Below are 144,179 nucleotides of genomic sequence, written 5' to 3'. Positions count from 1 at the left end.
ACCTCAGATTGAGAGTGCACCTTGCCACAATGCTAACAGCAGAGTTTCAGGATTATCTGATGTGGAATTACAAAATAAGAGCCCATCCAAATCTGATTTATTTGTTGTTTTGTCTCTACTTTAAGAAGCTATAAAACTAAAAGTTCTAGATTGCACAGACCACTTTCACCTCAGATTGAGAGTGCACCTTGCCACAGTGCTAGCAGCAGAGTTTCAGGATTATCTGATGTGGAATTACAAAATAAGAGCCCACCCAAATCTGTTTATACACTGTTTTGTCTCTACTTTAAGAAGCTATAAAAATAAAAGTTCTAGATTGCACAGACTACTTTCACCTCAGATTAAGAGTGCACCTTGCCACAATGCTAGCAGCAGAGTTTCAGGATTATCAGATGTGGAATTACAAAATAATAGCCCACCCAAATCTGATTTATTTGTTGTTCCCCTTCAGTCGAATCACTTCGACGTTACATTGGGATCTTGCTTGAGAGACCAATCATCTCTGAGCCTTATTCAAAAGGCCAATGAAAATTGGCGAGTGGTGTGTGCGTGCCAGCCACACCCCCGTACGTACGGGTTTATAAGATGGTGGCGCGCACCACTCAAACAGGCTTTTGCTGAAGAGCCGGGAGAGCCCGGCGTCAGCGCAACGTCAGGTCGTGGCAGGGGAATGTAACGTCTCCGTTCGACGTTAGATTGGGAACTTAGACCCATGGAAAAGGCCACGACCCTGACGCTGCGTTACGCCAATGCCACGTGCAGGCAGGTCCTTTCAGAAGTGACCGCAGGCGGCTATTGTAACGTAACCTTCCCAACGCCCTGGGGGCCGAGTAGGGACCCCACAGGGATGCCAGTTATACTGAAGCAGGGGTTGGGGGGGGCGGAGCACATGAGATATTTTACATGTGGAATGAGAATAATTCGATGTATCCATAGGGGCTAGGGATACACGAGGGAAACCACGGCCTTCTGGCTGACCGAGGGAATAACACTGAAGTATTTTGCCACAACCTTGCGGGGCGAAGGAGACACGGCAGGAGCACAGTCAGTAACTACTCCACACTAGGCTGACTGCGGGGCATGGAGGACCCAGGTTCGCTTCTTGGAGGGAACAGCTGGGAAATGGCGCACGGATCCCGAAGGAATGGCGCAGCAAGCCGGCACCAGCCGGTCTCCCGTTTGCCTGATGTCTTATATTAAGACACGGGAAGACACGGCTTCTACGCAGAGGTTATAAAACCTGGCGAAGGTATTAGGTGTCGCCCAACCCGCAGCTCTGCAGATGTCTGTTAGAGAGGCGCCATGAGCCAACGCATAGGACGAGGCAACACTCCTTGTTGAGTGAGCTCGAAGTCCTAAGCGGCATGGCTTTACCTGGTATAAATAAGACAGGGAGATGGCCTCGACCACCCAGTGGGCCAACCTCTGTTTAGAGACACCATTCCCTTTCTGCTGACCTCCAAAACAGACAAGGGGCTCCAGGGGCAGAGCTTGCAGGTTCACCACCTGATCGCGGAAAGGCGTGGTGGGAACCTTGGGCACATAACCCGGGCCGGGGTCTCAGGATAACATGAGAATCGCCGGGCCCGAACTCTAGGCACACTTCGTCGACAGAGAAGGCTTGTAGGTCCCCTACCCTCTTGATGGAGGCCAGCGCCGTCAGGAGCGCTGTCTTGAGTGACAGATATTTTTTTTAGCTCAACTGAGGCGAGTGGCTCAAATGGAGCGTCCTGCAGGCCACGAAGGGCGACGGAAAGGTCCCAAGAGGGTACGAGGTGCGGCATGGGAGGATTGAGTCTCCTGGCACCTCTAAGGAACCTCACATCCAGTGGGTGCTTACCTAGGGATGTTCCATCCACTGCATCGTGATACACTGCGATGGCCGCAACGTACACTTTGAGAGTCGAAGGGGACAGCCTGCGCTCCAACATCTCTTGCAGGAAGGAAAGCACAACTGCAATCGTGCATCTCTGGGGGTCCTCTGCTCGAGAGGGGCACCAGTCGACGAACAGACCCCACTTTAGTGCATAAGCCTGCCTTGTAGAGGGAGCCCTGGACTGAGTGATAGTGTTTACTACGGCCTGTGGGAGGCCAGCGAGGTCTGACGCGTCCCGTCCAGGAGCCAGACGTGCAGGTTCCATAGATCGGGACGCGGGTGCCAAATTGTGCCCATCTCCTGAGAAAGAATGGTCCTTCCTCAAGGGGATTTTCCAGATCTATCTGGGCCTCCCCGAAATGGCTACAAATCAGCTGGACTGTCTCGGGGTGGAGTCGCCATTCTCCAGGGTGGGTGGACTGCCGTGAGAGCTGATCGGCCACACGGTTGAGTTCCCCTGGTATTTGAATGGCACGTAGCGATTTCAGCCACGTTTGACTCCAAAGGAACAGACGGCGGGCAAGTTGTGACATGCGACGGGAGCGAAGACCACCCTGACAGTTGATGTAAGCTACAGTCGCAGTGCTGTCGGTACGAACAAGCATGTGTTTCTGACGCAACACCGGTCGGAAGCGGCGAAGGGCCAGAAACACCGCCAGCAACTCGAGGCAATTGATATCCCACTGCAGTCGAGGTCCTGTCCAGGAGCCCGATGCTGCTTGCCCGTTGCATACAGCACCCCAACCCATGGTGGAGGCATCCGTGTAGACCACGGTGTGCCTGGACACCTGTCCTAGGGGCACCCCTGCCCGTAGGAAAGCAGGGTCGGACCACGGGCTGAATAGGCGGCGACAATGCGGGGAAACGCCAATCCGGAGTGCGCCACGGTGCCATGCCCATCTCGGGACTCGATCATATAACCAGTTCTGAAGTGGTCTCATATGAAGCAAGCCCAGCGGCATGACCGCGGCTGCAGCTGCCATATGCCCCAGGAGCCTCTGAAATGTTTTGAGAGGAACCGCTGTTTCTTGTCTGATTGTTTCCAGACAGTTTAGCACCGACAACGCACGCTCGTTGGTGAGGCGGGCTGTCATCTCGACCGAGTCCAGCTCCACACCGAGAAGAGAGATCCTCTGCACTGGGGAGAGTTTGCTCTTTTCTCGGTTGACCTGAAGGCCCAGACGGCTGAGGTGCTGGAGCACCAGGTCCCTCTGTTCGCACAACAGATCTCGCGAGTGAGCTATGAGAAGCCAGTCGTCGAGATAGTTGAAGATGGAGAGGCCGAATGGGAGAGCTTTGTACTGATACGTTCGACCCTCGAAAGCAGACCGTAGAAAGGGTCTGTGTCGAGGAAGAATCGAGACGTGAAAGTACGCGTCCTTCAGGTCGATGGCTGCAAACCAATCCTGGGGGCGGATGCATGTGAGCATGCGCCTCATAGTGAGCATCTTGAACGGCAGCCTGAGAAGGGGCCGATTCAGTGCTCTGAAATCCAGGATGGGACTTTACCCACCGCCCTTCTTGGGCACGATGAAGTAGGGCCCGTAGAACCCTGACTTCATCTCGGCTGGAGGGACAGGCTTGATTGCATCCTTCGCCAGTAGGACTGCAACCTCCGCACACAGGACAGCGGCATGTGTGTCTGATTGAACAGTAGTGTGAAACACGCCTCTGTACCTGGGGGCACGCCTGGCGAACTGAATCGCATAGCCGAGACGTACCGTCCGTATCAACCACTGCGAGGGGCTGGGAAGCTGAAACCAGGCTCCCAGCAGAGTCGACAGGGGTATCAAGGGAACGTTGACCAACGTGACCGCGGTGGGGCAGCCTGGGGGGGAAAGGGGACTGATCCCAGAAGGATAAACGTCCTGGAGAAAAGTCTGGCTGCGTTGAGCAGCGCTTACGTTCTTCCCCGATTCCCACGCTGACGACATCCGGCTCCGTGTCTGGTTCCGAGGAGTGGAAATGCTGCTCAGGAAGGAAACACGGGGCCGGAGCTCCGGAGGTGAGATACCCAACTCTTTTTGTGTACAGCAACTCCCGGCCCTCCACCGGAAGTGGGGAAGCAGATGTCCGCGTCCCCCAAAGAGCGGATTTTTCCACCTCCGGAGTCCCCGCCTCAGGGACGCTTCGTGGCTCGCCTGCGGGTATTCCTCGCAGGACCCTGAGAAACGGGCGGCGTCCCTCTCCCACGGGGAGCTCGATGTCGGGCTGCGAGTATCTCTGCAGGGGACGGAGCTGGTGTTGGTTTAGGCCGCCAGTGCCCCCCCCAGGAACCAATCGTCCAGCCTGGAAGGAATGGACGGAGTTTCTTTGGAAACCTCCAAACCGATCCCCCTGGTGGCCCGGAGGAGCATAGCCGACAGCTCGACATCAGTCTCCAAAGGAGCAGCGACCACGAGGGGGCGCTGCGCCAATGGAGAAGACGTCTCACCATCTGACTCTCCCTCTGATGCTGCGTTAGACATCTCATTCTCTGCAGGAGCACCGAAGGAGACGCTCAGCCTGGCAGGTGGGGAAGCGTACTGCTGCGGGAACTCGACGGGGTCACGCTGATGTAGAGAAGTCCGCTGGGCTTTACGGTAATTTGAATGTCTCCCCCAGGCCTCACTGCGGCGGCCGGAAAGTATTGACGGCTTAACGGCCGACTGCGGGAGGAAGGCGGGGGGAGCCGGCTCGTGAACGAGCGGCGGGACTTCAGCGTGTCCATGGTCATGCTCTCACAGTGTGGGCATGAACCATCCATGAAAGCTGCGTCAGCGTGCTCGAAGCCCAGGCACGTGAGGCAGCTTTCATGTCCGTCCGCTGAGGAGAGGAAACTACCGCACCCAGAAACGCACGGCCGAAAAGCCATTCTGAAAAGAACGTCTTAACAGCCGTGAGAAATTGCTCTTTTGTGATCCCGGTTTGCCCAGGGAGGAGCCGCGGGGGCAGCAGTGCACTCGCCAGGGCTGCTCGCTGGTTTGCAAAGGCTTTGTTGATGCCGTGAAAACGGCAGCCCACGGGATGAAAGACACTCTTTTAGATCTGGCAAAAACCAGCAGAGAGAGAGCATGAACTCTCAAAGAACTGACGGCAGATGAATCGCTCGTAGTAACAGCTGTAGACGGCTCGAACCATTGGCTCTGAAGTCTGTTTGAGTGGTGCGCGCCGCCATCTTATATTCCCGTATGTACGGGGGTGTGGCTGGCACGCACACAGCACTCGCCAATTTTCATTGACCTTTTGAATAAGGCTCAGAGATGATTGGTCTCTCAAGCAAGATCCCAATGTAACGTCGAAGTGATTCGACTGAAGGGGAACAACAAATAAATCAGATTTGGGTGGGCTCTTATTTTGTAATTCCACATCAGATAATCCTGAAACTCTGCTGCTAGCATTGTGGCAAGGTGTACTCTCAATCTGAGGTGAAAGAAGTCTGTGCAATCTAGAACTTTTATTTTTATAGCTTTTTAAAATATAGAGAAAATAGTGTATAAATCAGATTTGGGTGGGCTCTTATTTTGTAATTCCACATCAGATAATCCTGAAACTCTGCTGCTAGCACTGTGGCAAGGTGCACTCTCAATCTGAGGTGAAAGTAGTCTGTGCAATCTAGAACTTTTATTTTTATAGCTTCTTAAAGTAGAGACAAAACAACAAATAAATCAGATTTGGGTGGGCTCTTATTTTGTAATTCCACATCAGATAATCCTGAAACTCTGCTGCTAGCATTGTGGCAAGGTGTACTCTCAATCTGAGGTGAAAGTAGTCTGTGCAATCTAGAACTTTTATTTTTATAGCTTTTTAAAATATAGAGAAAATAGTGTATAAATCAGATTTGGGTGGGCTCTTATTTTGTAATTCCACATCAGATAATCCTGAAACTCTGCTGCTAGCATTGTGGCAAGGTGTACTCTCAATCTGAGGTGAAAGTAGTCTGTGCAATCTAGAACTTTTATTTTTATAGCTTTTTAAAATATGGAGAAAGTAGTGTATAAATCAGATTTGGGTGGGCTCCTATTTTGTAATTCCACATCAGATAATCCTGAAACTCTGCTGCTAGCACTGTGGCAAGGTGCACTCTCAATCTGAGGTGAAAGTAGTCTGTGCAATCTAGAACTTTTATTTTTATAGTTTCCTAAAGTAGAGACAAAACAGTGTATAAATCAGATTTGGGAGGGCTCTTATTTTGTAATTCCACATCAGATAATCCTGAAACTCTGCTGCTAGCATTGTGGCAAGGTGTACTCTCAATCTGAGGTGAAAGTGGTCTGTGCAATCTAGAACTTTTATTTTTATAGTTTCCTAAATTAGAGACAAAACGGTGTATAAATCAGATTTGGGAGGACTCTTATTTTGTAATTCCACATCAGATAATCCTGAAACTCTGCTGCTAGCACTGTGGCAAGGTGCACTCTCAATCTGAGGTGAAAGTGGTCTGTGCAATCTAGAACTTTTATTTTTATAGCTTCTTAAAGTAGAGACAAAACAACAAATAAATCAGATTTGGGTGGGCTCTTATTTTTTAATTCCACATCAGATAATCCTGAAACTCTGCTGCTAGCACTGTGGCAAGGTGCACTCTCAATCTGAGGTGAAAGTGGTCTGTGCAATCTAGAACTTTTATTTTTTATAGCTTCTTAAAGTAGAGACAAAACAACAAATAAATCAGATTTGGGTGGGCTCTTATTTTGTAATTCCACATCAGATAATCCTGAAACTCTGCTGCTAGCACTGTGGCAAGGTGCACTCTCAAGATGAGAGGAAAGTAGTCTGTGCAATCTAGAACTTTTATTTTTATAGCTTCTTAAAGTAGAGACAAAACAACAAATAAATCAGATTTGGGTGGGCTCTTATTTTGTAATTCCACATCAGATAATCCTGAAACTCTGCTGCTAGCACTGTGGCAAGGTGCACTCTCAATCTGAGGTGAAAGTAGTCTGTGCAATCTAGAACTTTTATTTTTATAGCTTCTTAAAGTAGAGACAAAACAACAAATAAATCAGATTTGGGTGGGCTCTTATTTTGTAATTCCACATCAGATAATCCTGAAACTCTGCTGCTAGCACTGTGGCAAGGTGCACTCTCAATCTGAGGTGAAAGTGGTCTGTGCAATCTAGAACTTTTATTTTTATAGCTTCTTAAAGTAGAGACAAAACAACAAATAAATCAGATTTGGGTGGGCTCTTATTTTGTAATTCCACATCAGATAATCCTGAAACTCTGCTGCTAGCACTGTGGCAAGGTGCACTCTCAATCTGAGGTGGAAGTAGTCTGTGCAATCTATAAATTTTATTTTTATAGCTTTTTAAAATATAGAGAAAATAGTGTATAAATCAGATTTGGGTGGGCTCTTATTTTGTAATTCCACATCAGATAATCCTGAAACTCTGCTGCTAGCATTGTGGCAAGGTGCACTCTCAATCTGAGGTGAAAGTAGTCTGTGCAATCTAGAACTTTTATTTTTATAGCTTCTTAAAGTAGAGACAAAACAACAAATAAATCAGATTTGGGAGGGCTCTTATTTTGTAATTCCACTTCAGATAATCCTGAAACTCTGCTGCTAGCATTGTGGCAAGGTGCACTCTCAATCTGAGGTGAAAGTACAATCTAGAACTTTTATTTTTATAGCTTCTTAAAGTAGAGACAAAACAACAAATAAATCAGATTTGGATGGGCTCTTATTTTGTAATTCCACATCAGATAATCCTGAAACTCTGCTGCTAGCACTGTGGCAAGGTGCACTCTCAATCTGAGGTGGAAGTAGTCTGTGCAATCTATAAATTTTATTTTTATAGCTTTTTAAAATATAGAGAAAATAGTGTATAAATCAGATTTGGATGGGCTCTTATTTTGTAATTCCACATCAGATAATCCTGAAACTCTGCTGCTAGCACTGTGGCAATGTGCACTCTCAATCTGAGGTGAAAGTAGTCTGTGCAATCTAGAACTTTTATTTTTATAGCTTCTTAAAGTAGAGACAAAACAACAAATAAATCAGATTTGGGTGGGCTCTTATTTTGTAATTCCACATCAGATAATCCTGAAACTCTGCTGCTAGCATTGTGGCAAGGTGCACTCTCAAGATGAGATGCAAGTAGTCTGTGCAATCTAGAACTTTTATTTTTATAGTTTCCTAAATTAGAGACAAAACAGTGTATAAATCAGATTTGGGGGGACTCTTATTTTGTAATTTCACATCAGATAATCCTGAAACTCTGCTGCTAGCATTGTGGCAAGGTGCACTCTCAAGCTGAGATGAAAGTAGTCTGTGCAATCTAGAACATTTATTTTTATAGCTTTTTAAAATATAGAGAAAATAGTGTATAAATCAGATTTGGGTGGGCTCTTATTTTGTAATTCCACATCAGATAATCCTGAAACTCTGCTGCTAGCATTGTGGCAAGGTGCACTCTCAAGATGAGATGAAAGTAGTCTGTGCAATCTAGAACTTTTATTTTTTATAGTTTCCTAAATTAGAGACAAAACAGTGTATAAATCAGATTTGGGAGGACTCTTATTTTGTAATTCCACATCAGATAATCCTGAAACTCTGCTGCTAGCATTGTGGCAAGGTGCACTCTCAAGATGAGATGAAAGTAGTCTGTGCAATCTAGAACTTTTATTTTTTATAGTTTCCTAAAGTAGAGACAAAACAGTGTATAAATCAGATTTGGGAGGACTCTTATTTTGTAATTCCACATCAGATAATCCTGAAACTCTGCTGCTAGCATTGTGGCAAGGTGTACTCTCAATCTGAGGTGAAAGTAGTCTGTGCAATCTAGAACTTTTATATTTATAGCTTTGTAAAAGCAGAAACAGAGAATATATATATATATATATATATATATATATATATATATATATATATATATATATATATATATATGTATATGTATATGTATATGTATATATGAGCGCTATGGTAAAAATCACGTTCTAGACGAGCTCTGCCATTTGGATCAGTTCTCGGACGCTTAGCATAGTTCTCAAACTTTAGCATAATGTCCCCTTTTCCTACAAAGGTTGCAGTATGCATGTTGTGCTGGGCAGTGAAATTTGCTGTGAGATTTATCCGATGCTGTTTGTTTCTCTGCCCATCTAGCAGGCCTCTTCCTCTGAATCATGCCTCGTCCTTTATTGTAAGGTCTTTGCAGTGAATGAACACTGTCAATATTTGTTGCAGTGTCACTTTTGAAATTGGCTTTCAGCTCCTCTTGCTGTTTTTTTACCAGCTCACTATGGCGTATGCGTATGACTGCCTTCTCTAAAGTGAGTTCGGGATCCATCTGGAGTTGTTCTGACAGTCTTTTATCCCTGAGTCCAACCACTAATCTGTCCTGGATCATTTCACTGTATAACTGTCCATACCCACAATGCTCTGCTAGGCAATGTAGGGCTGTGATGAAATTATCTGCAGACTCTCCTGCTTCTTGCTGTCTCATATTAAACTTTGCACGTTCAAATATTAAATTTCTTCGTACTACGAAGTGCTCATTCTGTCTCTCTATGACAGTATCATACTCACTGAGCTGTTCTGCAGTGAGACGCAATGATGTGAGAATATCCTCTGCCTCATCACCCATTGTATAAATGAGAGTGTTCACTTGGTTCTCTTCTAGCTGTAGTTCAAGTCCAGATGGCACTCGAAATCTTTCAAATCTTTTACTCCACTTTGGCCATTCCTCTGGTTTTGAGAAGTCTAACTTTTGCAGCGGCGGTACTTGAAACCGATCCATTTTCTCTTATTCCGCAGGACTTTTCTCTACATGTGATGAACCGTCTCTTGACTCTGAAGTTTCACATTAACTAGCGTTGTAGAGTTGTATGCAGCATTCATGACGAAAGGGCTCTCCATATCTTCCTATGCCAATCTGGTGTAAACTTCTGACACCATGTTGCGTTAGGATGGCTATATGAGCCAGTTTTGTGTTAAAAACAAGCCAGGTGAGATTGATGTAACGACATGCAACTTTTATTCTCCCCCCACTAGGGAGCAGTAGTTAACCATATAACAACAAATATATCATCCGTATCATGAACTGCTATAATTTTACATTTTGAAATATTAAGTTTTAAACCAGAAGCACATGAAAATTTTTCTACCAATTCTAGAGTGTTTGGTAACTGATTTTTGTCCTCCAAAAACAGCAGACAGGTCCTTTTCAAAAAATTAGCATATTGTGATAAAGTTCATTATTTTCTGTAATGTACTGATAAACATTAGACTTTCGTATATTTTAGATTCATTACACACATTTGAAAGTAGTTCTAGCCTTTTATTGTTTCAATATTGATGATTTTGGCATACAGCTCATGAAAACCCAAAATTCCTATCTAAAAAAATTTGCATATTTCATCCGACCAATAAAAGAAAAGTGTTTTTAATACAAAAAAGTCAACCTTCAAATAATTATGTTCAGTTATGCACTCAATACTTGGTCGGGAATCCTTTTGCAGAAATGACTGCTTCAATGCGGCGTGGCATGGAGGCAATCAGCCTGTGGCACTGCTGAGGTGTTATGGAGGCCCAGGATGCTGCGATAGCGGCCTTAAGCTCATCCAGAGTGTTGGGTCTTGCGTCTCTCAACTTTCTCTTCACAATATCCCACAGATTCTCTATGGGGTTCAGGTCAGGAGAGTTGGCAGGCCAACTGAGCACAGTAATACCATGGTCAGTAAACCATTTACCAGTGGTTTTGGCACTGTGAGCAGGTGCCAGGTCGTGCTGAAAAATGAAATCTTCATCTCCATAAAGCTTTTCAGCAGATGGAAGCATGAAGTGCTCCAAAATCTCCTGATAGCTAGCTAAGGGCAAATACTAAATGTATCTCAGTCTTGGATACAATTGCAGAAGCGAGAGCTCCATATACCATCTACTTCAAAAGTGTATGTGGCTGCTATTTCAGCTTTTCATTTGCCTATCTGTGATCATTCAGTCGGTAGACATCATCTAGTGACAAGCTTTTTAAAAGGTAGTGCGGAGGTTGCGCCCCTTTCGCCCTAATATGATGCCAGTGTGGGATCTGTCCTTAGTGCTTAGAGCACTCTCCGAGCCACTCTTTGAGCCGTTGCTTTAGGTGCTCTTGTTCAAGACGGCGCTCTTGCTCGCTTTGGCATGTGGTCATTTTTCACAACCTATCTTTTTACCCGTAGTGCCTGATTAGAGAATGTTCAAAATTAACTTTCTTTTTGTAATAACTTTCTTTAGCGTAAAGATAGAGACATGAAACCAGTGTCAATCAATAGACGGTGAGAGTGGACATCGTTTATAACCATTCATTTTACCCCAAGTGGCTGATTAGGGAATCGCATGTCCAAAATTAATTTTGTTTTTGTAATAACTTTCTTTAGCAGGAAGATAGAGACATGAAACCAGTGTTACTCAATTGAGGGTGAGAGTGGACATCTTTCACAACCATTCATTTTTCCCCAAGTGGCGGATTAGATAATTGCATGTCCAAAATTAATTTTCTTTTTGTAATAACTTTCTTTAGCAGGATAAAAAAGAGACATGTAACCAGTGTTACTCAATAGAGGGTGAGAGTTGACATCTTTCACAACCTCTATTTTAACCCCAAGTGGCTGATTAGGGAATTACATGTCCAAAATCAACTTTCTTTTTGTAATATCTTTCTTTAGCAGAAAGAGATTTGAGATTTTACAACACTTTATTAACAATTATTTCAACAACTACAAATATACAAACAAATATTATCTCAATTAATTTATAAAGAATAACTCCTCATCGAGTACATACCACAACCCTACATCACAACACCATTCAATCTTAAAAACATTAATTGCATTCATCAATTTGTAATAGTTAAAATCAACAATAATTCTTGACTTAATCATATTTTTGATTCTCTGTTCTCTTTTGTTTCTTCTAGAAATATAAATTACTAATTTAGCTTGACCAACAAAAAAATTGATTAGTTGACATTTATATTTCTGCAGTCTACTGTATTTGAATCCCAATATAAAACGTTGCTTTGTAAAGACCACTCTTAATAAAGGAAATAAGTAAATTAAAAGATCAAAAAGTGGAGAAAGTCTACCACAATTCATAAGACAATGAAATGTAGTTTCTCTCTCAAGACAAAATGGACACTTCTCATTTATATTGGAATTCATTTTGGTCACAAAAGCATTGACAGCTATGCTGCCCTCCAAAGGCAGAGTGCAGTAACTACGCCAACACTGAAACTGAGAAAAATGCCTTTAAAGTTTTTACAGCAGCTAGTCAAACATGTTGAAATTCTGTTGAAAAACTCTCGTTTCTCAGAAACGGGACACAATTTAACCAGGAGACTTTGCCACAAGACAAAACAGTTGTCACAAAGTCCATTTTAAGCCTTAACTCAATTTTGACCAAATGTGTAGTTACTGCGCTTTGCCTTTGCAGGGCAGTATGGCTCCATGCAGTATTCTCCACTGCAAGTCACCTACCCTTTTAGTCAATGGTGGTTTGTATAAAATTCTCCATTCTGGTTTTTCATCCTCTGTTGTTCCTAATTTGCCACACTGTGCCAGCTCTCTCTTTTAAAGTATGCTTATTAATTATTTTCACAATGTATCCATATAACACTTTTCCTCTCACTGTACACAGATCAACATTTTCATCTTCATCTAGACATAAAAGTGGGCTATTATACCCCGCATTTTCAAAAACCGGTGCAATTCTGATATTTGGAAAACAATCTTCAGCATCAGGGGAAATAAAACCTTCATTATAGTTCTCAATCAGAGTTCTTTCCTCCTCGTTTAAAACCCCATTCAGTTTATCCAGAAATTCTTTTGCAAACCTCACTGATTTTACTCCCATATGTACAGCAACATTTTCTAAATTTTTCAGTCCAAGACCTGCTTTGTCAACAATATCTTTTAATTGTAACATTTTCTTAGACACAAGCAAGTCCTTCAGCCATGGAGTGTCGTCTTCTGAAACATCAAGACGACTGCCAAAAACGACTGGCTCTTCAAGCAACTGTAGATCATTGTGATAAATGTTTAGAAATACATTGTGATTTGTGTTATCTATTGAGTTGCACTTTAAATGTGTTGGGCTCTTTAAGAAAACGCTCTCACCCATTGATTATATGTATCAAGGACTAGGAGTACTGTGTTAACGTGGGGGTTCGGTGGAACCAGTCCTGTAATAAACATCACGTTCTCATGTGGATGTCATAGTGTCAATTCTTGGGACGTACAACGTGGTGTCAGAAGACGACACGGACCTTTCGCCTGCGAGTGAACCGTTTTTGTAAACAAACAGAGACATCTCGTAAAAGTTTTCCAAGCCGCGTAGTGCGTGACTATGGCGGATTGTTTTCGGAGACCTGACCCGCTATCTTTCGAAGGGAATGTTGCCGACAATTGCCGAATCTTCGAGCAGGAGTATGACATTTTCATTGCAGCGGCGCACCACGATAAGCCTGCCAAGACAAGGGCCTATACCCTCGCAGGACCGGAGGCCATAGAACGAGAGCGTTCGTTCATCTACGCAGCGGAAGTGCGTGCACCGGGCGATAATGGCGCTGTTTTAACTCCCGCTGAAACAAGGGAGGATCCCGAATGCCTGAAAAGGAAGTTTCGTGAAATTTGCAACCCACAACAAAACAAAACAATGGAGAGACACAAGTTTCACTCCAGAAACCAGAAACAAGGTGAGACTATTGAGTCATTTATCAGTGATCTAAGGATTAAAGCAAAAGTATGTCATTTTTGGAGAATTGACAGACGAGCTAATCTGTGACAGGATAGTATGCGGTATCAACAGTGAGAGCCTGTTAAGGGACAGCGACTTAACTCTAACTGAAGCTATCTCAATATGTTGCATACATGAAATGACTGAAGAAAACAATAAAACATTGGTGATGCCGCAGACGCCCACTAATGTGGATAGAGTACATCCAGTTTCCAGCAGGAGGCGCCAGTACATAAGACAAAAGCCCAAAATAGAACACAATGAATCACCCACCATAAGCAATTGCAAGAACTGTGGAAACAATCACATAGCAAAGAAAGAAAAATGCCCGGCTTTTGGACAGCTATGCCACAACTGCAAGAAAATGAATCATTTCAAAAAATGTTGCAGAATGTTGCGTTGTCAGTTTGGTCCAAAGAAAACAAACTACAAAAAGACAGTACATGAACTTGAAATGGACAAATCCGCTGTATATGATGACACGTTCTATGTTGACGGCATTGAATTTGATAGGTGTGTTGACACTGTTAACTCTCTCATGGCTGAGCATGAAGAGGGATTTGTCACTTTGCACATAAATACAACTACAATTGAGATGAAAGTCGACACTGGGGCAAAGTGTAATGTAATGTCGCAAACAACCTTCAAACTAATTGCAAAAGATGAACAACTAGTGAAGAAAGGAAGCACGCCTAACCTAGTGGCTTATGGTGGGGGTAGAATCGAAACAAAAGGTTTAGTTACACTGCTGTGTAGTTTAAAAGGACAAAGTCACTCCCTCCCATTTTTCTTGGTGGATCAAGATGTCCAACCACTGTTAGGATTTCGTGCATGTTTAGACATGGGAATTGTCACGATGAGCCCGCATGTGCACCTGTTCAGTAGTGGGAGCAGTACTGAACAAATTCTCAGTGAATACAAAGACTTGTTCACTGATGAACTTGGGGAACTCCCAATCACATACTCCATGACAGTAGACCCAAACGTGCAACCTGTAGTTCGCCCTGCACATCGCATTCCATTGGCAATGCAGGACCGCATGCAGAGTTTGGGAGTCATAACGCCAGTCTCTGATCCAACAGACTGGGTTTCGTCCATGGTCGTGACACATAAAAAGGACAGACAAGAAATCAGACTGTGCATAAATCCTAAAGATCTCAACGCTGCCTTAAAGAGACCCCATCATCCAATGCGCAGTGTAGAGGAAGTAGCATCCCAGATGTATTTTCAGTGCTAGATGCAAAGAACTCTTTCTGGCAGATACGTCTTGACCACAAGTCCTCTATGATGACTACGTTCAGCACTCCATTTGGGCGCTATAGATTTCTTTGTATGCCCTTTGGCATTAACTGCGCAAGGGAAGTGTTCCAACGCTCAATGGAGCAGCTGTTTTCAGGATACCCCTGCGCTATCATTGTTGATGACATCATCGTCGGAGGCCGTGACGCCGAAAAGGGTGCTTAATCGAGCATGCGAGGTCAAGCTCAAACTAAACTCTGCCAAATGTAAATTCCGTCTAGACCAAGTCAGCTATTTAGGCCATGTCTTTACTAGCGAAGGCTTGAAGGCGGACCCTACAAAAACAAAAGCAATCTCTGAGATGCCAGCTCCCAAGGACGTTCCAGCATTGCAGCGCTTCCTTGGAATGACAAATTATCTAGGAAAGTTCATCCCTAACTTTAGTGATGTTGCTGCACCTTTAAGGAAGCTGACACACAAAGAAACTGCATGGTGCTGGTACAAGCAACACCAACATGCATTTGATACCCTCAAAGCATGTTTGACAACTCCACCTGTTTTGTCATACTATGATGTGAAAAAGCCAGTCACATTAATCTGTGATGCCTCATGCTTTGGACTCGGTGCTGCATGTATGCAGGATGGCAGACCGGTTGCGTACGCGTCTCGCACGCTCACAGACACAGAGACGCGATACGCACAGATTGAAAAGGAGCTGCTTGCCGTCGTATTTGCCTGTACCAAATTCAGGGATTATGTGTACGTGTCACCAACGCAGTCTCTGTGGCTCCCTCTGACCGCCGCCAGCGGGAACCATCCCCGGAATATTAAACTACAATTCCCATCACCCCGTACCTGGGACTCGCCCTTCCGGTTCCGGGTCACCGGTTCACTTCCTCTTGGCGGCCATTTATAGACTCACTTCGCGGGTTGTTCCTCGCGAAGTTTTGCTAGTCTTTCTACAATCCTAAGCGTTATTCATTGTGTTGATTCTTTGTTACCGACTGGACTGTTTATTCTCCTTGTGATTCTTGCTTGTTACCCTCGACCCCCCGCCTGGATTTGACTACGCTTATTGGATTATCTGCATTGCTCTGTTTACTGGTGATAGACCTTGCTTGTTTGACTACGCTATTAAAGTTGTTTGCACATGGATCCACTGCCTCCGACTCAGTTCATGGAGGGCTCACAGAAAACTTTGCCGTCTTCGGGTCCAGCGACAACCTCTGCTCTCGATGGCGCTACAGCTGAAGCAGCTACGAGGCAACAGCTCACTACTGAGCTATCAGCACAGGCCACGGCGCTCCGCAATCAACAGCAACAACTGGATCGCCTAACGGAGGTCACCAGCCAACTGGTAAGAGCCCTCCAAGGGCTTCAAGTGACGGCGCCGCCCGCCACTCCTCCTCCTCCTATTCCGCCACCGTCTATAACCCCACCTGTTTCGGCCAGCCCTCGGCTGGCGTTCCCTGAGAAGTTTGATGGTAACCCAACCAAATGCAAGGGTTTCCTTCTACAATGCTCGTTGTTTACCAGTCAACAACCGCATCTATATCCATCTGACGATAGCAAGATCGCATTTGTTTGCTCTCTACTCTCAGGAAGGGCGTTGGATTGGGCAACGGCGGTATGGCGGCTGGATCGACCTACCTTTCCCTCTTTCTCCAACTTTCTGCAGAGGTTTAAAGAAGTGTTTCAACCCAGCCAGGAGAGTGGTGAAGCAGGAGAGCAGATCATGGTACTCCGTCAGGGAAGGAGAACCGCGGCGGATTATGCACTGACTTTCCGTACCCTCGCAGCTCAAAGTGGATGGGACGAGGGACCGCTAAAGCTACACTACCGCCGAGGTCTTCAGCCTGATCTTCAGGTGGAGCTAGCCTGCCGGGATGAGAATATCACTCTGGAGCAGTACATCGATCTCTCTATCCGGGTGGACAACATCTTGAGAGCACGTAAGCCAACCCGTTCATTCACCGCTACACCTCTTACGACACACTCCACTGAGGCCGCCCCCGAACCCATGCAACTTGGGGCCACCAAATTGACTTTGGAGGAAAGGGAGAGACGATTCAGGGGAAATTTGTGTCTGTACTGCGGTCTGCCAGGACACATTCGGGCTAACTGTCCCACACGTCCACCACGCCAATTCACCTCGGTGAGTAATTCTGCCACCTCTACCAGTTGCTGCTATGTTCCGATTAGATTAACTTATTTGAATCAAATCATTGAAACTTCTGCTCTGATTGACTCTGGTGCGGCTGGTAACTTCATAGACTTTGTTACTGCTAATCATCTGCCCACTCTCTCGTGCCTCCCAAGTATCAGTGGCCGCCGTCGACGGGCGACCACTAGGATCCGGAAAGATCCTACATACCACCAACGACATCACCCTATCCATCGAACCAGGACATCAGGAAACCATCCGCTTTTTCCTCATTTCATCACCCCAATCACCCGTCATTCTCGGATATCCCTGGCTAAACCAACACGGACCATCCATCGCCTGGGCCGAACGCACCATCACGAACTGGTCACCACACTGCCAGCGTCACTGCCTCCAAGCCGTAACCCAACCAGCCACCAGACAGGATAATCAACCACGACCCTCATCCATACCTTCCGAGTATCAAGACCTGCTGAAGGCCTTCAGTCGTATTCAGGCTACCCAGCTACCTCCTCATCGCCCAGGAGACTGTGCAGTCGACCTCGTTCCTGGAGCTTCTCCCCCACGGGGTCGAGTTTTCCCATTGTCACAAGCTGAATCCCAGGCCATGAACCTCTACATCCAGGAGGAGTTGGCCAAAGGCTTCATTGTTCCGTCCACGTCACCGGCTTCGGCAGGCTTCTTCTTCGTTAAGAAGAAAGATGGGGGTCTTCGTCCTTGCATCGATTATCGTGGACTCAATGAGGTGACTATTAAATTCCGCTACCCACTCCCACTTGTCCCGTCCGCTCTAGAACAATTACGCTCTGCCAAAGTTTTCACCAAACTGGACTTACGTTCTGCCTACAATCTCATAAGAATCAGGGCTGGTGATGAGTGGAAGACGGCCTTCTCCACGACCTCGGGGCACTATGAATACAGGGTCATGCCCTTTGGTCTGGCCAACAGTCCCTCGTGTTTCCAGGCATTCATTAACGAGGTCTTCAGGGACATGCTAAACCGGTGGGTCATCGTCTATATTGATGACATACTCATTTATTCAGATTCCCTCACTGAACATATCAAACACGTTCGGGCAGTACTGCAGCGTCTCATCTCCCATCAACTGTACGCCAAGGAGGAGAAGTGCGAGTTCCACGTAAGCAAGATCTCCTTCCTCATTTACATCATCAGTTCAGGAGGAGTCGCCATGGATGAGAGGAAAGTGAGCGCAGTACTCAATTGGCCACGCCCCAATACCTTGAAGGAACTCCAACGTTTCCTCGGATTCGCCAACTTTTACCGCCGATTTATTCGGCTCTCAGTACCGTGGCAGGTCCCCTCACTACTATGGTAAAGAAAGGAGCCACTCGTCTCTCCTGGTCCCATTCTGCTCTACAGGCTTTTGAGGATCTCCGTCAGAGGTTCACCACGGCACCGATTCTTCACCACCCAGATCCAGACAGGCCTTTTGTAGTGGAGGTGGATGCCTCAAGCTCTGGGGTCGGAGCGGTGCTATCCCAACGGCAGGGAGAACCACCGAAGATGTTCCCCTGCGCCTACTACTCTCACAAACTCACGCCCCCTGAAAGGAACTACGATGTGGGTAACCGCGAACTGTTGGCCATAAAACTAGCCCTAGAGGAATGGCGTCACTGGTTGGAAGGCGCAAAACAACCCTTCACGGTGCTCACGGATCACAAGAACCTAGAGTACTTGCGCTCAGCCAAGGTTCTAAACCATCGCCATGCAAGGTGGGCGTTATTCTTCACCCGCTTCCAATTCCAAGTTTCATATCACCCAGGCACCCAGAACACTAAGGCGGACGCTCTATCACGCATTCACGAACAAGTTCAGCATAATACCACCACTGAACCCATCCTACCCACCATGGTTATGGTGGCACCTGTATCTTGGGACATCATGACAGAGATCTCTGAGCCCCAGTCCCAGGACCCTGCACCTCCGGACTGCCCAGCCAACCTCACTTACGTCCCTCTCATCCTTCGATCTCGCATTCTCACCCAGGTCCACTCCACTCCCAGCTCAGGTCACCCACGCATCGAAGGAACTCTACACCTGCTCAACAACAGGTTTTGGTGGTCAGGCTCACGTACATCTGCAGGGGGCCATCCGTCGCACACAGATCCAGGCCAACAGGAAACGTCGTCCTAACCCGCCGTACGAGCCAGGCCAGTGGGTCTGGCTTTCCACCCGGGACCTACGACTCCGTCTACCAAGCAAGAAACTCAGTCCCAGGTACGTGGGTCCATTCAAGATCATTAGACAAATCACACCAGTTTCATTTCGTCTAGACTTACCTGCTCAATATCGCATCTCACCCACCTTTCATGTCTCTCTGTTGAAGCCCGCTGGCGCTCCGGAAGGAGTGGAGAACCTAGACGAGACCGCGAACCAGGGTTTTCTCTACGTGTTTGTCTTTCTCCTCGGTTTTTGTTTGTAAAGTTGCGATGTGTTTGTTTGTTTGTATCTATAAGATCAAGTATTTCATTTTCTAACTCTTTTATCGACCAAGTCAATTCTTTAGTAACATTAAAAGTGTTCTCTTGGCATAATTGTTTGATTTGGACTTTTCCACAGTCCCACCATTGTTGCAATGAAGGATAAAACTGTTTCTGCTCTTTGAAATTTCCCCAAAACATAGAAAAGATTTCAATAAACTTTTCATCATTTAAAAGTGATGTATTAAAGTGCCAGTAAGCACTCTTTTTTTTCACAGAATTCACAAAAACATTGCAAATAACTGAGCAGTGATCTGAGAAACCAACGGGAACTATTTTACAATCCTTAACAAAATTTACTTGGAAATTAAACATATAGAACCTGTCAAGTCTTGCCATTGAAATAATGTTGTCTTTACTATGTGCCCAAGTATATTGTCTACTCTTCTGATGCACATTCCTCCACACATCACATAAATCAACCATTTCTATAAATTGTGTAAGTGCTTTTTGTGAGGCAATATGTGGTTCTAAATGATTTCTGTCCAATTTGTCATTTTCCGTGCAGTTAAAATCTCCACCTAAGAATAATAACTCTTCTGCACTCATATCTTTGATAACAACCGTAAGCGTATCAAAATAGTCTATTCCTTAATCCGCTTTTGTAGGAGCATAAATATTTAGAAAAGTCATTATAACATTTTCAAATTTTGCTTTAACTTTTAAAAGGCGCTCTTTAACTATTTCTTCCACTTCACAAAAAGTTGGTAATGTTTTTTTCCAAACAAAATAGCCACTCCTCCAGTATTGGAAGACATATGGCTCATACAAATTTGACCGTCCCAATCTTTTTTCCAGTCTACCTGATTACATAAATCACTGTGTGATTCTTGGATGAAGGTGACATCTATACGCATTCATTTTATAAACTCAAACAAACACATTCTTTTCTGACTGTCTCTAGCACTATTTAGATTGAGAGTTCCGATTTTAAAATCTCTCATAATTAATGATGCTTTGAAAATAATAAAGACAATCAGCAAAACTAACATTTCAACCAAAAATGAACTACAACATATCTTGTTTTTCATCTTTAAGGATTTGCTTTTTGATCTTACTCACAATCTTCATAAGAAGATACACTTCTTTATCAACAAATGCACCTTCCTTCATTAAAATCTTTACATCATTAATGAAAGTAGAAAGGTCCGGAAAATAATCATTAACCTTAACCCCTGGTAGTCCTCTCATTTCTCTCAAAAACTTGCTAATATCTTCAGCTTTATGTACTGTTGGCTGGCTTTCATACTCATTTTCATTTTGTGAAGAAAGATAGGAACAACCTGAAGTATTAGAATCTGTAGAATCACCATCATTGTCTGACATTACCCCTTCAGCTTCATTTTTGTCCTTTTTAGATTGTTTAATTGCCTTGCTTAGACAACCTTTTTTCCTTTTAGAGAGGACTTTAAAGATTGATTCTGTTTCCATCTCCACCTCGACACCAATCTCACTGACTGTTTTATCAATAGTAGGTATATTATCCACAGCTACAGTGATGTTACAAGCTATATCGGCCATTTCAGAACTCATGGTAGTATTTGCAGCAGCAGTCCCTGCAACAACCTCAGCAATAGTAGGTGTGTTATGATCAGTCGCATCTATCACCTCATTCATCAGCAACAGATGCTACAACAGGCGCAGCTTCAGCAGCATTCCTCAGAGCGTTTGTCGGAGCAGCATTGCTTCAATCCGGACACGCACGTATTAAATGCCCAATTTTACCACAACTGAAGCATTTCATTATGCTCTCAGATGTTGCGTAGATTGCGTTGAATCCCTCAACTTTAACGTTAAAGGACAGATTCAACTCGTCAGTGTTGTTTTTCAAAATCATATGGACTTGTCTCCGAAAAGACACTACCCCCTGGTTTCACAGACAAGGCTTAAGCCTAGACAAAGACTAAAATGTAAGTCTGAGCTGTTTCAACTGAAAGAAACTTGCACTGACTGATCTTAAATTATATCAGTGCCTTTGTTTTGTCTCAAGATGTGTTTTTCAAAGCACGTTTATAAAAATTACTTAAATGTCCTAATTGAACTATGGGCTAATCCTGGTTTAGTCTAAACCCTGTCTGTGAAACCAGGCCTACGTGTTTTAACAAAGGCGGCGACCTACATCCAAGAGCCAACTTCCTAATAGGTGAAACTAACTTTCCAAAGGAAGACAATTCTTTAGCAACAAAGAAACAAAAGGAGGAACATTAGAGACAATAATCTTTCTGGACGGACTACTGACAGGAAGGACAGGTAAACTCATAATTTATCACAACCCCCTTTTGAACCACCTCTTTAGCTTTTTCGATCGCATCCAAAAACAAAACAATCGCGTTGTTCATCCTCAACGCCGACACAATAGAAGCACAAACCACCACTTCACCAACTGCTAAAACACATTCCTCTACACCTCTACACATCACTTTAATTCCATGACGCAGAGTTAAACTCTCGCAGTTCGAAACACCTGAAGAAGCCATGCTTCCCGACCAAAAATTGGACCGGGAGCAGTCTCCCTCAGTGTTCACTAACAATAAAAAACTACTCTTCAGTGTCACTCAATAGAGCAGCGGTTCTCAATTCCAGTCCTCTCGCCCCACCGCTCTGCATATTTTGCATGTCTCTCTTAGTTAACACACCTGATTCAAATAACCAGCTCGTCAGAAGTGAACTCCGTGCAGGAACTGTGATCCGATTGACATGGTCCCTGCACAGTGTTCATTGCTCCCTACTCCCTGAACGGGGGAAATCTGTTTACTACACTTCGAAACATTCATTCACATATTTGCGCTACGCCACCGCACGCAGCGTCTTCACACACAGATAAAACTTACTAGAGAAGTGTGACATAAATGCATCTGTAAATAAATACATTTAAAATTTACGTCTTGAACGCTTTAATGACCTTCAAATGGAACATATACACTCGCTTCGAACTAATGAATAATGGCGGAATATCCTGTGATGTCCACTTCGAAGGGCAGTAACGTTGGAATAGAACAAACGTCTGAAGCGATACGTTAATCACACAAAATATGCAGAGCGGTGGGGCGCCTGGACTGGAATTGAGAACCGCTGCAATAGAGGGTGAGAGTGGACATCTTTCACAACCATTCATTTTACCCCAAGTGACGGATTAGAGAAATGCATGTCCAAAATTAATTTTCTTTTTGTAATAACTTTCTTTAACAGGAAGATTTAAACATGAAACCAGCGTCAATCAATAGAGGGTGAGAGTGGACATATTTCACAACGATCCATTTACCCCTAGTGGCTGATTAGAGAATCGCACGTCCAAAAATAATTTCCTTTTTGTAATAACTTTCTTTAGCAGGAAGATAGAGACATGAAACTAGTGTCAATCAACGGAAGGGGACAATGCTCATCTTTCTCAACCTCTCTTTCTACCCCTAGTGGCTGACTAGGGAATTGCATGTCCAAAATTTACTTTCTTTTTGTAATAACTTTCTTTAGCATAAAGATTGAGACATGAAACCAGTGTTACTCAATAGAGGGTGAGAGTGGACATCGTTGACAACCATTCATTTTACCCCAAGTGGCTGATTAGAGAATTGTATGTCCAAAATTAACTTTCTTTTTGTAATAACGTTCTTTAGCAGGAAGATAGAGACATGAAACCAGTGTCAATCAATAGGGGGTGAGCGTGGACATCTTTCACAACCATTCATTTTACCCCAAGTGGCGGATTAGAGAATTGTATGTCCAAAATTAATTTTATATTTGTAGTAACGTTCTTTAGCAGGAAGATAGAGACATTAAAACCAGTGCAAATCAATAGAGGGTGAGAGTGGACATCTTTCACAACCATCCATTTTACCCCTAGAGGCTGATTAGGGAATCACATGTCCAAAATTAATTTTCTTTTTGTAATAACTTTCATTAGCAGGAAAATAGAGACATGAAACCAGTGTCAATCAATGGAAGGGGACAGTGGTCATTTTTTACAACACAACACAACACAACACAACACAACACAACACAACACAACACAAGTATGCAAACTCAGCACATCACGCCAGTCTGCCATAAGCCAAGAACCTCCACATACCGTTCCAACGGATCGAACCGCCAGCCCAGTCTCCTATCCGTTTTCATCCTCCAAAGCTCCACTGCTGTCCTCAGCCCACCGGCTTCCTCTCCGCGCTCAAGCCCATCAGCCGCCATGGCAGCGTCAACTCACAAGATGGCTGCAACGCCAGAGTCTATATGCAAGATGACTGCCACACCAAAGTCTGCACATAAGATGGCTGCAACGCCGGAGTCAGTACGCAAGATGGCCTCCGTTCCTGAATCCCCGGCCAAGATGGCCTCTGTTCCTGAGTTCCCGGCCAAGATGGCCTCCGTTCCTGAATCCCTGGCCAAGATGGCCGCCAAGCCTGAATTCCTGGCCAAGATGGCCACCGTTCCTGAGTTCCCGCCCAAGATGGCCCCAGTTCCTGAATCTCCGGCCAAGATGGCCGCCAAGCCTGAATCCCCGGCCAAGATGGCCTCCGTTCCTGATTCCCCGGCCAAGATGGCCGCCGTTCCTGAGTCCCCGGCCAAGAGCCTTATCTTCCAGAGTCTCCGCAGGAGACGCCCAGCCCCCCAAAGTCTCCGCTGGGGCCGTCCAGTCCTCCAGAGCCCGCTCGCCCAGAGCGCCGTCCGGAGCCCGCTGCTCAAGGGCGCCGTCCAGAGCCCGCTCCTCAAGAGCGCCGTCCAGAGCCGACGCCTCCTCTAGCGTGCCCTCCTGCATGCCCTCCAGAGCCGACACCTCCTCCAGCGCACCCTCTAGAGCCAGCACGCCCTCCAGAGCCGGCGCCTCCTCCAGCATGCCTCCGGTGCTCCCCTGGGCAGGCTATGCCCTGGGTTCCCCCAAGAACATTTTTTGGGGGGCCTACCCCTCTGATCCGCCATGGCCTACTGGACTGTTTACCCGGCCAAGGCCTCCTGAGCCCCCAGATCCGCCATGGCCTCCTGGACTATCTGCTCGGCCATGGTCCCCTGAACTCCCTGATCCGCCCTGGAGACCACCCTTGTATCCTGTGTCTCCTGTGTCTTGTGTTCCAGTTTAGCGGTCTCCAGGGCGCCCACCCTCCCTCCCCTTTGGATGTTATCAGGTGCGAGACGCGCCTCCGGGGGGGGGAGGGGGCACCAAGCTTTTAAGTAAGACCAATTTCTGAGTGATTTCCTCCAGCGAAATTGTTGCAAATTGTTGCTCCCAATCATTCAGTGGTTGCTTCTAATCTAAGGAATAGTTTACCTGTTTACATAAGAACAGACTGAAGACTGAAGAAGAAAAACAACTCTCTCCAAGACTTTCGATAAAAAGGGTAGTAAAGAAATAGGTCCAAAATTAGACAAAACTGAATGATTCAAATTTTTTTTCTTTTTTTAAAAGCAGTTGCACAATGACATGTTTAAAAACAGTTAGTTCACAAACCATGCTCAGAGATGTATTACCCATGGATAGTACAGAATGTGTTATAAATAAGTTGTGCAATTTGAGGTAATTTTTGTATTTACAGTAATTGTTTGCCTGTTTACTACATGTTAAATCACAGAGAGATCACAAAGAGAAAAAATGCCCAACATTTGTTGTTGACAGGCTGTTGATACTAATCATTCCAATATGGTCCTGATGCTCACCTAAGATTGAATTACAGCTTTAATACCCATTTTAGTGCTTGTTTTGAGACATAATGTACTTCCCTGAGACCAAACACACAGACAATATAGAATTTTTGCATCATAAAAATAAAAGCAGTTGCATTTTAAGGAAATAACAAAAATTTGGAGCAAACAGCAATGTTTTAAGTCCAGTAGACAACAACATGCAAATACTAAAACTATAAATTTAACATTTAAATAAGGCTAATTATTTTATTATTTTCCTTAGCAAAGATAAAATCCTAAATTTTGAAGACATGGCAACAAAACAATATGGGGATGTGAATATGACATCAAAACAAACTCTAGAAAAAAAAGAAGGTATGTTTTGACACAAAAGATCTTGCTAAGCACACACAAGCTTACAAACATAATTATAGGAGAAAATATAGTTTTAAAAACAAACAATGTAAGCAAGTAGAAATATTTAGGTGGCATAATTTTATATTTTGGCACATCTAAAAATAAAACAGATCACTGTATTCATTTAATAGCATTGTTAAGAAAACAAGAAATGAGGTCTGAAAAAGGAAAATATGTCAGATCAAAGGACACAGCATGACATGATGGTGCAGGGAAGACATTCCCCAACATCGCATCCTGGTAAGTTTGTAAACATTACAAGATCAAAAGCTGTCCAAGGCTGTCAGGGACAAGATTGTAGACCTACACAAGGCTGGAATGGGCTACAAGACCATCGTCAAGCAGCTTGGTGAGGTGACTACAGTTGGTGTGATTATTCGCAAATGGAAGAAACACAAAATAACTGTCAATCTCCCTCAGTCTGGGGCTCCATGCGAGATCTCACATCGTGGAGTTTTAGTGATCATGAGAACGATGAGGAATCTAGCCCAGAACTACACGGCAGGATCTTGTCAATCATCTCAAGGCAGAAAACCGTTGGTAACACACTACGCTGTGAAAGACTGAAATCCTGCAGCGCTGTGGTTAAAAAAGCACATGTACAGGCCCGTCTGATGTTTGCCAATAAACATCAGAATGATTCAGAGGAGAACTAGGTGAAAGTGTTGTGGTCGGATGAGACCAAAATCAACTCAACTTGCCGTGTTTGGAGGAGGAATACTGCCTATGACTCCAAGAACACCATCCCCACCGTCAAACATGGAGCTGGAAACATTATGCTTTGGGGGTGTTTTTCTGCTAAGGGGACAGGAAGACTGTACCTCACTAAAGGGACGGGGCCATGTACCATGTACTTGCCTCAGGTTCACGTTGGCCACAATTATTGCCACCCCTAAAAATTTAAAAAGTAAAATATCTCTAAAGTATATTCCCATTAATATTACATTTTATCACACCAGGATGGCTAGGAGAATAAAATTGTCCAGTCATGACTTTCTGTTCCACAGGATTATAAATATGAGGAACACAAAAGCCAAATTCCCTTAGTCATCCATCACAAGAAGTAAAACCAAAGAATGTAGTTCTGATGTGCAGAACAAGTTTGTTCAGCTTCACAAAATAGAAAGTGTCTGTAAGAAAAGAGCTAAAGCATTGAAAATCCCCATTCCCACCATCAGGGCAATGATCCAAAACAAACATCAAAATCAACACAAAATTGTGTCACTGAGCACAGAATGAAGCTTCTACCACGGCCGTCCCAGTTCCCTGACCTGAACCCTGTGTAGAAACTGAAGAGAAGCAGCACCAACATGAAGCTGGGAAGAGAGAGATTCTGTATGAAGGAATAGTCTCTGATCTCTTGCTAGGTGTTCTCCAAACTCATTAGAGATTGTTGGAGAAAACTCAGAACTGTTATCTTGGGAAAAGGATGTTGCAATATTTGGGTGCCAATAATAGTGGCCAGCGTGAACTAGAGAAAAACATTTATTTCATAATGAGATTTCACCCCTAGGTTTGATTGTTTTACTTCAATGACAGGTTAGAATTTTGTGAATATTTTTTAATAAATGATCAAAAGGATAAATTATGCAGATTTATTTTCACATCCACCTTTGCTTATATTTACCAAGGGTGCCAATATTAGTGGAGGGCACTGTATATATATATATATACACACACACACACACACACACACACACACACACACCGCTACACACAGAGCATATCGAACACATAAAAACACTTCTTTCTAATGACTAAAAATTTTACTTTATTCAGTAATTTCATAAAACATGGGTCCACACTTCATGAAATTACATAGTGAAATATGAGCATACGTGAGTATATGTATAGTATGTGAGTGTCCCCATAATGCATAACAATAATTCAGTACGTAAAAATTTTAACATGTTGCAAAAACAAACAGACAGGTGTACAAACACTGCAGTCACTGTCAATAAACTGATCATGCAAAGAGATTTGAGCAAACATCTCTATTATTAGTCAACATCGAGTTCAACATGTCCGACACAAGTCCAGTGTGAGTGTCCATCATCTCTAACCTGAGCAATTCACTGCTGCTACAGACACGTCAGAATGACAATCAATCTCTCAGGGCTGCAGTTGTTGGTGTTTATATAAAGTAATGCGAGATCACCATCTAAGGTTAGGTGGCAGAACTACAGGTACATAAAAAAATATATAAATTAAACAATATACAAAATTGTATTTATCCATGTCTATCTTTTCTGTGTTTTGCTGCAGTGAAGCCTTCTGCTGGAATGTTGCGGCTTTACAGTCCGTTCCTGCTCTGTGATCACAGACGATTAGAGCTTCATTTCTTGATGACTTCTTCTTTGAGTTTCTCTGCCAGGTGTTTTCTTTTCTGCAGCTTCTTCTTCTCTTCAACAGATATTTCCTTGGAATATAAAAAAAGAAAAAAGCTGATTATTTGAAAGAAGGAGTATCTTAAACCAGCACTGCAATCTAGTAGTGCTCTCCAGCTGTTATCTACTGCAAAAACACAAAGTGAGATTTTTTGCTATATGTTAAAATTTAAACATAATCATGAATTCTGTGTATTTGCACACTGAATCCTGAAATTAATAAGGAGTCAACAATTAAAAAAAATGTCCACAAGCCCTAAAAACTGCAAATTATCAGACAAATAATAACACATTCAGCTGTGCCATAAAGAATCATGAAACACTAAATCCATTATCAGTTCAATAGTTATCGGTTCTTGTTAATTGTAGGAGAAAAATGATTATTTAGAATTTTTTGTGCTATTTTCATCTACTGACAGAATAGCGAGAGGATTTGTGAGACCCCAGAACTTCTGAGTGGATTCAGACTTTAACACTTCTGATTGGCTGTTGCATTCATGTGCTCTACAGACAGTCTGTGATTGGCTACAATTCCTAACGCCACAAAAACATGTTGTAAACAGAAACATTTGACACTCTTCAGAATGCAAATCACAAACATGCACACAAGCATTTGACAGCAGCTGTTTATCAGCAGGTACCAAAAATATCCAACACTACAGAAAAGCAGAAATTCCAATACCAACGTTGTAGTGAGGCACTGATGCTTTTATAATCACTGTATCAAGTGATTACAACCAGTCAAACCAGTCAAAATGAGGCAGTGCAAGAAAATTAGCATATTCAATTTCCCACCACCAATTCAGATGCACCATTTTATAATATTCAGATGAAATATCTGGATATTTTCTGCCGTCGGATTATTCCATGTGTAGAAACTGAGAGCGGTTTGACATTCCAGCTGCGTGTCGCTACACGTATGAGAGACGAGCAGCACAGCCACAATAAAAACACAAAGCTGTTTTTAAGGGAAGGTCTCTGCTGGCCTGTGTGTGTTCATATACATAGTCCTGAAGCTAAACGCAGGACTTCAGTGAGAGTGTGAGCACCTGTGCAGAGGGTTTGGGCTCCAGGGCCACGGGAGGAGCGTCAGTCGGGCTCTTCTGTGTCTGATCTTTCTTGAGGGCCTGGAGTTTGTCTCTCTGCTGCTTCAGATACTCAGAGCGCTGCTGTAACGCCTCCTCATCCTACACACACACCACAGATGGGGGGTTTGTTAAAGGACTAGTTCACTTTCAGAACAAAAAAGTAGGTAATTTACTCAGCCCCTTGTCATTGAAGATGTTCATGTCTTTCTTTCTTCAGTCGTAAAGAAATTACGTTTTTTTGAGGAAAACATTTCAGAATTTGTCTCCATATAGTGTTACAGACTTCTATGGTGGCCGTGACCAGCATTTGAGGTTAAAAAGTATATAAATTGTCAATTTTTTTTTTTTTTTTAGAAAATTACCGATCGCTTCGCTAGATAAGACACTTCTTCCTCAGCTGGGATTGTTTAAAGTCCTTTGAAGCTGCATTTAAACTGCATTTTGGAAGTTCAAACTCAGGGCACCATACATATCCATTACAGGTGCTGGTCATATAATTAGAATATCTTCAAAAAGTTGATTTATTTCACTAATTCCATTCAAGAAGTGAAACTTGTATAATGTATACATTCATTCCACACAGACTGTTATATTTCAAGTGTTTATTTCTTTTGATTTTATTATAATAATTGACAACTAATGAGAATCCCAAATTCAGTATCTCAGAAAATTAGAATATTGTGAAAAGGTTCAGTATAGAAGACACCTGGTGCCACACTCTAATCAGCTAATTAACTCAAAACACCTGCAAAGGCCTTTAAATGGTCTCTCAGTCTAGTTCTGTAGGCTACACAATCATGGGGAAGACTGCTGATGTGACAGTTGTCCAAAAGACGACCTTTGACACCTTGCACAAGGAGGACAAGACACAAAAGGTCAATGCAAAAGAGGCTGGCTGTTCACAGAGCTCTGTGTCCAAGCACATTAATAGAGAGGCAAAAGGAAGGAGAAGATGTGGTAGATAAAAGTGTAGAAGCAATAGGTGATAACCGCACTCTGGAAAGAATTGTGAAACAAAACCCATTCAAAAATGTGGGGGAGATTGACAAAGAGTGGACTGCAGCTGGAGTCAGTGCTTCAAGAACCACTCCACACAGACGTATGCAAGACATGGGTTTCAGCTGTCGCATTCCTTGTGTCAAGCCACTCTTGAACAACAGACAGCGTCAGAAGCGTCTCACCTGGGCTAAAGACAAAAAGGACTGGACTGCTGTTGAGTGCTCCAAAGTTATGTTCTCTGATGAAAGTAAATTTTGCATTTCCTTTGGAAAGCAGGGTCCCAGAGTCTGGAGGAAGAGAGGAGAGGCACAGAATCCACGTTGCTTGAGGTCCAGTGTAAAGTTTCCACAGTCAGGGATGGTTTGGGGTGCCATGTCATCTGCTGGTGTTGGTCCACTGTGTTTTCTGAGGTCCAAGGTCAACGCAGCTGTATACCAGGACGTTTTAGAGCACTTCATGCTTCCTGCTGTTGACCAACTTTATGGAGATGCAGATTTCATTTTCCAACAGGACTTGGCACCTGCACACAGTGCCAAAGCTACCAGTACCTGGTTTAAGGACCATGGTATCCCTGTTCTTAATTGGCCAGCAAACTCACCTGACCTTAACTCCATAGAAACTCTATGGGGTATTGTGAAGAGGAAGATGCGATATGCCAGATTTAACAATGCAGAAGAGCTGAAGGCCACTATCAGAGCAACCTGGGCTCTCATAACACCTGAGCAGTGCCACAGACTGATCGACTCCATGCCACGCCGCATTACTGCAGTAATTCAGGCAAAAGGAGCCCCAACTAAGTATTGAGTGCTGTACATGCTCATACTTTTTAGTTGGCCAAGATTTCTAAAAATCCTTTCTTTGTATTGGTCTTAAGTAATATTCTAATTTTCTGAGATACTGAATTTGGGGTTTTCATTAAAACAAAATTAAAAGAAATAAACACTTGAAATATATCAGTCTGTGTGGAATGAATGTATACATTATACAAGTTTCACGTCTTGAATGGAATTAGTGAAATAAATCAACTTTTTGAAGATATTCTAATTATATGACCAGCACCTGTATATGGAGAGAAATCCTGAAACGTTTTCCTTTAAAAAAAACAATTTATTTACGACTGAAGAAAGACAGACATAAACATCTTGGATGACAAGGGGGTGAGAAAATTATCTGTAAATTTTTGTTCTGGAAGTGAACTTCAGCCAGTAGAGATGACAACAAAAAAACTTGACATTTGGTTGATCACATGCTTATTAATGGTTTGTCAGTATACTAACTTTAATGTTAATGGTGCAGTTAGGTAAAAGAATCTCTACCAAAGCATGCTTTTGATACATTTTCTAATTGGTTTTCTGGACTGACCACATTAAAACTACACAACACAAGTGGTCATTATCTGACAGCAGAAGTCAAAAGGATGTGACCAGTGCATTGGGCCCTGTGGTGTGACTGTGTGAAGTCAGTGGAGTCAGAGGAAGTGTTAGTGCTGTGAGCGTCTTACAGCGAGAGCTCTGGAGTCTCTCTGTGTGTCCTCATCTCTCTGGTTCTCTGGGCTCGGCGTATGGTTGGCAGACACTGAACCCTTGACAGGTGCCCTCACTGCAGGAAGAGCTTTACCTTTACCTGCACACAACACACACAACACAGATCAGACACAACAGGACACTGACGCTCAACACTGTGTTAAAGGTGCAGCAACATCTCCTAAAATCAAGACTCTTGTCACATTAGTAGCTTCAAAAAAGCAGTTTATCTGACTCAGAGTGACTGATGTGATGTAACAGTGTGTGAATAACTGCTTCAAATGAGTCCTGTCGTGACAAGTAAAGGCATGAAACCATGTTCATACCGCAGCTGAATTATGGCCCAAATCTGATGTTATGCTTCGTTCAGATATCAGAGAGATGGCTCTGAACTGCTGATGTTGCTAAAGTAACCTGTGTATGTATAAAAAACCCTGGCATTATCACAATATGAAAAAGTGTTAATTAGAAATAGCTGTTCATTTATTTTTAATGTGGCTAATTCCAAATACAGTCAAACCAGAATTTATTGACACCTTCAACATTTTTCTTATCACAGTTTATGCGCTATAGTTTAGAAAATGGTAATAAAATATGACAAGAACTCAAGAGCTCAATTGTGTCAGAACAAATTCATCTTGATAATGTCAAATAACTTTGATAGAAAGGTATGTAACAAAACATGGTCAGCTCAAAGTGTCAAATCAAATTTCTGGTCCCAATTTTTTTGTTTTGTTTTACTGGTAGTCCACTTTATGAAGAATTTTTGGGTATAACATGTTACAGGTGACTTTATTTTGCAACCCTCACTTATATACACGAACTATAGTGTCCTGCACACAGTAGTAAAAAAATAAAAACATTTTAGCCTGTGTCTGAGTTTGAAATCAGCTGTGTTTTGTGTATGACACAAGTGAGGATTACCAGAACATAAATCAAAAATACTCGCAAATGTATGTTACCATGCATATGAATCGCTTGTATGTCATTTAAATTTTTTTCCCTTAAAAAATAGTAAACAAAATAAAGTGAGTGTTAACTCTGCCCTGGCTGTTCACAGTCATCAACAGATGAGGTGTCAGATGTGATCTCACACACTCACATGAGGCTGTGGCTGTAGCTGAACTCCTGACGGCTGCAGACTCGGACTCCTTCAACTTCAGCTCTTTAGCGTCTGTTGTGCCGTTGGTCTGTGGACAGCAGAAAGACATGCGCCATCAGCACACAAATCTGCAGGACATCAGACACATCAGAACAAGGTCCTGTTTCCAACTGTTACTGAAGGGCCAACTCAGACATGATTTACTCACCCTGCTGCTGTTCTAAATTTGTTATGACCTTCCTTCTTTCCCAGAACAAGGAATGCTACAAAACTATCCGCTTGTGCTTGATCATATAATGGCAGTGAATAGTGACCTTCTCTTCAAGCTTTAAACCAATATGCAACTTCAGTACAGCTGAAGGTTCTTACCATTCACTGCCATTATCAGAGTCTAAAACCAGGGTTCCCACACCTTGGTTAACTTCAAATTCAAGGACCTTTCAAGGACTTTCCAGGTCCAATATCCTCTAATTTAAGGCTATGTTCACACTTGGCATCTTTTTTGACAAGAAGAAGTAAAAAAAAAATCCTGCCAGGGCGTCTTCTGTTGCTATAACAAATGCTGCAACAGTAGCCTAGGTGTGGTGCAGAAATGTTGAGAAAAGAGGGAGCTGGCTCTTTTCTTTTTTGACGTTTTTGCCTTTTATTTGGTAGGACAGTATTTAGACAGAAGCCAAGTGGGAGAGAGAGAGGGGGACGGGATCGGGAAAGGTTTGCGAGCCGGGTTAACGGGGAGGCGAATGTCGATTCACAACAATAAAATAAAAGTCTATCTAACGGCACCTTTTCCATTTTTTCTTGTTGTTCTTGTTATGGAAATGACAGGTCTAGTTACTCGCTTGTCATTGGTCAGCTGTAAAAAAATGAGCTTGACGTAGGGCGTTTTCTTCAGAAAAGTTCAACTTTTTTCAACTTAAAAAGACGCTCTGAGCTGCAGAAAAAGACGCCGGCGGTGGCGTTTAAAAAAGCACTCAGGATTTTTTTAAAACACGGTTTACTCCACAGTAGGGGTGGGCGATATGACCTAAAATTAATATCACGGTTTTTTCATCTTTTGAACGGTGACGGTATAATATCACGGTATTACTTTTTTTTGGTACATTTTGGGAGGAGTAGCCTGTCCTGTCCCTTTAGTATGTGAATAAAGTTAATATTTTTATAATATAAAGAGTAAATGGTAGGTATCCTTATCAAAAACAGACATGGGAGAGTATGCATCCTTAACATATTTATTTTGCAAAAAACCTAAAGATCTTACTTAGTGTACAAAAAAAAAAAAAAAAAAAAAAAAATAATAATAATAATAATAATAATAATATACTTGGCAACCCTGCATCCAACAGGAGCTGCTGGAGTTAATGTCATTGCACACATGAGTACGAAGTTTTCGTCCGAGATTTTTGCACGTTAAAAAAAAAATACAGGTTATGTTAATCGAGTTTACACACTGCCTCTGAAACTTTCGTCCGTCATAAAAAAATTCGGATCGTGTTTGATTTTCTGCATTTTCACATCCATAATAAGCATTTTGATAAGGATGGCGAATATGAGAAAACTAAAAAAAAAAAAAAACGCATACGAAAATCGGACTCAGTGTACAATGACCTTTAGATTTGAATGATCACGGGTCGAAAGTAAAGAGAGATGACAAACATAGACTGGAGGATTTGCTGCAATCTTGTACTCACTGACAAATATCTATTAACGTTATAAGATGTGCTGCTCCCTTTACACAGAGTGTGCGTTATCGCAAAATCGAAAGTAAAAGTAAACAGGCCGGTCTCATTCGCCTCACGCCCGCTCAATTTGTTTCACCAGTCGTTTAATGGCCACTCCCCTTTTACCTACCACCTGCAAAGCTGATACGAATGCGTTTTACTTTATTTACAACAAGATATATAGTATTAGGACAGGTATTCAGACCACAACTGAACGTTTGAAGAAAATGTAATGCCTTATTATTTAGAATTAGCTATTATTGATGTAAATGCAGCCGTTCGAGGCACATAATTGATTTATTACGGTATTGACGGTATTAGAAAATCCATGTCGTGGCGCAATGTCACACCGGTGATGACTATGACACCGGTGTACCGCCCACCCCTATTCCATAGGATTATAATGTAAAAAAGACACCAAGTGTGAACACGGCCTTAGGGTGTATTCATATCAGGAAAGTCCGCTTTTTTTTTTTTTTTTGTTTGGTGCGGTTCGCTTTCACACTGCCCTTTTTGCAAGTGAACCAGAAACTGTAAACAAAACCACACGTGTGCTTAAGGTCATCTATTCATTGGTTCATCCATTCAACCGTACCAAAGTGTTTGTGTACCTGAGTGCAATTGCTGCATTCACACCTGCCCAAAAGATCCGCACCAAGGGGGGAAACGAACTTGATTAAAATGAACCGTGGTGTGATTGCTCTGTTAGTGCGGTGCAAATGTGAACGCTGCCATCCAAACCCTGGTGCGCACCAAACAAGCGGACAGAGACCGCTAAAAAGGATGTGTCTCGGTCTGCTTCCAAATGAACTCTGATGCGGTTTGAATGAAATGTGAACGCAACACGGACCAAATACTTCTAAACGAACCAAAAACAGGAAGTGACGACAAGATGCGTTTTACGTAGAGAACACGTGGTGTATCCAAAACAAAATGAGCAGAGGGCAAACGTGGAGCAACGAGGAGGTAAAGTGCCTTTGTATGAGCTCTTTGTGAGTTCGCAGGGGGTGAAAATAAAATCATATGCATGCAACAATGAGCGCACTTGGTCCAGCAGACGACATTAGGTATAGTCGACTTTAAAGTGGCGCTGAGCAGACCAATCAGTGAATGGCTACTTTTATGTCACATCGAACGCACCTTTTCCTTTTGTTTGGAGTGTTCGGTGAGTTCTGTCATGAAATATACATCATTCATCCTGACCAATCAGGTTGTGAACGTATCACTATGCCTTTAGGTTCTGTATTTTTAGGTTCGCCGTCAAAAATGCCAGTGTGAACGCTAAGCAGAACAGCACCAAATGTATAATATGTATAAACCCAACTACAAGTGTGAAGACACCCTTAATGTGGGGACACATTTCAAGTGAGAGCAAGGTTACATCATGTTACCTTGTAAGACACATTGTTACAGTTTTCATTTGTCAAACACAGCTATGCGAAAAATCTTTTTTTTTTTTTGCATTTACTTTTGGCTATCTGATATTCTATTTGTCGTAAATGTGTAAATGCGCGTAACTAACATACATGAAGCAAACTAGTATGCATAGACCATGAAGTGTTGGCGAAATAACACATTAGCGGACCGGAGTGAATAAATTCAAGCATTTTCAAGGAGCTGTATCTATGCATGTTTATTTTCAAAAACTTTCCAGGGCCTTACATTTTTTTTTTTTCCAGATTCACAAACATTCAAGGATTTCATAGACCCATGAAAACCCTGAAAATATTTTGTGATTGACCCACTAAAAACCACATCCAGAGGTAGTCAAAACACATCCTGAATTAACTCCAGACACAGCCTACAGCTGATGATCATCATTTCACTGTGGATCAGTGATCAGTGGATTTTCTCTAGCAGCAACACTACTGTCATCAAAATGTCAAGTAAAACATCTGTGATGGTGATTAAACTGACATGGTCAGAACATGCTGGTAACATCAAAACACTTCACAGTACTGCAGCGGCTCTACATATGGATGAGGGGTGGGTGATATCATGATTATAATCGGAATCATCACAAAAGATTATTATTTGCATGCATTTATAAGTCTTGTTAGTTTAAACTTTCAGGTTATTTTACTTGCACACTTTATTTCATTTGCATCTTAACAAAAAAAAAAAAAAAACTTTTGTTCTTATTTTATTACTGTTTTTATTTTGATTAGTTAAGCTAACAATAGTTTTTGCTGTCAAACTGGTGTAGAGAATTGTATCATTTCCATTGTCCTGCAGAGTTCAGCTTAACCCTGATCAAACCGGCCTGTCTGAATCCTTCTAGTGATCAGCTGGTTCAGGTGAGTTTGAGCCCTGGAGGTCACTGTACTCCAAACCTGAACAGATTTGAAATGCTATCTAAACCTTTAGCAGTGTTACAACTTACATCTTAATATTTTACTGAGAAGCACTCTGATTTCCAGCAAAATATGTGACCCTGGAGCACAAAACAGTCTTAAGTAGCACGGGTATATTTGTAGCAATAGCCAAAAATACATTGTTTGGGTCAAAATTATTGTTTTTTTCTTTCATGCCAAAAATCATTAGGATATTAAGACCATGTTCCATGAATATATTTTGTAAATTTCCTACTGTAAATATATCAAAACTTAATTTTTGATTTGTAATATGCATTGCCAAGAGCTTCATTTGGACAACTTTAAAGGCGATTTTCTCAATATTTAGATTTTTTTGCACCCTCAGATTGCAGATTTTCAATAGTTGTATCTCAGCCAAATACTTTCCTATCCTAACAGATCCATGCATCAATAGAAGGCTTATTTATTCAGCTTTCAGATGATGTATACATCTCAATTTCAAAAAAATGGACTCTTATGACTTATAATTTTTTTTTGGTCCAGGGTCACATATGAGGATATATCTTGTTATTGTGAAATAAAATAGCATTATATCAGAGTTTGATCATGTCGCCCACCCCTGATACACATACACTGCATGAGCGTTAGTCCCAATGATTCAGACTCACTGTGTTGGTTTGCTGGCTCACAGATTCACACAGAGGAGTCTCAGACAGACTGCTGGACGTGGAGGCCTGCTCCTCTTTGTCCTCTATCCTGTGCGCCATCTCCAGATCATACTCCTCCTTTGACCTCCTGCAGGTACACAAATAATACAACACAGCTGACACTGCCATACTTTCACCTACCCAAAGAGTTAAGCATAGTATGAAGGCAAGCCAAGTTTCTGATGTGTGACAACTTAGCAAACGCTCTGGACCGCTGAAGTGTAATCGCTTAGAAAGTGAATGAAGCAGCAAGATCCAAAAATGACACAAAAACTAAACATTCAAGTCACACTTCACACTTCTGTTCATTTTCTGTTTAATTTCTGTTGCAAATTGCTTCAGTGACCAGAACAGTTCTCAAAATCATACAGGTTTAGAATGACAAGACCTTTATGATCTCTTATAAGTCCATTCCTCCAGTCTTGGATTGTCAGTTACTGCAGATGAATCCAAGTCAGAGGAGGCTCTAAATCCTAGTTTGGATCCTGAGCAATGTGATCTGTAGCTAACCCTGATCTCTTAATGGCATTCATTAAGGTTAGCATCTTAATTAATAGAAACAGAAACTTCAGGACAGACCCGCGCTGATCCAGTGTCATGCGCCTGTGAAAGCGGCTGGCCTAGAGAGAACCGGGCAGGAACTCAGCACACTAAGAATATCGGCCCGTTCTTTTTCAGTGAGGCGTTAAGCTGCTTAATGGTCAGTGGTCTCGCAGTGGCTTTATATACTTGGCTTACTCTGAACGCTATCAATCCCTTTACAAGTCGAGGTAACCTCGCAGTAAGGGCGTCATTAACTGGGACGCATCTGAATTCTGTTTTAAATTATGTCTTAACTACCTATTGTGTAATGTTTTTGAAAACCGGATACTTTTTAAGGGTTTTCCAGCAGTCCTGGAACACATCTGTGCACAGGATCAAAGTTTATTATTGAATCACAAAATGAACTGGGCATGTTTATGAAAGCATGCATATAATGTCCACTGAAGGATGCGACATTATATGCATTGAAGTGCCGTCACTGATGTCTGTCAGAGACAGAGCGCTCGGGAAACCCTGCTCATTATATAAGCAGCACGTCTGATGTCAGCGCAGGTAATGAGGTGAAATTACCTGAGAACCTCCTGAAGAATCTTCATTTCCTGCTGCTCGAGTTCACTCATGACGTCAGCGCCGTCTGTCAGACACTCGGGCAGCCCGCCTGAAACACACACCACACACATACGAGCTGATCATATAAGACGGCTACGTCACAGCAGTCATAAATCAATGTGAAGATGCAGATCAGCATTAACAAAACATCTGAATGAATCATTTCAATAATAATAATCATCATCACATGCACATAATTTGTAACGTTAGTCCACACATTAGTGTTTCACTTGTTTTAATGAGAATTAAAACCACTAAAAAAAAAAAAAGAGTTCAAATTACTTTAAACATCCAGTCTGGGTTCGAATTTAGAAACAAATTAGTAGGGATGCACCGAAATAAAAATTCTTGGCCGAACCTGAAACAAAATTAAACACTGGGCCCAAGGCCAATTACTGAAATATTTACTTAACACCAAACATTCGTAACATTCTAGTAGACATTATAGCCTACCAACAAACCACAATTTAACTTAAAATTAATAAGTTAGTAAAATAATATTCTTTGGCCATTTTTAAGAGCCCCTTCTGGAATCAGGCATGTGTTTTTAAATGTACAAATAAATGCAGCCTTGCTGAGCAAAGGAGAATGATAGAATAAATGTATTAATAGAGCTGTTGGAATGATTGTTAGCCTTATTTTTGTCTTTTTTATTTTATTTTACAGAACAACAGTAAAATTACAATACTAACATTTATGAATGTTGACTCTTATTTAGTGGTAAACCCGTAAGAAGAGCTCAGTCCTAGTTTTTGCTGGCAGCAGCAGATTTGTGAATGATTGTCATCTTTGGTCTTTGAACCCTGGCTAAAGAGCTGCTGTCAGAATAAATACAATTGGTGCGTCTGTTAGACAACAGAACGTTCTGGAGTTGATTGACTAATGGATGTTTTCAGTCATCATACAGTAACCTTTCTCTTCTCATGAAGACATGCGATGCGCTTCTAAACAGTCTCTCGCTGTCGCTGCTTGGAATGATTTATGTGTCTTTCTCGGACAGTTTTAAATGCTTCCACACTGACCACATGTTTGCCGCATTAGTGCACGCCTCTATTTGATCGCATTACGTCATTGTTCGCTATCATTTATTCTGCCTTTTCGTTAGAGCTTTTATTGCTATTTTCGGCCGAATAATTTCGGTTTCCGAACATTCGGTGCATCCCTACAAATTAGCCACTGACAGGCTCTTTCTTATGAAAAAAAAGTAAGAAAGTGAAATTTTATTTTACAATTCAGACTTTTTTCCTTACAACTATTTTCTAAGAAGTTTGAGACAAAAAAAAAGAAAGAATTCTGACTTTTTTCCCTGCAATTCTGAGTTAACATCTGAAACTCAGATTACAATTCCATTTTTTTTTAGTTTGTTATTGTTTTGTTTTCACCATAAAACAGAACAGACAGAGCAGGCTTCCATATTTTCTGTCATCTACTGAAAAACAGGAGCTGGTTTTACATGAGAGACCCAAAGACAATATAATAAATGTAATGTGCTGATGCTTTGACACCTGAAAAACAACACATTGACGTGTGAACATACAATAATGAACACACAGCGGGATGGTCATGTGCTCTACACGTGTCTGTTTTGTAAATGTGGACGTGTTGCATACCGTTTCTCTCTTTGATGACGTGCAGAGCCTGCAGCTGAAGCTCCATGTTCTTCTGGACCATCAAAGAGCGAAACATCTGAAAATCATCTGTAGCGAGAACTGGCTGGAAAACAGCCTGATTGAACAAGAAAAAACATAGTCAGTCAACGCATCAGTGACACGAGTAGGAACTCTCTCAATTGGATGATAATAAGGCTGATCTTCCACACAACTGTGTGAAATTCTGAAAACCCATTGAGAATCAACAGCATCAATAACAGAAAGAGACCATTCCAGGGGTGTGTTTCACAAAAGCATTGTTAGCTAACTATGGTCACAAGTTCCACTGAACATTGCTGCTGAATTTGCTCAATTATTTTCATGCTTTGGGCTTTACTAATTGGTCGGACATTTGGTACTATAGGCTGCCAAAAGTTTCCAGAGCAAGAATCTTGACAACATTTGTGTTTGTTTTTATCATTTCCATCAGGAAAGGTGAAATATTACGTTAATATCTTAATACTGCGCCCTTTCCTGCTTACAAAGTCCTTCTCTATATGATTTGTGACCCTGAATCACAAAACCATTCATCAAGGTCAATAGGGATCCTAGGGATAGGGATAGGGCAATATTTGGCCAAGACACAACTATTGGAAAATCTGAAATCTGAGGCTGCAAAAAAAAAATAAATAAATAAATAAATAAAAAAAAATTGAGAAAATCGTCTATAAGGATGTCCAAATGAAGTTCTTAGCAATGCATGTTACTAATCAAAAACTAAAAATAAAATCATGCTATTTTATTTCACAGTAACAATATATATTATCATATGTGACCCAGAACCACAAAACTAGTCATAAGGGGTCAATTTTTTTTAAATTGAGATTTATATATCATCTGAAAGCTGAATAAATAAGCCTTCTATTGATGCATGGTCTGATAGGACAGGAAAGCATTTGGCCGAGATGCATCTATTTAAAAATCTGGAATCTGAGGCTGCAACAAAAAAAAAAAAAAAACTGAGAAAATCTCCATCAACTGTGTCACAGTGACATTGACTCTCTCAACGTTCAAGCTTTTCTCATTCCAAAAGCTGCTGGTTCAGGCCTGATGCTTCCTTAGCGAACAATGAAAATAAAATATTGTGCAAAGCTGAACACTTCCTTCATTAGTGTCAACGTGGAGGAAATTAAGCCTTGAACACTGAGCAAAAAGATAAAAAAAAAACAAAAAACAAGTGCAATGGGAGAGAAAACCCCAGCGCAAGCTCCATCAGTTCACAGCTGTCATCAGCGCCAGTCAACGCCACAATAAACAATGAAAGCGCAAAAGCGCGTCTAAATGCGTTATGACGGGATTTCACGCTCGGCCTCTTACCTGCAGAGTTTTCGACTTGCTGAAAGAGGAGCAGGCTTGCAGAAACTGCTGCTCACTGATGCCCACCTCCTGCATGTAGTTCTCCAGCAGACGCTCCACCTCGAGAGCACATGTCAATCACAACAGATCAGAACAGCGCATTCCACTCAGCGGCGCACATTTAAAGCGCGTCAGAGCGGCTCTCACCAGTTGCTTGTACTGATGATGGATGTCCGTGTAGGTCAGCTTATTCTCATCCTCATCATCAAACACTGAAAGACCATATGAACAGTACACATGCGTAACGAACAGCTCAAAACGTTATTTCACCAACTGAAGCTTGCACATTGACGTTTATTAGTAGTGAAGAAGCTGAAATGTGCGCGGATGTGCAGCGCTGGTGACTGCGCGACGCGTCATGAGTGTGTTTAATACCTGAGCATTTGTTCTCCATGAAGTCGGCCAGTGGGATGAGCCAGTCCGGGCTGCTCAGGTAGCCCGCGATGCTCTCCAGCACCCACTCGCTGTCATCGGCCATGATCACTGCGGAGATGAGCTCATCGCTGGACGCGTTATCCCGCTCCTGTGGAGAGAAGTGCGTTAAAAACAAACACGAGCGCACTAGCCGCGGCCAGCCCGGATGTGAGCAACATAATCTGCAACCATAGTAACCGATGGCGTCACTGCGGGCGTCACACCCGCGCACACTTCTTCTCCTTTTGCAAGCCGGTTTATTTGGCTGCGCACCGCCACCTCCTGCGTCGGAGAGAGAAGAGACGTGAACTGAACTACAGCAATAGAAGACCACATGCGCTTGAGTAAAAGTACAGAGACCATAATCAGATATGACTACAGTAACCTAATACTTTTGTAAAGTATAAAGCCGACATAAGAATGCTATGCAAACTGCTACAGCTGCAGGGAAGATGCATCAATTTTGTGTTGACAGAACAAAAATTTACAGATAATGTTCTTACCCCCTTGTCATCCTAGATGTTCATGTCTTTCTTTCTTCAGTCATAAGGAAATTATGTTTTTTGAGGAAAACATTTCAGGATTTCTCTCCATATAATTGACTTCTATGGTGCCCTGAGTTTGAACTTCCATAATGCAGTTTCAAATGCGATACCCTACCGTGTGTAATCTTTTATTTTAATGTGAAACATCATATGAATGAGGCCATTGTCAGATAATTGAGACTGATGGGTGTTTAGTGACTTTAGAAGTATTAAATGACTTGCTGATATCACAGCATAAGATTTGTTATCTTCTGAAATATTTGGCTCTGATATCATGTGATTATGCGCATTCATTACTTGTGAATATTTACAAACACAGTGTGATATAGGTTGGGTGGTTATTGAGGTATTGCTAATAAAAGCATCTAAAATGTCTTTATTACAGTAAAAATGGATGAAAAACACATTTTATGGAGAAATATAAATAATACTTTGGGTGTCTTGTTCATTAAGTGTGTGTGTGTGTGTTATTTTTTTTATTTTAAAGCAACATAATTTCAATGACATCCAATTTATTTGTTTATGGGATATCTGCCTATATCATAGGTGAGCCATCATGAGATGTGAGGACTGGTCATCTTGACTGCGCTTATTTCACTCCACTGCTATCTTAAGCTCTCATCTGCTTTCAATTTCAAGAAACTGGCCCTTATGACTGGTTTTGTGGTCCAGGGTCACATATAGGCATGATAACTGTCTCTGTCTGTCCAACTGAATGAAAAACTTCAGTGTAGACATGTCCACATTTTTGTGTGTTAAAGGAGTAGTTCACTTTCAAAATAAAAATGTACAGATAATGTACTCACCCCCTTGTCATCCAAGATGTTCATGTCTTTCTTTTTTCAGTCGTAAAGAAATTATGTTTTTTGAGGAAAACATTTCAGGATTTCTCTCCATATAGTGGACTATGGTGCCCCGAGTTTGAACTTCCAAAATGCAGTTTAAATTCAGCTTCAAAGGACTCTAAATGATCCCAGCCGAGGAAGAAGTGTCTTATCTAGCGAAACAATTGGTTATTTTCTAAAAACATTTACAATTTATATAGTTTTTAATGTCTACACAGAGTACTACACACAGAGCTAGACAAGATGAGCATTTGAGGTTAAAAAGTATATAAATTGTAATTTTTTTGGAAAACACCCAATCGTTTGGCTAGATAAGACCCTTCTTTTCTCGGCTGTGATCGTTTAGAGCAGGGCTATTCAATTGGCGGCCAGCGGGCCCAATGCGGCCCGCCAATCATCTTCGTCCGGCCCGAGGAAGCAGCAGGTGGCTTGAATGGTTTTTGCACTAATTAGTTTGTCCACTAGGCGGCGGGCCAGCCAAAAAAGAAAAGCAAGAGAGCCAAGAACAACAACAATCTACCGGAGATCGCAACATCATCAATAGACGGCAGATTTGACAAGCGCTTGTAGGGCTCCAGACTGCGACCAAATGGTCCCATTTTTTTCTGCCGGTGTGACAAAATTTTGTGAGCGGTCGCAATGGCGCGACCACCGCGTTATTCAACTCATAAGCGCTGCTATTTCTGTTTCATATGAGAAACATTAAACGGCAAACGAAGCGAAAGAGAAACCAAAGCGCGCCACATTTGAGCTGCGCAGCGCGGACCGTTTATCAGCTCGGACCGCAACGCAAACACACTTGTCCAAGCTCAGAACAGCATCGGGAACCAAAGTTGATTTCGCGACACTGACTGCACAGTGCTGCGAGATCCAGTGAAAAGTGTTTGAATTCGCCCAGAATGAATTAAGGTTGCTGAAAGATCAGTGAGAATCATTCAAATTCTGCTCAGAATTCTGTTTTTAACAGCGCTGATGTACGCTATGTCACTGTCAGACAACCAGAAGTCACACCAACTTAAGCAAAGTCGAATGTTTCATTATTCATTTCAGGGTTTGTACAACCTTTTGAGAGAGAAATTCAAGCACTTTTCAATGACTTTCAAGCATTTTGCACAACCATTTTAAGCACTTTAAAGCTCTTATGATCCAATTTGAATGTTATCTTGATGGCCAAAATATACTTTGTGGTAAACAAACACTTATGTAAAATTAAAAACATAAAATATTGATTATAACCAGTATATAGCAATAATAATCTGTCTATTTTATGCATATACAATTTATAGTTTATGTGAAGATTGTTTTAAAATCACCTAAATTAAAAGCTGTTATATATTTCAGAGCCTATTAAATGTTGGACTTTCAATTCTACTGTAATGTTGAATGGACATAATTAATATGTAAAACTGAGAGAAAATTAATTTAATAGAGTCACCAGTAGCAATATTGAAATCAATACTTCATTAATAATAGGCTACTTGGTAAAAAGATGCTATTAAACACATATTTTAAAATACTTTGTTGTTTCTACCTTAATTTGAAGGTTCATTGTGAAATTATGACAGTATAAATATATAAATATGCGATTATTCATGATTAATTACAAAAAAATGTGTGATTTTTTTTTTTTTTTAAATTGATTGACAGACAGCACCTTAACCTTTTATAGATGTTGTTGTTGGTAATATTAGTTCATTTTAGTGAAAATGCATTTCAGTGTAATTGTATAGGCCCCCTAGAAAAAGATCGGGACGGCCCCCATCCCCTTGGCCCGCTTCAAATTTCCAGTTCGATAATCCGGCCCTCAAATGGATCTAATTGAATAGCCCTGGTCTAAGGCTTAATACACTGTTGTGCTTGACAATAAACATCAGTATTTCAAACAAAGTTAGTTTCATTTTGTCAAAACTGGTGAACATCCTTTGACAATAACACAGGCAGAAATTCTTTACTCACTGTATTTAGGCTATATAGGCTAATGCTAGACATTGAATCCCCCAAGATGTTGAAGAGAATAGTATGTTGAAGTAAGATTGCATTTAGCTCATTTAGCTCTGCTAATATAACATTATATTTATTTAGCTTTATAAGTGACCACCACAATTATTTACTGAATGTTTCGTATAACTAAAGGAACATTCCAAGTTCAGTACAAGATATATTCAATCAGAATTTGTTAAAAAAAACACAGTTCTCTTGAAATCAAAAAGGAAATGGTGTAATTATGTTAGCCTTAAAATGTCATAATCTGTGTGGAAAGGAACAAGGGAGACATAGCTCAAAAGAAAAGAGTTTATTATAGTCCAAAAACAAAGTTAACCCACACTGGGAGCAGAAAAGACACACATAGAAGACAACAGAGGTCCGTTCTTCGTACCTCGCTTACTACATCCAAGATCAAATCATCGCGCTAACTATGAGCTCGCTATTCCGGTTCTCCAAACGCACCTGTTGTTGATGATTAGCTGGATGAGGTAATCTGAGATCACTGGGTGGCTTAAAAGGGGCTACGTATCGATAGTAGAAACATTGATCGGCAACTCTTTGATTGGTCGGCGAACATGTCGAAGGAGACAAATTAAACTCGTAAGTTATTATATTATATTATATTTGCTCTTCCCTTTTTTTGGTTGCTGTTATAAACAAACAAACAGATTATTTCAGAGTCTCTTTTCAAGAGACTAAAATTATATTATTTTAAAGGGAATTATATTATATTACAGGGAAGAGAAAAGGAAATCCTTTTTCACATTAGAGTCACAACAGGACCCACTAGAATATAGGAACAAGTAAAAGTGAAATATAAGAATATTCTACAGAATGGTAATATTTATCACTTATATTGCTTTTAGTCTCTTGAAAAGAGACTCTGTAAAAAATCTGTTTGTTTGTTTATAACAGCAACCAAGAAAAGGGCAGAGCAAAAAAAGATAGGTGGTGGTCCTGCACCTCCTCATACCCCGGCAGAGGAGCTGGCCCTAGGGTTGAATGCCACTAGACCCATTGTTGAGGGCATCCCTGGGGGCAGCTCTTCTTTAGACCAGCAGCACCTTCATAACTGGTAAATGAGCTTATAATTATTTTTGTACAATGTAAAATATTTGGTTGTTGCCTTAATTAAAATGCTTTTTGTACTTTAACATTTATTTATTTATTATTTTTTTGTGTGTGTAGTTTTGCATAACACTCCATGACGACTTTTAACTGTTCCCACTGTGTGACTGAAGTATGCACAGTAAATTGGGATTATTTTTATATATATATATATATATATATATATATATATATATATATATATATAATTTGCTTACGCTGAAGTTCAGTACTGCCTATTGGTATAAATAATTTTTAAAAAAGTGTGTGTGTGGGCAGTACCACATCCCTTTGTAACACCATTTTGTTTCCATTGCACAGGACAGTGAAGCAACCCTGTCAGATGACTGTGGTTTGGAGGAAGTACCTGTAAGTGCATGCATAATTTGGCCTGAATTTGTATCTACTTGTGTACTTCTATTTCTGACTGCAGTGTGAGTTGCAGGCAGAGAGGCCTGATACAGAGGTGGACAGTCTTGTAATTAATTTTACTTCCTTTATGACATGTATTCTGCCCTACAAAGGCAAAGTGCAGTAACTACGCCAACACTGAAACTGAGAAAGTTGCCTTTAAAGTTTTTACACCATATATGGTATTAGTTTGGATTTTGTAGTTACTGCAATTTTGACACTCTCGTTTCTCTGAAACGGGACAAAATAGAACCAGGAGACTTTGCCACAAGACAAAACGGTTGTCACAAAGCTAATTTTAAAGGAACACTCCACTTTTTTTTTGGAAATAGGCTCATTCTCCAACTCCCCCCGAGTTAATAAGTTGATTTTTACCGTTTTGAAATCCATTCAGCTGTTCTCCTGTTCTGGAGATATCACTTTTAGCATAGCTTAGCATAGATCATTGAATCCTATTAGACCAATAGTATCACATTCAAAAATGACCAAAGAGTTTCCATATTTGTCCTATTTAAAAACTCGACTCTTCTGTAGTTATATCGTGTACTAAGACCGGCGGAAATGCAAAGCTTCAATTTTCTAAGCTGATAAGATTAGGAACTACACTTCCATTCCGGCGTAATAGTCAAGGAAGTTTGCTGCCGTAATATGGCTGAAGCAGGAGCAGTAATACCACGCAGCACATGTGCAAATGCTAAACTAGCTGTGAACTCATTTCTGATAATAGGCTACTCTGCCTGCTTCGGCCATATTACGGCAGCAAACTTCCTTGACTATTACGCCGGAATGGAAGTGTAGTTCCTAATCTTATCAGCCTAGAAACTCGCAGCTCTGCATTTCCACCGGTCTTAGTACACGATATGACTACAGAAGAATCGAGTTTTAAATACAACAAATATGGAAACTCGTTGGTCATTTTTGAACGCGATGCTACTGGTCTAATAGGATTCAATGATCTATGCTAAGCTATGCTAAAAGTGATATCGCCAGAACAGGAGAACGGCTGAATGGATTTCAAAACGGTAAAAATCAACTTATTAACTCGGGGGGAGTTGGAGAATGAGCCTATTTCCAAAAAAGTGGAGTGTTCCTTTAAGCCTTAACTCAATTTTGACCAAATGTGTAGTTACTGCTCTTTTCCTTTGGAGGGCAGTATTGACCATTAAATGTTGTCTCTACAAATGAAACAGGGTGACATCCATTTGCTCTATAAGAGAAGTCTCCAGCAAAAAAGAGTATACTGAGCTAAAGAAACAAAAGCTTCTAGGTAAATCCACCTTCGCTTTTATAGCCGTGGTCTCTCATCTTGATTCCAAAAAGTAATTTACTATTACTACTCTAAAATATAAATTAAATGTGAAATAATCAAATGAAGTAGAATGATTAATAATACATTTCCCTTTTTTAGAAAATGACCTCTATGTATCTGTATGAAATCAATAAGAGAATAAAATACTGCATTATCTTTAGTTACACTGATAATATTTATTTATGGAAAAACAGTGTTACACAAACTACACGAACTATGTTTAAGTGACAAATGCACTTTTCAAATGACAGACTGCATTTTTTTTTATAAATTACCCTGCATCACATATATGTGCGGTCATCTTTGACTTGTAATATAGTAGTACAAATTAATTGGGCAAATATCGCTGTTGCTTTCGTATAAATGAAGCGGACATAACTGAGTGGCCGCGATCTAATCCTGTTTACATAAAGTAAGCCTGATCCAGAGCAGGTTTACGCTTACGGATCTGTTGCTATGACAGCAAGTCCCGGATGAGCGTCGAAGAACCGAATGATCCAAGATCACACAAAATCGTCAACAATCAAATCCAGCTAACTTAGTTAGCGAGGTACGAAGAACGGACCCCAGAAATCCAACAGTGACAGAATGCACAGACTTTGACTTCAAAACATGTGGTAATCAGGGGAACACAGGTGAACAGAATGACCAATTAGACTAAACAAGGACAGGAACATGCCCAAATAAGGGCACACAGGAACAGAAACGGGGCAAAACCACTACAAAACAGGTCTAAATTCCGGACATAATGGCCCAGTTTCACAGACAGGGCTTAGACTAAGCCAGGATTAGGCCATAGATCAATTAGGACATTTAAGTAATTTTTATAAACATGCTTAGATAAAAACATTACTGGTGTGCATCTTAAATGTAGGGGACAGGATACTTTAAATTCTAGGGAGCATATAACTGGACAGAAAACTTCATGAGAAGCTAAATTGTAAAATGTTATTGCTGAAAGACTCCTAAATAATCTACAAAATATTCCCCCGGTTTCACGGACAGGGCTTAAGCCTAGTCCTAGACTAAAATGTAAGTCTGAGCTGTTTCAACTGAAATAAACTTGCACTGACTGATCTTAAAAATATATCAGTGCCTTTTTTTGTTTTAAAAAATACGCTGAAGTTGTGGCTGAAGTGAGTCATTTGTTCACACATATACTGTTTTATATAATGAATGGCACATAATGCACTATATAGTGAGCAATCCGGACAGTGTAAATATACTTTTTATTGTGCTGAATTAAATCTGGGTTTGCCTCAGTGCCACGGTCACTCCTGTCCAAGGCTGCATTTCCCAAAATCATTGTAAGCCTAAGCTGATCGTAGAACCATTGTCAAGGAGCAAAGTCAATTTAGGCTTACGATGCTTTTGGGAAACGCAGCCTAGAAAACATATCCGACCCAAATGAATGCTAAGCAGAATTCAGTATTTTAAAGTCCTGTGGAAGTGTTCAATCGCAAATGGTTACATCATTGCAATATCAATAGCACTGTTGAGTAGAAGACATGAGTCATTCTACCAAACGGGTGCCATTTGGGTTCGCAACGTTTGATGAGATGCTTAAGGCACAAAAAAAGTCCTAAAGTGTGTTTTCAAAGCTTAAAGTTATTAATGCAAGTGTTCTTGTGAACGTGATATATGATAAAACACTATTCTTGAAAAATATCATACTATTTTGTAATCATTTTTCATTAGTATATAGCCAATTTCACATGTCCGTGTTGACCAACATGACATTTCATCTAAAATATCACCAAATAAGTTATAGATTTTTTCAAACTTTTATTATTTTCAGCATTATACGTGTGTCCCTGTTTACATAAGATATGTTTATTTAAATAAAACATTATTTTTTGTAAATATTTTATGATTTGTGTGTGTCCCTCAGTTTAACTTATCACCCCGTCACACTAACTTGTTTTATCTATAATTAATGTACGGTTGCTTTAAATGACATCACAAAGAGGTAGTGACATCATTTGAGCCTTACAGCCATATATATATATATATATATATATATATACACACACGTAGGTGCCTCATTAGCAACTGTTTCTATGGGCCGTTATACGTAAGCCATCCGCCATATTGCAGCGGTCAACTTGACGTCATTCACCCATAGATCTGTGTAATTCACCATAGTAATCACTGAATATTCGAAATGCCACAGTCCTGCACAGCCGATGGTCTGCGAACCTATAGTATAGCGAATGACATCAAGTTGATCTTTCCAATATGGCGGACGCATCTACGTGCTTGGAGCAGTCCAATGGGGTATCTACGTATATCTATGGTTACAGCCACCAAAAACTTTTACATTGTTTATTTGATGTTTTTTTAATGTTAGACAGGGTCCGTCAAGCTTAAACCAACCACCCCGTCATGCAAAGTAGATAGGGAAAACTGTTTTTTATCAATTGTTTTACATTATTAATGTAAAGAAAATCAAATTGGTGAGCAGCAATGCATCAAGTCAAATGAACGAACAAACAGGTGCACATATTTGCATTGCTTTGATGGTTCTCTGTAGATCTCACCGTCTCATGTGCAACACCACGATTGGTCGATTCTGTACAATACCTTTTTGTTATTGTTCAAACTACTTTGGATGTTTTTTGACAATATTTAAATTGTGGCCAGGACGTGTCCCGTAACGCCCGTATGAATATGGCCACTGTAAATATAGGCTAATCAATTTTTAATCAGTATTTTCTGTTAACTTAACCATGTTTGGTTCATTTTTTCACTTACTATATCACTAGGCACGTTTACATTAAAGATTTGCGCAAAACTTTGGCGATATTTTATAAATGTCAATTAAAAAGAATTGCAAAATGACGGCGTTTTCATTAACCAATGTTATGCATCTGAAACGTAATTTTTTCCTCTCGCGATGAGTCATGGCAACAGATTTTCGTGGGATTTTGGCTATATTTAATCCAATGTGACCTGTAAATGTGAAAAAAATGTTTCCATTGCTGTTTTGCAAAATATTCCTTTTTCGAATTGCCTGAAAAACCACCTTATGCGAGCAGAATTATTATTATTATTATTATTATTTTGCGATATATAAGTGTTTGCGCAATTGACACGTTTCCATTAGGCGTATTTTCAATTTGCGCAATATAAAAGGTAATAGAAACGCAGCTTAAGTCACTTTCTCAGTAGGCCTGTTTCCATTACCCTTTAAATTGCACAATACTTTTTAATCGACATTTATAAAATAGTGCCAAAGTTTGGCGCAAATCTGTAATGGAAGTGCAGCTACAATCTCTTCACTCGCTCACTCACTCACTATCACAGCATTTCACTCTTAACAAGACAGCCCAAAAGGTGCCAACTGAACCAGTTGATTGGGAAAGCGGAAATCTAATTAGAAAGTGGTGTGTGATTAAATATGACAATGCCCTTTATCCTGGGATCATCATGGATACAGATGAAGCACATGCCCTTGTGAAATGTATGCACCGTGTTGGGGCCAACAGGTTCTTCTGGCCTCCGAGAGATGACTTCCCATGGTATCTCTTTGATGATGTGCTCGAAATCATTCAAGAACCACAGCCTGTGACATCCCGCCACATGGAAATCCAGAAGGATGTGACTCTCAGTCTCTTATGACTTATGATGCTCATTTCTGTTTTTCAGAGCATAAGCATGAGTTTTCTATTATATCTCCTATTTCAATGTCTCCTCTCCCCCAGTTTTTAAAGTTTAAAACCAGCAGTTTATATTGAGAAACACTTTGTCCATACCACCCCGTCACAGTGAACCACCCCATCACAGGCTCATTTTGTAAAAAGTTTTTATAAATTTGTATAAATGTTATATAAATGTTACTTGATTTAATGTTATATATGATATTCTTATTGTGTGGACTAATTAAATAAATGCAACTTCATTTGTATTTTTTTTCCACTACAAACAGTGAGGCCATTGAAATGTCAAATTTTTCAAGATTAAACGATTTCAAGATTCTAACAATAAAAAATTTAATTCAATTACAGACTCTCTATTCATTATTAGGAAAACATAAAAAATGTAAAATATATTTCATGTTTTACTACTCTAATGGCATACATATCGTCTGTAACGGGGTGGTACAAGAAAGGTGCCCTTGCCTGAAGAAAAAGGATAGTATTAAAAGGAGTTTGTGCCTGTGGAAAATATGTTTTTTGGAGGGTTAACTTTCAAGTTGTAGTCTTTTTTTTATAGAAAATTTGTTCTTAATGAATTTTTTGAAAATTGCAAAGTGTAAATGGCACCCATTTCATATAATGACTCAGATAACATTGCATATATTTTTTATTTTGTAGACAGAGGGTATCTGTGTTAACTAAGAGTACAGAAATACAGCATACTTGTGTTGTGAGCCATAGGAGCAGAAATGAATGTGCCCCGTTTGTTTTTACTTTAGCTTTTAGACCAATCAATCTGTTTCTGCAATGTCTGCATCTTATGCATGCAAACCAACAGTTAGGAGAGGCTGTGACCTTTGTGTGATTGTGTGATTTCTCAAACACAGTGAAAATGACAGGCATATATGCCTTACAGCCCCTGTTACACAGGAGATTTTTCCATTTAGCACTGCAGAGAAACAACTGCAATGCCTCAAAAATTCAACAAGCGAAATGTGCATGTCAGAGACTTCTGTTCCCAAACTGTAAAACACAGCAACATGACACTATTGAGTCTAATGGTACATTATCTGAGCCTTTACACAATGTTTATAAGAACTCACAACCAACAATGTTTTAAAGTGGTTCCTGGATAAAAAGAGGAACGTTGGCCTGAGTCACTACAGTCGGTGGGACAAACATAGTAACTGGTCGTGAATTTACTGCTTTGTTTGTCATATGTGCTTGCATATATTGTTTGGATGTTTATAAACATGTCAATGCTAATGCCATAGTTAATTAAAACAAAGGCACAATTCTATTCGGGGATTGCACTTTCAGATGGGCAGTATAGAAACCTGTTTTCTTCCTCTGTGTGAACTGCAAACCTTTCCACCTTTCATTCCCAGTGAATCTTGGTTAGGACTGGTGTAAACCTTCTGTTGGTCAGACTCCTCCAGCTTTACAACAGCATATGCTACTGACAACAAATCAAAGACAAATGCAGTGACAAACAGCTCAGATCCATTCATCAGTGTAGGCTGCAAGAACAATGCCAGAATCCACTTTATTCCATTCCCTTCTTGAACATCTGATTCCTTTGACAGATGATCTCTAGAAGTCCCAGAAACTCTTTAAGAGGGTTCTATCCTTGAAAATCCAGTGCCCACTTGTCAGTGTTTGTACACACACAGCTTTAATCAGAAATACTGGGGAAGATGCTTGCTTTTCACACAGAGGAAGTGTAACAACAAGCTTCTTCTGCAAAGTGACAAAAACCAAAGGTAGACTATATCTCGGAAGAAATAGAATCAAAGAAAACTTTTAAATAAGTCAAGCTGTGAATATAATGGTGTGAGTATGAGTGCGGTGGTCATCTTCTCACTGGTTCACAGTCATCGTCATGCTATCCTGTTTAGTTCTGGGGAGTATTCTAGAAAGTAAGATTAACTGAGGCTATGTCTACATTAATGCGGATACATTTGAAAACGGAGTTTTCGTTTTAAAACGCTCTCCGTCCACACTAGCGTTTCCATGCGTTTCCAAAAGTTTCTCATCTACACTGAAACGTAGGAAAACATCATTTTAGGACTGTAATTTGAAGAGTGCACAAGGTAAATGTCTTTAGCAGCAGTGTGACAGTGAATAGCACAGGCACAATTACTGGTGTAAACATAGATATCTATTGGTACAATATGCGTCACATGACTAAATATGCATCATCGTTTTCAAAAGGGCATTTTCAAATGTATCCACTTTGGAGAGCGTTTTCAAAAAGCTCTGTTTTCCTTGACAAAAACGCCGTCTCAGTGTGGACGGAAGGCCAAAACTGAGAGAAAAAGATGCGTTTTCAAACGAAAACGTATTAGAGTGGACATGGCCTTACTGTCACACACCTGGAGCTTCCGCTTGATTAACCCAAAACTTGCTTACTCTGATTATGCCAGTTAGTTCAATCAACCTCCTGTAACCCAGTTAATGTGCACACATTGTGGGTATATGAAGACATTTTTAATGGATTGTCGATTTCAGCAGTCATCAAGGAAACCCAGTGAAAGATTATATGTATCTTTACTCAGATGCATTTACAATGTGACTTTGCCTTAGAGTATTTGCAATCAACTGTGTCAACTGTATTTTTGTTTACAAACGTGTGGCTCAATGGCCCATATAACTAGCACCACATGATAGTATCAGGTGTATCGTGGGCTCTCCATGGGGTTTGTTGTCTATTCTGTGGCTCTGTATGCTTTCAACTCGATTTTTAGTATTGAGCAAGAGACTAGGCCTATACAAAATTCACATTACATGATTTGATGTAGAAAGAGCTACAGCACACCGCAATAAAAGAAAGGAACATTCATGTTTTCATAACCACTGGCCGCTGAGAGTAAGAGGGGCTCCCTGGTGTAATATCAGCCCATTATTTAAAAAATAAAATACTGCTGCATCTGTGAAAGAAAGAAAATTGAATTTGTAAAAAAAAAAAAAAAAGACAGAGTAAATGCGCAAGTTTGTAAAATTATAAATTCCATTTGCCCCTTTTCATTATTATGCAAAATGTACAACTAATCCTTTTGGACAGGGGTCACCAGACTCAGTCCTGGAGCGCCGGTGTCCTACAGAGTTTAAACTCCGCAGGACACTGGCCCTCCAGGAACAAGTTTGGTGACCCCTGCTTTTGGGCATGTTGTAAAAATAGACAAGCCTTTACATTTTGCCCTTCTTCAATTTCTTAAGGATACTGTAGTAATCTACATTGGCTAGTAAAATTTGCTTCTTGTTTTATTAGGTGTAATCCTTCTGGAGCCAGAAGAACTCTGAGACGACTCAAAATGAAACACAAAACAAAATTTACTAAACTTACTAAATTGTAACTTAAGCCATGTAAATTGTAGACCATTTTGTACAGTAAGTATTGTTTCTGTTATATGCAGCCAATAACAAGTAAGGCTGAGGCAACCACCAACACCACATTCACTTACCCTGGATGAGGTATTACAGTGCACTCCACTAATATTGGCACCCTTGGTAAATATGAGCAAAGGTGGATGTGAAAATAAATCTGCATAATTTATCCTTTTGATCTTTCATCAAAAAAAATCACAAAACTCTAACCTGTCATTGAAGTAAATGAATAGAACCTAGGGGTGAAATCTCATTATGAAATGTTTTTCTCTAGTTCACGTTGGCCACTATTATTGGCACCCAATTATTGCAACGTCGTTTTCCCAAGATAACAGTTCTGAGTTTTCTCCAACAATGTCTAATGAGTTTGGAGAACACCTAGCAAGAGATCAGAGACCATTCCTTCAAACAGAATCTCTCTAGATTCTCCAGAATCTCTCTCTTCCCAGCTTCATGTTGGTGCTTCTTCTCTTCAGTTTCTATACAGGGTTCAGGTCAGGGAACTGGGACGGCCGTGGTAGAAGCTTCATTCTGTGCTCAGTGACACAATTTTGTGTTGATTTTGATGTTTGTTTTGGATCATCGTCCTGCTGGAAGGTGCAACCATGGCCCATAAGATTAATAACAGAGGCAGTCAGGTTTTGATTTTTTTATCTGCTGGTATTTGATAGAATCCATGAAGCCATGCATCTAAACAAGATGTCCAGGACCTCCGGCAGAAAAATAGGCCCACAACATTAAAGACCCAGCAGCAGGGCTTAAAAACGAAAAAAAAAAAATCCATTCGGTTCACTCCGAGCAGAATCGATATTATAACGTTTCTGTTCTTGCGTTCCTCATTAAACAATACGTTCCGAGAACGGTTTTCTAGAAAAAATACCGGTTAATAACGTTATTTTATTACACGGCGCGATAGATAGATAGATAGATAGATAGATAGATAGATAGATAGATAGATAGATAGATAGATAGATAGATAGTGTGTGCCTTTTAATAACATGTTTGGCATTATGTTTACAAATGATTCAACCAAATTCCGTGTTCGTGTCATCTGAACTTCTTGTCTTTAAAACCAAAAGTAAACGAGTTAACCTGAAGGCCGTAACTAGGGTTTGAAAATTAGTGAGGTCCGAAGTAAGGTTGAGAAACACCGCTTTAATTAATGTTTTTTAACGTTCAACTTTCCACTTTATAAACGTCCCAAAGTGTCACAATAAATTGGAAAAATGAGTCAAAATACACGTATAATAGGTGGATCTGGCAACAAACGGAGGCTGCACACGCGCTCTCACTCAACGCGCTCTCAAGCCTCGTTCACTGCGCTAGCTTCTCGCATCAACATGAATTGCAAACACTCATGTGATATGAGGTGGTTTAAACGGCTAAATAATCATTCAGAGAGCTTGGCATTTTATTTTTGAATATACAAAAATGACCGAGGTCCGGACAATTCTCTGCAATTCTCCAACTGTGATCCTTGGAGAGTCTTTGGCCACTCAAACTCTCCTCCTTATCGTATATTAGGATGATACAGACACACGTCCTCTTCTAGGCAGATTTGTAACACCTTTAGTTGATTGGAACTTCTTAATTATTGCCCTGATGGTGGGAATAGGGATTTTCATTAGCTCTTTTCTTACAGCCACTTTCTATTTTGTGAAGCTCAACAAACTTGTTCTGCACATCAGAACTACATTCTTTGGTTTTACTTCTTGTGATGGATGATTAGGGGAATTTGGCTTTTGTGTTCCTCATATTTATAATCCTGTGAAACAGAAAGTCATGGCTGGACAATTTTATTTTCCTAGCCACCCTGGTGTGCTAAAAAAAAATCTAATATTAATGGGAATATACTTTAGAGATATTTTACTTAGACAAATTTTTAGGGGTGCCAATAATTGTGGCCAACATGAACTAGAGAAAAACATTTATTTTATAATGAGATTCCCCCCATTTTCCACCGTCTTACTTCAATGACAGGTTAGAATTTTGTGAATTTTTCAAATGAAAGATCTAAAGGATAAACAATGCAGATTTTTCACAGTCAACTTTGCTCATATTTACCAAGGGTGCCAATATTAGTGGAGGGAACTGTAGATTGAATTAGAAATCTTTGTGTTCTACTGAAGGAACCAGCCAACATCTTGGATGCCCTGGGGGTAAGCAGATAAACAGCAAAGTTTCATTTTTGGGTGAACTATCCCTTTAATGGAGGAAGTTTGAAACAACCAGGACTCTTCCTAGAGCTGGCCTCTTGGCCAAAGTGAGCAATTGATGGAGAAGGGCCTTGTCTAGACCTGATGGTCACTCTAATTGAGCTCCATGATCATATATGCAGATGGAAGAAACTTACAGAAGGACAAACATCACTGCAACACTCCACAGATCTGGGACCACTGATCCTCTCCACAGTAAAGACATAAAAACACACTTGGAATTTGCTAAATGTTTTTTTAAAAAGTACCTAAAGGACCCCCAGACTCTGAGAAACAAGATTCTCTGGTCTGATAAACCTCAATTCTAAGCATCATACTCGAAGGAATCCAGCTCTGCTCATCACCTGCAAAGTACCATCTCAAAAGTAAAGTGTGTTGGTAGCAGCCTCATACTGTGGGACTGTTTTTCAGAGGCACTGACTGAGGGACTCGTCAGAGTAGAAGAAAAGCTCAATGCACTAAAATACTAAGATAGCCTTAATGAAAGCCAAGTGCAGAGCATTCAGAACCTCAGACTGGGCAGAAGGTTCACCTTCCAACAATGACCATAAGCAAACAGCAAGAGAGGCTTATAGACAACTCTGTGAATGTCCTTGAGTGGCCCAGCTACAGCCTGAACTTTAACACAATCAAATATTTCTGGAGAAACCTGAAAATGTGCGTCTGCCCCCATCCAACCTGACAGAGCTTAAGAGGTGAAGATGTGAGGAGAAGAATGACAGATAATTGCCACATTTTTTAATGTTTACATTTTTAATAAATTTGCAAAGATTTCAAACCAACTTCTTTTTACATTGTCATTATGGGGTATTGTTTGTAGAATTTTGAGGAAAATATTTCATTTTGGAATAAAGCTGTAACATAACAAAATGCAGAAAAAGTGAAATGTTCCTGTCACTGACTATGATTTGCTTCTGTCCATTGTGCAGGAGCCATTAAATCTTGTTCCTTGCAACAACAAACTAAACATCTGCATGGGCTTTGAAGCCTTGTAAGGTTAAACTTCTGGTTTTATGATCACAGACTGTAAAAAAAAGATGGATGACCCTTATCCACTTCCTACCACTGTAGATAGGTATAGCCAAAATATTCCAGGTATGGCTGCTGTCATTTGGAGCCAGACTCTGCACAGCAATAATCATGAGGTGGAGCTGCAGTCATCCCAAACTTCCTCAGACCCAGTCGCAAGCTCACAATCACGACACCACACCCTATTTTTATGGAATGAAATAACTAAAAACAAACATATTAGAAAAATGAAAGTTTGAACGTATATCAATGTGATAACTACCTACAATTTTGGAAACCATCCTTATCTTACCATCCTTAAATAAGTTAAAAACTTATTTTAAGTGTAGTTTGATGTATTCGTCTCACCATTTGTTTACATGGAGAGGGTGGGGTTTATGACCTTTACTGCAGCCAGACACCAGGGAGTGATCTAAATGTTTTGGCTTCACTTTTTAGGCATCACAATTTTGTGTGTGACATTGTTTAGAAAAAATGGGCCAAAACAGTTCAAGTTCATATGGGCTCATTTTGGGAGTTCAAAACAGCTTACTGACCTGGTAAACACTTTTGGTAAACTACTATTGGTCTGTGGCGCTGTGGAAATCTTCTCTGATTGATTTTTTCTGTTGAGTCTGACAAGGTCAGTTTTAAATAAAAATGAGTGGAGGACTGCTTTAGTGTAAGTTATTCCAAGTTAAAGTGATACTGACACATTTTCTTCATGTTTAATACTGAAAATGTGCTTGCTTTAAAGCAGTCTATTGTATAAGTGCTGTATAAATCAGTGTGGTATATATATATCAGTATAGTTCTGCTCAGGTATGCCAAACCTCTAAGTGAAGAACATTTTAAACCATTTTTAACATGGTTTATTTCTAACACAAAAATTCTCGTTCACTGAAGGACAATCATAATGTTAGTTAAAAATCAACATGCTTGTGTAAATTATGATGAAGCTAGTATTTGACTTTAAATATATCTTGCAGATATAAACTGTATCAGGCAAAAATAAATAAATAAATAAAAATAAATAAATAAATAAAACTTGTTGCAAAAAAAAAAAAAAAAGCTGCCTGTAAAAATCATTCATGAAATTACATTTTCAAATACAATGCTTGATAATGCATAATATTAATTAGGCCTAATAACGGTATGCTTAAAAATATCTGGAAGCACATTCAGGATTTTATTAATACAAAAGTGATAGTGAAATTTAAAACTTTTTTCCCTAATAGGTTAAAGGTAAAAACATTTTTGCAAGCAGAGACAAACATCTTAAAACAATTCATACATTTGTGTGTGTGTGGATAGCCAAGATGTTTGTATCTCAAATGCATCTTCTATAAGCATTTATAATCAGATTTTGTTAAAGGGGTCATCGGATGCCCATTTTTCACAAGTTCATATGATTCTTTAGTGTCTTAATGAAAAGTCTATAATATACTTTGGTAAAAAATTGTCAATAGCAGTGTAAAAAAAAAAAACTTTTACCTTGTCAAAATCAGCTCTGCAAAAGCTCAACTCATTTTATTGCATGGTCCTTTAAATGCAAATGAGCTCTGCTTGCCCCGCCCCTCTCTGCTGTGGGATGATTTCGCTTTAACAGCGAAACTTCCTAACTAATACATTATTAAGAAAGGTTGTTTGCAAAAATGCATAAAAAACCCTTATACTCACTTCTGCTGTGGGTGAAGCTGCATCAGAAACGATTCGCACGGACATAGATATGTATGTAGATCGGGATCGGCACTTTCCTTTTAAAAACAAAAGTAATGTTATCCTCTGCGTCTTCAGCGGCTCAGATGTAGGGAGTAAATGACGACCGCTATGTTCATTATTACATCCAACAACAGAACACCTCAGTCGCTCAATCGGAGACATTCTTGTCTTCCTCTGCCCCTGAGTCACACAATGGCGATCGGAGTCTGACTGTTTCAGCTCGGTGAGGGCGGGGCTAAGGTAAGGCGCTCATGTCAATCAACTATCATGGGAGTGGCCTCTGTCGGTGTGCCGTCACACCCACAAGAAGCTGAGAATGACCTGATTTTAAAAAGGGAATATTACTTTTAAAGATAAAAAAATACCACTGGGTGTTTTTTTATAATTGTAGGGTGGTTGTGTACACAAACTGCCAACACACATTAATGATCAACCAACATAGTGATTTTTGCATCTGATGACCCCTTTAAAACTTTCCTCAGACTCTACCTCACTTTCATGGCATGCACAAATACAGTCTACAATCAGACAAACCCATGTTACCTGCCTTCCAAGCAAATGAAATGAATTAACTAAGTGGATACAGCTCTGAGTTATAGCACCACTTGTGATTGCATCATAAAAATGCATCTTAATTTCAGGTTAAAATAGGGCTAAACAATATGGCAAAATAGTTCTTACCTTAAAAAAGGCTTCATGCTTGCTGTATAAACTTAATGTGTATGGTACAATTGAAAAGAAACAGCCAACAAATGTATTCACACATTTAAGGTTTGCATGTCATTTTCAAACGTTTTCAAGAGAATTGCTTGACGCTGGCCACTCTTTGACTGTGTGCATGCTGCATGCTGGGATCTTGTTTGGCTGTAGTGTTTTACTGTAGTGGGAATGCCAGTCTCTCTCAAAAACTGCTTTCATCTGTTCAACTACAGTTGAGCTGTTCTGCTCTGCCTGCTGACTGATCACCACACCAACACCGGCGTTGTAGACAAACTCATTGCCCACCCAGTTTAAATTCCCTGAGAGGCCAGAAACATGGTTTTAAGAGAAGAAATGATTCAAACATTCAATTCAATTCAAATCTCAATTCACTTCATATGACATCAGCAGATTGATCAGTGCAGAGGATGTTCTCACCTAGATACACAGATCTGTCTGTCACCATGTATCTGTTGTGATTGACTCCGTAGAGATATCCATTGCTCTGCTTCTGTGGAATGAAGAACTTCTACAAGAAGAAGAATAGAGTGCATAAGTTGTCAGTTTCAGTATGTACTCGTATGAATAACAGTAGTCCAGTCATAGTGGGCTTTTATAGCTAATGAAACAGAAGTTGATTGTTCAGAATGATCCATGTCTTCCATTACTAGATGAATGTTGTGTCTGGTCATGAGCACAAATGAGGGACAGTAGCAAATCATATTACTGGTACATCTATTCAAATAAACTTCCAGCTCTTCTACAGTATATCTTGTCTTATATCAAGTTGAAAGCAATGATCAGTTCCTCTGATTCATCACAGAGACTTAATTTGATTCTGTCCACTAAAAAGATTTATTCAGTGATTGGACTCTCTCTCGAGGCCAGTGGTCGTTAGCTCTGATCGCATGGATCCGCACAGCTTCTCATTTAGCTAATGCTATCTGTGCCTGTGACCGTGTCATATTTTTATATCATAATAAATCAGGATTGCTCCTTGAACCGCATGTGTAACACAGGATGAGGTTTAGTTCATGTGCGAAGCAGTGTATGTAAATGGCTTCTGGATGATTGGCTTGGAATAGAGCCTGCACACCAGCAGATATGCCACTCAATACAGACACGCTGTCATACGTCTGAGCTACACATGTCAGATTTTCCAACTTGTTGGCGTCAACAAGGCTTCAGTTGTGTTTAGGTCTTGAAGGCCCAGGAAACGTTCCATCACTTTACCATTTGAGTTTACATATTGTATGCAAACAGCTAATTGTTCTGTTTTGCCATCTCTGGCCGCGTCTGCCATTACAGCATCCATGCCGGATAACTTCATTTCCTTTCTGATCTTCTCAGTAACCTCTTCAGCAAAGCTCTGAATGAATTCATTTTGAGAGACTTTAGAGAGATATGTGGAATTGAAGGCAGCTGTGTGATTCTAAGGGAATGGATCAAACTGAGACAGTAGTCTGAATCACTTCCTTGTTTCTCACTGCTCTCTTTTTCACTTTGCCCCTAAAATGGTATACCTTGTCTTGCTAGAAATCCTGTTATTGCAACAATTCGTCAAAGATATTCACATCTTTCCTGGATCTCAATTATACTGGCTGAGTTGCCATGCTGGCATTGTGAACAGCTTTTTTATGTTTTCTGAATTAACTGAATGCTTTCTTCCCATTTTCGTAGGCCTGACTCTGCAGTTTGTCACTGTTGATTTGAGTTTAATGTGTTCCAAATAGGCAATAGCAACCCTACCGCAATAGGGTTCTTGTGTACACACACTACAGACACATAACTGTGTTTAGAAACAATATTAAAGTGAATTTTGCATTATAAGTCTCCTTCAAATACAAAAATACAGTTAAACCAATGTTTCAAACTGATTGAAGTACAAGGAACAAAACTGCTATATAATCAACATCAATAAAGAATCAGAAAATGTTCAACTCTATTGAAATATCTTTTCAAGGTTGTCATGCTTTAGCCCATATTATGTCAACAAATATTAGTTTACTTCAGAGAGAGTTACTTTATAACTAATGAACTCTGTAACATTCACACTGTTTTACAAATGCAAGGTGCCAGTTATGCAGCATTTTCCTTCAACTGCTGTCAGGGGTCGCCACAGTGGAGTTATTTGCATAGCCATTTGGCACAGGTTTAAAGTCAGATGTCTTTCCTGCTGCAACCCAGTATTGAGAGTGCGCTAACTCATGCAACCCTAATCCACCTGATCTGCAAGTCTTTGGACTGTGGGGGAAACCAGAGGATGCAGCATGCATACAATGTTGTACAATTTCACTCTTTGATGGAAAATCCAGAGCATAACAAGGCAATTTTTTTAAATGGGTGATATCAAAATATGAGTATTGACAATGTCCAACAGGATTAAGAGGGGACCGAAACAAAGGCTTAACCCTGGACACATAAAAGACAGGGTGAACACGAGTAAGCGTGCAAGGAAGCTTGAGCCGCACTGCCACCGGACTCAGAACCTTGGTGATGCAATATGGTTCAATGAACCTGGGTGCCAGCTTATGAGAAGGCACCCGGAGCCATACATGTACTGAGAAGCAGGAGTCCTGTGACGATCTGCTGCTGCTTTGGTCCGCCTGGAAGCCCGGGCCAAGACCTCCTTAGCCCTTCTTCAGCTCCGACGACACTGATGGACAAAGGCCAAGACAGACGGGATCGCAGCTTTGGGTTACTGAGCATGGAAAAGTGGTGGTTGATAACTCATGGAACATTGAAAGGGAGATATACCTGTGGACGCTACAGGAGGGGAATTGTGGGAATATTCGACCCACGGTAGCTGCTGACTCCAGGAGCTTGGACTATGTGATGCCAGGCAGCGGAGAGCTCTCTTAAGATCCTGGTTGGCTCACTTGGACTGCCCATTGGTCTGAGGGTGAAAACCTGAAGGCAGATTTGTAGACTCTGTCTACAGATCTCTTTCCAAATCAGGGAGACAAATTGTTGTCCTCTGTCAGTGACCACACCCACTGGAAGACCATGTATCTGGAAGACATGGTCCACCACCACCTGTGCCGTCTCCTTGGCAGAAGGGAGTTTGGGCAAGGTAAAATAAAATGGGCCGCTTTGGAGAAGTGATACACCACCGTCAGAATCATGGTGTTGCCTCTCGATGGGGGAAGGCCTGAGAAGAAATCAAGGGCCAGGTGTGACCAAGAGAGAGAGAATGAGCAAAGGCTGCAACAGACCAACAGGGGACTCGTTAGAAGTGTTATTTTGAGCACACACCAAGCAAGCCAACACAAACTCCTGGATGAAATGTTACCCTGGATTCGTGACCCCACCAGAAGACATCAGGACGCAGTGTAGCTGGCACAAATAACCGACCCTTCGGATACCCCCTCCCGCATATCCTTCCTCACCCACTGTTCAACATCTCAAGAGAGGGATCCCAGCACCACCCCCTTGGGGACATTGGTGTCTGGAGCCACATCCCTCCCAGGACTCTCGAACAGATGAGAAAGGGCATCAGATTTAGTGTTCTTGGAGCCTGGCTGATACGAAAGGGAGAAGTTAAACCGCCCAAAGAAGAGTGTCCAGCAGGCCTGGCAAACATTCAACCTCTTGGCCAAATGGATATATTCCAAGTTCTTGTGATCCATCAAGAAGGGCTGCAGTGTTCTTTTGAACCAATGGTGCCACTCCCCCAGAGCCAGCCTGACTGCCAGCAGCTCCCTGTTACCTATGTTATAATTTTGTTTAGCAGGGCTCAGGCAGTAAGAGAAAAAGGCACAGGGGTGCATCTTCCCATCTCTGGGGGACCATTGGGACAGAACCACACATACCCCGACCTCTGAGGCATCTACCTCAACAATGAATTGCCATTAAGGATCTGGGCCCATATTCACAAAACATCTTAAGGCTAAAAGTAGCTCATAACTTGCCGATTTAGGAGAAAATCTTAAAAATAATGGGCGTGTCAGTCCTAAATTTAGGACTCCTAAATTTTTGCTCTAAGAGTATTTCACAAAGCATTTTAGCACTAAAACTAGCTAACTAGCTCCTAAATCTGTGCAACGTAAAGACTGATTTATACGCGTCCGCAAGTTCGCTTGGGTTTGTGAAATCACCCATTTCGCGTGGCGGTGTGCATGGCTTCTCAAATGAAGTGTTCGCGTGTCACCTCATTGCTCACGAAAATTTTTAAAACTGTTTTGGCTGAGCAGGTACGCCTGTACAAACATCTATAATCCATCAATGCGTGACCATAGAAATAGTCAGATGGCAAAAAAACTCATCGTGAACAGTATTGGAAAGGACGAAAACTTTTGCCAAAAAGTTTGTGAAACATTTTAACACTGTTGTGTTGGTTTTACTGTTGAAGACTGCTGTAATAAAAATATTTCTCATAATTGCTTGTTGGTGTTTCACATTACTTATTTTCATAGGTGTAATTCACGGGAGGGATGGGTGGGACACTTGTAAAGCTCAATATTGTCCCACCACTTTTTGAACATCTCGCGGCACAGACGTACCTAATGCTGATGCAACATTCCTTTCTGTTAAATAAGCTGCTGACGCTGGAATCTGTATTTTTTCTGAAATCATGCTTAATGTTCCTTGCAATGTTAATTAGCGACGGAACTTTGTCAATGCGGCTCGTGCTCAGTGTTCACACGCGAGTGCTTCAATCCCTCGCTTATGGCTCATTATGGTTAAAAATCAAAACAAAATACACACAAATGTGTCTCTGATATAGGATCACTGATGAACATATTTAATTTTATTAAGGGATGAAAAAAGTCACGTGATGGCGGATTAGAACCAAAATCCTCTGACTCATTAAAAGAACATTTTACCACTAGACTATTGGATTTTACTAATAACTCTCTTAAAACCTATTCACAAAGCTGCTGAGACAAACTTTTACTAAGGAATAGAGAGAAGTCTTAAGCTAAAAGTAAGGGGTTGACCTCGTTACTATGGATAATGTCGACATGCTTATTAACTATGCACACAATGATTGGCTGATAGGGGAGGGGCCTCTGTCAGACATTTATTCATAGAAATATTGTAACGTGCACTATCATATTATGAAATATATAATATTGAAATAAAATAAAATTGTTGCCATATTAAAATAAAGATTTTAAAATGCAGGCTAAGTGTCACTAATTAAACGTGTATCTTCAGCCTCATGTGCGCTCCTCCTATACAGTTAGCGGCTATGCATATAAACAGCCTTTTAATTAACAGTAGAATAATCATAGGTGATAGTAAGGCATGTAAACGTGAAAGAAACGTGAAAGAAAACCAAACTGGACGCAAGAACAACTCTTACTTCTTGCCCAACTTGAAAACAAGGATAATCAAGGGAAAATTTGGAGTTGAGATAACCTCAAAAACTAAAAAAAAGATGTGTGGGAAAATATATGTGTGCAAATAAATGCAGCTTTCCCACTTTTGTCCAGAAGCAAAGATGACTGTGAAAAGTCAGGCAAATTAAGGCATTTATTTTTACATTTACAGAATTTAAGTGACAAACAACTGCTACAGTTAAACGGACAGTACTTTCAAGTTGCCGATAATGTTTTCATGTGACCTTGTTATGCTATTGCAGATTGAAATCCTTAGCTTCATTAAAATATTTATTGCATTAATTCGAGGATTGTCAAAACCTTGATCTGTGGCGTTATTCGGTTGTTTCTATTTGTTGCTGTTCTGCAAAAGTCATAATACCTTCGCGATTAAGACCACACCTTCTGAAAAGCTCATTATCATCCAATGCTTCAAATGTTTCTGTTCCGAGGCAGACAGCCGGCAACAGCCATTTTAGGATAGTTTTAGGACTTGATCTTAGTGACTTAGCACTACTCCTAACATTTCACAGATTTAGGAGCTAGTTTTAGTCTCAAAACGCTTTGTGAAATACTCTTAGAGCAAAAATTAGGAGTCCTAAATTTAGGATTGTTTTAAGCATTATTTTTAAGATTTTCTCCTAAATCGCTAAGTTATGAGAAGGCTACTTTTATCCTTAAGATCTTTTAGAAACAGGGGCCCAGAATTTGGGGATGTGCGCGGATGTGCGCACCGATAGCCTAGCTTTTAGTGCGTCAATATATAGCGTAACTCCGCTCAAAGCGCCCTGAGTTTGATTCCTATTTCGAAATGTTTTGCTGTTCCCGTCCCTTCTCTTCACCCAATTATTTCGTGTTAGTTCTCCGCTATACTGTGTCATTAAAAGCATAAAAAGCTCTTTTAAAAAGTCTGTTTATGTAACAGAGACCAGCTAGTAGGTGTTGTGCAGGTAAACCTCACTCACGATCTCAAGAGACGCACTAGCAACAGACACTACAGGTTGCAGCCATTAGCCTCCTTATTAGTGCGTCCGCCTCCCGTGCTCGAGACCCGCTCGGAGCGGGTGTGGTAGGACCTGGGTGAGAAGGGTTACATTTACATTCATATCAGCTAATTATTTATTGTAAAAGGCTGTCAATCATTTGAACACTTCTTTAGTAAGTGACACTTGCCCTGTATTTTAAATTCTTTATTTGAATGTGGCAACATTTTTACTAACTTTTTAAAACTTTATTTGAATATGGCAATATTTACAACAATATTTCTGTGAATAAATGTCTGACAGAGATCCCTCCTCTATCAGCCAATTGCTGTATGCATGGTTAGTGAGCATGCTGACATTATCCATAGTAACGAGGTCAACCCCGCCCTTACTCTTAGCTTAAGACTTCTCTCTACTGCTTAGTAAAAGTTTGTCTCAGCATCTTTGTTAATAGTTTTAAGAGAACTCTTAGCTAAAAACTTTTACTGCTATTTAAGAGAACTCTTAGTGCTAAGATAAAATGTTTTGTGAATACGGGCCCTGGAAGACAAAAAACAGGAGCAGAGATGAAACGGAACATCAAAGGCCTCCTGAGTCTGAGAGTTCAAGCTGAACGATACTTTAAGTGAGTGCCGTTACGGGTGCAGCAACCAGGCTAAAGTTTCAGATGAATTGCCTATAAAAATTGGCGAACCCAAAGAACCACTGTAGCGCCTTCTGAGAGTCAGGGGTTGGCTACTCGGCTATGGCCCTTTGATCCCCTCTGCTGAAATGATATGTCCCAAGAACAAAATTGACTTGAAATGGAACACACACTTCTCCACCTTGACAAAAAGCTGATTCTCCAGCAGTCGTGTAGCACCTGACAAATGTGTTGAGTGTGTACCTGCAAGGAGGAAAAGAAGATGAGAATACCATTGAGGTACATAAAGACAAATCTGTTTACCATGTCTCTTAACACATCATAGGGGTATTGAAGGCTGTCTTCCACTCATCCCCCTCATGAATATGGACCAAATGGTAGGCATTACGGATGCCTAATTTAGTAAAGACCTTGGCTCCCTGTAACAATTCAAAAGCAGATGACATCAGAGACATAGGATACCAGTTTCCTATGGTGATGTCATTTAGACCCTGATAATCAATGCAAGGCCGAAGGGAGCCATCCTTCTTCTTTACGAAGAAGAACCCAGCACCAGCAGGTGAGGAGGAGGGGAGAGATGAGGCCAGCATTTAAGGATTCTTTAATATACTTGTCCATGGACCAGACAGGGAGTACAGATGCCCTTTAGGCAGAGAAGTGCCTGGGAGGAGATTGATGGCACAGTCATATGGCCGGTGAGGAGGTAAGGATGTGGCCCGGGAGTTACTGAAGACCCGGCAAAGATTTTGGTACTCAGCCGGCACTCTGGAGAGATCAGCTGTCTCTACCTGAAACACAGAAGACAAAGAGCCAGGAGACAAGGCAGCACCTAAACACGAAATGAAATAAAACAGGACTCACTCCAAGATAACAAAGTTCCCAGACCAGTTCACATGAAGGTTGTGCTGCACTAACCACAGGTGCCTCAGGACAACAGGAGCACCCGGAAAATAAAGGAGGTACAGCTCAATTACCTCACGGTGATTGCCAGAGACCACTAAACTTACTGAAGGAGTGGAGTGGGTGATGGAGCAGAGGAGAAGGCCATTGAGGGAACGGACAGAGATGGGAGAGGAATGGCAGAATGCCCCACTGAAAATGTCCAAGAAATTGCCCTCAGCTCCTGAATCAACAAGAGCAGAAAAGGAGTTAATGATGTCCTTGTACTAAACGGAGACAGGGAGCAGGGAACAAGACTTTTGGGAGTCGAGACATGGAGAGGCGCCCATCAGGATTCCCCAGCTTACTGATGGGCCCTGGCTTTTAAAGGACACCGGATGGCTCTGTGTCTAGGCTTCCCGCAATACAGGCAGAGATCTCGAGCCAGTCAATCCTACTTCTCCTTGGCTGTGAGACGAAGGCGTCCCACCTGCATGGGCTCAGGGTCAGCTACAGAAGAGAGGAGGTAAGAGCAGAAGGGTGAGCTCCCCCATGTCCAATGTCCAGGGGGATAGAGCAGTCCACCGCTAATGGCGACGCTGAAGATGCCCCTCTACACGGAGTGCCAGTTACACAAGGGAGTCAAAATCTCGGGCCAACTCGTGAGTGACTTTTTTCTTGGATCTCATCATCCACCAGTGTTCTAAACCGGATAGAATAGTCCGCCAGCTGGGAGGCTGCCTGAGCAGATCGGTCAAACTCAAAGTTTAATCATTTCGGCTCGGAAATCCTCAAATGTGGCACAGCAGTTGCCCAATCACGGGCCCTCCCTTTCAGGATGGTGAGTGCTCGAGTGCAAAGACCAAGGAGCACTGGGACAGGAAGGCCTGGCACGAATTAGAATCTCCGTTGCATTGCAGAGGACTGTTGGGCGTGGGGTTCTGGCTCAGCCTGAGGTGGAGAATGGGCTAGAGAGGCAGCAGATCGGCTGTCCAGGGCCTCCTGCTGAAGTTCTTGTACCCGGACATTGAGTTTGGCTACCTGGGCAGTTAGTAGATCAACTTTCCTTGAGGTGGCTGTTAACTGGGGGGAATGCTGGCCAAAGAGAATGCCCTGTTGTGTCACAGCCGTCCTGACTTGGTTTGCTCCTGCTGAATCCATTTCTGGTCTGACTATTCTGTCAAGGAAAAACATGGATTCAATTGCAGGTTCAACTCAAATATTAAAATCTCAAAAAAAAAAAAAAAAAACACAGCTGGGGCAGAAGGCTGGGAGCCATAATCCAGGGCAGAGAATGAAGACAGGAGGAAGGGGACAGTCCAAACGAGCCTCCAGACACTTCACAAGACAGAGAGGGCAAGGCATGGAGAGAACAGCGCACAGAGTCCCAGCATCAGTGTTGATGCAACGTCAGAGTGGGGAGAAAACAACGCACAGAGGCCCAGTGTGAGTTCTAACATAACGTCAGAGCAGAGAGAGAGGCAGGAGCAGAGAAGTCAAACAGCAGAAACTAAACTGTACTTGTAGCATAGGAAAACATGGCAGGACATAACACGACAAAACCGAAAGTAGGTCACAAGCGAAGCAAAGCGTATTCACACCACAACGTTCAGACACAAGACTACACATGAGGGGAACATAAATAGAGGGAGAAATGAGGGACTAATTAGTCACAGGTGTGATGGCAGGTAAAGTAGTTAATAAGATAACGATGGGGAGGGGAGTACATGGCAAACTGTCAAAACAAAACCCACATGCTCCTGACAACGAACACATACACAGACAAGACAAGAACAAAACAACCTGTTGATTAGACCAAAGTCATGACAATATGTGGTTTGAATAAGATTTGAAAATAATAATAATAATAATAATAATAATAATTTATATATATATTTTTATGTGGATAATATCTGTATATGCAAAAAACTCTGAACACCACTCGTTTAGCTTCATGCCATATTGCGTCATATTTCATAATGCTGCTGCAGATGACAAACCTAATTCTGCCCCTGTTGGACTCAAATACTGATGGATGTTTTGTGAATGAAGTGGTAATTTAAGCCTTGCCTCACTACTGCTTCACTCCCGATTGACTGTGAGATTTCTGTGGACACTGTTCGCCCCAATGGATGGGTCCTGTAGGCCTGGGGAGGGGAAGTGTTTTAATTCAATCATGTGTGTGTGTATGAGTGATCTGGCTGAGTGTGAGACAGGTAAATGGTGTGGGAGGAGAGTCAGGGGTAGTAAACATGGTAAAACACCTTATTTATGTGTGCTGTGTAAATTTGTGTGCTGTTTCCAATATGGAGCACTATTGATGTATTGAATCTGAAAACTCACTGTTAGATGAATTGATGAGGTTGTTGTGTGTTGTCCTGTATTCTTTTCCCTGCCCCCATAATTACACCTGTGTCTGTATTAGGAGTTTCATTCTTTCTAATTGAAAAAAACGAGAGTTTCTCTTTGGTAAAAACGATTGAATGCTGTGATGTATTTTGATGAATGTAGTGCATGCACTTTACTGAGGTTTATTACAATATCACATATTCTTATCACATATTCATTGACTCCAGCATGACCTTGGCTACTCTTGCCTACTGTGAGTGCTGGGTAGTAACTGATTACATGTAATTTGGATTATGTAAGTAGTACATTCAGGATAATGTTTTGATTTTTCATGTGCCTGTTGCTGTGTTTAGTCGGTCATTCTAAATGGATCTGTGTCCTGTTATGAGTTAGCAGTCAACTTGACTTGTCTACTGTACACATAGGGGTGCGCGTAGCACAGCCTGACGCGGGGTTAAATGTAACACAGAACTTTTAAGTAGTTGCACATGGTTGAGCGAGTTATGCTTCCGGTCTTTTTCTGTCATTGGCAGAAGATGGTCACTCGTGATTTTGTGGAATGTTTGGATGAGATTTCGTGAAGATACTGGACAAAGTGTTTTTTAATCTTATGTTTTTTTTGGTTCCTGTGTTGGGTGTATAAGTCTCCAAATCCAACCTCATATTGCCGTAATCACTGTCTTGTTGGCTAAAACGTAGTACCGTTTCGAAACGTGTCAGCAACTCCAAGAAACTCCTAGCTAGGCTTGAAAACATTTTTACACAGCGAGGTTAGTTGTAGCACAGTGTTACAACTAAGCCACCAAGTGCACAGTGTTCATGAAATGAAAAAAGCAAGCGGCCAGGTGCACAGTGATTATGAAATTAAAAGAGTAATAAAACTAAAAACTAATTTTTGCAGTTTTTTTTTTTACAGAATGAGACATCCAAGGTGGAAAAAAGATAGAGGAGTGAGTTAGGGACCTTCTGTGTATTGCTGCCAGGGATGTGGATAGTGGCAGGTCTATTAGAGGATTGGCAAAGTCATATGGTATTTGCCATGTTACTCATCGTCATTTTGTCACGCAGAAGAGAAAGCTACAGGAGGCTGGAAGACATATTTCCTTAAGCCTAACTCCACATTGTCCATCAGGAAGCCACAAGCAACCAGTCTGGCCAGGGCCTCAAGCTTCAACAAGAACAATGTGGGCTTTTTTTTTTTTTTTTTTTTTTAACTTGAGCACTGTATATGTAAAGCATGGTTTTGCTGCCTATAATGTCTGGAACAAGGACGAAACCGGCGTTACGACTGTGCAAGCTCCAGAAAAGATTATCGCTCCCAAAGGGTTGCGGCAGATTGGGGCCATGACATCTGGTGAGAGGGGTAGACTAGTTACTGTTGCTGTTGCGGTCAGTGCACAGGGGAATTATATTCCCCCTTTCTTTATCTTTCCTCGAAAGAAATTTCGTGCACACTTTATCCGTGATGGACCCACTGGATGTATTGGTGCAGCAAATGGTTCAGGATGGATGCAGGAGTTTTTAGTTTTCCTACGCCATTTTACCAACCACACTAAACCATCACAAGAGTCCAAGGTCCTCCTTTTGTTGGATGACCATGCTTTCCACATGTCGTTGTCAGCACTGAATTATTGCAAAGAGCGTGGTATTGTGCTGTTGACCCTCCCACCTCACTGCAGTCACAAGCTCCAGCCATTGGACAGAAGTGTGTTCGGGCCTTTCAAGAGTAAATTTAACACACACTTTGACCACTGGATGAAGACTCACCCAGGTATCAATGCGACTATCTATGACCTACCTGGCATTGTTGGCAAAGCCTTGCCACAGGCAGCAACCCCTGAAAATATCATGTCAGGGTTTTGATGCACGGGCATCTGGCCCTACAACTGTGAAATCTTTAGTGAAGAGGACTTTGCTCCGTCCTTTATAACTGACAGGCCAGAACCAACCACTGCCTGAGTGTCCATTCCTGCCCTCTCCGTGCCCACCACAGCCACCACAGCTACTGTGCTGACTCCTGGCCCCTCTGTGCCTGCCCCCAATACTGAGCTGACTCTGGTCCCTCTGTGCCCTTTCCTGTGTTCAGCCCTCCTAAGGTCAGGCCCTTCCCAAAGGCTGGACAAAGAAAGTGCATTGCCAAGTCAAGGAAGAAGACAAGCACCGTTCTCACAGACACTCCTGTGAAACAAGAAATAGAAAAAGAGGAAGGGAAGAGAAAGAAGTCCAAAAGAAATCTCTTCATTTCTAAAGAAAATAAAAATGAAACGAGTCTCCTCTGAAGACTGCCTTGTGTGTGGTGAAGCATTTTCATCCTCTCTCCCAGGGGAGAAATGGGTGAAGTCTGCATTCTGTGAGAGCTGGACACATGAATTGTGCACTGAAGGTTATAAACATTATATTTGTCATAACTGTGATGAACAGTAAATATTAAATTGTAAAGTATTATTTGTGCTTTGCACTTCTCCATGCAATTTATGTTGATTTTCATGCAATTTATGTTGATTTTAATGCAATAAAACAATTGAAATTAAATTTTAAGTTTGTTTTGACTGGCTTATATAATGAATATTGCATGTAGCTGCACCACAAAAATGTAAATCTATTAGTCAAGTCACCTTTATTTATATAGCGCTTTATAATATAGATTGTGTCAAAGCAGCTTTACAGCATTAAACAGGAAAATAGATAAGAGGACAATAGTAAACACTTGCATGTTTCAGTTAAAGCCATTAATCAAAATGATAACTGAAATTAAAATAGTAGGACAAATAATTAAGAATTATTATTATTTTTTTTTTGTCAAAACTATGCAGCCCTTGTGTATCTATCCATATGTATCGATCTATAATAGAAGGATGATTAGATCACAGATAGATTAATGGATGGAGAGATGTGTGGATATCTCTACAATAGACACATGCACAAGCAATATCAACCGTTAGTATAGATGGAATAGTATTGAATTATTTGTGTTCAAATAAATTTTTCTAGGAAGTGTTACAACTAACCCTCTGTTACAATTTACCCCGCCTATGGGGTAAGTTGAAACATTTGCACTTCCGTCACTTTCGGTGTAATTGTATGAGAATGGTAGGTCCTAGAAACAAACTTTAAGTGTTAGTTTGTAGCAGAGATGTGCATGTTGTTTGTGTAAAACGACGATTAATCTAGCTTGAAAATGTTTTGGATAATTAAGTCAAAATCAAAAAGGTTGTGCCCCGCTCTCCCCTACTAAAAACTACTGAAATCTGGAAGGTTTTTTTTTCAGTATATATATGGGGGCGGGGAAAAGAAAAGAATCAATTAATCTAACAGTGAGTTTTCAGATTCAATACATCAATAGTGCTCCATATTGGAACAGCACATAAATCTACACAGCACACATAAATAAGGTGTTTTACCATGTTTACTACCCCCGACTCTCCTCCCACACCAATCACCTGTCCTACAAATGTCCAGTCAAATCACTCACACACACACACACACACACACACACACACACACACACACACACACAAATGAATTAAAACACTTCCCCTCCCCAGGCCTACAGGACCCGTACATTGGGGTGAAGAGTGTCCACAGAAATCTCACAGTCAATCGGGAGTGAAGCAGTAGTGAGGCAGGGCTTAAATTAGTTTGTACTTACATACTTATTATGAAGTGTTACAATTATTTATTTTAATTTGACATTTTTATGATTTTTATTAATTATTAGCTTTTTTATTGAACTCATGAACCCCCTGCAGTTTTTTTCATGAGCCTCAATTTGGGAAACTTTAATGTAATGCTTAATGCATTTCATGCTGTTAATAACAACAAACAAAATATATATACATTGGGGCAAATAAGTATTTGATACACTGCTGGTTTTTCAAGTTTTCCCACCTACAAAGAATGGAGAGATCTGTCATTTTCATTGTAGGTACACATCAACTGTGAGAGACAGAATCAAAAAAATAAATAAATAAAAAAATCCAGAAAATCACATTGTATGATTTTTAAATAATTAATTTCCATTTTATTGCATGAAATAAGTATTTGATACAATAGAAGAACAGAACTTAATATTTGGTACAGAAACCTTTGTTTACAATTACAGAGGTCAGACGTTTCCTGTAGTTCTTCACCAGGTTTGCACACACTGCAGCAGGGATTTTGGCCCACTCCTCCATACAGGTCTACTCCAGATCTTTCAGGTTTTGGGGCTGTTGCTGGGCAACACAGAGTTTCAGCTCCCTCCATAGATTTTCTATTGGATTCAGGTCTGGAGACTGGCTAGGCCACTCCAGGACTTTGCTTCTTACAGAGCCACTCCTTAGTTGCCCTGGCTGTGTGCTTTGGGTCATTGTCATACTGGAAGACCCAGCCACAACCCATCTTCAATGCTCTTACTGAGGGAAGGAGTTTGTTGCCCAAAATCTCACGATACATGGCCCCATCCATCCTCCCCTCAATACAGTGCAGTCGTCCTGTCCCCTTTGCAGAAAAGCACCCCCAAAGCATGATGTTTCCACCCTCATGCTTCACGGTTGGGATGGTGTTCTTGAGATTGTACTCATCCTTCTTCCTCCAAAGACGAGTGGAGTTTATATCAAAAAGTTCTATTTTGGTCTCATCTGACCACATGACCTTCTCCCATGCCTCCTCTGGATCATCCAGATTGTCTTTGGCAAACTTCAGATGGGCCTGGACATGTGCTGGCTTGAGCAGGAGGACCTTGCGTGTGCTGCAGGATTTTAATCCATGACGGCGTAGTGTGTTACTAATGGTAACCGTTGAGACTGTGGTCCCAGCTCTCTTCAGGTAATTGATCAGGTCCTCCCGTGTAGTTCTAGGCTGATCCCTCACCTTTCTCATAATCATTGATACTCCACGAGGCGAGATCTTGCATGGAGCCCCAGTCCGAGGGAAATTGACAGTAATCTTGAATTTCTTCCATTTTCTAATAATTGCGCCAACAGTTGTTGCCTTCTCACTAAGCTGCTTGCCTATTGTCCTGTAGCCCATCCCAGCCTTATACAGGTCTACAATTTTTTTTGTCCCTAGTGTCCCCAGATCTTTGGTCTTTCCCCATATTGGAGTGGTTGGTGTCTTTTATACAGGTAACAATAACTAACTAATAACTAATAACTATATTTATTGTGTGAATGTGTATATGTATGTGAGCATTGTTTTTTAGAGGATGCACAAGCAAATTTCGTTGTATGGTACTACTGCACAATGACAATAAAATCTACTACTACTACTACTACTACTACTACTACTACTACTAATACATGTAATGAGTGGAGGATAAGAGAGCTTGTTAAAGAAAAACTAACAGGTCTATGAGAGCCAAAATTCTTGCTGGTTGGGAGGTGATCAAATACTTATTTCATGCAATAAAATGGAAAATAATTATTTAAAAACCATACAATGTGATTTTCTGGATTTTTTTAGATTCTCTCTCTCACAGTTGAGATGAACCTATGATGAAATGTATTTTTATATTTTACTGTGGTATACAAGATTTAAATGAATGTGATAAATGCGTTAGGTCATCTAAAAGTAAGCACTTTTTTTGCTAGGCTATATATTACAGAAGTTTGCAGTTTCGGACATCTGTATCTGTATTTGTGAATGAATTGTTTGATTCAACGATTCAGTCATAAAGACAGACAACTACTGGCATACTGAATAATAGTGCAAGAACCTCAGAAATCTTTTTACATATAAATCTTCTGTAATGTTTGATAAATGCACACTCACCACCTCCACTGAGCAGCTGACTGACTCTATGCATAGTGTTTTCAGAGACCACAGGAAGTTCAGTGTCAGTTGCTCAGTCTGCTCCCAACAGCTTATTAACAGGCGTACTTTGATGCTTTTTTTCAGAATCAGGGCTTCTCTGAGCATGTTGTCAATGCGTGACCAGTACCTGTTAAAGTACATAGAGTAAACATCAGTAATGCACTATACTGCTACTACTATGAAAACTGTTATAAATCAAGTAGTAGGATAGAGACTAGTAATTGGTTTGGGACTGTATGTCTTTGAGATGTCATCAGGCAATTAATTAGAGTAGAGACATGACAAGACATTTACTGTCCACTTAAATGGATTTAAAAATAATTGCATCCCAAGTTCCCTTGAGTTACTTTCATATTAGTGCATATTGGCACATATTTAGCGTATTGGTTAATGCTGTAGCTCCCCCATCAGGTGCAAATATCCGAGCCGTGCATTCTGACAGCTTTTTTTTTTAAACATGATTTAAGTATGTTTTAAGATCTAAGTATAATAGGGAACATTAATGGTAAATATTTTGGTCATTTAACAGGACTCACTTGGGTTGGCTGCGGTTGAGCAATGGTAAATAGTTGGTTACAGAGATGTAGATAAATGTCTCAGCTTCTTGAATGACTCTGTTAATGGCCTCGAGGTCTTTCGTCCGTTCTTTGGGGCAGAAAACATCTGGAGAACTCTAGCACAACAAATGATAGAGGAAAAAACAGTTACAACATGTGTACCCAGTGTAGTAAGTTTTATCCGTCCCATGAAATAATATTTGCAGTTTATTTGGATACTGTGAGGTCAGAAAAATCTTTAAAATCCACAATTAATTTATGCCCAACATTGGTCAGTTTCACTGCTGCTGAAGCTTAAGGCTATAAAAGCACCACCAATTATGGACTACATGAGAGCTTACGAGAACACTGCCACTTTTATTCCCTGCACGTCCAGTACATGACCATGAGAGCAGCAATTCATCATTCATCTCTCCTTTGAAATATAACACATCTCACAGTAAGGTATTTGATCAAGTGTGAAGCAGGCAGGCAACAACTGGAACCTTGACTGACTGCTGCCATCATGCTATTCTAGAAGCTGCAGTCTTTTATAAATGACTCTTGTTCATTTTCTGGGAGGACTTCATTGATCGAAAAGGATATTAAAAGCAATGCAACCTTTAATCAATGGAAACATGCTAATTTATAATAGCAAATATCTCTTCTATAAATGGTGCTGAAACTGAACATCATTAATCATGCAAGTCTCTCTTGGTTCTATTTATACTGTAATGTGGGTATAGTAACAAACATATTAAACATCATTAGAGACAAATTAAATGAAGGATCATTTCTGTGCACCAGGACTTTTTTTCTGCGTCTGCTATATTTCAGTTACATAAAACAAAACAAAACATCTCAGTCAACCCACAGAAATGTATGCTTGTCCTTCAGCGTCATTCAGATGCAGTTGAAGGTTCTTGTCTCTGTTATACAGAGCGTTTAGTTTCTTGGACCATATTGATGGCAAAAACTCTTTATACTGCAGTTGCCGGTAGAGGCTGAATATTCTGTGCAGGTCCAACACCAGACAGCTGCAGTCATAAATAATGATGCCCAACTCCTTCATCTGTGAAAATAACACACATCACCTCACTCACCAGACCAATGAAGTATAACTAAACATGATGAAGAACGTTTCATACCACACAACTCTAACATACAGATAATCAAATAATCAAATGCATTAAATGGAATTAATAGAGCAACATGTAGCAGAGTGAATAGAATCAACTTACTAGTTATTACTTTACTTTTAAAAAGAAGCATATTTATACATTTGTATTTAACAATAGAGTTGTTCTTTACCGTAGACAGTGACCTCCAATCCATGCCGGCACTTCCTATGTACATGTGCTTCCTGTCTACCACCCAGAAGGAGGAGTTGAGCTGCCCTTTAGTGAGGGCTTTCATGTTCAGGTAATGCACATCTGCACCTGGATGGTCAATGAACAAACAGTCAACTAATCAATGTTAAATAACCAATAGAAGTGGTTCTCAAATTTTTTAGACCAAGTGCATGTGTTCATTTAATGGTTGGAACTTAGAAGTGATAAAAGTATGTTACTTACACCAAATGTTAGCAGTCCAATTCTTAGCTGCTTTTACTGCTAATTATTGCACTATTTTTTTTAACGTTCTTGTTGTTTGTTATAATTCACCCTAAACATGATGTTGGGACAATATGTACTGTGATTGATTGCCTCCCATGTCAGTCAGAAGACCTCGTCAACTTATCTATTTGTTAACGACACAGTGTATTAACACATAGGGCCACCAGTGTTAAACTAGTCAGCGTGGTACTGTAGCCCAGGCACACATGAATGAATGAATGAGGCATTTATATAGTGCTTCATTGTGTATTGGCATACACCCAAAGCTCTTTACAATCATATGGGGGGATCTCTCCACAACCCGCATCCACATGGATGATGCGATGGCAGCCACAGTACAACGGCGCCAGTGCACTCACCACACACCAGCTACGGGTGGAGAGGAGAGGAGTGATAGAGCCAATTCAGTGAATAGGGATTACTAGGAGGCCATGATTGACAAGGGCCAGAGGAGGGAATTTGGCCAGGACACCGGGGATACACCCCTACTCTTTACGAGAAGTGACATGGGATTTTTAATGACCACAGAGAGTCAGGACCTTGGTTTAACATCTCATCCGAAGGATGGTGCTTTTTACAGTATAATGTCCCTGTCACTATACTGGGGCATTAGGACCCACATAGACCACAGGGTGAGCACCCCTTGTTGGCCTCACTAACACCTCTTCCAACAGCAACCTAGTATTCCCAGGAGGTCTCCCATCCAGGTAGTGACTAGGCTCAGCCTTGCTTAGCTTCAATGGGCAACCGGTCTTGGGTTACAGGGTGACATGGCTGTGGCACATAGACAGTATTACATTCAGGTTCACTTGGCTCTTCAGAACAGCAGCAGTACATATGCCATGATCATAGATCTGCTTGTATGGGGGGTTTAGTTTAGTTTAGTTCTATCTTGTCTCATCCTGATTTCCCAAGAATATTCCCTCTCATACCAGCTGCCTCCTCTGAGCCATAATTAGCTATACCAAGTCACTTCTCCCTTTTCTCACTACTCCTCTCAAGCCTCTAGTAGTCCCAGTTTCCCTGCTTTGTCTCTTATCATCGTTCGCTAGTCTTCTGTTCCTGAGAATCCAGTGGTCCTTTTTTTAGTTTTTAAGAATCCTTCCAAAGTGGACCTAAAAAGAGTGGACCTAAAAAGAGTTTTATTTGTTGCTCTTTTAAAATGTATTGCAGGTTTACTTGGTCACTGATAAGAGCAGGGGTGTCTAATCCTGTTCCTGGAGACCTATCTACCTGCAGACTTCAGGCTTGTCTGTACCCTGGTGAAAAAAACAGCATATGCTGGTTTGGTATGTTTTGGTGCTGGGATGCTGGTCCTTTGCTGGTTTATGCTGGTCCTTGACCAGCATTAACCAGCAAAGGACCAGCATTAATCAGCAAAGGACCAGCATAAACCAGCTAAAACCAGCATCCCAGCACCAAAACATACCTAACCAGCATATGCTGTTTTTTTTCATCAGGGTACTTATCAAGTGCTACTGAAAAGATTATTTAGCTGGTTCAGGTGTGTTTAATCAGGGATGGAGCTGAACTTTAAAGAACAGTAGATCTCCAGGGGCAGTATTGGGCACTTATTGGTTCATTGGGCACTTGTTGGTTCAGTAACCTGTTTTTAAAGTTATCAAATACCTGTGCCTTTGCTTTTTTACACTTGATGGATTGTTAGACAGTGGATTCTAAGAAAATATCATATACTTACCATTTTGAGCAAGTGCCTTGAGCTCTGAGGAATTGGTTAGTCCACTGACAACCCTCAGACTGACTGAGCGAGACCGCAAACTCATCAATTGCTGGAGTAAGATCTGACCCTAAGGATGACAGAAGAAACAGTTAAACTTAAATGTAGTCATGCTGGGATGAATCTAGCTCTCTTTAAAATAAACTCTTACAGACGCAATCAGCAGATTACGTTGGATGTTACCTGTTTGGCCTGGGGAGGTTTTGACTCATACTCGGTAGAGTTCAGTGCCCACCATGGTGACGCAATCTCAACTGATCGATGTGCTTGATCCAAAAGCTCACGGAGACCAGTGGCCAGTGAAACTGTGTCCTTATATGTAATAGACAGATCTTCTGGAATATTCTCCACAAGCACAACACTGTGAACACAAGAGAATTTAATTTTCCATAGGGTTACGTGGGCGTGTGGTATATTATCCGCTTGTTAAGCTGTGACATGTTGACCAGTAATACTGTTTCCAGGTCCAAACCGCAACTCTTTTTTAAGTGAGAATACTCAACAGACATTTATAATCACTATTCATTTATATCACACCTTTAAGCTACGTTTTTAAAAATAACAGTTTACACTACAGTCTCCAATTTTAGTTGTTTGCTTTTGGGATCTGAAGGAGTGTGTGGACCCGGGAAACGGTGATGTGTAATGTCAGACTTAACAATTGATAACTGATAGACTGCCACTATGTGTACAAAAATGCCATAGTGACACCTCTAATATTTTACTTGATTACAAAATTACATATAGTTATGTGTATATGTCATTCTGACAGTGATTCAGCACAAGAAATCTTTATCTGGCTGCAATAGACAGAATCAGATCACAAAGACATGGAATACACAGATCAATAGGAGAAACAAAACACCTGGATGACAATACAGCAGGCCTACAAACACAACAGAGAACAGCATATACTAATGGAAATAATGCAATAATAAATACAATACAAGTGTGAACAATGATTATGAACACACACATACATACATAAATGTATGTATATTATGGAGGCTTGCCCGCATTGCCTTAAGCAAGTGTCCTGGTCACATGGGCTCGTGAAGTGAAGAAATCAGTTGCACCCGTTCCTTATTTGCCATAATCCGGAGGAGAGATCCTAGGTAAGGTGGAGCTCCTGTAAAGTGAACATTTTCTCCTAAATGATGCTAATGTCTCATTTTTTTTTAATCATGTCCAGATTAAAGTCTGATTTGAATCAAACTAAAAACAATGGTTACATGAAACATGTTATCATACATTTTGTTTTTATACATACTATGAAAGTGCTACAGGTTCTCCTCCATAATTAAAACAAAATTACATAAAACTTATCATCATGGCTCTCTGACCTATAAGGTTCAAGAAAGGTCTATTACATATTAATCTTCTTAACTTAAGACAAATTGCAGACAGTAGATGCTAATGCAAACAGAATTCACAGGAGGGTTGTGGTAGTCTAGTGGTTAAGATGTTGGCTGTTAAAGGTCCCGGGTTCAATTCAGGAAATGAGATTTACTGAGGTCCCAGTTGTGCATTACCATCATCACTCGAACTCCAACACTTAAAGCACCGTTAGTGGCTCCAGAGGGATTTTACTTCTCTCTTGTACTGAAATTGGCCTCGGATGAGAAGTGCCTGCTAATGTTTTTTTCTACTGCTAAAGCATGTAGATTTGATCACAGTTCCTCTCCTGTTACAGCGCCTGTATATTGAGTCTATGTAATGGGATATCTTAAAAGGACACATTACCCGCACCCTGTCCCAACACTAAATAGCTCTAAATCAATACTCTCTCTAAATCATATCTTTACAAACCCCTATAATTAAGACCATACAAATTAACCATTTAAAAAACTAAATAAATAAATAAAACAGACAAAATATTGTGTGCAAGCTCACCTTTCTTATGGGATTTTAACTGGGAATCAGTGATAAATCATCTCCCTTGTGGCTATGTGTGTTTAGAGTTTAAAAACAAAACAGTATTACGGAATAATGTCAGTCTTTTAACAATGTATTCAGAAAAAAAAAATGTATGTTAAAAAATGTATCACCAAAAATATGGCAGTCTGATAGCCTGATCCCTAATATGTTGTAATTAAAGGGATCATCGGATGCCCATATTCCACAAGTTCATATGATTCTTTAGGGTCTACAATATACTTTAGTTAAAAATTCTCAACAGTAGTGTAAAAAAAACACCCTTTTACCTTGTCAAAATCAGCTCTGCAAAAACTCAACTTATTTTATTGCATGGTCCCTTTAAGTGCAAATGAGCTCTGCTCGCCCCGCCCCTCTCTGTGAGCCGTAATGTTTACTTTAGCCGTATTTAGCCACATTTAGCTGTGTTACTCCGCCTTTAGCTGTGTTACGCCGCATTTAGCAGTGAAACTTGCCAACAAGCACATTATTAAGAAAGGCCATAAGCAAAGATGCATAAAAAACCCTTATACTCACTTCGGCTGTGGGTGAAGCTGCATCAGGAATGATTCACACGAACATAGATGTCGGCTCAGATGTCGGGAGTAAATGACGACTGCTATGTTCATTATTACATCCAACAACAGAACACCTCAATCGCTCAATTAGAGTCTTCCTCTGCACCTGAGTCACACAATGGCGATTGGAGTCGGACTGTTTCAGCTCGGTGAGGGCGGGGCTAATGTAAGACGCTCATGTCAATCAACTATAGTAGGAAGCTGTGAATGACCTTATTGTAAAAAGGGGATACTACTTTTAAAGATATTAAAAAAAAATACTTGGTGGATTTTTATCATTGTAGGGTGGTTGTGTACACAAACTGGCAACACACATTAATGTTCAAACAACATGTAAAAATGAGTTTTGCATCTGATAACCCCTTTAAAAACCATAATTCCAACACATTTTCAGCATTTCTCAAAATATGTTTCCATTAAAGTCTTTGTTGTCTATGTGATGGAGTGCCAGAGTATATGTACATCCTCTGGAAGAATTATGCAGGTATTTAATACTACATTTACATACATTCATTTAAAAGGCAGTTTTATCCACCTGTGACCTACAAGTGACCTACAAATGAGGAACACCACAAGCAATTAAGAGCCAACAATACCAGCAGTTGACAATGCCAAGTTTCAAGTGGATTAGTACACAAGCTACGGCAGAAGAGAAAGTGAAGAAAAAGTGTTGTTAGTTCCAGTGGGAGTTCTGAACACTAATATTGGAATTGCAATAGAATGATGTGATTTTGCTGACCACAGAGCAATGTGTTGAGTCACTGCATGCATTTGTGATGACACAGAGAAAAATGCTTGTGTGAGAAAGTGTGAAAACCTTTTCAGATGGAAGCTTGGACAGCATGGCAGGACCTTGAAGAGCAGTGGCATTTACAAGGAGCTGACCGACCTGTTCGGGGTATTATTCATAGACAAACAGCACACGATAATCATGTTTGAAGGTGCCATCATCTGCTTTGCCAGCTGACCTGACCAACACAATGAACTGATCCATTTCAGCTCCTTTAGGCTTGTCGTGCTCAAAGGTATTGCAAATGAACTTAGTAATGGGATGTTCAATTGGACAGGTCTTCATTTTGATGCAGATGTGATGACCCTGGCCTGTCATGATGTGCATCTGAGGGGGTAATAAATGTCAAGCTTATATTGTCCTCTGAGAGTTTCCATTTAAAGGAATGGTTCAGCCAAAATGAAAGATTCTGTCATTAACTCACCCTCAAGTTATTCCAAAGCCATAAGAACCCTAAAAATTCTGGAGATCCGCTCGCTGGTTATGGTGTTCTTGGTTATCATACAGTTCTGGCTATTAAAATCTGACAGGTGAGGGAGATCATCTAACCCATGTTGCCATCTTTGGGAAAAGACATGGAAAAAATATACTGTATATCACATGAGTATTTGAACTTGAATAGATCTTGTAAGTTTCTCCTCTTCTTCTTTAGCGAATGTGTCTTCATTGTCAGTTGCGGTTTTCATTAATGCACAGCTTGCACTGCTAGAGGAACTGACTGCTGCAAAAAGATAGATTACCATCTAGTATTCTTGCAGACTTTCTCAATGTCCGCTATCAGGGTGATGGATTGCTGGCAAAAACACAGGAGAAGTCCCAAGAGAGTGCTTGTAAGGCCTGATGACCTTTTCCATTAATTTAGAATGGCCTTTCTAGAATGTAATAGACTGAAGAAGGGCTCTGTCTTGAATCTTCTGACAGAGGTCTTTGCACTGCTACCTGACAGTTATTAGGCATTTGGGTTTCCTTTCAATAAGGCAAACATGGATAGTAGAGTCTATTTTGTGTAACAGCAGCATCAGAAACTATTTTCTTAAACCGTCTTCAAAAGGCATTTTACATTGGTCTCCCTCATTGTATTGTTGTACCAGCAGATTCTCAGGTTTAGCTGTGGAAATGTACATTTACACATAGCCTACTAAAAACAGTTGTTGAGTGATCCATTTTCTACAGATCCCAGAAAAGTCCTCACTGCTTACGGTCCATGATTGTAAATGATTCATCTCCATTATCTTGGGAGGGTTGAGTTCTATCAGCATCAATCTGATTAACCCTTACCAAAAAAGAAGTATACTTCAAGTTTATTTTATTACTTAAGTAAGGTTCAAATATATTTTAAGTATACTTTATGTAGTAAGTATACAAATATCAGTGTACTACTAGTATATTTTTAAGTGAACTATTTCAGTACTCATTGGGACTAAATTGGACCACTTTCTAGTACATAAAAGTATACTTTTAAGTATACTTTAAGTATAACAGTAGTAAACTTTGAGTACACAACTAGTTTACATCTGTTTTTAGTTTGTACTGCTAGTATACTAAAAGTGAACTTATGTATACTAATAGTTTACTGCTTCAATAAATCCACCCTCCGGGGCTCACTCAACTCTTGTCTTGTTGCTGTTCCCCGCCTGGCCACAAGGTGGTGGAGAACGCGGGCAAGAGCCGGGCCTGAGAACACCAACGAGCAAGAGTTTGTTTACGCCGCCATTTTGCCCCGCTACTCACTTCCGGTTGTTTTTTCCTTTTTTTTTAGGCGCGCTCCTCCCCGTGGACATGGAGGACCTTGTAAAACAGCTCGCTGAGGTTAGCGTCCGTCAGCAGCAATGTTTTGAACTGCTCACCAAACAACTACGGTTACCAGCCGCCCAGAACGTACCTCTGCCGGACCCACGGGTCACCGCTGCCCGGCTACTACCCAAGCTGACCGCATATGATGACATTGAGGCCTACCTTAAGATGTTTGAATCACTCGCTCGCACCGAGGGGTGGGCAAGAGGTACTTGGGCTGCAGCACTGGCACCGTTACTCTCTGGTGAGGCGCAACGGGCGTATTTTTCCTTACCAGCGTCTTCCCAAAACAATTATAATGAGTTAAAAAAAGAGATATTGGGACGACTCGGGCTCTCCGCGACCACAGCCGCCCAATGCTTCCATGAATGGGAGTTTAAAACACGGTTGCCAGTCCGCACCCAGGCCGCTGATCTGATGCGGTTGGCCGAACACTGGCTTCTAGAAGATTCACCCTTCCCAGCTCAAGTCGCCGAACGGGTAGTGGTCGACCGGCTGCTGAGAGCCTTGCCCCGCTCGATGAGGCAGGCCGCCGGCATGCGGGGGCCCAAAACCATCACAGAGGGATCGAAACCGTAGAGCTGGCGGACGCTACCTACCATCGGGAGGCCGGGGAGCGAGCGCAGCCTTTTCCCTGGAGGGTGGTCCAGGAGCGACGGCCGCCGGAAGGCACCCCAAAACCAGTACACAGGCCGACCAGCCCCCGCAACGAGCCCATGCCCACGGACCCACCGTCACCCACCGTCAAGGCTTGGATGGCAGGCTGTGTGGTCCACCAAAAAACTCCCCCAGGAGCGCCGACGACCACCGTGATGGGCCGAGGACGTCACTTCCGGGCTATGCTGGATTCAGGAAGTGCAGTTTCCCTCGTGCGGCCCGACACCCTCGGGCCCCGGCCAGCCTCCAAAGCCGTGATGCCAATTACCTGCGTCCATGGAGATACACGTCAGGTGCCGACTAACCTTCTCACCTTCCATAAGGGTGGACAGACATGGACCATGGAGGTCGGTGTTTTAAAGGACCTGCCGGTCCCTATATTGCTGGGTCGAGACTGGCCGGGACTAGACGCCGCCTTGGCCGCGACCGCACAGCCTGCCCACGCCCGCCGCAAGCCGTGGCCTCAGCCGTCGCGGGGGTCCGGATACCGCTCCTGCCTGATGACATCTGACAGTGGGAGAGAGGGTGAGTCTGCCGCCCAACGCACTAACCTCTACCATGATGTGTTCCAACAGGTCACCGGAGGAGGGGATTTCGGAAAGGCCCAAAAGGAGGACGATCGCCTTAAACACTGCTGGCACCAGGTCCACATCCTGGAGGGCCAGGAGGTTCTGCCAGCTCCTCACCCTCTCCCACACTTCGTTGTGCAGAACGACCTGTTGTACTGCGTCGCGGAGCGACGGGGGGAGGTTAAATGCCTGCTGGTGGTCCCGAAGAGAAAGACTGAGATGGTCCTTGAGCTCGCCCACTCTCACCCTATGGCCGGTCACCTGGGCGCCCAGAATACCATCCAACGGATTCGCGACAGGTTCCACTGGCCGGGACTGGAAGCCCAGGTGAAGAGCTTCTGCCAGGCCTGCCCCGAGTGTCAACGTACGTCGCCTCGAAAGCCTCCCCCCAGCCCGCTGATTCCCTTACCTATCATCGGGGTGCCTTTCGAGCGGATCGGGATGGACATCGTGGAGCCGTTGCCGAGGTCTGGTCGGGGGCACGAGCACATCCTAGTCATCGTCGACTACGCCACCCAGTACCCCAAAGCAGTCCCCCTTCGCCAAGCCACCGCCAAAGCCATCGCCCGTGAGCTGTTCCTGCTCTCCAGCCGGGTAGGCATCCCGTCGGAGATTCTGACCGACCAGGGAACCCCTTTTATGTCCCGGCTAATGTCTGACCTGTGCCGGCTGCTGAAGGTAAAACAAGTCAAAACATCAGTCTACCATCCTCAGACCGACAGGCTCGTCGAGAGGTTGAACCAGACCCTGAAACAAATGCTACGGAGGGTGGCGGCTGAAGATAAGAAGGATTGGGACCTGCTCTTACCTTACGTTCTCTTCGGCATCCAGGAGGTCCCCCAAGCCTCCACCGGGTTCACCCCTTTTGAACTCCTGTTTGGCCGCCAACCCCGTGGTCTTCTCGACGTAGCCCGAGAGGCCTGGGAGCAGCAGCCGGCCGTCTACCGTACCGTCGTTGAACACGTACAGGACATGAGGAACAAAATCGACAGAGTCATGCCGTTAGTCCGGGAACATCTGGTGAGATCCCAACAAGCCCAGCAACGTCACTATAACCGGAAGGCCCAACTGCGGGAGTTCCAGCCTGGAGACAGGGTGATGGTCTTGGTCCCGAATGCAGCCTGCAAGTTCCTCGCACAGTGGCAAGGACCGTACACTGTAGAAGAAAGGGTAGGCCCCGTAAACTACCGGGTGAGACAACCGGGTCGAAGACAACCTCTACAGCTGTACCACATCAACCTGTTGAAAAAGTGGATTGGAGACAGGGACCAAGCCGTCGCCCTGGCCGTCACAGAACCCGTGGTTGTTGACATCAACGCCAACTTGTCCGCCGCCCAAAAGGCCGAGCTGCGGCACCTGGTCAGTCAGTTTCTGGACGTCTTCTCCGACACCCCCGGCCAGACTAATATACTATCCCACGAAATCCGCACTCCTCCCGGCGTCATTGTCCGGCAACGGCCCTATCGAGTCCCCGAGGCCCGCCGGCAAGCTATAGAGGAGGAAATCCAGAAGATGCTCAAGCTGGGGGTAATCGAGTCATCCCGGAGCCCTTGGTCCAGCCCGATAGTCCTGGTCCCAAAGCCGGATGGTACCCTTAGATTCTGCAATGACTACCGGCGCCTGAACGAAGTATCGGACTTCGACAGCTACCCCATGCCCCGGGTGGATGAGCTCCTGGAGCGCCTGGGAAGGGCCCAGTACATCACGACCCTCGACCTCACAAAAGGCTATTGGCAAGTTCCACTCTCCGCTGACGCCAGGCCAAAAACCGCCTTCTCCACTCCGTCAGGCCACTGGCAGTACCGGACCCTTCCCTTCGGCCTGCATGGTGCTCCAGCGACGTTCCAGCGCCTAATGGATGTGGTACTCTGGCCCCATCAGTCCTACGCAGCCGCGTACCTAGATGATGTGGGAGGACCACCTCGAACAGCTGAGAAGGGTGCTGTTCGAGCTTCGTCGGGCTGGACTGACAGCCAACCCCCGCAAATGCCACCTTGCCCTAAATGAAGAAAAGTACCTGGGTTTTACAATTGGAAGAGGACTTGTCAAGCCCCAAGAGAATAAAGTGAAGGCGATCTTGGAAGCCCCAAATCCGCAGAACAAAACCCAGGTTCGGGCCTTCCTGGGGTTGACTGGCTATTACCGTTGTTTTATCCCCAGCTTCTCCTCTATAGCAGCCCCCCTGACGGACCTGACCAGGAAGGGCCAACCCGAGCGAGTTCGCTGGACCCAGGAAGCGGAGCAGGCCTTCCAGCGGATCAAGCAGGCCCTAACGACGGAGCCAGTCCTGCGGGCCCCAGACTTCAGTTGCCCCTTCCTGCTCCAAACGGATGCTTCAGACACGGGATTGGGGGCCGTGCTCTCCCAAGTCCAGGAGGGAGAGGAGCATCCGGTGGTCTACATCAGTCGCAAGCTGACCCGGGCCGAGAGGAACTACGCTGCCGTGGAAAAAGAAGCACTCGCCATCAAGTGGGCAGTCCTGGAGCTAAGGTATTACCTTTTGGGCCGTAAATTCACTCTCTTTACAGACCATGCTCCTCTACAATGGATGGCCCGGGCCAAGGACAAAAACTCCCGGGTCACGAGATGGTTCCTGTCGCTCCAGGACTTCCACTTCGATGTGCGCCACCGGGCCGGTTCCAGCAACACCAATGCCGACGGTCTCTCTCGGTCCTGGGCAGCTTATTCAGGTCTGTCAGCTTACCCACCCCCTGTCTCCCCTTTCTGTTTCCACCTCCAGGACCAGGACGTCGCTTGGGGGGGGGGAGTGTGACGGGCGTCCCGAGGATCTATCAGCGTCGCCCTGGCAACACACGAGCACCAGCTGGAACCACTCACCGCGAGCCAATCGGTCACGGCCACACCGGCTTTATAAACAGACTGCCAGAAACAGAGGATTGAGAATCATCTCCGATGCAGTGTGAGACTTACCTGATCTTTGTGTCATTCTTCCCGCAGACTCGCCGTGACCGCTTGGCTCCCCACTTCCGGGTTGCACGCACCGGGGTTACAGCATGTCTTTTGCACCAACCCCTTCACTGGCCACCATCACTGGGAAGCACACCTATCAGGAGGAAATCACCGCACCCCACGAAGCCGACGACATCACCTCACCACTTACCTGTATTGTTAATTTCTGTTGCACTGCTTCAATAAATCCACCCTCCAGGGCTCACTCAACTCTTGTCTTGTTGTTGCTGTTCCCCGCCCGGCCACAGCAGATATTTCATGTTTGTTCAAAGAATAAAGAAGAGCTCTCAGAATCGTGCATTGTTTTGCAAAGCAACACCATCCTCTGGCTTAACAGCAGTCCTACATGAAGCTATATTATAATATATTCATTGGCAAAACTTTGTCTTTATTAAAAATACGCTATTTTAGAAGACTTTTGCCTGAAGGAGTCCTATCGTAGGGTCCACATAAAGACAGCTGTGTCCAGATTTTATAGCAGATGTATAGTGCTCCAAAAAGGGCAGCTTGTCTGCTATTGTCAGTTTTGTCCTCTATTTTGCGTTCAGAGGTTATTATGGAAGCACTGTAATGCAGTACATTGCTTTTGACAGTTTTTGTTGCTGCAAAATTTCTTCAGCAATATATTTAGTCTTTTCAAAGGTCAGTTTTGGATCACTGATTTCACCTAAATGAGTTGAACCGTTTCCAGAGTTGCTGGACATGAGCTTGATTCTGAGTCTTTCACATATTTAATTTGGCTTGTTCTGATTGAATGTTCAGCTTTGTCTTTTTATGCTGAGCTGCTGTAAGTTTAGCAGCAGCAGTCTTTATGCTGGTTCTCTTAGCCTCAGCTACAGCTTGTGCCGACAATGAATGATACACTATATAGAGGTCTCTCGTGTACTTCATCTTTTGATGGAGATGCACCTTTGTTCCCACATTGGGCCTGTCCTACATCTGTTTGAACATGTTTTCCAGAGATTTAGCATTTGATGAGCTTGTATTATCCATCCATATACAGCCAGCTCCTTTTGAAAATTAAAAAAAAGTGCTGAACTTTTGGCTCATATCAATCCAGCTGGTCAGCATATTTCTCACCCTCAGGGAGCAAAAAGGCACACAAATATAAATTCGTTCATTGAACATCAGCTATTCAAAGGAATTTTCCACATCAGCCTTTTACTTTAATTTCAAAAGCTCATTTATCTTCCTTATGAAAATGCCCAGTCTAGCTGTGCTAGAGCCTATTAGTTTTAACAAGTTTTGTTTGTTCAGCTTGGCGTGAGTCTTATCATCATAAATTCCATTATTTTAAGAATTGTTGACAGTCTTTCTTTTTTGTGTAGTCATATTGGTTATTTTTTAATTTTTTAATTGATTTTTAATATCAACAAGCAGTCCAAAATAATAGTTTTTATTTGAGTATTGTGAGATTAGGCCGCACACACCAGCCCATCCACATTACTGCAGTAAAAGACTGTTTTGTGCCTCTGTCCCCATTTGCTCATTAAACACAGTATGCGCCACAGAGGAGAGCCAAGATAACAAAACTTGTTTTCAATAACATCTACACACAATATAAATGCATTCATGAATAACACAAGTAGATAAGTAACATATATTAATATAAATATTTTAAGGTTCATTCAGAATTAATTGAACCATTAAAGTGTCCATAACAACAACAACAATAAAAGAATGCATGGCGTAATCTGCAAGAATGCAGATATACCTCTTTCCCACATGATATTTGAGATTTTTGCCACTTTTTAAGTAAACATAAATGTGTCAATGCTGTAATTCAAACTAAACTTGTAAATACACATTTCCTGAATATGCATAACATTGTGAATCAATAAAATTATTTAATTAAGTTAAGCAGTCTTCAAGGCAGAAAAACAAGACTTCATTTGGTCGAATACACTTTTTTCAAGCTACTTAGACAATGAGTCTATTGTCACGTGTTCGGTGTGAGGGTTGAGTTTTGCTTACCGGCAGGTACTGCTACATTTTCCTTCAGCGATATCGTCCTCGTCATCCCCCCACACATCTACAGCAGAGAATATTAATGCTATCAGGACAGCACAGCAGCACACCAGCGCAAAGATCACAATGCATTTGTGCTGAGACTGCAAGAAACAAGAGGAAGAAGCAAAAACACTCATTCAGAGCTAGAATTTGTATATAAGCAACTGCTTTGCCTTGGAGAAAGACAATCAAGCCCTGGTTATATGCAGAAAGAAACAATTCAGCTGAAAGTTTAAAGTTTATCTATGCATGTCAGGGGCGGACTGGCCATCGGGAGAACCGAGAACCCGGTGGCCTGGCAGCCAATTTGGCCCGCTGCCCTCCAATTTTTATTATTATTTTTTAATAATATTGTTATTATTGTTTTTGTTGCCTGCTGAATGTACGCAAGTGGTTATTTCGGAATTTCATCATTCAATAATAAAACTCTAATAAATCATGAATCATTTAGTTTTGACTGGCATCGAGTTTCGAAAAATGTTAAATGTAGGCCTTTACTATGTGCAAACAAATTATAATGAGTTGGCTGATGTGTTGATGAAAAAAAGTGACACATACAAGAAAATTAGTTAAAAAACTAAACACACAGGAGAGACAGAGAGATAAAAAAAAAAAAAAAACTAAAAAGGAAAATGGAAGTTCAAGAGTTAACCTTTAATTATTTTACCCAGTCGATTTAAACTTTTTTATGTGATGATGGCCATATAAAAAATATTGTTGTCTGTGGTTTCAAAATTTGGTGTGAGTGTGTGGGATGGCCTGAATAAGTGTGAGATTTCCCGGCCTGAAATTTTGTCCCAGTCCGCCCCTGATGCATGTGCAAATTTAAAAGAGTGCATAGTGTCCAAATTTACCTGCTGTTGTGCAGTTACAGTGAAAACAAGAATTATTGGTTCACTCGTTATCAGCTTCAAATCATTTTTATTGTCAACATCACAAAACAGCACATTTGCAATGGTGAGTGAAATTCTTGAGTGTGCTCCAGACAGCGCAGAATACAATTTACATACAATACATAGATGACACTGCACAATATACAATTAGATATACACAAAATACATAGTATACAATTAGACATACTTTACAGTTGGGGGGGGGGGGGGGTGTCAATGCTGTTTCATGCATGTTAAGTTATTTACACTGTTAAACAGTTGGATTCTCATGCTAAACATGGCCAATTTGGACGTATAACAGAGTATTTCTGTACCCAATACCCACTTCCAGGTTTCTTACAAGTTTCGGAAAGATTTTTTCAATCATGGCTCTTCATGACGTCTTGAAGGGTGGAACTCCTTGTATGGGCATTTCTCCCGCACACACATTGACCAGAGCGAGAGCGAGAGCACGCCCATCAACGTGCTTCATTCGGCTGCACTGCTGCATAGGACTCACTCAGGAAGAATGTCTCTAAAGAAGTGTGGTTTTGGTTGTAAGGCAAAGATAACATTGCTCAGCTTCCCAAAGAACCCAGCGTTACGTGAACAGTGGATGCAGTTTGATTTTTCCAGTGCAGAAACTGAGATTTGCAAGTGTGTTTGTTGGTGAACGTTTTATAAACAAACTAGAGAATGTTTTCTGAGAGAATCTTAAAGCTGTTTTTTCTTTTTTTGTAAATATTCTAAAACTAAAGCCTTTTTGGAGATATGCAGGACGCAGTACTACTCTATAGGTACCCAAGATTAACATGAGATTGGGTGAAACTGTGTGTGTTATGCCCCCTTTATGCAGAGCTTTGCGGCTGCCAGTGGTGCCGTTTCCAAACCAGGCAGTGATGCAGTCTCTACAGTGCAGGAGTAGAATGATCTGAGGATGTTGGCGCTCATTCCAAACTTCCTCAGCCATCTCAAAAAGAAGAGCTGCAGATTTCTTCACTTGTGAAGCAGTTTACCCGCTCCACAAGTGTCTCTTCAATGGTGATGGGGGAGTATTCTCTGTCTCCTGAAATCCACCACCAGCTCCTTGTTCTTGTCGATGTTAAGTTAGAAGTGGTTCTCCTCACACAAATTTGTCAGAGTGCGCACTGCCTTATTATTGTCAGTGATCAGTGATTGTATCATTAGTAAATATGGCGATGCCATTGGATCTGTGTGTAGCTGCATAGAAGCGTGTGATATTCCAGATCTGGGGAGCAAAAGGATCTAATAGACTTCATCTTAAATGTTTTAATTTGTGTTCTGAAGATGAAAGAAGGTCTTACAGGTTTGGAACGACATGACGGCGAGTAATTAATGAAAGAATTGTACTTTTTGGGTGAACTAACCCTTTAAAGTAATAGTTTGCCCAGAAATGAACATTTGCTGTGCATTTACTCTCTCTCTCTGGTCATGCAAGATGTAGCTGATGTTCTTTCTTCAGTTGAACAAAAGATAATTTTTAGCTGAACTCATGGTCCTTGGTAAATCCTAAAATGCAGCTCAACGGGTGACTTCACTTTGTGAGTCAAAAAACATAAGCAACACAAAATTAATACCCATGGTGGGACAGAAATCTTGTGCTCCAGACTCTTGTTTTCCTGGTCATAATGTTATAATGTGTTGTCTGTATCTGCCTTTGACCTTACAAAGTGGTGGCATCTGTGCAATTACCAAGGACCACGAGTTCCCCATCTTAAGTGTTCTACTAAAGAAAAAAGTAGCCTACATCTTGGTTAGCCTGAGGGACAGCAAATGTTAATTTTTGGTTCTTTTTCGGTGTCTGACTTGTACATATTAAATTGTCACAAGGACGGACTGAGATGAGCGGATCCATTCGCAGCATTTATTAGATAAAACAAAACAAAACAAACACACAGGGGCAGGCAGAAATCGTAATCAAAACACAGGCAGAAAGGTCGGGGCTGGCAGCGAGAATCAAACACAGGAGGGAGTCCAGGAATCAAACACGGGAAAACAAACATGGGAAGAAATGCTCAGAAATGCAGCCAGGGCAATACAAGACTTCGCCAAGAGCTAGGTGTGAGAGTGGTTTATATGCAGTCCTAGAAATGAGGTGCAGGTGTGAGCGGTAATCAGTGCAGTGAGAAACAAGGAGCAGGTGAATGCAGTGATTAGTGCAGTGGCTTGTGGGGAATGAAGTCCATGATGTGTAGTGCAAGAGTTTATGATGACAGGACGACTCAATTCGTGACAGAGCCCCCCCCCCCAAGGAGCGGCTTCCAGACGCTCTAACCACATAATGAAACCGGAGGGTGGTGGAGCGGAGGCGGAACAGGGGGAGGGATGGAGGGCCAGGTCCATGTGGGGGTAATGGAGCTATGGACTGAGGCGGGACCGGTGGAGGGAGAAGCCATGGTGGAGGAAGGGTTGGCTCCTCCATGGGGCCGACTGACGGAGGTGGAGCCGGTGGAGCCCGAGGCAGAACCGGAGAGTCGATGGTCCTGGGCGACACAGAGGATCCAGAGGGCCAAGGCGGAACCCAAGGCTCTGGCGACCAAGGCGGAGATGGAGGTCCGGAGGTACACGGCGGAGCCGGAGCGACAGAGGACCGAGGCTGTGCCCGCGGGAGGGAGGAGGTCCACAGAGCCGGCAGGACGGAGTGACGAGGCGCAGCCGGAGGAGTAGAGGCGAAGGTGGGGCGACGACCGACCAGGGCGGAGCCGGAGGGACGATGGAGCCCGGAGGAGCTGGTGGACCGACGGCCGACAGCGGAGACGAGGGAGCAGAGAGCCGGGGTGGAGCCACAGGGTCGGAGGGCCGAGGCGGAGTCCAGGACTCTGAGGCTGGAGGCGATGGTGAGGGATCCTCCAGCCAGGACACCGATGGAGACTGGCAGACCCACGGCAACTCCTCTGCACCGAAGGTGGGTTGAAGGTGAGCCGAGGGACTGTCAGGAGACAGAGGTGGTGGGACTGGAGCAGTAGGGAGGGTGGGTGGGAAATTAGACAGTCCATACATGGCCTCCGTGGCCAGAACAGGGCAGACAGGAATCTCAGGAAGGCTGGGCGGAACCAGCATAGGCTCTGGACGACTGGACGGAACCAGCGGAGGCTCTGGAAGGCTGGGCGGAACCAGCGGAGGCTCTGGGAGGCTGGGCGGAACCAGCGGAGGCTCTGGGAGGCTGGGCGGAACCAGCGGAGGCTCTGGAAGGCTGGGCGGAACCAGCGTAGGCTCTGGGAGGCCGGGCGGAACCAACAGAGACTCTGGGAGGCCGGGCGGAATCAGCGGAGACTCTGGGAGGCCGGGCGGAACCAGCGGAGACTCTGGGAGGCCGGGCGGCACCAGCGGAGACTCTGGGAGGCCGGGCGGCACCAGCGGAGACTCTGGGAGGCCGGGCGGCACCAGCGGAGACCCTGGGAGGCCGGGCGGAACCAGCGGAGACTCTGGGAGGCCGGGCGGAACCAACGGAGACTCTGGGAGGCCTGGCGGCACCAGCGGAGACTCTGGGAGGCCGGGCGGCTCCAGCAGAGACTCTGGACGGCCGGGCGGAACCAGCGGAGACTCTGGGAGGCCGGGCGGCACCAGCGGAGACCCTGGGAGGCCGGGCGGAACCAGCGGAGACTCTGGGAGGCCGGGCAGCACCAGCGGAGACTCTGGGAGGCCGGGCGGCACCAGCGGAGACTCTGGACGGCCGGGCGGAACCAGCGGAGACTCTGGGAGGCTGGACGGAGCCATCTTGGCCGGGGAATCAGGCTTGGCGGCCATCTTGGCCGGGAACTCAGGAACGGCGGCCATCTTGGCCGGGGACTCAGGAACATCGGCGGCCATCGTGTGTGCAGACTCTGGCGTGGCAGCCATCTTGCGTAGTGGCTCTGAGCTGGAGTTTACTGTGGGAACATTGTTGTCCTCTTCTTTGATTCCCACAGTAAAAGGAGAGCCACTCATTTGCAGAGCAATGTCAATGTAAATTTGTAAAGTCCAGTTAGGTGCAAACATGGGCATGAGTGAAGCCAATGGCTCTAAGAGTCCTCCACGGAAGAAAATCATCAGGCAAGCCTCATCCACAGTAGACTGATTTGCCAATTCAATAAAGTCCATTGCATACTCCTCAACAGACCGCTCACCTTGTTTGAGACGCATGATCTGTACTGTTGAATTCGTGCTGGAACTGGATGACACCATACTAGCTGCTGGATCCTTGTAGTGGCGAAGTCTTCTGTCACAAGGACGGACTGAGACGAGCGGATCCATTCGCAGCATTTATTAGATAAGACAAAACAAAACAAACACACAGGGGCAGGCAGAAATCGTAGTCAAAACACAGGCAGAAAGGTCGGGGCTGGCAGCGAGAATCAAACACGGGAGGGAGTCCAGGAATCAAACATGGGAAAACAAACACGGGAAGAAACGCTCAGAAATGCAGCCGGGGCAATACAAGACTTCGCCAAGAGCTAGGTGTGAGAGTGGTTTATATGCAGTCCTAGAAATGATGTGCAGGTGTGAGCGGTAATCAGTGCAGTGAGAAACAAGGAGCAGGTGAATGCAGTGATTAGTGCAGTGGCTTGTGGGGGAATGAAGTCCATGATGTGTAGTGCAAGAGTTTATGATTACAGGACGACTCAATTCGTGACATAAATATTCCTAATAACTAATAACCACCATTGTTTGTTTTTGTGAGTCATGAGGCAAAGGCAACGGAAAAGGCAAAAAAAAAAAGACCAAACAAAAAAAATCATACAATTTATTGCTTGTGAGGTTTACACTGGAAGTGTAAACCTCATACAAAACAGTGTTTTTTGAAAATAAAATATTTCCAGTAGTTTTGTATGAGGGGTATGGTTAGGGTAAGAGAATAGAAAATACTACAGAGTCCCCATAAATAACATATAACCTTACCATGTGTGTGTGGGAGGGTGTAAAAGCCCAGCAGTACAGTTTTCATGTAACATGCAAGGAGACTAAAATTCAAATGAGGATATGAGCAACAAGCAAAACTGCAACTAATTTGACAGCTAGTGATCATTATGCATTTTCATTACATTAACTCTTTAATTCTATGGGACTTGCAATATATTTTTCTCATCATATGTTTGTCAACAGTACATTTTCATTAAAGTTGGTGCTAATCAGTGCTTGTTTAATTCAAATACACAATTGTCAACTATTATGATCATTTTATTGAAATGAACTAGAAAACTAATGTAAGATATGTAATCAGGGCTTATAAACTATTGGGAATCATATTTGTTTCAAGTGCTTTTTATTTATTGTTAAAGGTGGTGGAGGAGAGGAAGGATGCACGGTCCTCCAACATAAATTTCATTTAGGGTCTCCAAATGTCTAGAACCAGCCCTATACTGGTAATGCCCATGATTTGTGGGATGTAGCCAAATATTCCATTTCGACATGGTCAGAGTTTCAGACCAGCCTCTTACCAGCTATGTTAAGATAAACTGCACAAGAGAATTTGTAATTGAATTCAAGGAGAAAAAAAAAGCATTAGAGATTTGGCGTATATGTATCATCCCCTCCATAGGTGTTGGAACCCAGGTAACATTAGTCCTTATCAGTTAATGGTTTCTCTGATGGATCGCCAGTGGAAAGGAAATGTAAATGCAGGATCTTGTTTGATGCTTCTTTTTTCTAAAAACCTCTAGACTTTGTGTAGTTTTCAAAAGAAGAGTTACAAGGTTGGGAAGAAGGACCATTGCGCTTGGCAAATATACAAATCCTGGAATGGACAGAGATGAAAGTTGATGTAAATAACCCTAACTGGGTAGTGCCTGTTTTAATCATGTCCGAAAAAATGCCTGTTTTACAGTAACACTGGATTCAAATATGTTCTTGAGTGGCTTACACATTAATGGAACAACTAACACCTACTGTTTCAGACCTCATGAGAAACAAAGATGTGTAAAAATCATGTGTAACTATAAACAATAAAAAGCTATTAAGCCACCAGATCTATAGGATTATTAGTGATCAACAGTGTGGAGTATAGTGCTGAGATCTAACACTATTACAGTTTTTTACAGACGCTAGGACACATTTCTCAATACTCAGGTCACTTTTGACACAGTGAGCACAACAGAAGTCTATGTGGGCTAAACTGAGGCTCAATTATCATTGTTTTGGCACAAAATGCATTCAATGACTACATCTCTCAAATTTCATGAACTCTCTTCAAAATGACACTTTTTAAATGCACTGAAAACAGTTCTCTGCATAAGACACAACAATCTGACATAAAGTCACATGCTTGCCATTTCAAAACACTGCTATTCAAAATGACACTGCATGAGCTAATTGGCCAATTACATGTGCCACCTGGCCAAACACCTCAATGGTTAATTGTGAACACTTCAATCAGGATGTAAGCACTATAAAAAGACCACGGGTGAGAATTTTTTTTTTTTAACTGTAATATATTTTTTCTGAAATTTTATTTTTCAGTTTACTGTTTTTTGTAAGAATATTTTTGTTCAGTCCCATGTAAATATTGAAAGGACCGATTCACTGGCCCGAAAACGAAGTTCCAGCGATCTGGATGAAGGTTTACTACATGTTCGGTCTTTTACAGCGCTTCAAGATTTGCGTTTCAATTTTAGTCTTGCTCCGTTCTAATCTGACTCCAATTTTAAGTGATCATTAAATTTAGACTGTATTTCCAATCAAAAGGTTATCACAAATATCGATTATGAATTAACTACTTGATTATTCTAGACATTCCATATTTTCAGTTATTCGTTCGTTGGAGGACCTAATGTCTATAACAAAAGTCTCCTCACAATTTACTAGTCATATTGATTTCAGGACATATCAGAATAGCCAAATATAACATTTTATTTGTCAGGTAAAATCTATCATGCCAATTACACAATTAAACAATGAGAACCCAATTCAGTTTCAATTTAGATAAATACATAACCTCAATGACTCAAAGATGTATCTAAGAGTGGGAAAGACATACCTGACTACCAGAGAGACACACTGCAGCATGAGAGAGACCTGGAGGTTTAGCTCCAGAGACCCTCGCATACATACAGTGTGGGGGTTTTGGCTACAAAAATCCCCAAGTTGTGTTTCATCACTTGCCTTATATACCAGACCAGAACAAACAAATATTCCAATCAGTTGTAAAAATACAAAGACCTTTTGGTCTTTCAGGAGTTCTCGCAACCCCAGGTTCGCACCTGGTTGGAGGTTCCCATCTGCTCCTAAAGGGGAAACACACCCAATAGCAGCAAACCCAATTCTATGGAAGTTTCCAATCTTTCTTACAGTATATGTGACTGCTATGAAATTGAGACCATTTTACCAATCGCACAGAGACCATTAAAATGATTCCAAACATGAAGGGGAAAAAACAATACATTCACAAGATATAACATGAGTATCATGTGCATCTTCCACATGTGACTTTAAGCAAAAGCTTTTAGGGAGAAAGGTGTGAGTGTGAGAGTGAGAGGCGGGGAATTCAAAGTAGCATGGTGGGGTGTTTGGGCTTCTTTGAAGATCCCTTAGGTTTATTGTTTTGTTGCATGCCATCTGTTCGTACTGTATTTTACAGTTTTTTACAGACGCTAGGACACATTTCTCAATACTTAGGTCACTTTTGCAAAACTCTTCACACAGTGAGCACAACAGAAGTCTATGTGGGCTAAACTGAGGATCAATTATCATTGTTTTGGCACAAAATGCATTTAATGACTACATCTCTCAAATTTCATGAATTCTTTTCTCACTCAGACACAACAACTGACAAAAATCTTTGTACGCACAGGACATTTTGCACATGCTTACATACTGTTTTCAAAACTGTTAAACTTATGTTCAAAACAATAACATAATACAAAACTGAATAAGACAGCAAAATTCAACAGCAATATTTTATTGAAACGTATTTCAAATCTAAAAATGCGAGTAGATTAGCATTACTATTGTATCTGTATCAGTGGATGGTGTGTATACAAATTCTTGTATTTTGGAATTACTTAGTGCAAAAAAATTTAAATAAATAAACAACATAAAATATTGATGAATTCTGCATCATGTCTGATTCATCCCAGTAACATATATTGTAGTTATAAACAATATATATTGCAATTATAAACAGATGTTTCCTTGTTTTACACAAGAAAACACTGTGTAATGCTACATGTTGTTAGTGTTTTTTAGGTCATTGTTTTGTGGGTGACAAAGTGTGTTTGTCGGCTGTCAACCTTTGCTAGTGTTCTGGAAGAATGAGTTTATTTGAGACCTGAATAAAGTGTTTTGGTAGTTGTAGTGCATTTTGAATGTGAAATGAACTGCTTTGCCAAGCTGAAAGTCGGTTAGGAGAATTGTGTGAAGAGTTTTGCAAAAGTGACCTAAGTATTGAGAAATGTGTCCTAGCGTCTGTAAAAAACTGTAATTCCATGAGCAGATAATTTCACTCCTTACAGCCATGAGGAGATAATTTCACTCCTTACAATATATCTGCTGTGCATATGTTGCACTGACTTGTTTACTGTAGTGAAAAAAAAAAAAAAAATGTTGCAACAAGATGTGTGTGTATCTGCATATTTCTGTGCATGTGAGCAATCTGATACATATTTTAGTATTATGGCAAAGCATACTAAAGATGGGGGTGCTTTTCATTATGCCCAAGAGTGTGTAGTTGGTTAGGCAAAAATCTGGTAATATGAATGAAGTGTGTGCCATTTCATGCAAAAGTTTGATTTTGATAATGCTATGTGTAGTTTCGGTTGCAGTGCTTCATTTTACAGGATATATGAGGTATTTTGCCGTTTGGGTGTGTGGTTTTGTGAATTGTGTTAAGTATTTTGATAAAACCAGACTAGTTTGAAAAATTGTGTGTTAGCAATTGGAAAAAACTGTACTTAGTGCAAAAAAATAAAAATAAATAAACAACATAAAATATTGACGAATTCTGCATCATGTCTGATTCATTCCAGTAACATATATTGCAGTTATAAACAATATATATTGCAATTATAAACAGAGATGTGTCCTTGTTTTACACAAGAAAACACTGTGTAATGCTACATGTTGTTAGTGTTTTTTAGCTCATTGTTTTGTGGGTGAAAAAGTGTGTTTGTCGGCTGTCAACCTTTGCTAGTGCTCTGGAAGAATGAGTTTATTTGAGACCTGAATAAAGTGTTTTGGTAGTTGTAGTGCATTTTGAATGTGAAATGAACTGCTTTGCCAAGCTGAAAGTCGGTTAGGAGAATTGTGTGAAGAGTTTTGCAAAAGTGACCTAAGTATTGAGAAATGTGTCCTAGCGTCTGTAAAAAACTGTAAGTACAGAGAGCCCAGATTCAACAGCTACTAATAAATAATTTACCCCTTTAACACAGCAGCCTCTGTGCTGTGAGCAGCTCTAAATAACAAGTGTAAAAGATCCTCACAGGCATTACAGATAAAGTGAAGTCGCCGGGTGTAGCACTGTGCTAATGGTACTAAACAGAACTTTTTATATTTCTATAACCTCAATCTGAGAAAAAAAAAAAGTTCCTGCAGCTTTGACCGCATGCTGATAAATACTAAGAGAATCTTTTAGCTTTTATTAGAGATTCATAGCTAGTCTCTCTTCCACATGTGTTCATTTTTTCTACAGACTTGCCTAGGAGCTTTATACTATAGCATGGCTGAGGCTGAGATTCAGGATGTGAGTGGGAAAAAAATCATTCATAATGTTCAAGGTGTAGAATTAAATTACAGCCTTTATCTCCTCTGTGCCTTAATAATAGAAGATAATAGGCAAGCTACATAAGCCTTTGCAAATCACAATTATTTTTCTCTTTTACTATTGATTGATTGATCGAATTTGATGTTGAATCAGAGTCAAAAATACACCTGATGCTTTGTGACGTTTTAGCATGAGAAACTAAACTTATTCACCTAAAGTGTGTGTGTGTGTACCTGGTATTCATCACGTTATGGGGACTAAATGTCCCCACAAGGATAGGAATACCAGTAGATTTTGACCTTGTGGGGACATTTCTCAGGTCCCCATGAGGAAACAGGCTTATAAATCATGCACAATGAGTTTTTTTGAGGAAGTAAAAGTGTGCACAATCTCCTGTGAGGGCTAGGTTTAGGTATAGGGTAGGTGCAGGGCGATAGAAAATACGGTTTGTACAGTATAAAAACCATTACGCCTATGGAATGTCCCCATAAAACATGTAAACCCAACATGTGTGTGTGTGTGTGTGTGTGTGTGTGTGAGTGAGTGAGTGAGTGAGTGAGTGAGTGTGTGTGTGTGTGTGTGTGTGTGTGTGTGTGTGTGTGTGTGTGTGTGTGTGTGTGTGTGTGATTGTGTGTGTGTGTGTGTGTGTGAGTGAGTGAGTGAGTGAGTGAGTGAGTGAGTGTGTGTGTGTGTGTGTGTGTGTGTGTGTGTGTGTGTGTGTGTGTGTGTGTGTGTGTGTGTGTGTGTGTGTGTGTGTGATTGTGTGTGTGTGTGTGTGTGTGTGTGTGTGTGTGTGTGTGTGTGTGTGTGTGTGTGTGATTGTGTGTGATTGTGTGTGTGTGTGTGTGTGTGTGTGTGTGTGTGTGTGTGTGTGTGTGTGTGTGTGTGTGAGTGTGTTTGGCCCACATTATGAAGGTTAGGCTTGTGTTCTCATAATATCGTTTGTACTCAGGTTTAGGTCTGTGTACCTACATTATGAGGACAATTCTAAACTACTGTCCCAATGATGGACATATTAACATAGTAAGATTTAAATAATAATAATAATAATAATAATAAAATAAAAATGCAAAATGTTTTTTGTGAGGCTTATGTTTAGAGTTAGGTTACAGAAAAAAATAAAATATCATTAACTCGTCACAAATTCAAGTAACAATGCTTGGATGATAAAATATAAAACGATTTTCTCTTTATTTCTGACATATGTGCTCTGTAGGTTAAGCATGTTTATACTAAATAATGAATACAGCCAGAGGGTCATATGTTTCATTGAGGAACAAGCTTGGTAGGAGGAGACCGTCTGCCTCACAGCAGGCTATTGACTGTAGGCTGGAAGCTTGTGATCAATAAGTCAATTAAAGCTGCATTAGGCCAGACATGGGATCCAGTGCTTGAGCTAAACTTCACTGCAAGGCCACAAACTCCAGAGCACACATCACGAAATCACCACTGTGGAGCACAATGTGCAGAATGTCACAGCTGTCATGAGAGGAAATTGTGTACAGATTTTGCTCTATGGTCTTCTACTACTAATAAAAATGTATAATCCAAACATTTGCGTGCATCACAGTTTAATGTGTTTAGCTTGTTTTAGAAAAACAGTAGAAAAAAATATAAACATTTAATATCAGTAATTAATTAAGAATCAGGAGCATTCTTTCCCTTTAGCATATTTTCAGAGCTTCTTGGTGTTCATGTAGTGACACGCTGCTGCACTGCTCATGCAGAACAGCCTCAAGGTCTTTAAGAGATGACGTGGAGTCAGAATGCTTTGACCTCCTCCTAGTGCTCATAAAGCCACTCATGCATCTAAACAGTGTGTTTGAATGCATTATCATCCTTGAACAGGACAGCATTACGAGCAACCCCATTTTCACTTCCAAAGTGTCCAATACTGCCGCATGTCCAAGAGCTCTGTTGCTATACAGCATTTGTTTAACGACGCAGCCAGTAAGCCTAACGCTAAACCAAACTACAACAATGTAAAACATGGAACAGGCAGATGAACCTATGTAGGTGCTTTCAGTTGTTTGTATATTTTTTTTCCAGAAATTTAGAATAAATTTTAGTATGAAAGTTTTTAGTGAATTCAGTTCTGCTGTAAAGCAGCTCTAAAAGAGGACAATAGTAAACATTTCAGTTTACATTAATTGATCATTGATTTAGTAATGTCATCATCCAGTTCAGTTCTCTTAGGGTGCTTTTTCATCTGTGGTTCGGTTCATTTGGTCCAGAACAAGGTCAACAAATGATTAGTCCAAAAAGGCGCAGTACTTTTTGCGATTGGGTTTGTTCGAGTTGTCGATGTTCTCAACACAAATGAACTGCTCCAGTCTTCGAAGAGGTGGTCTTTGTACGCTTCATTGGTCCGCTTTTGGTGCGCACCGGAGTGCGATTGCTACATTCACACCTGCCCAAACGAACCGCACCAAGAGGGAAAACGAACCCTGCTGAAAAAAAACAGCTAATACCAGCCTAGGCTGGTTGGCTGGTCTTAGCTGGTTTAGCTGGAAGTGGCTGGTCTCCCAGGCTGGTCAGGCTGGTTTTAGCTGGTGGTTTCCCAGCCTGATCAGCTGAGACCAGCCTGGCCAGGCTGGAAAAGTGGACAAAACCCCTCTAAAACCAGCCTGCCTTCCAGCTATGACCAGCTAAAAGCAGCCAACCAGCCTAGGCTGGTTTTAGCTATTTTTTTCACCAGGGAACTCTAGTGCGATTCAACCGAACTAAATGAGGCAGGTGTGAAAACACACTTAGTAGGCTTGTTTGAGATGCGCCTCGTCTCGCCTGAAATTTAGACTAGAGTAGGCAGCTGCAGTGAGGGGAGGAGTAAAATAAGCACAGTCAAGACGGACAGTTCTGACCTTTGAAGTGGAACAGATAACTATGAGATCAAAGGTGGATATCGCTTTATTCACACTCATGCACTGTGTTGCTAATAAATATGATATGATTGCAGTTCTGTTGCTTTTATATGAAAATAAATCTGATGAATAAGACACTCAGAGTACTTGCTATTTAATTCCATGAAAAGTGTGTTTATCATCAATTTTTACTTAGATTTTTATAGAAATATGACAACAATCACATATCTCACACAGAGCTCGCACTGTCAAATTGTTTGGGAATATGCATGCATAATTTAAATACATAATCACAGGAAATCAGATAAAAAATATAACATTTTAAAAGTCAAGATTTTTTTTACAGTGCTTTTTAGAAGAAAATGCAACATCACAGTTGTCTGAACCAATGAGCATGAAGCTGTGTCGTCAGCCAGTCATTTCCCATCATGCTTTTGGTCAGCGTTTTTTACCACACATCAGCATGACATCAGAGCAAGTCGGACGTAACTCGGACACTTTTCTAACTGGCATGCATCTCGCGGTGATTACCGGTGATCGGTTCTGTGCAGATTTTGCTCATCTCAAACGAGCCTACCCAGTGAGCAATAGTCGTCATTTCACCGTCTGGGTTGACTGTAAACCCGATACGGCTATGTGTAACCCACTTCCAGCCCAAATAACCTTGAATTTGGTTGCATGCCATTTTTGGCAATATGACTAGTTAGATGTATGATATTCCATCCTGTAAGCAAACTCAGCAGCGTTTACAAGGTTTTATGTTTTTTTTTTTTTTTAAATTTTTTAATTGATGACTAGTCTAATATTGGGATATGTGTAGACGTCTTTTAAATTTTCACTGACAGCCCAAATACAAACTTGTTTTAGCCTAGACGTCTGGGCTGTGGTTTCACAGCTAATAGACGTCTTTTAGACTAAAAATTGCTTGCTGGGTAGTGTCTTTGCACAAAAGTCCATTATTTTGCCAAATATTAAGTGTCCCAAACTACGCAAGCCAAAGGTAACAGTGGCAAAGAACCAAAACTCCATTGGTGACTAAAATCATCTGGGAGAAACCAGGCTCAGTTGGGGGGCCAGTTTTTTCTGTCTAGACGAGACCAGCATGGTGTGGTTTTATTCCAGGCTGCAAAACATGTCAGATTGTGGCTTGGCATCACTTAGAACACCCATCCAGTTTATTCCACTTGAAGATTGACTACATCACAGGATTTGTGCCAATGGCCACCTCGTTGACGAGGTCTTTACAGGGAATCTGTCACTAGGCCTCATCTAGTTATCATGCACACTGCTGACATCTAGGGCTGTTGTGTTTAACTCTAGATGGTGATCCACAATCATTCAGATTACTGTAGTCTACTACAACCCCTGGCAAAAAATATGGAATCACTACACTTAGAAGATGTTCAAGAAATAAACCAATCACAGATACTGCACAAAACAATTTTTGTTTAATTATTCAAGATTCTGGTTATGTGAAACATACGTACCTCAAACAAATAAAATTAAAATAGTTGAATTAACGGAAAATTATTTTCCATATCAAGTAGAGGAAAAAATAGAATCATTCAATGTTGAGGGGAAAAAATGGAATCAGCTTGTAATTTGTATTTCTGAAACAAATATCTAAACATGTCTAAAAGGCTAATTAGCCAGCGGTTAAAAGAGAGTGCTTACAGACCTTAACAAGCTGTTGAACTTTGGTAATTGTAAGGAAACATGTCCCCAACAAGAAAGCTGTCAGTTAAAATGATGGAAAGGATTATAAAACGCGTTCAAGATGGAAATCCATCATGGAGTGTGGCAAAAAAAGTTGGATTTTCCCTGTCAGCTGTTTCTAAAATTTGCAATGGACAAGGAGATGATGCTGGAACTTTTGTCCTGTGCCATTCTAATGAAATATATAAAGATGACTGCCTGAAGAAAACAATCAAATTTCCCAACTCATTTATAATATGGGGTTGCATGTCAGGTAAAAGACCAGGCGAAATTGCTATTCTTACCTCAACAGTCAAAACATTGAAACTTTGGACACTTTTCTCATTCCATCAATAGAAAAAAAGTTTGGTGATGATGTCAGTATGATAATGCACCTTGCCACAGAGCAAAGAGTGTTAAAGCTTATCTTTAGGAAAGGCATATCAGCTCAATGACATGGCCAGCACACAGTCCAGATCTCAATCTGATTGAAAATGTATGGTGGAAATAAAATAAAAACTGGTCCATGACAAGACTCCATCTTGCAAAGCTGATCTGTCAACCTCAATTCAAGTTGGAAACAGCTTGATGAAGAATATTGTTTTTTATTAGTGCCCTGAAGAATTCAGGCTGTCATAAATGCCAGAGGAGGAGCAACAAAGTACTCCTGGCCACTGATAACCACCTCAGCCAGATAAGATAGCTTTTATGGCCCATCGGAAGTCACTTAACCCTTGTGCGCTCCTCGGTCATTTCTGACCGGAACATTTTACATTTAAATTTTTTAAAAATCACAGCTTCATCGGAATGATATGAAACTTGGTGACTTTTATGGCACTGGGAATGTGAACACAGAAAAAAAATTACGACATCATTCGAAAAGGCTAAGTGGGCGTAAAAAAAATAGTCACACTCATGCTCTTCGGTCAGAAATGACCGACCATAGGAAATGAATGGGAAAAAGACAAAAACACAGCAATTCAGAGATTAACTGTGTGCACAATCGACAAATCAGACACAAAACTAAAAAAAAGTACACAGCAGTGAAGGGATGATACTATAAAACATCAGGAGTGTGATTTAGACACATCCAGTCACACACAGACGCGCACACACACACACTTATACACACACACATCAATAAAACTACTGTGTCTGTAATAGAGCAAACGTTTGAGAATATGTGAAATCCATTCAATAATTCAGTCATAATGCAGAAAAAGCTCACAGCAGTGAAGTGGTGACACTCTAAAACATCAAGACTGAAAAATAAACACACACACACGCACAAACACGCACACACACACATACAAACACACATCTATAAACTGCTGTCTGTAACAAAGCAAAGTTTTAGGAGTACAGTATGTCAAATTAATTCAATAATTCAGTAACAATGCAGAAAAAAGCTCAGAGCAGTGGGCAAAACTGACACACACTGGAAATTAATTTGAAATCTGCAGTAAACAGTGATGAGAAGCAAGCACTGCCTCTTGGGTTTGTCAGTGCAGTGCCGTTTAGGATTGACTATAATCATAATGCAAAAATTAATTTGAAATCATTATTTATAAGAAGAAAATATCTAAAACTTCACAAAAAGTACTCTTTGAGAATGTCTGAATATATTTTAAAGTCCATTACTTATTATATAAGTAAGCAATTATGTCTAAAACAAATTGGGAATTCACTAGCATCTCTATTGATGTCTATACAGGCCTCTAGTGGTTACACTGTGAAATTGCTTATTTTTCTTCCTGTGCTCCCACCAGGTGGTGCTAATCTGTCTTCAAAAAAATGATTTGGAAGGCCTATACTCTATTTTAATCTGAAATACTGCATTCATTGAAAAATAATTTTTAAAAATTAGGATTTTTAATTTTTTTTCTATTTTCAGTGGAAAAAATAGATCATAATTATTGCATAAATAATCATTAGTACCATAAAATTCTCTAAAATTACAAAGGAAAAAAGAAAAAATATTATGGAACAAAAATATATTAGATTGGTTTTACTGAAGAAAAAAAAAAGTTACATTTCAGGTGTCCGGTCACTTTTGACCGTGAGGAGCATGAGTGTGACTCCCAAATGAGGAGCGCACAAGGGTTAATTGACTCCGAAACAGACACATAAATCCCATTAGAAAAGGCATTAATTCATAGGCAAACCTGTCAGGAACATGGACCTGTTTTGTTGTGTTTTCGCCCCTGTTTCTGTTCCTGTGTGCCCTTATTTGGTCCTGTTCCTGTCCTAGTCTAATTAGTCATTATGTGCACCTGCGTTCCCTAATTATCCCATGTACTTAAGTTTGATGTTTGATATCAAAATAGCCCTCAATTGGTGCACTACATATTAGTGTACATCACTTCCTCTTAGCATGCATTGTATTTATGTTATATTTAGAGCATGAAGGGACAAACCGCCAGCACACTATAGCTATATTCACACTTTGAAAGATCCTCGATGCTCATTTAATAGCCAAGTATCGTACATTCAACTTAACAAAACAGAGATATTGTATAAGCTGCAGACACATGTGATTAATTAAAAAATCTTCAACATGTCAAAATAATATAACGCAATTAATGCAAAAGTCAATTATATAATTACAAGCTGCTAAACTCCAGGAAAGTTTTAAGTCTAATGATCCAGTAAGCAAATGCATTCAAACGATCAGTCCAAAACAGCACTAATGTAAAGAAAACCAGGCTGATTACATCAGAGATGGTGGAGAGAATAGAGACTTTCGAGAATAGAGAATTTTAAGATATTAGATTAATAGAAATCGTCTCAGGTTACGTAGGTAACCCTAGTTCCCTGAGGACAGGGAACGAGACGCTGCGTCCTGGTTCAGGACACTATGGGAACTGCCTTCAGCGTGACCGGTTCTGAAGCTCTTATAAAACAACGACAATGAACTTGACATTAACCGGCACCAGCCCATGACGTCATTAACAAGGCGCCTACTAGTATAAAAGGGCGCTTGTGAATACATCAACCATCTTTTTGTCTGATGGAGACGTAAGTGGGGCCCGAAGCATGGCTACGAGACGCAGCGTCTCGTTCCCTGTCCTCAGGGAACTAGGGTTACCTACGTAACCTGAGACGTTCCCTTCCGGAGGGAACTCTACGCTGCGTCCTGGTTCAGGACACTATGGGAACGATATACCAACGCCGCCATGCTGAGGAGTAAGTGAACAACTGACTGATTGAGGAGTCAAGAAGGAACATCACTCCCCACTACCAGCGAGAATCGCTTGGGCCGACGTCACAGCTAGCTCGGCCACCCAAGCACGGAACTCCTAGGAGTGGAGGCCTGATACTTCTAAGCGAGAGTAGGCCTAACTACACTCACCGCTAGAGAAAGTAGTGAAGCTTACCCTTAAGTCTTCATACTAAGCGGAGGTTCTGAAGAGCGGAGGCTCCAAACAGACTCTCTAGACGAGAGGAAGCCTGGCAACACTCTGTGCTTGCGGGGAACTCTGGGAGTGGAGGTCAGAGACCTAACTACACTCAACACTGGAGGTGATTCATGAGGCTCCAGGAGCCTAAGCAATAGAGCCACCTAAGTGGAGTTTCTCAGGAGAGTGGAGGCTTCTGCAAGAAGACTCTCTAGATGAGAGGAAGCCTAGCGACACTCGATCCTATAAGTAGTGCTGTCTGCAGTGGAGTTGGAAAAACCCAGGGGTTTTTAGAACCAACTCTAGAATGGGAACGGAGAAATACTGCGTAACCCATACCATATAGGATTTTAGAAAAGAACCCAACCTTCGGGGGGAATCTTTACCACTCATGTGGATTTCAGAAAGTGCCCAAGGACTTGCGTGTGCACTTACCACTTCACGTGGGTTTTAAGGAGTGCTCAAAGCTTCGCGTGAGTACTCACCACTATTGTGGATTTGAGGAGGTGCCCAGAGCGTAGCGAGGGAATCACCATATCATTATCACAGGCGACAGCAAAGCCTGGTAGCAGAGCTTCGGAGCTCTGTAAGAGTGGAGGTCTCAAACACAAACCCTTTTGGTGAGGGGAGACCTGGCTACACTCACGCTTGAAAGTACTGGAAGCGGAGCTTCTGAAGAACGGAGGCTTCACAGAAGACTCTCTAAAAAGAGAGGAAACCTGACAACATTCAATCCACTAGCTCTTAGGAGTGGAGGTCTCAAATAACCCTTCAGTGAGGGGAGACCTGGCTACACTCACGCCTAGAAGTACTGGAGGCGGAGCTTCTGGAGAATGGAGGCTTCACAGAAGACTCTCTAAAAAAAGAGGAAACCTGACAACGTTCAATCCACTAGCTCTTAGGAGTGGAGGTCTCAAATAACCCTTCAGTGAGGGGAGACCTGGCTACACTCACGCCTAGAAGTACTGGAGGCGGAGCTTCTGGAGAACGGAGGCTTCACAGAAGACTCTCTAAAAAGAGAGGAAACCTGACAACATTCAATCCACTAGCTCTTAGGAGTGGAGGTCTCAAATAACCCTTCAGTGAGGGGAGACCTGGCTACACTCACGCCTAGAAGTACTGGAGGCGGAGCTTCTGGAGAACGGAGGCTTCACAGAAGACTCTCTAAAAAGAGAGGAAACCTGACAACGTTCAATCCACTAGCTCTTAGGAGTGGAGGTCTCAAATAACCCTTCAGTGAGGGGATACCTGGCTACACTCACGCCTGGAAGGGGAAAGACTGGAAGCGGAGCTTCTGGAGAACGGGGGCCTCAACAAAGGGGAAGCCCAACCATGCTCAGTCCGTCAGCTCTTTACGAGTGGAGGCCTCAACACTCTAAGTGAGGAGAGACCTGGCTACACTCACGCTTGGAGGTACTAAAAACGGAGCTTTTGGGGAACGGAGGCCTTCACAGAGACTCTCAGAATGAGAGGAACACCTGACAACGCTCAACCTCCGAGCTCTAAAGAGTGGAGATCTCACACCAAATATTCAGTGAGGGGAGATCTAGCTACACTCACGTCAGAAAGTACCAGAAGCGGAGCTTCAGGGGAACGGAGGCTTCACAGAGACCCTCGGATGAGAGGAAGCCTAGCAACGCTCAATCTCCTAGCTCTATGGAGTGGAGATCTCACCCAAATATTTTAGTGAGGGGAGACCTAGCTACACTCAACGCTTAGAGAATACCGGGACTCACAACAGGGCCCAAATGCTGAGAGCAGGGCCCTGTAGAGTGGAGGCTTTGAAATGAATCTCACAGAGAGAAAAAGCCTGACAACACTCAGTCTTGGTGAGAGGTATTCTAATAGTCCCTAGCGAGAGATGCTCGAGAGTGGAGGTCTTACGAAAATCCCACTGAGGGGAGACCTGGCTACACTCAACGCTACAAGTACATGAACCCACATCACAGGATTCTGTAGAGTGGAGGCTTCAAGTCTGGAAAGAGAGAGCCTTAACAATACTCAGCTTTGGCAGAGGGCTCAAAGCACAGAGCACAGCAGTTAGCGAGGCCTAAGCAGGCCTACCAGCTAAATACCACGAGTATGTACTTGTAAGCGGAGCACTGAGGGGAGCGAAGGCTGCAACTGGACGGTTCTCATGCAGGAGAACACATCTAACCATTCTAAGTCTAAACCATGGGGAAGACCAATCGCCCAACCTACATCATGACGCCACTAGGCGAAAGGAGGTCTGATCAGCAGCAGCGAAGAGCGGAGGCTCCTACAGAAGGACTCTCAATCGAGAGGAAGCCTGCAGCACCCTGACAACGCTCACCGTGGCAGGAAAGTCTAGGAGTGGAGGTGCTAACCAACAAAGCTCATTAATAATGAGGGGAGACCTACTACACTCAACCCCCTAAATGCTATCTGGACAGAGCTGTAAGCGCCTATACAGGGTTAAAAGGTGAAACCTGGAGGTCCAGACCAGGGCTTCCGCCAAGGAGGACCTAACATTGTACGCTTCGGTGGGGAGCGAGGCTCACGAGAGCCTACCAGCTACCAGAACTGCCCAAATCTGATAGAAGTGTGAGAAATCAGCCTAGACAAGAACCTCCATAGAGGGGAATCTCGTCAGCGCAACTCTCAGAGAGAGGAGGCCTGAAAAAATCCTCACGCTTAGGGGGGGTGGGGGTTCCTAAACTTTCCTCTCTCACTAAAGAAACTTCTTTCTTTCCTTTTAGACAGGGCCCTGGGGAGCGGGGCCTTCAGTGCACTGACTCACAAAGAGAGGCAGCCCACGCGCTCAACCCTAGGTTGCTCCTATCTTTTCTTTTTTTTTTTTTTTTAAAAAGAGGGTGGGGAACCTACCCAACTCTCCCGGTCTTAACACTCAGACGAGCGGAGTCTTGAGGGACTCTTACCACGGGACGGGGTAGACTGCCACACCCAGTAGGTGTGTAGACATGCATATGCAGGTATAAATAATGCCTAAGCCGAGCTCAAAGCAGTGGAGGCTTCAGAGGATAACTCTCAGAATGGGAGGAAGCCTGACAACGCCTAACCCCTACCGGAGTTATTTACGAGTGGAGGTCTTGGACACTAACTCACAAACGAGGGAAGACCTGGCTACACTCGACACTTAGGGACCTTAGGAGCTCAGTAGCTCAAATACTAAAGTCTCACCCAAGCGGAGCTGGTAGACAAAGAATACGTACATATACATATATACACAACCACCTATGTGTCAGTTCATGTACCGGGCCAACGGATTGAATTTATCAATCTATCATCAGCCCAGCCCCAGAGTCTTAGGGGGAAAAAAGGGGCGGGCAGCCGCACGACGTGAGGGAGAAGGGAGAGGATCGTTTTCCTACGATCCCATCTCCCATAACACACATCACGTCTCCTCTGAGACCTACCCCTCCCAGGAGGAGGGTCTCGAGTGGCCACACAAACCGCCTGGCCCTGCCTCCAGCCCGCAGGCCAGGAGGGGCCAGGCTCCCCCTGCGTTCGGGTGGAGATGAGGACCGGTGAGAAATAACAGACTCAAAGGATCTAAGGGATCTATTAGCCGCTGAGCACGCCTCCGCCTCCCTGAATTAGTCGAACATCGTGACAACGGATGTACAGAATAATTCGGAAGGCGAGACTGGCGCATCGAGGAGAAAGCACTCATCTTTCTCCCCGATGTTTGCCAAAATTCACCTACAAGCCTGTGGTGTGAAACAGCTCAGCCATCTCCACGGGTCTTCATCCTCCAGCAGATCAGCCTGGTACGCCTGCAACACTGCCACTGCGTGCAGTCAGCACCAGCCTGACCCGCTGCCGCGTATGCCCTCAGTGTCGACGCCACCCACGCCGAGAGGCAGCAAGCATATCCTCAGGCGATGGCATCGACGCCCCGCCATACTCACGCACTCACTCTGCACCAGCATAACTAACATGCTGATATAGATGAGCGCGGCTGAATATGGTTTATCGGTTTATCCCATGCCCATCAGGAGGGAATGGGATGTACATGGGGACTGGTCTGTTATGGTCAGGGTGAAATTGCTCATATAAATTGCTATGAGCAACCTCCCCCTGCACGTGCTTTCACCGCAGATCAAGCAGACCGCAGCGCGGCTCATAACAGACAACAGCTCATCATACGCGGGGCAGGCAGGCTGTGAGAGCTCAGAAAATCACTTTTCGCCCATAACAGCCACATCCTGCTTACCTGGCTAAAACCAGTAGAGCACTTGCTGCTGCATCAAAGGATGTCAGAAAATAATACATCCTTCGCCCGCAGCTCGCCCTCGTCAGCGGCTGACGAGCGTGAGAGATTACACATCTCTCAACTCATGTACGCGCTTCATCTGTAACCACCTCGGGCTCATTCTCCGTGCAGCCTCGGCTGCAACGGGACCCGAGCCGCGTAGGGCAGATAAATGTCCCGATTCCCTCGGAAAAGGGGACAAACGAGAGCGGAGTTTCCTTAGAGAGAAACTCTCACGATGAACGCGCTCTGCACTCTCAAGAACAGAGCGCGCGTGCTCACACCCAAACACATAACAAACAGGCTGCGCACGTCATCTGGTGTCAGATTTCTCTGACACGGATTCTGCACACTTGCTGAACTGTATACTCTAGGAATTATCATTCTACTCGAGCTTAGAACAAGGTAAGGCTGAAGAACAAAAAGATGGTTGATGTATTCACAAGCGCCCTTTTATACTAGTAGGTGCCTTGTTAATGACGTCATGGGCTGGCGCCGGTCAATGTCAAGTTCATTGTCGTTGTTTTATAAGAGCTTCAGAACCGGTCACGCTGAAGGCAGTTCCCATAGTGTCCTGAACCAGGACGCAGCGTAGAGTTCCCTCCGGAAGGGAACAGATCTTGCAGGTCCGAAACCGATTTGGATAAATATAATAGTCTAGATATAAAAATGTGAAGAGGTCTTTTGGAATATGAGAAAAATATGGAAACCACACAGGAGACCAAAATAACCAAATTATTTGGATGCTTAGAAACATTGTTAGAATATTCTTGCATGTTGATTAAAGTAAATAGCTGTTAATTTTCTTGGACACAGTTTTTACCTGCGGGGCCAAGCGGCTCTGGGATGACTACGCCAATGCACAAATTTGCAGCTAATATAAGAATAAACATACTTGTTTAAATGAATACAAATTTAAAAAAAATATTCTGTGCTCATCTTTTCTGAAGTGGTAAAGGGGATCTTGTGAGAGTAAGCAATATATGGCATAGGTGATGACTTGTTGATGGGTAAAGTGCTTACCGATTAGCCCTTGGTCAGTCCAGTCTGGAACTGAGTGAAAAGCATTGATTTGGCTAAAAATAAAAAAGGAGTAATATGATATTTAATGGCCAAATCAGAAACAATGGCTATAGATTCAACTCAACGGATCTTTTAGAATACACCTCACAAATAGTGTACCTATAAACTCCAAAGGCCACATTAAACTTGGCTAGGGTAAGGCTTTCAGATAGTCTGAAGTCACACTTATTTAATACACTAAAGACATCACCACAGTGTATAGTACTTTGCGCTTATCCATCAGTCCAAAAGAACAGATTAGGATTAAGGCAGAATAAACAGTGTCGCTTGTAGAAACTGGAAGAGCTGAAGCCAGGCAAAACCTCTGTGTGATGTCAATAATTATGTAACAGGATGTTAAGTGTTGACATGGCAAGTCAAGGAGTTTGCTTGAGCATATTCGAGTGCTAAAATCCTGCTGTCCAGTTTGTTGATGGAGTCAATGTAATAATGTAATTAACCATTACAGTGTAAGCTATGACAGACCACAGAACATTTGCTACGAAGAGTTTCCTAGCTGAACTAGACATTAACAGAAATTCACAAAAAACAAGGCAAATGTCACAGATTCACGTGGCAAAATATATTCTCTTTCCATACCTGAACAGAAGGCCATGGAGGAGTACATTGAAGAGGGACTCCAGTGAGGTTACATCCACCCTTCAACCTTCAGGGCAGGGTAGGTGATTTGGTTCAGTGGTTTTTATCAGTTTTTATGAGTGGTCCGAAATATGAAACGAAACGAAAGCAGTACAATGAATGTGTCTTGAAAGAAAAATCATAAGAACAGAGGTGTGATACAGCTGTGAAACAGACAAAGATTAAAGACCACTCCATGTCATGCATGCAGGTTGCTTGTCTACAATTGACAGGCTTGTAGATGAGTTTGTCTGTGAAAGTTTTCAGCCCTTTACCATAGTTGAACTTCAAGCAAAAAATGTAGCTGTAGAGTCATATCCAGACCAACTGTGAAGCTAAGAGTCAAGGAACAAGAAGGATGGTTCGCTCCATCCCTGTATTGATTATCGGGGGCTGAATGACAGCATGGTCAAGAACAGTCATCCCTTGCTGCTGATGTCTTCGGCCTTCTAACTCTTACAGGGGGCAACCATCTTTACAAAGTTAGACCTATGCAATGCTTATAACCTAGTTCAGATTAGGAAGGGGGACGAATGGAAGACCGCCTTTAACACCCCTACAGGTCACTTCGAATATCTGGTCATGCCCTTTTCACTTTCAAACTCTCATGGTCAAGCGGTTTGTATTTGTATACTTCAACGACATCCCGATCTTCTCCCAGAATGCGCGTGATCACGGCCAGCACATCAGGCGAGTGTTAGAGTGGCTTCTAGAGAATCGTTTATTCGCCAAGGTGGAGATGTGTGAGTTCCATGCATGGTCAGTTCCATTCCTGGTGTTTATTTTGTCGCCAGAGGGCATTCGAATGGATCCCGCCAAAGTAGAAGCCGTTGTTAATTGGTCCACCCCAGATAATTGTAAAGCTGTCCAGCGATTTCTGGGGTTTGCCAATTTTTACAGGCAGTTTTAGCCAAATCGACCTGCCATTGACTAGTTTCATCTCCACACGAAGGCGTTTCTGTTGGTCAGAACAGGCTCAGGAGGCCTTTGACAAATTAAAAGGGCGCTTTGTTTCAGCCCCCATCCTTAAGAACCTGGACCCGTCTTGCTAATTCGTAGTGGAGGTGGATGTGTCAGAGGTGGGAGTGGGGGGCGATTTTGTCCCAGAGATCACTCGCTGATGACAAAATACACCTTTGCGCCTTTTTCTCTCATCATCTTATCCCCTCGGAACGGAACTACGACATCGGGAATAAGAAGTTACTGGCTGTTAAATTGCCATTGGAGGAATGGCACCACTGGCTGGAGGGTGCAGGGGTTCCTTTTTTGGTTTGGACCAACCATAAAAAACACGAGTACATCCGTTCCACCAAGAGACTAAATTCACGACAGGACCGTTGGGCTCTATTCTTCAGGCGTTTTAACTTTAACATCTCCTATCACCTTGGGGGTAAGAGCGGTAAACCCAATGCGCTCTCACGGCTTTTTGCCACCCAGCCGGGTGGTTGCGGTAGTCACCTAGGAGGTGGAATCCAGAATCAGCGAGGCGCTAGGCAGCGTCACTATCCCCCCAGATGCCCAGAGGGCCTGTTGTTTGTTTCTAGGCCGGCGTCCTTCAGTGGGGCCATTCTTCAAGACTAGCTTGCCACCTGGGAGCTGCTCGTACTATCACTGATTAAGCAATGGTTTTGGTGGCCGTAGATGGCGCATCAATGGATTCCGGGTTGTGACATACTGGACCGTGCTCTCATAGACCAATTCCACCGGTGTCATGGTGAGTCTTCCAGAGATGCCAGGGGGCATCCCTGGGAGGGATGTAACTTCTGTAACTTCTTTGACTCCATCCTGCCATTTCACCTGTGTGATGTCACTGTCAGTTGCATGTGGTGTTTGTTTTGATCATGTCATTGTCGCCCTCATGTGGTGCAGCAATCAGCACTACTCACAGAGCTGTGCGCTCCATCATCCCACACCTGTTACTCATTTCCGCTGCCTATTTATTTCCTGTATTTTTCTTCTTTCGGCGTGGGTATGTCTTATGTGTTTAGTGCTTTATGGCTGTGCTTAATGATTTTTTGCTTCTCTGACTTCTGCACTGTGTCCAGGATCCTTAGGCGAGGCATTAACTCTCTGGGGTCGACAAACGTGCCCGCGTGTTTTGTGGCTGTTTCATTGATAACCCCAAAAGGAACTTCAATTACTCCATCATTTCTGATTGTACAGATACGAGCAGTAAATCAATCAAATCTGTAAAGGACCTACTTTTATTTCTATACACTCATAATAACAACAAAAAAAAAAACATGGTGATTTTGCGACGTTGGTCTCCGTGATCTTCATTCAGAAACACGACAATAAATGAACTGAAACTCAGCGAATACACAACACAGAGGCATGATCAATATATCTATGATATGTATATGCATTTTAAATAGTGGTGGGCATAGATTAATTTTTTTAATCTGGATTAATCTCACTGTAATCTTGGAATTAATCTAGATTAATCTAGATTAAAATGGCTAATTTGAATTCTGCCGAAGGCATTCAGAATATGTGTGCTACCCAAATAATGACTAAAAGTAAGTCTTTGAGAACGGGTTTCTCAAGCCAGGTGGCACATTAGACCAGGGGCTCATCTCCTGTTTCCGAAATGCATCACAAACTGCTTGACAATTGCATTTACAACACAATTAACTATACAAACTTGTGTAACCAAATATTCCAACACTGCATGTACCTCTGCGTAAAAGTCTGCGCGACGTGCGCGTTGCAGTTAAATACAGACGCGCACGGGCATGGATATCTGCGTGCATAGTCTTCGGTTAAACTGCGTTGCTTTTAGAAGCGTCAATTCAGTTGTTGCATATAGTTTAATGTCTTTATTTCGGGATTATCAAAGTAAATTATAACTCAAATTTGAGATTTTACTGGGGCACAGCAGATTTTCACTGGGGCACGTGCCCCAGTAAAAAGGGTCTAGCAATGCCCCTGCCCTGAAGCAAACCCTGCGGCTTCATAGCTGCATCCATGTTAGCACGTCTCGTTTGATGTGGTAATTTCACAGTAGGCATACACACAGGTTCGAAGACTCCAGAAAACTCCAGTCTTTGAGTCTTCTCACATTGTTTCTTACCTGACAGTCACAGTCTCATTGATGGGCCATCAGGGGAGGGTTCTAGTCTCTCAGGTGTGAATCAATAAATATTCATGGGCTATTGTCACTCTCTTGCATATTCCCTTTCGATCACAAAACATGTTTTAGAAAATGTACATCAATATATTGTTTAAGATTTTCACATCATTCTGTAAAAAAACTCTAGCCTACCACATCCAGTTCTCAAAAGTCTTGTAAACAAATGTTCTGTATGCGTTTCATGGCCTTATTTCAGTGACTTAATTTTTTTTTCGTTTTTCACTAAGTGATGTTTTATTAACAAGTTTCGGGAGGAGCTCACACAGATAATTAACACGGCCAATTCACCCTTAACAATCACTCTCCCTATCCAATCAGCACAGGAAAAATCCCTATAAATAACACAACATTCCTACCTTCATCATCTCTTGTCTTGTCAACGCCCCTCCTCCACCCCGTCTCCTCACATCCAGCCTTTGGGGGGAGCGCCTATAGGGTTCGGGCCAGTGCTGAGCTCGGACCCCTCCCCCTGGGCGGGGGAGAGGCCCGGGCTCGGGAATGACTACCGAGCTCGAGGCCCTCTCCCGGACAGCACGCCAAATACGCACAACCTTTCGCTCAGTTTATTATCTGTGAGAGGGAACTCGTGAAACACGCATAAACGTTGTTTTCTCAAAAACAAAAACATGTACATTCATGTTTCTTACATATTATTGTAGCCCAATGTGTGCTGATTACAATGTAATCAGACTTTAGCCATTAATATGTTTTAAGATACTGAAAAAGGCACAAATGTCAGGGCATGTCAAAACTTCACTGAAAAAAATGCTTTTCCTACTTAGATTTTTTTGTCTTGTTTCTAGCCAAAATATCTAAAAAGTCAAAAATATTTTCTTGTTTCCAGAAAAAAATAAGTTAAAATCAAGTGAGTTTTTGCTTGAAACAAGCAAAATAATCTGCCAATGGGGTAAGCAAAATAATCCAGTTGTCTGAGATTATGTAAGATTATATAAGATTATTTTGCTTACCCCAATGGCAGATAATTTTGCTTGTTTTAAGCAAAAGACAATAATTTTTAATTGTCTAGAAAATCCTTCTTGATTTAAGAATTTTTAGATATTTTGTCTGGAATCAAGACAAAAAATCTAAGTAAGAAAACTTTCTCTTTTTTTGACTGCATTTGAGTCCTCCGATCCCTTTTCCAACAAGTCCATCGAATTTTATTAAAACCTTTAAGGTGTATGGCGAACAGAGTCAACAAAAGTTAACTGACTCAGATGGGTTGCTTCCCACCCTCTACCTTCTTTATTCCAAGCTCATAAAGATGGAGCTCAAGGTATGTCTTCTCCTTATTCATGTTCTGCAGCAGGGTCTGCAAAGCGCTTTGGGGAGTTTATGGAAGACCTAGAACTCATCAGTGCTGCAGTTCTTCTTCCAAAATTCAAAACGCCATGGGCAGATAAGGCCCACATTGTAAAAGCAGGTAAAATATTCCTAATATTTTGTACATGAATGAATATTATGAAAATTTCAGTTAAAGAGAGAGAACATGCAGCATTTTTTTATGTCAGGAGTCATGGATATATTTAGCTTACTCCACTTGGAACTGTTCCACTACTGTGTATGGGTTTGTGTGGAGTTAAGCTATTAGTTCAATATTTATTAACTTGCCTACCTAACCAGCATTATCCACAGTTATTATTAATGTTTGTATTTTATGTATATGGTATGTTTGGATTACATCCTGCATCATCTTGATGTCATCAAGGGCACGCAGCAAAGTAAATCACAACATGATGCCTCTGACGAAGATTACTTCTTTTTTTCCATTAAGACTGTTCCATCCTCAACTGCATCTGAATTGGATGGATACTTGGCTTGTGCCTCAGAAGAGATGGGTCTGCTTTACTTGTTTCCTGTGGTGAAAAAGCTAAGCCTCAAACTAAACACACCCTTGCCTGCCTCTGCAGCATGTGAGCGTCTTCTTAGTTGTGCCAGGCAGCTGTTTACACCTGAACGAGCTGAACAGTACAAATTGAGAATCAGCTCAATATAAAACTGAACAACAAATTCAAAACATAAGCTTGTTCTTGACCCCTACATTAAAATCTCTGCAAGTCTGCATTAATTTTGATATACTTCTCAGTTAGCGCATGTTATATTCACTACAGTGTAATTTTCTAATTTGTGCCACAGTCTGATCTGTTTACGTTAAATTATTAATTTACAATAATTTGCAACCTTTTTACAGTACTTACTAACCTGTAAGAAGACCTCTACGGAATAGTTGTCATAAATGTTACCTGATTGTTGGTTGCATTTTCAAATATTACAGTCCTGCATTTTTAGTGCTGTTGGAGAAATATATATATTGAGAAAAATCCATAAAAGAGAATGACACTGTTAGCTACATTTTTAATTTGCAGTGCATAAGGTGTAATAACATTCACAGCATAATACTCACTACTTACTTTTTACTCGTACACTGAATAGTACTAAGGAAAGGTAGTTTTGCTCTACTCATGCTATATTTTTTTGGGAAGTAATAGTATATTTACTTGAGTATGGTTTTTCAGTACTTTTCCACCACTGCCCACTTCCCATTGTCCCAGTGGCCCTGGAACAACTCTGAGAAAAAAACATCTTTACCAAGTTGGACCTCCTATACTATACCTATACATACTGCCTATAACCTCATCCATATACGTTATGGGGTCAAGAAGACTGTTTTTGTGACCTATACTGGCCATTGTAAGTATTGTGTCATGCTGTATGGCTTATTCATCACTCGACTGTATTCCTGGATTTCTTGCTTGCAGTGCTTTGGGAGTACCTCTATCATTTTTTTGGTGGTATACATTGATGACATCTTGGTGTACTCCTGGACCATGGCCATCACTAGCATGTTCTAGAGGATCTCCAATGACTATGAAAATTCCAGCTCTTCCTTAAACCCAAAAGGTGCATGTTCCATCAACCATCAGTCAGTTTCTTGGTTACCACATCAGTAAAGATGGCATCCGAATAGACAAGGGGAAAGTTTAAGTAGTCCACAACTGGCCCATTCCAACATCAATCAAAAAGTTACAATCTGTGCTGGACAACAGCCTTCCCCTAAGTCAGTGGCTCAAAGAAGCATTTACCAGTGCACCACTTCTAATCTATCCAGACCCAGAAACGCCCTTCCTTGTGGAAGTCAATGTCCAAACAAATGGGGAAGGAGTGGTCCTGTCTCAGCAGCAGGGGACGCCACCAAAACTCCATCCATGTGCCTTTATCTCCAAGAAGCTTACCCTGTTGGACAGAAGTTATGACAAAAGCCAGAAGATTATGTGTAAAAGCCAGGTCTCTATGCTTCTGATGAATCCCCCAAACTCACAATCAATTCTATTCAACTATAGTCCAATGGCAATTTGCTGAAGCCAATGCTTTGAAAGTCCCTCGACTGGGGTACTCCCCAGATCACATGTACATTCCCAACACTTCCTCTGATCAGATTAGTTAATTCCTCAGTGGGCACTGGCCACCCAAAGGTCAATCAAACCCTATCATTGCTGCAAGATGGTGGGCATGAGAAGGATGTTTGGATTATGCCATCTCAAAGAATCCTCGCCATCTTCCATCTGGTAAGTTCCTCTTGTTGCCCATTCCTTTATCATCCCTGGTCGTGCCTAGGAATGGATTTTATCACTGTTCTGCTTTCCATTGGATGGTTATACTACATCCGCATCATTATAGATAGATTTTCCAAGACCTGTAGCCTAATTCCTCTCAGAGGACTCCCCACCACCATGGAGACTGCTCAACTGATGCTCAACCATAAATTCTATGTTTGCCCTCACAGAGGACATTGTTCCACACCGTGGGCCACAATTCATCGCCCAGTTCTGTAATGCATTTTTCACTCTTCTAGGTTTGTGAGCCTCTCCTTTGGATACCACTGGCAGGATGGTATGGGCAAGGAAACTGGACATTCTTGCAAACCTTTTTCCATGGTTACCAGAACTTTTGTAACCAAAAACCCAGTTTCCAGCTTCCTCTGTACTGGTGGTCCAGGGAACTGTCAGATGTTCCATCGTTTGACCATTGGTTCCAGGAGAGTAAGAGGTTCTGGGACATGGTACATTAACATCTTCAAAGGGCCGTACACCGTCAGAAGGGTTATAAAGAGATGTCTGTCAGTGGTGCTCAGAATCTTAAAAACATCTGCCACTGTCCTATCAGTCACCTCTCCTTATTCTGTTTCTACGAGTTCTTGTCATATGTTCATTCATGTTATATTGCCCTCTTGTGTGTGTATATTGTATCTGTGCCTGTTGTGTTACAGGTGGGTGTGTTCTTGAGCTAATTCCCTGAAGGTGGCTATTGGTCCACTCCCTCACCTGACCCAGTTATAAGCAATGCCCCAAACTCTCAACTGGGGCCATCTTTGTGCCATCGCTCATTTTGCCATTTCTGTGCCATTTGTCAAATTCGTTCTTCTTGTCACTTAGTGTTTGTTTGTTAACCCATTACCTTTGTGTTTGTGTTTCATTCCTTTCTTGTAGAGTTTCGTATGAGAGAAAAGAATTATTGTGTTTAGAATGTACTAGAGACATTTGCTTGTTTGACGATTTTGCATTATGATTCTACCTTGTCTTTTATGAGCAATTGACCATATGCATGGATTACTTCCTTGTTTTAGACAAGCCAGCTCAGTCATTTCTGGTCAACTGTACTGTGCTGTAATGGGAGTTTACTTTGCTCGTTTTCTCTACATAATCCATTCACACTCCAAGAAAAGTTTTGTTTGTCTAAGAGGACCAAACGTCCATGTATCCCGTTTCAAGAATGACAGTTTTATGTGACAGAGTTAGCTTTTACAGTTCAAGATAAAGCTTAAAAGATGTAGTTATTAAAATTATTAAAATATTTCAAATTCATATTGATTAATATTGAGTGCATTATTTAATTCTTATACCATTAATATTTAACTTCTTTAATTTGTAGTGAACTATATATAAGTATTTAAATAATTTACCTTTATGTGTCTGAGCTTATTTATTTATTTATTTTAATTACTTTCAGAACTTGCTATACTATATACTAAAGTGCGGTAAAAGTATACAATTTATTATACTAGAAATCTTATAATAAATCGAAAAGCAAGACGTCTTGAAAAAACTAGGGAGTTGAAATGGCAGCTGCAGCCAATGATTGATCCTCTGCTGCCATCTTCTGGTTATATGGGTCATTTAATGTCAATTTAATCTTAAAAAGACGTTGTTATCCATGAAAAGACATTGTTTCCATGTTGTCTTTATGAATAAAAGGTGAATCTTTAAAGTTAATTTTATTGCACAGCTGTGGAGTTGAAAAATAATAAAGGCTTTAAAATGTTACAAGATTTTAAAAATGTGTTCATGACTATGAAGGAAAGTTACTGCCATAACTCTGATAAGGCTGAGCTAAAACAAAATCATCCATAGTTTAATTGATATGTGCATATGTAGCATTTAAAATTATTTACTGTTAAGAAGAGGTTTGCAGGTATGTATTTAAATATATAATATTCTGTATGTTTACATTGTATAACAAAACTGTCAATTAGACAAAGGTCAGAAAAAGAATGGTATTGGACTATACATACCATTCACCTCACTTCTGAAATTATGGCTGCGCACATGAGATCCCTTGATACCAGTGAGGCTGTTTTCTGTCAAACAGCTGTTATTCTGGCGCCACTGCATACATCACCTCTATCTCTGCAGAGCCCTGGACAGACCAGCTTTACTGACCCCAATTAAATGACAAGACCGATGACAGCCATCCAGCGTCCGCATTCGCTACATAACAGTGAACTCCAGCAGTCGCGAGATGACAATAAACCTTACTCCAGGAGCGCCAAACATGTACAAACACAGTGTACTGTAAGATAAACCACAACTAACTAGAAAAAAACACAATTGCCAGTCGCTGGGAAAACATGTTATGACTACTCTGTTGCTCTCATTATTAAGTGTTTTAGAGGTTTTGTTATCTTATTAGAGTCATTTCTAAACATAATCTGATCTATTATCTGATCAGTAAATCAGGAATAGTATGTTCAGCCCTGATTCATGAGAAGATCTGACAGTCTAGATCAGTGTGTACGTGCAGAAAGACTCAGACTCACAAACACAATCACATACACTCACATTCATTCTAATGTACTTCACATGACAAATTTGAAATGATCCCCCCAAAAAAGGATGTTGTAATGTTTCACAACTACACGTTCAGAAAGCGCTTCAGCTTGCCTGTAGATAGACAGCATCCTCCCTCCATTTACTACCAGATTTTGTGTATTGGCACAGCCTGTGTAAAACCTGTCAATCTGCACCTTTAAGAAGCAACTGTAACTTAAACACACAGCAGAGTCTCACACACGGCTCACGCTAACACTCCATCACTCTCACTACCCTTCAACATAATGTACATTTAATTAAAACCTAGAGGAGATTACAGGAGCTGAACTGTCAGAGAGTACCAGCAGCTGTTTTACTACTTGATTTGAGGAATAAATCAATTGAACCATTTAAACTGTGAATCATGTACATCATTCTGTGTTTTCCCTTCTGAAATCTACAAAACTAACAGTCAATACTTCCAGCATGAAAATCTTCGCAACATCTTTTTGAATGTGTGATGCTGAAGGGATGCTGGCTCCACATGCGCTTGATTAATAGGTGAACACTCACCTTCATGATGGACTGTGAGTGCCTCTGCACAGCGTCTGAAGCTCAACTCCGGGCTCTGATCAGAGACTGACGCAGCCGTGGGTCTGCAGCTCTTTATTGATTGATTCTGGAATGTCTCTGACTGAAAGGCACAGTTTTCCAGCAGCTCCAGAGCTGTGTGCTCCTCACTCCACCCTCTGTATGAGGCTGATCGCTCCATCCCTCCTGTGTGAGATACTACCTCTCCAGCCGCTCCAACCAATGAGAGACCAGCTGCGCTCAAACTCCTCCTACAAGCACAGACCCGCAATAAGAACTTGAAAAACACTCATTCAGAAGCACGCCAGAGTATAAGTTACGCACACATACACACAGATTAATCAATCATAAAAAATGCCACACTGTCAACTGAGAATCAGTGAAACACACAGTTATTACATTAAAAGCAAAACATTCTTCTGTCAATTAAAGTGCAACAATAAAACTCTGTCTGGTATCAACATAACATGCCACTGATTAAAGACACCTCAAGATGAATATTTGGAGAGAGATATACACAATAGCAAGCAGGATCTCTGTTCAGACACTTGGATTGACTGAACTCAAGCCAAACATGTAATCAGCATTTTACATCATATGATGTGATTCATTATTACTTCCAGAAGGGGGAGTCCTAAACAAATCACACATGATGAAAAGACGAGGAAAGTAAACCACTGAATATAGCCAGGCAATATAAGTACACCAAAAAAACTGTACCAGTTAGATTTCACCTGTAATAACGATTGCGGTAACACTTTCTATAAAGCCCGTATTAATAACAATTATATTACATTATAATACTTGAGTATTTGAGATTATAACTTTTAAGATAATGATTATTTATAACACACAGTGGACGCCATATGAAATCTACTTAATTTTAATCATATTACATTTATTTTTTTACATTATATTACGTTTTATTTTGATGGTCCCCTTAGTCTATTTACTATAAGCTTAAACTTTCCAACTACATGTCAACCAGCACTCCTTACAGTTTTAGTAGACTTAGGTTAAGGTTACTCTAGGTAGAAGGTTCACGTACTTGCAAAGTTACTTAATATAATATAATAGTTTGTCTTTTGGGGAAACATCAACATTTAGTGTTAGCATATATTTAGCATACTACTAATAATGATTATTGCTAGCGGACATGCAGTTCCAGAGCTACTTATCAAAAGCTGTCTAAAGGGTACCATCAAAATAATCAAACTGATCATATTTCACATTCATCTGATCTGATGCCTGATCTTAGGGTTCTTTGGGAAATATTATTATAATTACTTATAAGTGGTCTTTGTATGCTTTAAGTAAAGTGACATGAGTAACATGAAGATATGAGACTTATAATACGTTATGAGGAGGTAATCATACTCTTAAAAGCTATAACCACAAATATGTTAAAATTATAATACATTAAAACTGTTTTTATGAATAGTCATGAGATGATATAACATATTATAAGGTTTTTATAATGCATTGTGCATTCATTATAATGCCTTAAGAATACCTTTATAATGTATTATAAATAAGGGCTTCATAGAAAGTGTTACCACGATTTCAAATTGCTCTATTAAAGAGAGTGTGTGATTCTTTTCTATATGATTGTATATTGTGTGAATATAAGGCCTCTTCTGTGCCATTTTTTTTTTTTTTTTTTTGGCATTTGAACATCTTAAAATGCACATCTGTAGGAGCAGGAAAATCAACCTTTTTTTCCCCGAATCCCGTATCATGCTCAGTTTAGTAAGTTTAGCTACAGGTCTAGATGTTCTGCTGTATTTTTGCATTAAGGTGCAGTCACATTTATTGTTGCTTTGCAAAATTTTGCTGGTGCAATGCAGGTAGTTGAATAGGAATCTCTAAGATTGTGAGTTTCACACAAGGGCGAAACACTTCTGCATTTAAATTTCACTCATTTTTAAGTTAGTCATGTGAATTTATTGCATTGACCAACAAAAAGCTGCTTGGTTTGAAAGTGACATCTGTGTGAGCAGTGCTTCTACATCACCACACTATTGACAATAGTAACTGAAGCTGTTTTTGCATATTACATTTTGCTAATGTGACTGAACTTTTAGATGTGTGTCTGTATATCTGTATGTCTCTAGGACCCTCAACACATTAGCAGTAATCACATTTATTATTCTATCAGTTCAGAGCACAGCACATGTCAAAAAGTCAAAAACAGAATCTGTGTCATACTTTCAACAAACCTTTCATTTGTGTTCATCAACAGTTAATGGTAAAAGATGACTGATTTCTTTCAAGCAGAAAACAGATTGCATTGTAGATCATTCACGACGACATTTAACCTGATCCTCATGTTTAAGAATCTATTTTAGAATCATGTTAAAGATAACTGATTCTTAAACACGAGGATCAGGTTAAATGGTGCAATGAATGATCTACAATGCAAACTGGAAATACAGAAAAAGCTAGTTCATGTTTACTCAATATACAGTGTTTGTGTTTCATCGTTTTGGAATTAAATTATAGAAATGTGTCAAACAGTACATAAACATAAGCAAAATGTGTGAGCAATTTGAATGAGCAAAGTTCGCATAGTTTCAGCAATTTGTTACTTTCCTGAATTAATCATCATTTTTGAACTAATCAGTTTAAGAGATTGTTTAGTTGCTCACTCATGAAAACAGTCACTTGTCGCCAACTACTGGCTTAATGATGCAAGCTGCGATGATTTCACTGAAAAATCACCTCCACTATTTAGGGATGTGTCTCAATCAGCTCCTGTTTCTGAATCAGTATAAGGTGTACATGAATCTGGCCACTGGTAAGGACCCTGCCAGACAGTAATAACTTGATTTCCTGACGAAAGCTTGCGTTGGAATATTGAGTTTTGATTGGCCAGTCAGTGTTATTTATAGTTTGTAAATCATAGGTATATAATATGGGATCAGTTGATGATACGTTTACATAATACAGGACAGCACAATTAAACTGAAGTGGATGGTTGTTTTGATACTTTTTGTCTTTTTCCCTGCTCTATTCAAGCAGTGTTCTGAAATCAACCAGAATAGCACTGGGCTGAGAGACAGATCACACACAAGCTCTCAAACTTACTCCTACTCCTCCAGTCCACAATGTCTGACTGCCGTTACTGATGTTACATACAGCAAACTTTGATTTGTACACGTTTATTTGTTCAATTATTTTTTTTTATATCCATTAGCAGTTTTATTTTCCATCTTGAAAGGCACAGAGTCAGAAGAATTACCATAAAAACGGGGCTTTCCATTCATTCATATATATATTTTAAAACACACCAGTATGTCATGATAAGGCACTTTGCTAGTCTAACCACTAGATGTCAGTATCAGCACATTAACATAAGCTAAGAATGCTTTATGTGAGATCAGACTGCATTTCAAAAGAGATACATCTGCCTCTGAAGAAAGTGAAAACAATTGTGGTTCAAACCAAAGTGCTCAAAACTGGCCACTTCACATGACCCTTCAGAACCAAGCATTTCAAGGATACAATTGATGGACACTATATTATTTGATGATGCCTCCTTAATTGGCTTTGCAAGATGACTAGGAAGTGTGTTCCAAGAAACAGTTTTTGGTCCTCTAGGGCTGCCTGTTCCTGGAGATCTACCATCCTACAAAGTTCAGCTCCAACCCTAAACAAAAGCACCTGAACCAGCTAATTAATCTCTTAAGTAGCACTTGATAATTACAGACAGCTGTGTTGGAGCAGGACTGGAACTAAAGTCTGCAGGTAGGTGCTCTACACCCTTCATCCACTTCTCAGTGAAGCAGCTCTTTATTGTGCTTGTAGCTTTCCTGTAGCCTATATCTCTCTCTTGCCAATAAGAAACTGCTGTGATAGTTAACACCTGTCACCTGAGAAGAGGGGCTGTCTAAAACGTTTTAAAATAAGACATGTATATATTTACTTACCTACTCACAGTATGCTTATTCGTCCACTAGAGGGAGCTGCAGTCTTTGTCAGCAAAAGTTTTCATAACGAGCAGCCTTGAGCATGTTATGTGGATTTCGACTGAGATATCCTGTGGCACAGAAGCACAAAGAAAGTAATTAATAATCAAGTACCGATAAGTAATATAATGCCGTAACGATGTTCTGTTTTTTTTTTACAAAAATCAGGAGTGTCCAAACTTGGTCCTATAGAGCGCTGATGTCCTGCAGAGTTTAGCTCCAAAACACCTGTCTGGAAGTTTCTGTTATGCCTAGTAAGATTTTGATGAGCTGGTTCAGGTGTGTAGAAGTGAAGTTGGAGCTAAACTCTTCAGGACACCAGCCCTCCAGGACTGAGTTTGGGCATCCCTTACAAAAATGACTGTATTTATACTGTATTTATAGCTAATGTCCTTGAGCGACCAGTAGATGTCATTATGCTCATGTTATATAGTATGTTTTTAACACTCATTACTGGTGCTGTGGTGTTAGCTGCAAAAGAAAGGCGTGTGGATATTATGCCTGAGAATGAAACAGATCAACTTGGAACTGTTTTGATTAGATTGTAGTGATTTCGACACAAGATTCTACAATTTCACAATGGCAATCATAATTAAAAGAATGAACAGCAATAGAATGCACATTAAAAATGCATGTAAACTTATTTTAAAGATGCACTGTAAACACTTTGAAAAGCGTGCTTCAACAGTTCTGTGACTGAGCTCTTGAACACTCAGTAGACTGCACTGATTGTGCTCTCCTCATTTCTCACAGTGGGTTATATGATGTTGGTCCGAGCATCTGGACCTTTGAGAACATCTTCTCTCTAAAGCGGTTGGTTAAATTCCCTTTTAAACAAAGTCACTCAGCAGCCATGTTCAGGCATTCAAGGCCAACTGCTGTCTATTTAAATGGGGAAAAAACAAAACCACAAAAACTGCTTTTCACACTCACATTTTTCACATTTCAAATCTGTAATGCAGTCTGACATGAAATGGCTAATAAATGTCCAAACTTTGAACATATCTTCAGCTTGTTTTAACCACAGGCCGTATTTCAGGCATTTGCCCAAAAACCCCACACACTTCTACTGAAAGCATTATTACTCCCATACAATTACAACAACACATCTTGAACTGGATTTCTGACTAGATACAATTTCATAACAGGTAACAGAATGGAATTTTTCTTTGTTAAATCTAAGAAATCTGTAATTTAATTAAGGCTATCTGAATATGAGTTTTTGCCTAGGAAATTCTTTCTTTGTACTTATCTGCATTTAGCTTTTTGACTGAAAAATATAGATATCTGGAATTAGCATTCTCACTATTGAACATTAATTTAAAATATCAGAACTGTGCATGTGAATGCACCTTTTCCAAGCCAATTCACCAAAGTTCACCTTTTTATGTAAGAATTGATAATAATATATTGATAATAATATATAATATTATTATTATATCATTATAATATAATATTATTATAATATTATGATATTGATAATGATAATAAACATCCTGTATGTTTATTATTATATGTGACCCTGGACCACAAAACCAGTCTTAAGTCGCTGTATATTTGTATATATAGGGTATATTTGTAGCAATAGCCAAAAATATGTGGTATGGGTCAAAATTATTGATTTTTCTTTTATGCCAAAAATCATTAAGAAATTAAGTAAAGATCATGTTCCATGAAGATTTTTTGTAAAATTCCTAATATAAATATATCAAAATGTAATTTTTGATTAGTAATATGCATTGTTAAGAACTTAATTTGGACAACTTCAGAGGTGATTTTCTCTGTATTTGGATTTTTTTGCACCCTCAGATTTTAGATTTTCAAATAGCTTCTACGCCTCCTGTTCCGCCCTGGAGGGCTTCTACGCCTCCTGTTCCGCCCTGGAGGGCCCCTGCGCCTCCTGGTCTGCCCTGGAGGGCTCCTGCGCCTCCTGTTCCGCCCTGGAGGGCTCCTGCGCCTCCTGATTCGCCCTGGAGGGCTCCTGTGCCTCCTGCTCCGCCCTGGAGGGCTCCTGCGCCTTCTGCCCCGCCCTGGAGGGTTCCTGCGCCTCCTGCTCCGCCCTGGAGGGTTCCTGCGCCTCCTGCTCCGCCCTGGAGGGCTCCTGCGCCTCCTGCTCTGCCCTGGAGGGCCGCTCCGCCTCCTGTTCCGCCCTGGAGGGCTCCTGCGCCTCCTGTTCCGCCCTGGAGGGCTCCTGCGCCTCCTGCTCCGCCCTGGAGGGCTCCTGCGCCTCCTGTTCCGCCCTGGAGGGCTGTTACGCCTCCTGCTCCGCCTTGGAGGGCTGTTAAGCCTCTTGCTCTGCCTCCAGCTCCGCCCTGGAGGGCTTCTACGCCTCCTGCTCTGCACCGGAGGGTCGTTAAGCCTCCTGCTCCGCCCCGGAGGGCCGCTCCACCTCCTGCTCCGCCCTGGAGGGCTCCTGCGCCTCCTGATTCGCCCTGGAGGGCTCCTGTGCCTCCTGCTCCGCCCTGGAGGGCTCCTGCGCCTTCTGCCCCGCCCTGGAGGGTTCCTGCGCCTCCTGCTCCGCCCTGGAGGGTTCCTGCGCCTCCTGCTCCGCCCTGGAGGGCTCCTGCGCCTCCTGCTCTGCCCTGGAGGGCCGCTCCGCCTCCTGTTCCGCCCTGGAGGGCTCCTGCGCCTCCTGTTCCGCCCTGGAGGGCTCCTGCGCCTCCTGCTCCGCCCTGGAGGGCTCCTGCGCCTCCTGTTCCGCCCTGGAGGGCTGTTACGCCTCCTGCTCCGCCTTGGAGGGCTGTTAAGCCTCTTGCTCTGCCTCCAGCTCCGCCCTGGAGGGCTTCTACGCCTCCTGCTCTGCACCGGAGGGTCGTTAAGCCTCCTGCTCCGCCCCGGAGGGCCGCTCCACCTCCTGCTCCGCCCTGGAGGGCTCCTAAGCCTCTTGCTCCACCTCAGAGGACTGCTCTGCCTCCAGCTCTGCTCTGGAGGGCCTTTGCCCAACCTGTTCTGCCTCAGTCTCCTGGCCCCCCCACCGCTCCCCTGGACTGTTTTTTCCTGTTGTTTTTTGGAGCGTCTGGAAGCCGCTCCTTGGGGGGGGGGCTATGTCACACCAGGCCAGCAGAGGGAGCCTTGCTGAACCAACGCTCCCAAGTCACACAGAGCCAACGCTCCCAAGCCCCACGCCCAATGACCCGGAGGGCATTCCTCTGCCAACTGTGTTACCTGTTATGGCTATCGCCATTTTGAGTGTGTGGGCTGCACACTGCGCCCCAGTTGCCTCTTCGGCCCATGAGTCTGCCCACAAGTTTGTTCTGGAGACCTCATCTACAGGCATGTCCGCTGCGCCTATACCTCTTTCGGAGGTGGCGTACATAGCGGAACTTCACGCCCTGCCCGCTCCGCCAAGGCTTCACGCTCTGCCCGCTCCGCCAAGGCTTCACGCTCTGCCCGCTCCGCCAAGGCTTCACGCTCTGCCCGCTCCGCCAAGGCTTCACGCTCTGCCCGCTCAGCCAAGGCTTCACGCTCTGCCCGCATCGCCTGTGCTCCCTGCTCTGCCAGCACCGCCAGGGTTCCCTGCTATATCTGCTCCGCCAGGACTCCTTGCTCTACCTGCTCCGCCAAGGTCCCTTGCTCTGTCTGCCCCGCCAAGACTCCCTGCTCTGCCTGCACCGCCTAGGTTCCCTGTCATCTCTGTCTTGGCGTCTGGGGCCGTTCCAGAAGTCTCTGTCTGCCCAGGAACTGCCACGAAAGTCGTTCCTGAAGTTCTCGTCTGCCTGGTCATGGCAATGGAGGCCACGTTCCCCCATGAACTCTCTACTTCTCTCCTTGCTCTGTCTGCCTCCTCTATCTCTGTTCTCCCCAGGTCCCAGTCCATGATGCGGCCTCCTGTTCCGCCCTGGAGGGCTTCTACGCCTCCTGTTCCGCCCTGGAGGGCTTCTACGCCTCCTGTTCCGCCCTGGAGGGCCCCTGCGCCTCCTGGTCTGCCCTGGAGGGCTCCTGCGCCTCCTGTTCCGCCCTGGAGGGCTCCTGCGCCTCCTGATTCGCCCTGGAGGGCTCCTGTGCCTCCTGCTCCGCCCTGGAGGGCTCCTGCGCCTTCTGCCCCGCCCTGGAGGGTTCCTGCGCCTCCTGCTCCGCCCTGGAGGGTTCCTGCGCCTCCTGCTCCGCCCTGGAGGGCTCCTGCGCCTCCTGCTCTGCCCTGGAGGGCCGCTCCGCCTCCTGTTCCGCCCTGGAGGGCTCCTGCGCCTCCTGTTCCGCCCTGGAGGGCTCCTGCGCCTCCTGCTCCGCCCTGGAGGGCTCCTGCGCCTCCTGTTCCGCCCTGGAGGGCTGTTACGCCTCCTGCTCCGCCTTGGAGGGCTGTTAAGCCTCTTGCTCTGCCTCCAGCTCCGCCCTGGAGGGCTTCTACGCCTCCTGCTCTGCACCGGAGGGTCGTTAAGCCTCCTGCTCCGCCCCGGAGGGCCGCTCCACCTCCTGCTCCGCCCTGGAGGGCTCCTGCGCCTCCTGATTCGCCCTGGAGGGCTCCTGTGCCTCCTGCTCCGCCCTGGAGGGCTCCTGCGCCTTCTGCCCCGCCCTGGAGGGTTCCTGCGCCTCCTGCTCCGCCCTGGAGGGTTCCTGCGCCTCCTGCTCCGCCCTGGAGGGCTCCTGCGCCTCCTGCTCTGCCCTGGAGGGCCGCTCCGCCTCCTGTTCCGCCCTGGAGGGCTCCTGCGCCTCCTGTTCCGCCCTGGAGGGCTCCTGCGCCTCCTGCTCCGCCCTGGAGGGCTCCTGCGCCTCCTGTTCCGCCCTGGAGGGCTGTTACGCCTCCTGCTCCGCCTTGGAGGGCTGTTAAGCCTCTTGCTCTGCCTCCAGCTCCGCCCTGGAGGGCTTCTACGCCTCCTGCTCTGCACCGGAGGGTCGTTAAGCCTCCTGCTCCGCCCCGGAGGGCCGCTCCACCTCCTGCTCCGCCCTGGAGGGCTCCTAAGCCTCTTGCTCCACCTCAGAGGACTGCTCTGCCTCCAGCTCTGCTCTGGAGGGCCTTTGCCCAACCTGTTCTGCCTCAGTCTCCTGGCCCCCCCACCGCTCCCCTGGACTGTTTTTTCCTGTTGTTTTTTGGAGCGTCTGGAAGCCGCTCCTTGGGGGGGGGCTATGTCACACCAGGCCAGCAGAGGGAGCCTTGCCCCTCACAGACTGTTGCTGCTCCCTCTGCTGCTTCACTGGTTACTTCCTGTTTATCAGACATAAAAGCCAGCTCATCACACACACACATCGCGAAGTATTGTTTTGCTCCAGCGGACTCTACCAAGCGTTTTCCATTGCTCTCAGGTTTCCTAGTCTCCTTATTGTTCCCTAGCCATAGTTCTGTTTTTGTTTTCCCAGTCTTAGTCTTAGTTTTCTAGTTTCTTGTTTTCATTCATTGTTTCATTTGGACTGCCCACCTGGATTTTGACCCACGCTTGTTTATTGGATTACGCTATTGGATTGTCTTCGCTGTTCATGTTTGCTGGTGTTTTCGACCCTGTCTGTCTGACTACGATCTGCTTAATAAAGCCTTGCATTTGGATCCTCACTCTTGGTCGTCCCGTTTGTGACAAGATGTATCTCAGCCAAATATTGTCCAATCCTAACAAACCATATATCAATAGAAAGCTTATTTATTGAGCTCTCACGTGATGTTTACATCTCAGTTTTATAAAATTTAACCTTATGACTGGTTTTGTGGTCCAGGGTCACATATGTGTATGGGTCACCTTAAAACATTTTAAGCAAAAAAAAAACAAAAAAAAAACATTAAAACCTAAAAACATAGCAATGGCAGAAATGACACAGGGTATATAGAGGACAATAGCAGAATGTTTTCTTAGTTTTGTAAAGTATATGGAAGCTTTTGCCTTGGAATTAAAAAAAAAGTAGCCTAATTAGGACTTTTTATATCACAATTCTGACATCCCACAATTTTGAGTTTATATCTTAAAATCTTGATCTAACATCTTGGATTTTTCCTTTATTGTAAGTTTTTTTTTTTTTTAATATCTCACAATTCATTATTTTTTTCACTGGAAATATTATCATAAACGATTTATTTTTAACATTTATGAACGACGGGATTCTTCATAAGCTGAAACTGCATGTTGAAAGAAACAGCCTGCAGTCAGTTAATAAGGATATAAACCAACTGTTTTAAAATAACATTCAGTACATTTTTATGGTCCGGATACAGTAATAATTTGTTCTGATTCAATGGCAGCAGAATGAAGTTAGCAAATGTGGGACACTTTTTGGCAAACAGTAAATTAGTTAATTTAATCAGATGAAACGTGCATTAATAATGTTTTGAATAAATGTTTCAGTTTTTTTTTTTTTTTACATTTAAAAAAAATGTAAACATTTTAACATATTGAATTTCCACACTAAATAAATTAAACCACACAAAGATGGAGTAACCTATGAAGTTAGATACCAAGAAAAAGACCTTAAAATGCAATAAATTGTCTCGTGGGCAACATTATGATGATGAATACATCACTACTCGCTCAGTTTTCATGTATATAATGATATCATCTTGTAATTGATGTGAGAACAATTTCAACCAAATATCATGGAGAATGAATGTCTTAAATCCAGTTTGGCATTGGTGTAACATACACAATAAATAGGCCTAACCCACAGTCTGTGTAAGGTAAGACTATTATTGGAAACATTTGTGAGCAGTTGGCCAAGGATAAACCATTCCAACACTGTCCGTGTGTGTTTGTTTTTGTGACATATCAGGACACAAATTGGTGTAATAACATGGGTATGACATAGGTATTACAAGGAGAGGGTGACTTATGAGGACATTGCCCATGTCCCCACTTTTCAAAAGGCTTATAAATCATACAGAATACGTTTTTTTGAGAATGTAAAGATATGCACAGTCTCCTGTGAGGGCTAGGTTTAGGTGTAGGGAAGGTGTAGGGTGATAGCAAATATCGTTTGTACAGTATAAAAACCATTACGTCTATGGAATGTCCCCACAATTCACAAAAACAAACGTGTGTGTGTGTGTGTGTGTGTGTGTGTGTGTGTGTGTGTGTGTGTGTGTGTGTGTGTGTGTGTGTGTGTGTGTGTGTGTGTGTAAGTGGAGTGGTGTTGTGGTAGGTTGCATATATTTGTCATGGAATGATAAAACTGTGGTCTGCAATTACTTCCTTTCCATCTTGAAACGTGCATCAGATCAGGATCAACTGGCTCCTAAAACAATCCGGTCGAGGCTCCTCCCTCTTTCAGTGATGAAAACATATCAAGGAACCTCCTTAATTAGTGAATTTCTTTTTCCAGTTCTGGTTCTTCTCATGTCCACGAGCTTTTCCTTACATATGATGTCCTGACAGCGCCTGACCTTTATTTTTCAAACAAACTCTCACTGTGGTTTGACAAACCGACATGGATCAGAAAGAATCAACGGCGCTGCAAAAACTGAGTTCCTTCAGTATCAAGAGTCTACTGCTCCCATCCAAAAGTGACAAACACGATACTCCGCGTCCAGAGAACAACAAGCTGGGGTCGGGTACCGATCCGAAACGATCTGTGGAGCCCGCTGAGATGGAGTCTGCCGAGTCGCTGGACTCGGAGAAAGTCAAAGATGCTGCAGAAGAACCCAGCAAAAATGCCAAACTCGACAAGCCGCCGTTCAGCTACAACGCGTTGATTATGATGGCAATTAGACAAAGCCCCGAGAAGAGACTAACGCTTAACGGAATCTACGAATTCATCATGAAGAACTTTCCGTTTTACCGGGAGCACAAGCAGGGCTGGCAGAACTCCATCCGTCACAATCTGAGTCTCAATAAATGTTTTGTGAAAGTGCCAAGACATTATGATGACCCGGGGAAAGGCAACTACTGGATGTTAGACCCTTCCAGCGATGATGTGTTTATCGGCGGAACGACAGGCAAACTCCGGAGACGCTCGGCGACTTCTAGAGGAAAGCTGGCTATTAAACGAGGACTTCGATTTTCCCCATTGGGACTGGGAATAAACGAGACGGCAAATAACCCGCTGTACTGGCAAATATCGCCTTTGTTATCTTTACACCATCCGCATTACAACGGAACGTCGCACGGATTTCTGAATCAGGGTCATAGTTACGGTTCTTTCGTCCCCGGAGTCGAGCATTTGGCCGGTCGGGATGTGACGCGGCCCGTTCTGGGGAGCTCTAGCGGTCCTCTCGGTTTGACGAACACTTACGGGATGAGTTCGTCTCCCGTTGGGTTGTTATCCGTCCCGTCAGGCTACTTGCACCCGCCGACCCTGCAGCAAAACGCGTTCAGCTCTCAGCAGACGTTGCTCACCGACACCCTGAGGACGACTTTGTCATCGTTCTCACCTGCTGCTTCCTGTGGCTTACATGGAGTTTTGTCTCACCATGACAGAGTCTCTCCAGATTCGTTTTAAACTGATTCGTTTCGATGAAATCACATTCTCATGGACTAAATGGTTCACTGACTTGGTTTTCATTTGTATGTGCTTCAAAAGCGCAAGCGTTCTTACCTTTTGGTTACATAATGCGCTTTAACGCCAGACTATTTATATGCTGTTGGAAGTCGGGTTAATTTATGTTTTATTTCCTACATGTATTTGATGTCATGTATCCATCCATGATCCGTCGATAAGCAGTTCTACTGAAGTTGTAAAAGTTGATGGTCTTAACTTAACTGGGATTCTATGAGGGTAAACGAGAATCAGAGATGTTCATCAAAGCTTTAATTTATTTGCATTTTCTCAGGTCCCACTCGTACCCACACAAATAGTGATGAAATATGGTTTGCATGATAATGTGGAGCTCACAGAGGCATGCATGTCAGAAACACTGTATGTCTAGATCACTGTTACTGCAAACAGTTCAAGAGTGATGTTAGCGTACAAAAACACAGTTTACACGCACGCATTGTCTTTCTTTTTGTCTTTTTCATATAAATAAAACATTATATTAAGGAGAATCTCGGACCATATGTGAGACGGCTAACAATTGTTCAAATTAGGCTGCACATTTTACATATAGGCCTGCCAACATCAGCTGCAGTCAAATCATTTTCAAATGCTAAACTACAAAATCAAACAAATTGACGACTAATTAAAATATTAAACAGAGCGCAGTTCGTAAACGAGTAAATCACAAATAAGCACATGATGCAAGAATCTTCTATGAATTAGCAATGTGCGCAAACTAAAGCACTTTTTGGTATTCGGTTCGGCACACTATTGGTCTGAGGCTCACCTTAAAACAGGCCGCAAATATAAACACTAACGAAGCCTAATACTTACTTTTTGGAAACCAGTTTGAGCAGACGTTATTATAGATTAAATTACTGCTTTTGCACTTTTTAAAAAATAGATTCTTTTTGTTTAGCACTGAAAGAACAAAAATCGCTTTTGTTTACAGACATGAAGAATTTGTACAAATAAACAAACAATAATAAATATTTGTTTTTGTCACAATGCAATTTTAACAGAACCCTATGCATTGTCTTTATTTTCAAATTGAAACGTATAAAGGAGCAAGCTAAATTGAACATCTAAATTTAGGCTACATTGCATTCATCAAAGTATTAATTTAAAGATTTTGTTCATGCTGTGAATTCTGGCCTTATGTGTGGTGGTTTAACAATAAAACATTTTAAACGTTATTTAGCTGTAATATTTGTTTACTGCTTAATAAAGAAATACCTCAAATATAATTTCTCATTTTAAACTGTTAATTGGCCAGAAATATTTTTAAAACCCCTTCAGCTGAACTAAAATAAATGTGTAAATATGACTTCATTTAGGGAATCCAATGCGTAGGAAAGTTCTAATTGTTCTCGTTTTACAGACCATAATTTTATACGACTCTATTGAATTAATAATGCTGATATTAAGTCGTTATAAAACGACATTTTTGTCTCTGGAACACAAAATATGATATTAGCGTGTGTTGGTTAAAATTCATAGCATTCACAGGTTTGGAACAAAAAGAGGGTATTTATTTATGATAAATATATTTATTTTATTATATATATTTTGTTAATTATTTTTAATGTTTACAAAGCTCATGACTCACATATAGACGGGTGATTTCGATTAGGCTACTGTTAAGGACTTTTTATTCAGTCAAATTCGTTTTGTAAGCATAAATGGACTCTGGAACAAAAACAGTCTATATGCCAAAATAAACATATTCGAAAACTATAAGGATATTTGGAAAAAGATAAATGGGATAAAATAATATAAACAAACTACTATTGGCTCTATATATATATATTTTTAATTTATACTTTTTTGTACCTAATTAGTCGGAAGAACGCAGCAACTGCAGTGATGGAAAAAGCAAACAAACAAATAAATGAAATAACGTTTTGTAGCAAACAATTGTTAATTTGACTGATTTAATATTTCCATGATGACAGTCTTCCGCGGGCGACACTTCAGAGCTGGAGAATGAAGCGGCTACTCGGGTCATCTGAGTTACTGCGAGTCAACACAAGTGCAGTAACACAACAACTTAAACAAACTGGCTGCAGCCAAAGCACAATATTATGACAATATCAGACAGATGTAATAATTTAATGTGATAATATAAAGAGGCCGCTGATTTAATTTAAAAATGTAGTTAAAAAAATAATCCAGTGCGCAGCTTGAACTTGGACGTAACTGGCCGCATTTCCATACGATATAACTCTGAAATAGCCTACCGCTGCATATGACTAATAATAATAATAATAATTTATAATTTATCTTTTATAATCCTACTATAATGACTGTTAACACTGAAGGCCACATCGCGGGTCCACCGCACAGTTCTCAATATAAAACGGTTCTATCAAATACATCAGATTCAGAATTCTTCACGCCCGTAGACTATAGGAAAAAATATATAAGACCAACATTTCTATTGTAAAGTGCAGAAACACAGAGAAAAACAAGGACGGAGTTTCCTGTATTTGACGTATTCGTACAAATAACAACTTTTCCCTTTTTTTTAACACAAACTAGACTTTCAAAGCCAATGTAAAGTAAAAGCACCCATCGTATTACAACAAAGCTGCTACTTTTTTAAGGCCATTGTTGTACAGTATTTAAGAAAAAACAACAACATTGTAATAAAAATGATAATCAATTTTCCCAGGAAAAACATTTTCAGGTTCACACAGGTTTCTGTAAGGGCTATTACATATAAGCCTATATTAAATCTGTATTACATATACATTAAATTTCTATAAAATATGAGAGTGCTACTCCTGTTCCTCCAGTGCGTCAGTGAGTCTGTAACGGGACAGTCACAGCTAACTGATCTCTAACCTCAGCTTCCGTTCTGAGAGCAGGCACTGGTCACCTTATGATGATCCATATCGCCTGTAATAACATCTGAGCCTCTTCCATTAGTCTGTCTGTATTTGAGCTCTCACATCTCTCAAGCCTTTTCTAAATAGCTCCACTAGCAACATTATTTGTTTTATGCTACCACATTCAACGTTTTAAAACTTGTAGTACCTCGGAAACAAAATGTTCATAGGCTTCTTTTTTAAAACATTATTTTAACAAACTCCTGATGAATATTTTGGCTTTTTGGACCAGTTCAGTTTTACATAAACTGCATCTAGGCCTACTTCCAGGTTTCGGAAACCTCAATAAATGTTCATTGGGCAGAACAAGCAGCAAAAGCTTTAAACTACATTGCAATGGTGTAAATTAGCATATAGTGTGATTTGCATTATTAAGAAACCCCAAAAAGAAAGAACAAGCATCAAATCAAATCTGTCAGCTGAAATAGACTGAGATATGAAATGACTTGCATAAAACACTTTCAAATACCCAGATCTTTATGTTGTCTATTCATATGTCATATCTATATCTGTCAGTAAGCTATTTATCAGTTCATCAAGCTGGTTTTGAGTATTTTAGTGATTTTTTCTGGAGCAAACACAAGCACTGAAGAGACTGTGGAGCCCTGCTGTGTCAGCGTCATCTCCAGCATGATCATCCTCAGGATCTGATCTGTGCTTCTCTGAATGCACTACATTGATCAGGTTGCACAGGGTTTATTTGTTCTGTTTGCCCTCTTCAAGTCATTCAGAGAAAGCTCGTGTGCGTGTTGGGAGAGGCTGTAGATGACCTTCACAGTGGAGTTGAAGGGTGAGGCGGGAGCAGAGCGCATGCGCAGCAGCAAGCGCAACATTTCGTGACAACACTAATAACCCGCATGGATCACTGGCACTGGCAGTCACTTCTAATTACGCTTATCTTCTCCTGGCTCTGGGTTCATGAGCTCATCCACTCGCTGCTTCATGTTTGCTCAGATCACGTCTGTTTATTTACAGCAGCACTAATATTCACACTAAAAATCAAGACTTCAATTTTGAGAAATTTTGGGCTACAGTGTATTTAGTAAATCACACAGGTGAAATAGAATTTAAAAGAGAAATAATCATCAACAAAAATTGAATTCAATGTGTATTGTTTTAATAAAACTAATAAAAGACTAAAATGAGTATTTCATACAGTTAGGGCAAAATTATTATTATTTAAAAAAAAACATTTTGATTTGAATTTTGAAACATATATATATTGATGTGAAATGTGCCGAGAAAAAATCTCTTAAAATGTCTCCTTAAACAGGGTTGATTTTATATCACAGTTTGTTAAAACATAATAGAAGTATAATCAATAAATCATTCAATGTTCTATTTCCGTATTTATATAAATACAAATGTAATCTGTAAAACAAGTTTCTTTATGAAGAATGGTTTACTTGCTTTATAATGATTAGAACATGCTGAATGTGTAGATGAAATAATAAAAGCGTGTCTCTGAATAGTAATTATCCCTCACATTATTAGTATGAAAACGTAATAGGACTCGATTAGTATAAATAGCCTACCACATATTGTAATAAAACACAGCATTTAAAAATACTATTAATAGTAGTGTAAATTAAGTGTATCAGAGATTTATTCATGTGTGAACCTGGAGCTTAAGTAGCTCGGGTATATTTGTAGTAATAGCCAAAAATACATTGTATGGGTCAAAATTATCGCCTTTTCTTTAATGCCAGAAATCATTGGGATATGAAGTAAAGATTACGTTCCATGAAAATATTTTGTAAATTTCCTACCGTAAATATATTAAACATTATTTTTTGATTAGTAATATGCATGGCTAAGAACTTCATTTGGACAACTTTAAAGTTGATTTTTTTTTTTCTTTTTTTCACCCCGAGATTCCAGATTTTCAAGTAGCTACAGTATATATCATTGTTACTATCCTAACAGATCATACATCAATGGAAAACTTATTTATTCAGCTTTCAGGCGATGTATAATTCTCAGTGTAAAAAAGCTGACACTTATTACTGATTTTGTGGTCCTGGGTCACATATGATAATCATCTAATATATTAAATTCAGTTCAGTTCACTTTGTCACATCCTAGACACAAGTGCACAAGAGTAAAAACCTTCTTCAAAGATCTTTATAGTAATACCTATTGATGATAACTCACACACTGATACAATTCAATCCAATTAACACACGATATGTGGATTCAGCAGCACACAGCATACATGATTATACAATAACAACTGTGCAGAATACACAGCATCAGTGAGCATTAATAGTAAAGTTTTAATATTCTAATGGCCTGATGACAAAAACTGTCTCTGATTCTGCAAGTCTGTGCTTTAATACTACAGAACCTCCACACACAATGAAAACAGGCTGTGGTTTGGGTAATTTGTGTTATCTGACAATTACTAATTGGAAAAAAATTAACTGTAGTAAAAGTGACAATTAAAATATATTTTTTATTCATTAAATCAAGTGACATTTTGGTTGTGAATGCATCAGGAGAACATGGAAGTAATACATATTTTAAATACTTCTTTAAGCTGCCCACTTCAGTAAAAATAATAGCACATCTACACTTGTAATGCAGTAATAATCAGTGTTGGGGGTAACGCATTACAAGTAACGCAAGTTAGGTAATAATATTACTTTTTCCAAGTAACTAGTAAAGTAACACATTACTTTTTAATTGACAAGAAAATATCTGAGTTACTATTTCAAAAAAGTAACGCCAGTTACTTTTTCC

At 41.8% G+C, this 144,179-nt stretch overlaps 4 protein-coding genes across 4 annotated transcripts; 1 reads left to right on the top strand and 3 right to left on the bottom strand.

Annotated features, from left to right (window-relative positions):
- Positions 1-27,249: 27,249 nt before the first annotated feature.
- On the bottom strand, positions 27,250-42,120 carry cfap36 (cilia and flagella associated protein 36). The gene is made up of 10 exons (XM_073835261.1): positions 41,871-42,120; positions 41,643-41,707; positions 41,457-41,555; positions 40,101-40,215; positions 38,452-38,539; positions 37,300-37,426; positions 32,599-32,686; positions 31,475-31,596; positions 28,936-29,073; positions 27,250-27,918 (listed from the first exon to the last, which is right to left on the bottom strand). The coding sequence occupies exons 1-10, from the start codon at positions 41,971-41,973 to the stop codon at positions 27,835-27,837; spliced, it is 1,029 nt and encodes a 342-aa protein (XP_073691362.1). The 5' UTR covers positions 41,974-42,120; the 3' UTR covers positions 27,250-27,834.
- Positions 42,121-60,502: 18,382 nt separating this feature from the next.
- On the bottom strand, positions 60,503-126,379 carry LOC141326518 (inactive phospholipase D5-like). The gene is made up of 10 exons (XM_073835260.1): positions 126,176-126,379; positions 91,890-92,026; positions 80,827-81,004; positions 80,605-80,713; positions 78,601-78,728; positions 78,164-78,361; positions 77,290-77,426; positions 76,712-76,880; positions 61,221-61,311; positions 60,503-61,102 (listed from the first exon to the last, which is right to left on the bottom strand). Exons 1-10 carry the CDS (start codon positions 126,179-126,181, stop codon positions 60,870-60,872), a joined length of 1,386 nt encoding a protein of 461 aa, XP_073691361.1. The 5' UTR covers positions 126,182-126,379; the 3' UTR covers positions 60,503-60,869.
- On the bottom strand, positions 72,841-76,634 carry LOC141325758 (uncharacterized). The gene is made up of 3 exons (XM_073834496.1): positions 76,629-76,634; positions 75,456-76,054; positions 72,841-73,075 (listed from the first exon to the last, which is right to left on the bottom strand). Exons 1-3 carry the CDS (start codon positions 76,632-76,634, stop codon positions 72,841-72,843), a joined length of 840 nt encoding a protein of 279 aa, XP_073690597.1.
- An 11,046-nt stretch (positions 126,380-137,425) lies between the features above and the next one.
- foxg1d (forkhead box G1d) lies at positions 137,426-139,673 on the top strand. Its single transcript, XM_073835259.1, has one exon. The coding sequence runs from the start codon at positions 137,500-137,502 to the stop codon at positions 138,508-138,510; it is 1,011 nt and encodes a 336-aa protein (XP_073691360.1). The 5' UTR covers positions 137,426-137,499; the 3' UTR covers positions 138,511-139,673.
- The last annotated feature ends 4,506 nt before the right edge of the window (positions 139,674-144,179 follow it).

This window comes from Garra rufa, chromosome 2 (assembly GCF_049309525.1).
Source record: "Garra rufa chromosome 2, GarRuf1.0, whole genome shotgun sequence".
Taxonomy (NCBI): domain Eukaryota; kingdom Metazoa; phylum Chordata; class Actinopteri; order Cypriniformes; family Cyprinidae; genus Garra; species Garra rufa.
Note: the sequence above shows the minus strand (reverse complement) of the source record. Positions and strands in the feature narration are given on the sequence as shown.

Bases quoted from the DNA above. Each gene is read 5' to 3' on its own strand.
- cfap36 (XM_073835261.1), bottom strand. From the start codon at position 41,973: ATGGCCGATGACAGCGAGTGGGTGCTGGAGAGCATCGCGGGCTACCTG. The intron at 40,216-41,456 runs GTAAGAGGCCGA...TTGTTCAATCAG, and splicing joins GCAAGTCGAAAACTCTGCAG to GCTGTTTTCCAGCCAGTTCT. The intron at 38,540-40,100 runs GTATGCAACACG...TGTGTGTTTCAG, and splicing joins CGTCATCAAAGAGAGAAACG to GCGGGCTGCCCGAGTGTCTG.
- LOC141325758 (XM_073834496.1), bottom strand. The intron at 73,076-75,455 runs GTGCTTTTCTGC...TTCTTTGTCCAG, and splicing joins GGAAACATCATGCTTTGGGG to CCTTTGGGAAGGGCCTGACC.
- LOC141326518 (XM_073835260.1), bottom strand. The intron at 78,729-80,604 runs GTAAGTATATGA...TTGACCATCCAG, and splicing joins CAAGGCACTTGCTCAAAATG to GTGCAGATGTGCATTACCTG. The intron at 78,362-78,600 runs GTAAAGAACAAC...TTATTTTCACAG, and splicing joins ATTGGAGGTCACTGTCTACG to ATGAAGGAGTTGGGCATCAT.
- foxg1d (XM_073835259.1), top strand. From the start codon at position 137,500: ATGGATCAGAAAGAATCAACGGCGCTGCAAAAACTGAGTTCCTTCAGT.